This window comes from Ambystoma mexicanum, chromosome 14, assembly GCF_040938575.1.
Source record: "Ambystoma mexicanum isolate Mex_15411 chromosome 14, UKY_AmexF1_1, whole genome shotgun sequence".
NCBI lineage: Eukaryota > Metazoa > Chordata > Amphibia > Caudata > Ambystomatidae > Ambystoma > Ambystoma mexicanum.
Window position 1 is genome coordinate 671,307,009 of NC_090940.1, and position 144,179 is coordinate 671,451,187.

Here is a 144,179-nt window from a genome sequence, read left to right on the forward strand (position 1 = left end):
GTGCGAGTGCTCACCCGAAGTCCCACACATGTGCAGCACCTCTATTTCTAAGGTGCGAGTGCTCAAGCGAAGTCCCACACACGTGCAGCACCTCCACTGCTAAGGTGCAAGTGCTCACGCAAAGTCCCACACACGTGTAGCTCTTCTATTGCTAAGGTGCGAGTGCTCAGGCGAAGCCCCACACACGTGCAGCGCCTCTACTGCTAAGGTGCGAGTGCTCCCGTGAAGTCCCACACACGTGTAGCGCCTCTACTGCTAAGGTGCGAGTGCTCAGGTGAAGCTCCACACACATGCAGCGCCTCTACTGCTAAGGTTCGAGTGTTCAGGCGAAGCCCCACACATGTGCAGTGCCTGTACTGCTAAGGGGCGAGTGCTCAAGCGAAGTCCCACACACGAGCAGTGCCTCTACTGCTAAGGTGCGAGTGCTCAAGCAAAGTCCCACACACGTGCATCGCCTCTACTTCTAAGGTGCAGTTCTCAAGCGAAGTCCCACACACGTGCAGCACCTCTACTGCTAAGGTCCGAGTGCTCAAGCGAAGTCCCACACACGTGCAGTGCCTCTACTGCTAAGGTGCGAGTGCTCACGCAAAGTCGCACAAACGTGCAGCACCTCTACTCCTAAGGTGCGAGTGCTCAGGCGAAGCCCCACACATGTGCAGCGCCTCTGCTTCTACAGTGCGAGTACTCACGCAAAGTCCCACACATGTGCAGTGCCTCTACTTCTAAGGTGCGAGTGCTCACGCGATGTCCCACACACGTGCAATGCCTCTACTGCTAAGGTGCGAGTGCTCACACGAAGTCCCACACACGTGCAGCGCCTCTACTTCTGAGGTGCAGCGCCTCTACTTCTGAGGTGCAGTGCCTCTACTTCTGAGGTGCAGTGCTCAAGTGAAGTCCCACACACGTGCAGTGCCTGTACTGCTAAGGTGTGAGTGCTCAAGCGAAGTCCCACACACGTGCAGCGCCTTTACTTCTGCGAGTACTCAAGCAAAGTCCGACACACGTGCAGTGGCTCTACTTCTGCGAGTGCTCAAGCGAAGTCCCACACACGTGCAGCGCCTCTACTGCTAAGGTGCGAGTGTTCAAGTGAAGTCCCACACACGTGCAGCTCCTCTGCTTCTGCGAGTGTTCACGTGAAGTCCCACACACGTGCAGCACCTCTACTTCTACGAGTGCTCAAGCGAAGTCCCACACATGTGCAGCACCTCTACTTCTACGGTACGAGGGCTCAAGCAAAGTCCCACACACGTGCAGCGCCTCTGCTTCTGCGAGTGCTCACGTGAAGTCCCACACATGTGCAGCGCCTCTACTTCTACGAGTGCTCAAGTGAAGTCCCACACACATGCAGCGCCTCTACTGCTAAGGTGCGAGTGCTCAACCAAAGTCCCACACAAGTGCAGCGCCTCTGCTTCTGCGAGTGCTCAAGCGAAGTCCCACACACGTGCGCCCCATATTTAGAACTGCTGATGGCAGCCTGGTTTCGGTGTACCCCTCAGAATACGAGTATCCCACTCACGCCTGCCAAATCACATGTAAACATTCCTCGTGCACCCCTCGGAATATGCGTACCCCGCTTGTGCCAGCCAAATCGTGTGTAAAACTCCTCACGCCCCCCTCGGAATAGGCGTACCCTGCTAGCGCCACCCAAATTGCGTGAAAAAGTCTGTGCATGCTCGGAACACACGCGAACGCACCTCGCAAGCAGCCCACACCACAACGGAGCCCCCCATCACCCGTGAGCATGCAGCAGGCAGCCCACAACACAGCGATTTGGCTGGCGCGAGCGTGGTACGCGTTCCTCGTGTACCCCTCAGAATACGCATATCCCACTCACTCCAGCCAAATCGCATGTAAAAATTCCTCGTGCACCCCTCGGAATACGCGTACCCCGCTCGCGCCAGCCAAAACATGTGTAAAACTCCTCACGCAGTCCTCGGAATACACGCACCCCGCTCGCGCCAGCCAAATCGCAAGTAAAACTCCTTGCACACCCCTCGGAATATGCGTACCCCGCTCACGCCAGCCAAATCACGTGTAAAACTCCTCGCGCACCCCTCGGAATAGGCGTACCCCCTAGCGCCACGCAAATTGCGTGAAAAAGTCTGCGCATGCTCGGAACACCCGCAAACACACCTCGCAAGCAGCCCACACCACAACAGAGCCCCCATCACTCGTGAGCAAGCCAGCAGGCAGCCCACACCACAACAGAGCCCCCATCACCCGTGAGCATGCCAGCAGGCAGCCCACACCACAACAGAGCCCCCATCACCCGTGTGCATGCCAGCAGGCAGCCCACACCACAACGGAGCACCACATCACCCGTGAGCATGCCAGCAGGCAGCCCACACCACAACGGAGCCCCCATCACCCAAGAGCATGACAGCAGGCAACCCACACCACAACGGAGCCTCTCATCACCCGTGAGCATGCCAGCAGTCAGCCCACACCACAAAACCTGGCAGCAGGCCCCCGATGTAACGCTCACCTGATTCCCGTAGAGGCGCCGGTCTTGACTGGGCGTATACCGTATCTTCAAAGGTGATGTGTAACACACGGCTGGCTCTTTGGGCTGGACCTCTGTGCACTGTATGTCTGACTCGAAGGGTAAGATGTCTGCAGATAGAAAATATGGGATTAATGAACTGGGTTATTGAATGTCTCTCTCTTCTTCCCTTTCTCTTCTCCTGTAGAACCCCAAAGGTTAACGCTCTCACCTTAGGTAAGTAAACGCTGTGCTCTCCATCTGCCTCGGGGCAGGGTGCTGTAACCAGTTTCTTCACTGGATAAGGGGAGTAGGCCTCAGGCCTCTTGACTTCAGAGGACTGCTGTCCGTCGTTTACTGCACGAACGGTAAGTTTTGAGTAATTCTAATGTCTTTAAAAGTCTTTAGTAATGATGTCTCTTGTTTTTGCAGGGTTCCGGCGATGGCGGATGACGGGCTGAAGTGAGTTGAAGATGGAGCCCGTGTGATGAATGGAAGCGCCTGGAAGCACGTAAGTAAGCGCTTGTTGCCTGCTTCACCATGCGCTCTAACTGTCTTTTTATTTTGCAGGTACAAGTTCGGAGCGGCTGCAGGGTGCCGGAATACCCACTGGGTTAGATGTGGAAAGGAGTAATGGCACGTGAGTATTAAAGTTCCCCAATGTCTTTAAACGCACCTTTGTTTTGTCTTTCAGATGCGGGATGCAGCGCTGAAGGCCTCCGGAGCGTGCGAAGAGCTGGTAAGCTTTTGTCTTTCAGATGCTGGAATGCAGTGCGAAGACCTCCGGAGCGCACAAAGAGTAGGTAAGCCTTTGTCTTTCAGATGCCGGAATGCAGCGCGAGGCGTTGGTGACAGCCGATGGACCAGGTAAGTGAAGCGCTGTCACTGAAGACCGTAATGCTAACCTGTTCTTTCTTGTCTTTATAGGTGTTGCTGAAGACTGGATTCAGGATGGTAAGCCTTTTTCCTTAGGCCCAGGATCAGATGCAGAAGACACGATGAGCGTTCTGCTGCAGAGGATGCAGAATAACGCAAAGCAAGATTCATCCATCGGGTGTGGTTTAAATAGCCTCCTGTAGTGCTTAGGTGTCTCCTTCCACAGCCACGCCTAGGTAAGAAAAGAGTTCCTGCTTTCCAGAAGAGTTCCAGTGTTCTGAACCTAGGGAGTGGCTCCTGCCCCACCCAACAGGAAAAGTAGTTCCAAACAGAAGAGGATCAGAGGCTCAACTGGCAGGCAAGTAAGCAGCATGGTCTGCTGCAGGTAAGTCCACCCAAGCATTATGAGCCCGGCGCTTCCAGCGCTGGGACTGGGCATATTTATGAGCCTGGTGCCACTGGCGCCAGGACTGGGTCCAAAAGGTCCCAATTGGGACTGGTTGGCACTCGGAACCTGGGTTATGGATCTGCTTCCAAGGGAGTTGGGAAAACCCTGACCTTTTGGAAGCAGAGATCATGACAGTACCCCCCCTCAAGGCCCCTCCCAAACCGGGCTTCTCCGGGGGTTTTGGCTTGTCAGGAAATGTTCGGTGAAATCTTTTGATTAGGCGAGGAGCGTGGACATATTCAGCAGGTTCCCAGGATCTCTCTTGGGGGCCATAGCCTTTCCAGTCAATTAGGTAAAATAGTTTAGATTTGGAGATCTTGGAGTCCAGAATGCTTTTGACTTCAAACTCGAGTTCTCCATCAACTAGGATGGGTTTTGGAGATTTAGTTAGTCGGGTTTGAGGTTGCACGGGTTTTAATAGAGAGACGTGGAAGACCGGATGTATCTTCATGTGCGGGGGCAAGTCCAACTTGACCGCTACAGGGTTTACTATGGTAGTGATGGAATAGGGACCAATGTATCTTGGGTTGAATGTGCGTGGCCCTTTTAGAGGTAGATATTTGGTGGATAACCAGACTTGATCCCCTACTTCATATTGAGGGGCTTCCTTCCGATGTTGATCTGCTCCTTTCTTGTATTGTTCTTTAGCCCTTTGAAGGTGAGAAACAGCTTCCTTAAAGGCTTGGGTGATTGTAGAATGCAGGTAGTCTACTGCTGGTGTTTCAAGACCTTGGAGGGGATCCAACTCCGAGGTTCGAGGGTGACTGCCGTATAAAAGAAAAAACAGGGTTTTCCCAGTTCCCGAATGGACAGAGTTATTGTAGGCATATTCGGCTATCCAAAGGATGTCTTTCCAAGTTTTTTCAGTTTGTTGCAGCATGCAGCGTAAATACTGTTCCAGAGTTTGATTGGTCCTCTCGGTTTGTCCGTCGGTCTGAGAGTGGTGACTGGTCGATAGTCTCACATCAATTTGAGCCGACCGACAGCAACTTCGCCAAAAATGAGAAATACATTGACTACCTCGATCCGAAATTAGAACCGAAGGAAAACCGTGCAGTCGGACGATGTTTTCGAGAAATTCTCGGGCCAGAGTTGCTGCTGTTGGCAAGCCTTTGAGCGGAATGAAATGCGCCATCTTGGAAAATAAGTCCACGATTACTAGAATCGTATTATATCCGGAGCATGGAGGTAGATCGGTGATGAAGTCCATAGAAAGCGTATGCCAAGGGCGAGGTGGGATGTCTATAGGGCGTAAGAGGCCTGCTGGTCTTTCCTTTTGACTCTTGTTTTGGGCGCATACTCCACAGGACATTATAAAGTCTCTGATATCTTTTTTCCAAGACGCCCACCAGAAGTAGCGCTTGATCTTTTCTGAGGTCTTGGCCATACTGGGATGTCCTTCCATTAAAGAATTGTGATAACAAGAGATTACTTTTTTCTGTAAATCTGTGCTGGGCAGGTATAATCGTTCTTGGAAATACAATAAGTTGTCCTTTACTGCAAAGTCCTTTCCCTGCAGATGCCAATTCTGTATGTCTGCTGGAGTTACAAGTTGCCTGGCTTTATCCTTAACTTCCTCTATGGATTGTGTGGCGATTACACCCAGAATTCTTTGTTCGGGAATGATTGGTACAGGTTTAGGGTTGATCAAGTGTTCTTCCACTCCCATCCGAGAAAGGGCATCAGCTTTACCGTTTTTTGTACCAGGTCGATAGGTAATTATGAAGTCAAACTCGGCAAAGAATAATGCCCAACGGAGTTGTCTAGAGGATTGGGCTTTTGCGGTTTTCAAATATTGCAGGTTTCGGTGATCCGTAATCACAGTAACGGTGTGTCGGGCCCCCAGCAGATAATGCCGCCAAGCCTTAAAGGCAGACTTGATAGCCAGAAGTTCCTTGTCAGTAATCGTGTAATTGATTTCAGGAGGCGAGAATTTGCGGGACCAAAATGCCACGGGATGCAACTGATTGGTTACCGGGTCCTTTTGTGATAGAACTGCCCCCATGGCAAGGCTTGAAGCATCAGTTTCCACGATGTAGGGGAGTTCGGGGCGAGGGTGTTTTAAGATTGGTGCAGAGATAAATTTAGTCTTCAAATCCTGGAAAGCTTGTTCCGCCTCGGTAGACCATTCAAAACGTTTGTTTTTCTTTAACAAGGCAGTGATGGGCTGGACTATTCGAGAAAATTCGGGGATAAACCTGCGGTAAAAGTTAGCGAAGCCTAACATGCTTTGCACACCTTTTACGGAGGATGGTGATGGCCATTTGAGAACTGCATCGACCTTCTTTGAATCCATACGCACTCCGCCAGGTGATAATATGAATCCCAAGAATTCAACTTCAGTCACGTTGAAAACACATTTTTCCAACTTAGCGAAAAGTTTGTGTTGACGCAATCTTTCGAGGACCATTTTCACATGTTTCCGATGTTCAGATTCCGATGAAGAATAAACGAGGATGTCGTCAATGTAAACAACAACACACACATCTATGAGCTCTCTGAGGACATCGTTCATAAAATATTGAAAGGCGGCCGGGGCATTGCAAAGTCCGAAGGGCATGACCTGATATTCAAATAGCCCATATTTGGTGCGGAAGGCCGTCTTCCATTCATCGCCCTCTTTTACTCGTACCAAGTGGTAGGCTCCTCTAAGATCCAGCTTTGTATATATGCATGCTTTTCTGACTTGGTCCAGGAGTTCAGGGATCAAAGGTAACGGATATCTATTCTTGACGGTGATCTGGTTCAGGGAGCGATAATCTATACAAGTTCTAAGGTCTCCTTCCTTTTTTGGAACGAAGAACAAAGCTGAAGAAGCAGGGGACTTGGAAGGACGAATAAACCCATTTTCCAGGTATTGATCCAGGTATTGTCGAAGGTGAAGGTTCTCAGGCTCGGTGAGGGCATAAATTCTACTACAAGGAGGAGTAGATCCAGGTATCAGGTCTATCTGGCAGTCATAAGACCTATGAGGAGGTAGAGAGTTAGCCTGGTCCTTCCGGAAAACATCTTGGTATTCTAGGTATTCGGGAGGTAACTGGGGAGTCTCTGAAGAAATTGCTGCCAGTGCAACACCAGGTGGAGGGTGACAAGTAGAGACACATTCTGGAAACTGGACGGTTCTTGCTCGCCAATCGATCAGAGGATTGTGTTTCTCTAACCAAGGTATTCCTAGAATAATCTGAAACTGAGGAGCCTTGATCACATCGAACACGATCTTCTCATGGTGTCCATCTTGACTTACTAGCGTCACTTCTTGAGTGGTATGCGTTACTGGTCCGGAGGCTATCTCCGTTCCATCCACCGTAGTAATGACGTCCTTTACAGCCTTGGGACAAAGAGTTAGATTCATCCTCAAAACCATTTCATGATCCACATAATTGCCGATGGCACCGATGTCGACGTAAGCTTCAATTGCATGTAATCGATCCGGATTATCAGGGCTAATGAGGACCATAGGTATCACGAATTGCGAGGTCACGGAACTGGTTTTCACGCTTGGCAAGAGGACCTCTATTCTTGTCGGGCGAGGTCGTTTCCCTGCTCAGAGTTTGTAACTTTGGTAACTGCAGCTCCTACTGCCTTCTTGGCAGGTTTCACCGGACAGTCTCGAAGAAAGTGCCCTGAGTTTCCGCAATAGAGGCATAATTGCAACTGTTTTCTCCTTTCCCGCTCCTTTTGTGTTAGAGGACCTTTCAGGCCCCCTATTTGCATGGGTTCCCCGGAGTCTACTCCTTTGGAAGGAGTTGGCGGTTTGGAAAATACTCGAGCATCAAACTTGGAACAATCGGCCTTCCTGTTCTGCAGTCTGTGATCTATTTGAACGACTAAGTCTATATAGTCCGAACAATCTTGTGGGGGATTCACTACTTGGGCTAACACATCTTTGAGCTCTCCATGTAGACCTCTATAAAACAGCGTAATCCTTTTGTCCTCAGGCCATTGAGTTTCCACTATCAGTCTGTTGAAAGACGCAATATAAGCCAAAAGGTCTTGATTACCTTGTCGCAACGAAAGAAGCTCATTGTCCAAGGCCTGCCCCTGTGAATGTCTTGCGAACAGTTTTTCCATACTGAGCTGAAAAGCTTGAAAATCATGGAGGACCGGATCATCTTGATTTACTAGAGGGATCGACCAGTCTGCCGCATTGCCACTAAGGTACGAAAGCACGAAAGCTACTTTAGCTTGATCAGTTGGAAAGGCTGCTGGCCGGCATAAGAAATGCAACCGGCACTGATTGATAAATACTGCAAACCTCTTTGGGTCACCAGAAAATCGTTCGGGCGGAGCCAGAGGTACATTCCCAGGTAGGTTGATCTGCACTGGATTCATAGAGGATGTAGAAGGAGGATTTCCCCCAGATGCGGGTAACGGGGTCTGTCCGGCTTGTGACTGTAGCAATTGTCTAGCGAGATCATCTGTTCGCTCCTTGGAAATAATCAGTTCCCTTCTTAGAGCGTTCGTTTCCTGACGGGCTGCATGCACTTCTGCCCTTAGTTCCCCAAGTAACTGGGCTAGCTGGTCGGTATCCGAGGTTTCCATAGCGCCTGGACGGGAGTTTTGTGGTAGGCTTTGCGTTCTGTAACGCTCACCTGATTCCCGTAGAGGCGCCGGTCTTGACTGGGCGTATACCGTATCTTCAAAGGTGATGTGTAACCCACGGCTGGCTCTTTGTGCTGGACCTCTGTGCACTTTATGTCTGGCTCGAAGGGTAAGATGTCTGCAGATAGAAAATGTGGGATTAATGAACTGGGTTATTGAATGTCTCTCTCTTCTTCCCTTTCTCTTCTCCTGTAGAACCCCAAAGGTTAACGCTCTCACCTTAGGTAAGTGAACGCCGTGCTCTCCATCTGCCTCGGGACAGGGTGCTGTAACCAGTTTCTTCACTGGATAAGGGGAGCAGGCCTCTTGACTTCAGAGGACTGCTGTCCGTCGTTTACTGCACGAACGGTAAGTTTCGAGTAATTCTAATGTCTTTAAAAGTCTTTAGTAATGATGTCTCTTGTTTTTGCAGGGTTCCGGCGATGGCGGATGACGGGCTGAAGTGAGTTGAAGATGGAGCCCGTGTGATGAATGGAAGCGCCTGGAAGCACGTAAGTAAGCGCTTGTTGCCTGCTTCACGATGCGCTCTAACTGTCTTTTTATTTTGCAGGTACAAGTTCGGAGCGGCTGCAGGGTGCCGGAATACCCACTGGGTTAGATGTGGAAAGGAGTAATGGCACGTGAGTATTAAAGTTCCCCAATGTCTTTAAACGCACCTTTGTTTTGTCTTTCAGATGCGGGATGCAGCGCCGAAGGCCTCCGGAGCGTGCGAAGAGCTGGTAAGCTTTTGTCTTTCAGATGCCGGAATGCAGTGCGAAGACCTCCGGAGCGCGTGAAGAGTAGGTAAGCCTTTGTCTTTCAGATGCTGGAATGCAGCGCGAGGCGTTGGTGACAGCCGATGGACCAGGTAAGTGAAGCGCTGTCACTGAAGACCGTAATGCTAACCTGTTCTTTCTTGTCTTTATAGGTGTTGCTGAAGACTGGATTCAGGATGGTAAGCCTTTTTCCTTAGGCCCAGGATCAGATGCAGAAGACACGATGAGCGTTCTGCTGCAGAGGATGCAGAATAATGCAAAGCAAGATTCATCCATCGGGTGTGGTTTAAATAGCCTCCTGTAGTGCTTAGGTGTCTCCTTCCACAGCCACGCCTAGGTAAGAAAAGAGTTCCTGCTTTCCAGAAGAGTTCCAGTGTTCTGAACCTAGGGAGTGGCTCCTGCCCCACCCAACAGGAAAAGTAGTTCCAAACAGAAGAGGATCAGAGGCTCAACTGGCAGGCAAGTAAGCAGCATGGTCTGCTGCAGGTAAGTCCACCCAAGCATTATGAGCCCGGCGCTTCCAGCGCTGGGACTGGGCATATTTATGAGCCTGGTGCCACTGGCGCCAGGACTGGGTCCAAAAGCTCCCAATTGGGACTGGTTGCACTCGGAACCTGGGTTATGGCTCTGCATCCAAGAGAGTTGGAAAAACCCTGACCTTTTGGAAGCAGAGATCATGACACCCGACTCATGTCCCTCCACCCCCACCGGTGACGGCAGCCTGCCAGCAGAACCCGACTCATGTCCCCCCACCCCCACCAGTGACGGCAACCTGCCAGCAGGCCCCGACTCATGTCCCCACACCACCACCAGTAAAGGCAATCTGCCAGCAGGCCCAGACTCATGTCTCCCCACCCCCACCAGTGAAAGCAACCTGCTAGCAGGCCCTGACTCATGTCCCTCCACCCGCACCGGTGACGGCAGCCTGCCAGCAGAACCCGACTCATGTCCCCCCAACCCCTCCAGTGACGGCAACCTGCCACCAGGCCCCTACTCATGTCCCCCCACCCCACCAGTAACGGCAACCTGCCAGCAGGCCCCGACTCATGTGTCCCCACCCCCACCAGTGACAGCAACCTGCCAGCAGGCCCCGACTCATGTGTCCCCACCCCGGTGATGGCAACACAGACCCCAGCATGGTATGCATACCCAAATCTAAACCCATATCAACCCTTCACAATGCAAATCCACAACCATCTATTGTTGCCACTCCCCACCACTTGCCCCATCCCGCGTCAATCACAGAAGCACACATGCATGCACCCCTAGACATGTGCAACATAGGCACACAGCAGTGACACATGACTGGGCCAATTACAACTGACACATGCATTAAGCAAATATTAGCAGACCACACCAACAATGGATGTTAGGCAGAATCCTGTGCAGTTCCCTTAGGGAGCACTACAGAAGATTAGGAGTACAGGTGAGAGCAATAAATCCCCTTTGGTATCAGTCTGTACCACAAATATTTAGATGGTAGCTGTGGCTGAGCAGTCAGACTTATCCCTCACCTGTAGTCTTAATCTTCTGTAGTGCTCCCTAAGGGAACTGCACAGGATTCTGCCTAACAGACCTCCCCTCGGCAGCTGTGGCCATGGACGCGGCACCAGTCCCCTCACTCCCGGAAGATATTATTACCTGGGAGGAGGGCAGGGCCTTGCGTCTCCAGCTGGCAGTGGCATGCCTGCCGCTGGGCTCCACAGCACCGTCTCCGCCCTCTTCGTCAGTTGACGCTGCAGACAGGGAGAGACAGAAACAGGCATGAGGACACCGTACAATGGTCTGCTAGACACATAACTATTGCACATGAGTGGCAAACATCACAGATGGCATCACACTCCCAATCACTCAGGTCAATTGAACCCACACACATGCACAAACAAGCAGGGAATGTGCAACAGGCATCTGCATCCATTCACATGGAACTGCATGAACATTCTAAGGGTGGCATGACATCACAAGCATCATGGAGCATGCCATTCACGTACACACATGCCACGAGACAGACATGCATCTGGCCTCTCTACCTCCTGTCACAGTGCAATCATCGTCAACTATGTCACATCTACCAATTGGGTACCTAGATGTCCGTGTCACATGCATCCATGGCGCCTCACAGTCACACACATACCAAACAGACACACATACATGTACACCGTGCACGTACATGAAGGTGGGACGAGCATCCATGTGTCACACCCCAAACATGGCTGAGTACATACACAGGCATGCAAACATGGGTGCATCTTCACATGCAGTTGTACATCATGCTTCGGAACACATACACCATTGATGTGCAGCACACATGACTGGACTCACATGCAGCACAGTCATGTCCCTGCACATACACATCCATAAATGGGCCATGTCAGACATATGTCCAAGCTGCACACTCCTGCCACACCTCAACATGCACTGTGCCGAATGAGAGCTCATGGACACTTACCGCTCGACTCCAGACAGGTCTGCCTCTCGAGGACCTGGACGTGAAGCGCTGGGCGAATGCACTCCAGGACCCTCATCTGGTTGGTGGTAAGCAGGACCCAGTGCCCCACTGCATCCGCTGCGTCCAAGTGGCGCCGGGCCTTCTTGAGGGTCCTGAACTTGAAGTGCTTATGGACGTGTTTGAAGTTGCGGGGTGCCACCCCCTCCGTGTTGATGGCACCCACGATGTCCAACCAGATCCTCTCCCGTTGATCCTTGTTGGCGCGTGCTCGTCCGAAGAGGGCATCATAATGCCTCAGGGCCTGATCCACCAGGATGCCAACTTCTTTTGCAGTGAAGCTGGCAGCCCTCTGCCTCTCTGCCGGGGGGTCACCACTGGTCCCGGATGGAGTTTGGCCCGACATGGCAACCCCTGAGGCAGGTGTGGGTGGGCAACTGGGTCCTGGGGCTGGGCTGTGGAGCGATGGAACACCAGTCAGGAGTCTTCTGTTCTAGCAGGGGTGTCACAGCAACTGGACCCCTGGCGATGGCTGATGTGCAGGCACCAAATATCAGGGCACGTTGGCAGCAGGCAGGCAGCAGCAGATGGCTCTTGGGAGGCTCCCCAGGGTTCTGGGGTCAGGTAAATGGCCTTCTGGGCAGGAGTGTCGTCTTCCGTGTGTTGTCGCGTGGCCGGCTTGATGCAGAGTGAACCCGCACATGCAAAAACAGCACGTCAGCATGAGATTGCGTGTAATCTGAGGAAAGGCCTGTAGCGCGTAAGCGCGCGAGTGATGTTACGCTTGCGGGTGTTGCCTTCGGCAGGGGTTAAAGGTCCAGCGGGTAAGCAGTTCGCTGTACGTGCTTTTCGTGGAGACCTACGCATGTGTTTACTCCTCTTGTGGTTTCAAATGCGTTTACTTCACAGCGGATAGAGTTTGTACTTATTCTTTTAGTGGGGGTGTTGCCTACGTGCACAAGCGTGTGTGTTTTTATTTTCCGCGCAAGGCAGACGGTGAGTCGCGCATTCTATTTTTCCCACTGTGGTTCCCCCTGTACATCGCGTACCCATTTTCGACGTCATAGTAGCCTGCGCGTTCCACGCATATGTATTTTTTGCGTGCATGTTTATTATCATTTTTTGGGGTGCTTGAGGTTTGCGTGACCCGTCATTTATCACCAGGGGTCACAGACACCCTTGCAGGAGCACTTGGGTGCATCTAACATCACGTACCATGCCCCCTTGGCCCCAGGTGCCCAGGACAATTGTTGAGTGCACCTCCCATTGGCAATATACCATCTGTGCCATGGTTGGGAGGCCACGAAAGGTAAAGGGTAGCAAAGTTGGGCATCCTCCCAGTGTTGTAAGTGGTCGGGGATGTGACTGGGGTGACCAGGGGGTACAGAGAGTCCAGGGTGGACGCAGAGGGAGAAGAGACAGGGCTGCACCATTGAGGCAGGATATCCAGCACGTGCTGGTGCAGCCATGCCATCACCCCCTGCGGCTCCGGGCGATGCAGCTGTTGCATCCGACCCAGGCGCCCATATGACCCGACAGTCAGTTAGAGGTGCTGTCACAGGCCCACCGGTAGTGGTAGCTGCAGGTGCACCTGTGGCGACCACCACCCAGGCTCGGGGTCGGCCAGCGCATGATGCGTTGGAACCTGAGGACTCCCAGGCAGAATTCCAGATGGTCAGGAAGCACAGGCCACGTGTATCCAATGCTGCTGCAACCGAGGCACACATATCTGGGGCAGTGGTGACATCTGCTGCCCAAAGCAGCCAGGTGGTGGTAACTGCATGGGCAGATGCAGCCAACACCACCCCGGCTGTGAGTCTACCAGCCAGGACTGTGTCAGTCACAGACCTTGGCACTGCGGCAGATGTGGCGCTGCGTCCTGGCAGTAGCACCCAGCAGCCACTGACTCAAGTCAGGCCTTCCGTCCTGGTTCCGCCAACCACTCGCTTGGTCCAGTCCACCAGCGCCACTTCCCCTACTGATCAGGGCCACATTGGCCACACAGGGTCTATACCACCGCCCAAGCGGAGGAAGCGTGCTTCTGTGCAAGAGGCTGGGACCCCAGACACGGCTCTGGCTCCGGCACGTCGAGGAAGAAGCCTTTCAACAAGCAGGAACTGGACTTCCTTGTGGGCTACGTGTCGGCACACGAACGCGATATACTGGTGGGCCCACAGTGCCATACTACGCCTGCCCAGCGTTGGGTCCACTGGCAGCATATTGCTGATGGTGTGAATGCCATGGGATTTCAGGTGCGCACAGCTCAAGACTGCTACAAGCGTCGGGATGACCTCCAACATTGTGCTAAGCAAAAGCGTGCCTCCAAATATGCCATGACTAGGGTGACTGACAGTGGACCAGCACCAGAGGAGGATGCACTCACTCGGCACGCGGAGATCGCTGCAGAGTTCATCGAGGCAGAACTAATCCATGGAGTGAGAGAGATGATGGATAATGATGCATCGTCTGGTGAGTGTTGATGCGCGTTTGTCCAGGACATGTGTGTTTGGCTTGTGTGATGTGTTGTGCTTGACTGCCACTACATGCTATGTATACATGGTTGTCATGTGTGAGTCATGCAATGCTTCACTGATGCGTGCCTGTTGTGATGCATGCAGGATATGTGATGCACACGGGGACTGTCCTCATCACCACACATGCACCCTACTCACATGCAAGTCACTTGGCTTATCTCATCACATGACTGCCGTGTATGTGTGGACAGCCTGCAAGGTGGTCCTCCTCACGGGCACGCTTCCTTGGCTCTCAAACCCCCGGCAGCTCATTGTCAACAGGGCACTGGTGAGTCACATTTTGGACTACTGCAATTGCCTGTTCCTGTTCCTGTGTACATGCACACTTCCCTCCGCAAACCTGCAAAACACGTACTGTGGTGTACATCCTTTCTCCTTGGTGCAGTGTGTCTCACTCGGACTGTGCAGGTGGCAGTGACTCCCCGTGGACATGAGTGCCCATTCATGCTCCATGTGCATTCCATGTATGCCCCTATGGGTCATTGACAGGCTGATCATTGTAGTACGTCTACAGGATTATACAAGTGTCATGGTATTTGGTCATCCATTTAATGCTCACTCTGGGTCTGTCTCTCATCATGCACAAGTTTAGGGTCTCCTCATCCATGTCATGCACATGCCTCACCCTGTTACAGGCCCCCTGCCTTTGTTCAACTGGTGTCGTGGCCTCTGCATGCATGGGTGTACTACTGATGGTTCCTCATGTGTCCTGCTTAATGTCCACTTCTCATCTTCTGTAGTGTCATTTGACTGGTGAGATGCAATTGACACATGCCAACACTGTCTGCCAGTGCACATTTTCTGGTCAACCTTTCATTGCAATTCCTTAAAGGGTGGGGGGTTCACTGTATCCATGCAACCCAGTGCATGCACTTTGCACATGATGGCTGCACTTGCCCTTACACTGACGTCATGTTTAGAGATTGACATCACTACATACGTGTTGATATTGGAAGTTGAGGCGGTACACATGCACTGCACTGCACCCACCCACTTCTTTACCATGTTCCGGCTTTCAACATGCCTACACAATGCTGCGATGTCAAAGTGACCTGGCGTGTATGTTCCCATGTTCATCCCTTCACTGTATTGAAATGCACTAGTATAGGTGCATCCTGTGACACATGTACTCTGTATTGGTGATGGTTGTTGAGTGCTGCATGTCAGCAGGCATATTACATGTGTTATGGTATATTTGCTTTCACTTGCAGCTGTGGTTTTTTGGGTGCTCTGCCATGCTTATGCTACGTGCCATCTCTTTCTTGCCATCTCTCATTTCTGGCTTGGATCTGTGCCTGCCAAAGGTTGTGTGTGATGCAGGTGATATGCAACATGCTTTACATGTGTAGGCTTCACATTTTACACACATCCATTTCTGCTTTTGGGATACCCTTGCATTGCAATGCCACTGGATGCATGTCGGAGTTTGAGTTGTGTGTGACATGTCTGCTTCATGTGTTGGCTGTCGATGTTGTGATGTTTATGTCTGTGGTATGTGCTGCTCATTTTTCTTTTGTTTACATTACAGGTGATGAGGCTCACTGTGCTGTCTGGTGAGCAGTGTGTCACAGGGGACACACATGCAGCACACAGTGTTTCTATTGGCAAATTTCTATTGCCCGATGTGCATGGCGACAGGCATTTTGACTTTTGTTGCTTATACCGCTGGTGACATGCATTTGTGCCACACTTTTTATCGGTGGGAGGTTTTGGTCACTCATTTCATCAGATTCCATGTCAGGTATATTTGTCTAGTGCCTGTTTACATTTCTCACGTGGCACTTCATGACAATTGTGTCATGTTTTGTGCATTTGGTTTGCTGTTTTGCCATTGCATGCCATGGCATGGTGTGGCGGATGGGGGTCATGGGGGTTGGGAGGGTTTAGGTGACATACCAGTATTTTCATGCCCTGTTTAACAGGGGGGTGGTCTGATATGCACCTTGCATGTGTTCCTTTTGGTCACACAGGATTGGTTATGTTTAAGTAGCTAGGGGTGCACACAATGTGGACACATCCTCAGGGTGGTATGGTTGTGACAGTTGACTGTCCCTTTGTCATCATCGATTGTCATCATCGATTGTCACCTGGTATGTGCCAGGCCTGTGTGCACTCTGCTGGGGTGGGAGTTTAGGTGAGGAATGTGGCCACAAGCTGGGTACAGGCTGCCCCGCCACATGCCCTTTCCCCTCCCATGCACAGCGGACGTGCATGTGATTGGGGATGTGGGGGCACCACCATATCCACTGGTACGCCCGCTGTGTTGCAACGTTGCAATGATCCTGCACACTACTGGGGGTGCATATAGGTCAAGGGAGCGGAAGCGTGCCTTGAGCACTCCGAATGTGCGCTCCACTATGCCCCTGGTTGCAATATGGGCATCGTTGTATCTTACCTGGGGTGGTGTGGTGGGGTTCCGTATTGGCGTCATCATGTGGTTGCTCAGAGGGTAGGCACTGTCCCCTGGGGAGGTTAGGATGGTTCTCATTAGTTGGGTTTGTGTATTTGTCTGTGTGTGACATGCACATTCTCCTCCTCCTGCGATGTCGCGCGATCACTGCTGTGAGAAATGGGACATGTTTGTTTGTTGTTTGCGCACTTTTATATTGCGCGGGGCACTTCCGCCTGCTTTCGTGTGGCGGATGTATTTGTGCGTGTGCGTGTCTTTTGGTGTGCGCGGGTTTTCCCTATTCGATTCCATGAATACGTGTTGTTCGTGAGCGTGTCGGTTTTGCGTGTATTTCCCAGCCGTACTTCCCCCGTTACGCCCACATTTTCACGCGCTGTTCCCCATTCCGCGTGCTCTGCCCTCTTTTTAGGTGTGTGCGCTAGAAGTTGTGCGCTTTCGCTGTGCATGTCGCGCGCAGCGTTTGGAAAGTCACAGTGACGTGTAAGGTTAGCGCGGATTTGGCGCATCTCCCGGGAAAGCCACACGCAGAGCCTTCCATGAATCGCTTGCGTGCGAATCGCACGCGTCTGCTCGCTTTTTCATGCTTGCGCCACACATTTCGGCGCACAATCATTCCATGAATTACCCCGTATGTCTCTTTACAATTAATCTACAGACTTAGAATGTCGATTCTGTGCGGAAAGGGGGATGCATGAGACACTCAAACATATCACCCTGTTCTGCACTGGTTTAACTGATCTAAGAACTCGACATTTGGGGAAATGTCTTGCCAATACTTTTTCGGAAGAGGCTGAGGACTTTTGGTGTTTCCTTCTTCATGAAGGAGACGATTCGGCGATTTTCTGCTTGGTGCAATTTCTGACGGAGGTTTTCGAAACCCTCAAGAAATAATTTGTCAACCGAGCCACACTATGGATGGTTATTTTTTATACATATGATTGTTATGATGAGTTATGGAAACTGATTTTGATTGTGCCTTTTTTTATATAGACAAAATGTTTGTAATGGGGGCAATGTGGCGAAGAGGTGGGTCTATGTTCTTAAGCAAAGTAACAGTGCATTGTGCGATATGAAAGTCAAAGTCAGTGATATTCTGTAAGAGATTGAGGGAGGCATGAGAAAATTCTTGGGCTAGCAGAAACGTGTCCTGGGGGCCTTTGTGAAATTTGGTATGGCGACTGTTTGGAACTGGCCTGGTCATTTTCTGAGGGCAGTGTATGGAAACGACGGAATGCTTTACTATTTCTTGTGGCATTTTGAAAATGGCTTGGCGATTTTTTGAGAGCAATGCGGAAACTGATAGGACCTTGTTTTTCTGGGGCAAAACTTGCATGACACTTTTGTAGGTGAAATGAAAAAATGGCAAAGTAATTTTCATGAGGCTATGTAGAAACTAGCATGGCACTGTGCTTAGCATGGCACCGCTGAAACTTGTGTAGCAATTTTCTAGATGCAATGCAAAACTGGCAGGCTCATTTTTAGGGCAGTGTAGAGACTAGTATGCCAATGACATTGAGATGGGCAAATCAGTGATGCCACTGTTAAAAGTGGCATGGTCTGTTTCTGCTGTAATGTGTAATGCAGTATGATAGCCGGGTAACTGGCACGATGTGCATGCACTGTTAAAACTTGCATGCCAGTTTTCTGGCAACCATGTAAAAATGGCATGGTAACTTTCCTTGGGCAATATGGAAGTGGCATAGTCATTGTCTGGATGGGATTTGGGAACTGGGAACTACCATGCGCTTACTTGGGCAAAATCCTCATGGTACAGTTAAAAGTTGACTATTTTCTGCAAGTATTACGAAGCTTAGTTCTTTTTTAGAAGCAATGTGGAAGCTAGCATGACAATGTGTGTAACTGAGGCAAGAACCTAATCGTATCCTTTGAACGGACATGGCTGGACTCTTCCGGTGGCGATGTAAAACTGGCGTGTTTCTTGAAAGGGGCGATGCTGACAATATTTGCTGTTTAGTGTCGCGCCACATGCAAAGAACATGCTTCGGAGGGACGATGTTCAAACGATGGGTAAGATGGGTGCAGTAGAACTGAAGCCCCCACCCCTCCAGCGTCTCCTTGTGGTGAACTCCTTGAGAGTTGGCGGCAGCCGTCTCGGAGCAGCCTCTTGGTCTCACGCTTGAATAATGATGCAATTGTCCAAAATGTGCACTCCCAGACAGGCCTTTGGCACTGAAGCACGGAGGAGAGGATTACTGCTGCACTCTCTCCACATTAGCCCCTTTAAACTTGTAGTGAAGAGAGAAAAGACGTCAGAGAGACCCCGAAGGTAAGAGGAATGCAGAGCGACCTGTGCTTTCATTGAACAGGGTAACATAAATAGCTAGTTTTGCTACACATGTGCCTATTTAATTAGCAAGCCTACAGAATTGCATAGCAAATTGCTAAATGCAACATTGCATATTTTATGCCTAGTTAGTGATATTAGTCACCTGTGAGCCGCAAGCCCGCCACGATCTTCCCCTTCAAGTGAAGAAATATTGGCCTTATTGGAGCGCCACACATATTGGACAGGTTGCAGTAGACTTTTCAGATGGGCTGTTTGCATGTTGTAGGTCTTTGCTTGCAGTTTTACTTTGCACCACGTGAAAGCATTGAGCTGATGCTGTTTGTAGGACCGAGCAAGGCGACCTAGGGAATGCAGTTCTTGGGGGCAGTGCATGGTGTAATGGGGCGATTCAGTTTCTCCATTACGAAACCTACCAAAGGAGGGCTGGGTGGAAGGCTGAAAAGACTGAACAAAGAAGGAATTATACAAAAAGATTGCACACTAAAGGAGAGGCATTAGCTTAAGCGCTCCCCTTTCACAAATAAGGAAACAGTATGTCTTTAATAGGGCGAAGGCATGCAGCCATAGAGAAAGCATTCAGTGGCAGCCAGAGGGGCGGTGTGCCGGAGGGCTGGGGGGGTGTTTATGCTGCGTTTAGCCACGCCACGCCACGCATTAGCTGCTCCCACACAACAATACTTCATAAGCAGGTCTCTTGACAAACAAAAGGCGTACTTCTTGCAGCTTGCGAGCCGGCTAAAGAGGACAATACCAGGTTTATCAGCACAAGCCCTTAAGCATTTTCAAGGAGGTGCCTCTTGTTGCAGGAGCCCTCTCTCTTAATGGGTTTATAAGTGAGTCATGCACAAGGAGGTGTATGGGGCTATAATGATATATTTGGCTTTTGTACAGGCTTGATATCCCGTCTAAGCTTCTGCGCGGGACACAATGAGCAGAGTTGAACTACCATGTACTCGTGCAGGTGACTGGCTGCCTGTTTAAGTGAAAGGCTCCTGTGTCCCGCCCCCTGTCCTCTCTGGATTTGACAGTAAACATGGCCTTTTTGAGATCCTTTGCTGAACTGCGTTGGCTTCTAGTGTTCGAATAAATGCGGACCTCATGGTCTGTTGGATGTTGCTTGGTTAACAGAGGGATACTTTGGTACCCCGGAAGCTGAGGGGTCCCTGCGGTGTCACGTGCCCTACACTTAATTCATCTTTCCAGTTTTTTGATATTATGCAACTTCTAACTTCAGTTTTTGGGAAAGTCAACCATGGTGTTCCAGGGGGTCCCTAACAGAACTCGGGGGTCCATTGGCATGAAGCTCGCGTTTGCTGAGACAGTCAATATGAAAGCACCACGTGGGGCTCAGAACGCAGATCTCGCACACGCGCAGACCAAACAACATGGCTGCGGAAACACAAGCACACATCTCTCAGCAGCATTGTGAGAACACATTCCTGGATCAAAAGGTGATCCGACGTGATTCTTATGGACCACTGCGATTCAGCAACGATCATTGCCCCCCCCCCCCCCCCACCCACCTGCGTGTCTCTCTTGGATACACCTCCAGGAGCACTTTTGCCTTCCACACTACCACAAAGTGCCCCCCATCCCCGCCCCCACACAGACACATTCCTTCACGGTCTATACAGCTGATCTGGTGTAGCCCGTGCAATTGCGTGACACATTATATCATTGCCTTGATAAAGGCCCTTCCTTTGGTCAAAACAAGTGTTGGCTGTTCTGTTCTTGCGTGTTGCTGATTCCTTTCAATACTGTGACCTGTTCAGGCCCCACTGGCCTGATAGTAAAATACAAGTGAACATTTGGAATGTTCCAGCACCAACTGGCCAATAGAACACTGTCCCAATCTTTCAGAATGGCCACATGCGCAAAGTTGCCTTTGGTTTTTCTTTACCCTGCTTCTTATAACCGTGGGCACAACCATCTCCCAGCTATACCTTAGGATGAACCCGTCCAGTGCCTCACAAAGTGAAGCTCACCCGTGATCCCCGGAATGTTCCTTTTGCTTTGTTCAGCCAGCACGCACAGTGTTTCCATTGCCAATTCTCCCCCCTCTAGTGCCCCCTCCCCGTCCTGCCGGAACGATAATGCTAATTCCGGTGTGGAACAATGCCTGCAGTGGAAGGGGGGGGGGGGGGAGGGCGCGCCCCAGGTGCCCTCGGCCTCATTAAAGGATCTGCCTCCCTTTAGCTGTGATTGACACATCCTTTGCTATATATTTGTGCCATCACACATCTGCGGCGAGGCGTCCCTGGTCCGCGCTGCTAGAAGCTGCAGGATTCTGCCACTTCCTTGCACGTCTGCATCAGTTTCCAGATCGGAAGCAGCGCCGCCGCCGCCGCCGCCGCCGCCGCCACCGCCACCGCCACCGCCGCCGCCGCCGCCGCTCAAGGCAAGTCATTTCTGCGTCAGTTGCACCCAAGGAAGGACACCGGGCTTCCAAAGGATGCACCCGGAACACGGCTTCCTATATATTATTTTTAATTTTTTTTTTTTTTTTTTTTTTTAATTGGTTTTGCAAGAAGCAAAAAAGGAAACTTATGTAGGTCCAAAACTCTACCTTCAAGACATGCTTCGACCAGATTGATTAAATAAATAAATAGACCTGTCACTGAAACACGATGTTCATGACCGTAGTTTCAAATCGCTGCAACTTCTTAGAACATTCACGGTATTCAGTAATTTTATGAAGAATTTAAAAACACGTGTCGCACTTATAAATAACAACCTTTTTTTGTAGCTGTTGACTAAACGTTTCGTTGTCTTTTGGACGTGCTAAATGTCTTGCTCACATCAATGTGCGCTTTGCAGCAAGGCATGCAGTTGCGGAATACTCTTCCAATGCTTGCTTTTGTAACCTGTTTTTTTTTGCCTGTGCATGGACCAGGTGGGCTTGAGTGGGTGTTGCAGATCGGAGGCACAGCTCTGCGGAACGCCAGCCTCCACTTTGCTCGCAGGTCACCATGAGGCGTCCTCGGCTGCTCCCGGGCTCCCTGCAGCTCCTGGCCCTGGCCTTCTGCATCGGCATCCTCGAGACCTCCAGCGTGAACCTGCGCACGTTCATCGGCTGCGCCGTGCGTGAGTTCACCTTCATGGCCAAGAAGCCCGGCTGCAAGGGCCTGCGTATCACCACCGATGCCTGCTGGGGGCGCTGTGAGACCTGGGAGGTGAGCAATGCTACGGCAAGAGAGGGGGGCGTGTCTGGGGGCACAGTGCGCAGGGGGACAGAAAATGCAAGTGTGCGTGCGTGCGTGTGTGTGTGTCCCCATTTCAGCCGAGTTGCACATTCCACTGCACCCCTAGTAGTCATTGCTGGAAGTTCACCTCCAGTTCTGAGCCACAACACCAAGGCATTGTGGGTAGAGCAATTAGCCCAAATGCAAACCTTTCTCCAGGCAATAGTCTTTGTTGTCTAAGAGGGCAGTTCTATTTTAAACATAGCTCTATATTTATATATATATATATATTTATTTTGGCGGTCCCGGCACTATAGAGAGTATCCAGTTCCATAGGAAAACCAAAAAATGAATTGCTAATAACTTTTGACTTGTATGATACATTTTAAAGAAGTTATTAAGAAAACTAAAAAATGTTGTTTCGGCCTAGTCCCCGTTCCTTTTCCCATAGAGGAAAATGTCCAATGTTTGCTCATGAGCACAGCCAAAACTGCTGGACAAGGTACGTAACAACTTTGGCACAAAGTGTGACTTGATTTCCCGGGAGTGGGGGGCGTCTGGGGTTTTTTCTTCCAGCAATTGTTATAATGATTGACAGCAAAGAGCGTGTCCCCTTCTCCCAAAATTATAGCTATATCTCCCATGGTGCTTTGCAGAAATTCTTATTAAGAAAACAAAGCGCCACAGGTTCCCAGTTTTCAGCGCTTTCATTTCTCCTTAGAGAAAAGTGCAGAGTTGGACCAAATAAGAGACAACTGGTGCACAAAACGTTGACTTGCAATTCAGGACTGGTTTAGGGGAAAACCATCCAGTAGTTTTTAAAACCTATATCGGCCTCAGTGTTTTTTACAGCAGAGTCTGAGCGAGGCTAATCATTTTAGATTTTCTGGATCGATTTGGATGAGATTTTCCAAACAAACAGTTTATTAAGAGCCCCACTAAACTGGACATATTGGGAACGATTTGTAAGAAAATAAAAAAGTTATTAAGAAAACATAAAAAACTGTTTTCAGCCTACTCGCATTCATTTTCCCATAGAGAAAAAAGTCAGTTTTTGAACAGCTGGAGCGTGAAAATGGCTTAGTAGATTTGGACAAAATAATAAACAATTTGGGCACAAAGCGTTGGCTTAATTTCCTTGACTCGTTTGGGGGTAAATACATCCAGTAGGGTGCCCCCTATACCTTAAAACCTTTATATTGGTCTTGGTGCTTTGCAGCAGAGAGGCTGAGAGAGGCTACCACCTCTTGACTTGCTGCATGGATCCGGATGACATTTTCGAAACCAAGAGATTGTCCAGGGCCCCCCAAACTGGACATTCTGGAAACAATTAATTTTTTCTGATAACCGCTGTTATTTTTACGCATTTGTGGATAACCGCGGCTATCTGTAGTACATTGATAACGTGACTATCTGAAAGACGTTTTTAAAGAAAAGATTAAGACAAAAAAGCGGATTTTTACAGCAACAGTGAGGTAGAGGTGTAATGGGTGTGGCCGAAGGGTATGGCTAGTGTGTTACTTGAAGGAACCGAATGGTGCACTATGGAAAGATAGCCAAGACTGGGGTGGGAGTAGGCTTGCTCTACAAAGTTATTCGGCTGCCTTAGATCGATTGCCAGAGTTAAAGCAAATCAGTGTTGCCACGGACCCTCTCACTGTCACACCAATATGCAGCATCCAACATCCATCCCACCATGTTGTATGATGGCTGCCTTCGTGAATTCTTAATGCTCACATCAGCAACAGGCGGCAGGGGCCCGGGCTCTTATCTGATCCCCACCCCCACACGTATAGCAGGAGAATTCTGTGCCGCTCCACATGCAGCTTAGACTTTGCTCTTGTACTTCACTGCAGCTCAATACCGAGGTCAGGCATTTCTCTTCACTGTCCTCCATAATATCTGTTTATTTTTAATGGCTGTATGCAGTGCGTGAATATATGCAAATGGCTGGACTGTGCAAATGGGCTGAGCCTCTACGTTGGCCCACAAAGACCCTTTTCCGGTTAAATTACCAGTTCCGCTGTAGATTTGTGTGTATGCGTGTGTGTGTATATATTATATATACACACTTCCATCACAAAACACATGCATTACAGAACCTGTCTGGCAATAGAGTACTGTACACCATGCATGTTTAGTTTTATTCCACATGCCTACTAGCCAGAAATCTTGGAAATGCTCATGTGAGACCACCTCCTCTGCAGCGATTCGCTGGTGGCATTTATGATCCGTCATTGCAAACCGAATGCCTAATTTCAGCAATATTTCAAACAAACTGTGCCAGAACCGTCTCCCCACGGCCTTGGCCTTGGATTCCTATCCATGCCTCCACCATCCCTCCAGTCCCTCCCACACTCCTCTTTCTGACATCCCAAATCCTTGGCCTTATATTCCCTTCCATGCCTCCACCATCCCTCTAGTCCCTCCCACGCTCCTCTTCCTGAAGCTAGATCACAGCCCTTCCTCCTGTCCTTCCTTGGCGTTGCATTCCTTTCCATGCCTCCACCATCCCTCTAGTCCCTCCCACACTCCTCTTTCTGACATCCCACAACCTTGGCCTTGCATTCCCTTCCATGCCTCCACCATACCTCCAGTCCCTCCCACGCTCCTCTTCCTGAAGCCAGATCGCAGCCCTCCCTCCTGTCCTTCCTTGGCCTTGCATTCCTTTCCATGCCTCCACCATCCCTCCAGTCCCTCCCACACTCGTCTTTCTGAGGCCAGATCGCAGCCCTCCCTCCTGTCCTTCCTTGGCCTTGCATTCCTTTCCATGCCCCCACCATCCCTCCAGTCCCCCACATCCTTGCCCTTGCATTCCCTTCCATGCCTCCACCATCACTCCAGTACCTCACACAGTCCTCTTTCTGACATCCCACATCATTGGCCTTGCATTCCTTTCGATGCCCCCACCATCCCTCCAGTCCCCCACATCCCACATCCTTGGCCTTGCATTCCCTTCCATGCCTCCACCCTCCCTCCAGTCCCTCCCACACTCCTCTTTCTGACATCCCACATCCTTGGCCTTGCATTCCCTTCCATACCTCCACCCTCCCTCCCTCCAGTCCCTCCCACACTCCTCCTTCTGACATCCCAGATCCTTGGCCTTGCATTACCTTCTATGCCTCCACCATCCCTCCAGTCCCTCCCACACTCCTCTTTCTGACATCCCACATCCTTGGCCTTGCATTCCTTTCCATGCCTCCAGCATCCCTCCAGACCCTCCCACACTCCTCTTTCTGACATCCCACATCCTTGGCCTTGCATTCCCTTCCATGCCTCCACCATACCTCCAGTCCCTCCCACGCTCCTCTTCCCGAAGCCAGATCGCAGCCCTCCCTCCTGTCCTTCCTTGGCCTTGCATTCCTTTCCATGCCTCCATCATCCCTCCAGTCCCTCCCACACTCCTCTTTCTGAGGCCAGATCGCAGCCCTCCCTCCTGTCCTTCCTTGGCCTTGCATTCCTTTCCATGCCCCCACCATCCCTCCAGTCCCCCACATCCTTGGCCTTGCATTCCCTTCCATGCCTCCACCATCCCTCCAGTCCCTCCCACACTCCTCTTTCTGACATCCCACATCCTTGGTCTTGCATTCCTTTCCATGCCTCCACCATCCCTCCAGTCCCTCCCACACTGCTCTTTCTGACATCCCACATCCTTGGCCTTGCATTCCTTTCCATGCCCCCACCATCCATCCAGTCCCCCACATCCCACATCCTTGGCCTTGCATTCCTTTCCATGCCCCCACCATCCCTCCAGTCCCCCACATCCCACATCCTTGGCCTTGCATTCCCTTCCATGCCTCCACCCTCCCTCCAGTCCCTCCCACACTCCTCTTTCTGACATCCCACATCCTTGGCCTTGCATTCCTTTCCATGCCCCCACCATCCCTCCTGTCCCCCACATCCCACATACTTGGCCTTGCATTCCCTTCCATGCCTCCACCCTCCCTCCAGTCCCTCCCACACTCCTCTTTCTGACATTCCAGATCCTTGGCCTTGCATTCCGTTCTATGCCTCCACCATCCCTCCAGTCCTTCGCACACTCCTCTTTCTGACATCCCACATCCTTGGCCTTGCATTCCATTCTATGCCTCCACCATCCCTCCAGTCCCTCCCACGATCCTCTTTCTGACATCCCACCTCCTTGGCCTTGCATTCCTTTCCATGCCTCCACCATCCCTCCAGTCCCTCCCACGCTCCTCTTTCTGACATCCCACATCCTTGGCCTTGCATTCCTTTCCATGCCTCCACCATCCCTCCAGTCCCTCCCACACTCTTCTTTCTGACATCCCACATTCTTGGCCTTGCATTCCTTTCCATGCCCCCACTATCCCTCCAGTCCCCCACAGCCCACATCCTTGGCCTTGCATTCCCTTCCATGCCTCCACCCTCCCTCCAGTCCCTCCCACACTCCTCTTTCTGACATCCCACATCCTTGGCCTTGCATTCCTTTCTATGCCTCCACCATCCCTCCAATCCCTCCCACACTCCTCTTTCTGACACCCCACATCCTTGGCCTTGCATTCCTTTCCATGCCCCCACCCTCCCTACAGTCCCGCCCACACCTCTCTTTCTGACATCCCACATACTTGGCCTTGCATTCCTTCCCATGCCTCCACCATTCCTCCAGTCCCTCCCACACTCCTCTTTCTGACATCCCACATCCTTGGCCTTGCCTTCCTTTCCATGCCCCCACTATCCTGCCAGTCCCCCACATCCCACATCCTTGGCCTTGCATTCCCTTCCATGCCTCCACCCTCCCTCCAGTCCCTCCCACACTCCTCCTTCTGACAACCCACATCCTTGGACTTGCATTCCTATCTATGCCTCCACCAACCCTCCAGTCCCTCCCACACTCCTCTTTCTGACACCCCACATCCTTGGCCTTGCATTCCTTTCCATGCCTCCACCCTCCCTCCAGTCCCTCCCACACCCCTCTTTCTGAAATCCCACATCCTTGGCCTTGAATTCCTTTCCATGCCTCCACCATCCCTCCAGACTCTCCCACACTTCTCTTTCTGACATCCCACATCCTTGGCCTTGCATTCCTTTCCATGCCCCCACCATCCCTCCTGTCCCCCACATCCCACATCCTTGGCCTTGCATTCCCTTCCATGCCTCCACCCTCCCTCCAGTCCCCCCCCCCCACTCCTCTTTCTGACATCCCACATCCTTGGCCTTGCATTCCTTTCCATGCCTCCACCCTCCCCCCAGTCACTCCCACACCCCTCTTTCAGACATCCCACATCCTTGGCCTTGCATTCCTTTCCATGCCTCCACCATCCCTCCAGTCCCTCCCACACTCCTCTTTCTGACATCCCACACCCTTGGCCTTGCATTCCTTTCCATGCCCCCACTATCCCCCCAGTCCCCCACATCCCGCATCCTTGGCCTTGCATTCCCTTCCATGCCTCCACCCTCCCTCCAGTCCCTCCCACACTCCTCTTTCTGACATCCCACACCCTTGGCCTTGAATTCCTTTCTATGCCTCCACCATCCCTCCAGTCCCTCCCACACTCCTCTTTCTGACATCCCACATCCTTGGCCTTGCATTCCCTTCCATGCCTCCACCATCCCCCCAGTCCCTCCCGCACTCCTGTTTCTGACATCACACATCCTTGGCCTTGCATTCCTTTCTATACCTCCACGATCCCTCCAGTTCCTCCCACGCTCCTCTTTCTGACATCCCACATCCTTGGCCTTGCATTCCTTTCCATGCCTCCACCATCCCTCCAGTCCCTCCCACGTTCCTCTTTCTGACATCCCACATCCTTGGCCTTGCATTCTTTTCCATGCCTCCACCATCCCCCCAGTCCCTCCCACGCTCCTCTTTCTGACATCCCACATCCTTGGCCTTGCATTCCTTTCCATGCCTCCACAATCCCTCCAGTCCCTCCCACACTCCTCTTTCTGACATCCCACATCCTTGGCCTTGCATTCCTTTCCATGCCCCCACTATCCCTCCAGTCCCCCACATCCCACATACTCTGCCTTGCATTCCCTTCCATGCCTCCACCCTCCCTCCAGTCCCTCCCTCACTCCTCTTTCTGACACCCCAAATCCTTGGCCTTACATTCCTTTCCATGCCCCCACCATCCCTCCTGTCCCCCACATCCCACATCCTTGGCCTTGCATTCTCTTCCATGCCCCCACTCTCCCTCCAGTCCCTCCCCCACTCCTCCTTCTGACATCCCACATCCTTGGCCTTGCATTCCTTTCTATGCCTCCACCATCCCTCCCACACTCCTCTTTCTGACATCCCACATCCTTGGCCTTGCATTCCTTTCCATGCCCCCACCCTCCCTCCCGTCCCTCCCACACACCTCTTTCAGATATCCCACATCCTTGACCTTGCATTCCTTTCCATGCCTCCACCATCCCTCCAGTCCCTCCCACACTCCTCTTTCTGACATCCCACATCCTTGGCCTTGCATTCCTTTCCATGCCCACACTATCCTCCCAGCACCCCACATTCCACATCCTTGGCCTTGCATTCCCTTCCATGCCTCCACCCTCCCTCCAGTCCCTCCCGCACTCCTCTTTCTGACATCCCACATCCTTGGCCTTGCATTCCTTTCTATACCTCCACCATCCCTCCAGTCCCTCCCACGCTCCTCTTTCTGACATCCCACATCCTTGGCCTTGCATTCCTTTCCATGCCTCCACCATCCCTCCAGTCCCTCCCACGCTCCTCTTTCTGACATCCCACATCCTTGGCCTTGCATTCCTTTCCATGCCTCCATCATCCCCCCAGTCCCTCCCACGCTTCTCTTTCTGACATCCCAAATCTTTGGCCTTGCATTCCTTTCCATGCCCCCACCATCCCTCCTGTCCCCCACATCCCACATCCTTGGCCTTGCATTCCCTTCCATGCCTCCACCCTCCCTCCAGTCCCTCCCCCACTCCTCTTTCTGACATTCCACATCCTTGGCCTTGCATTCCTTTCCATGCCCCCATCCTCCCTCCAGTCCCTCCCACACCTCTCTTTCTGACATCCCACATCCTTGGCCTTGCATTCCTTTCCATGCCTCCACCATCCCTCCAGTCCCTCCCACACTCCTCTTTCTGACATCCCACATCCTTGGCCTTGCATTCCTTTCCATGCTCCCACTATCCTCCAATTCCCCCACATCCCACATCCTTGGCCTTGCATTCCCTTCCATGCCTCCACCCTCCCTCCAGTCCCTCCCACACCCCTCTATCTGACATCCCACATCCTTGGCCTTGCATTTCTTTCCATGCTTCCACCATCCCTCCAGTTCCCCCCACACTCCTCTTTCTGACATCCCACATCCTTGGCCTTGCATTCCTTTCCATGCCCCCACTATCCCCCCAGCCCCCACATCCCACATCCTTGGCCTTGCATTCCCTTCCATGCCTCCACCCTCCTTCCAGTCCCTCCCATACTCCTCTTTCTGACATCCCACATCCTTGGCCTTGCATTCCTTTCTATGCCTCCACCATCCCTCCAGTACTCCGCTTTCTGACATCCCACATCCTTTGCCTTGCATTCCCTTCCATGCCTCCACCCTCTGTCATGCCCGCGCCGGTGGCACACGCATTGGCAACCATCATGGACTACTTGGTACTCATTTATCCTCCTAATACTCCTTGAACAACTCCTTTTCAAGCCTTGGTCTTTTATTTCCATTTGCTCAACTTTGGTTCTTTCTCATTTTATTCAATTAACTACATTTACCATAATGCACCTGGCTACAGTCCTCAATTCCTGGCTATTCTCATTCATTGTTATTGGGACCACAATCCCCAGAAGCCCTAGCGGCCAGTGCTGCTTCCACCTGCTCAGGACCAGAGAGGGAGGAGGCAGATTGTCGTCAGGTGTGCTGCCCCAGGTGCTGTCAATTAGCCTGCCTCAGAACAGGGCAGGGCTGTATATAAGCAGCTGTTAAGACGGATTTCTGAACTCTGTCCTGGTGGCGCAGAAGTTCAGAAGGCCAACCCAATTACCTGGAACAGGGTAACCTCTGGACAAGCCAGACAAATCAAGGTCGCGATCGCGGCGGTCAAGACTAGGTCTCAAGAGGGGTGAGGGTGACTGAAAGCCTGCAATGAGCACACAAAGCAAGGACACTTACAAACTACTCCAAGCAGGTGTTATATTAAAAATATATACACATTTATTCCAAGGCCTTTAAAACAATGACCGTAGCGAGAAATCACAATACAACTCCAGTAAACCAACACATACCATACCAATACAATATATATATAAATACAACAAGTCTCAAGCGTTAGATGCACGAAATGTGTAGTCCACCTAAAAGGGAAGGAAAACAGGCAGTGCAAAATAATGCTTAGACCCAGTCCACCTTCAGATGCACCTAACTAAAAGGAAGTCTGAGCCCTACGAAGAGTGGAGCCTTGTGCTCAAAAGTACCTGCACACGCTGGTGCCAACGGGCAAAAGGGGAGTCTCTTCGAGGGAAATCAGGCAGTTCAGTTTAGTGCACAAATGAAGAAGAACAAAGTTTCGCGACTCAAGCGCAGCCTCCACTGTGGGCATAAGCAGAGCGCGCGTACGGAAAAGGGTGCTGTTTTGACACAGCGGGGAAAAGCTATGGGCTCCTGCAGGAGGGTGACCAGTTCCTAGGTATGCTACTCACCGGTCCCCGATGCAAGCAGACCCAGGCTTCTCAGCGTCCGTTTTCAGTCGCTGGCAGGTTCAGAAGAACAGGGGACGTCTCGTCATCGTGTTGAGTCTGCAGCAGCAGAGTTGAGTAAAAGACGTCCCAAACGAAGGAACCCGCACAGTTTGTTACCACAGCAGGGCAACGGAGCGGCCGTGTGTATCTGAGCCAAATGTACACTACTCACTTCAGACCTGGGAACGCCAAGTGTACGAAGCGTGTGAGAGTGACAAGGACTCGAAATACTACACAACCTGGCGGCGGTTACAGAGCAAGACTCCTGTGTAAGCTGGTCAGTCTACTGGACGGCCCAGAGACGCTTCCGAAGGCTTACTGGCAGGAGATGGTGAAGATGCCGAGAATAGCTGTTCCCGCTATTCCAAGGGTCGAAGTACCAGTACAGGCCTTCTGGTTCGATCAAAGGTAAAAAGGGTTTCACAAGGCGACAGCAGTGCAGAGGAGCAGTCCTTCAGCGGGTCACCAGCGATTCCTCGGTTCAGCCTCTTGGTTGCAGGATACTTGGCTCCTGTACTCCTTCGTTCGTGAGAACTCAGGAGATCGACATGGTAGTGGTGTTTCCAGCCCCCTCTTATCCACGGTTCCCTTCGCGCCAAAACGGAGGGGACCCAATGGGAGATCCGCTCATCAACACTCACACCATTCGTGGACCAATCACGGACCACGGTGGTCCCAGGCATTCACACCACCCTAGAATCTCTGGCACCCAGGATGTGTATTGGGACCAGACATCCCAGCCCACATCCTGGAGGCACACACAAGACATGTAGAAGCCCGCGAAAGCATCTGTGTTTCACGGGAAAGTACATGCCCAAATAAGGAAGGCCCCGGGTCTGCTCGACCTGGGGAAGGTGAAGGGAGCAAGACGGTCAGCAGACAGGACAAAGGAGCCTCATGGTCTGGCCATTTTGGGAGCCAGGCCACCATTTTGGGTTAAGTGCGAGAAACGCGCTTAGAACGCCAAAAGGAGCTCAAAACACAAGAAACGATTGCTGCCACCATTCCCGTCCGTGAATCACTTGCACCGATCAGTTACAATCCTAAACGAGTATCTAGGGCCTGTAGAAGGCTAGAGACCCAAGAGAGCTGTAACTTAGCTTACCGTGCCCTCTTGTGTCATGTTGCACGAAAGCCCCAACATGATAAAAGAAACTACGGAAAACAGAGTTTCCCGGTACTGACTGTTTTAAGGGCATGTCAGTTTCCCCGTAAGAAAGGAGGGAAAGCCCAGAGGAGTGCGGCAGAAGGCTGCACTTCTCTGGCAAAGTCGAGAACAAGGTGTAAAACAACAGCAAAAGGTTTAGGGGTTGCCACATGGAAGGAAAATTACCTACAATTACGAAATCTTTCCTAACACTCGCCCCTCCCAGACTATGGACAGGGGGAACTAATCCACCCCTGGATGAGTCTCTTGTTCAGGTCGGTTAAACATTCTGGACAACCCATCAGCATTGCTATGTTGGACACCTGGCCTATGCTCAATAGTGAAGTCGAAGCCTTGTAGACTTATGGACCACCTAAGCAACTTTGGATTCTCCCCCTTCATGTTCATTAGCCACTTTAAGGGCTTATGGTCAGTTTGCACAGTGAAGTGGGTCCCAAAGAGGTAGGGCCTCAGCTTCCTTAGGGCCCACACAACAGAGAAACATTCTTTCTCTACCGTGGACCATCTGAGCTCTCTGTCCCTAAGCTGGCGGCTAATAAAACCAATAGGGTGTTCCTTACCCTTCTCATCTACTTGCGATAGTACAGCTCCTATCCCAGTGTCAGAGGCATCCGTCTGCACGATAAAAGGTCTTTGATAATCAGGGGCCCTGAGGACAGGGGCCTGGCACAAGGAGTCTTTTAAGCCATTGAAGGCCTTCTCACACTCGTCGGTCCAAGTTACCTTCTTGGGTTTCTTCGGAGTTGTGATGGCAGTCAGAGGGGCAGCTATGGTGCCATAGTCTGCCACAAAATTGTGGTAATACCCTGTGAGTCCTAAGAAGGCTCTCACTTGGGTTTGTGTAGTGGGGGTAGGCCAGTCTTGTACTGCTTGTACTTTACTGGGAAGAGGCTGTATCCTCCCTCCACCTACTTCATGTCCAAGGTAAACCACTGAGCCTTGTCCAATCTGGCACTTACTGGCCTTTATGGTCAAGTGGGCCTTCTGAAGAGCCTGGAGCACAATCCCGAGGTGTTTTACATGGTCTTCCCAGATGGCACTGAAAACTGCTATATCATCCAGATATGCAAGACAGAATTCGTCCAACCCATTCAAAACATGATTCACAAGCCTCTGGAAAGTGGCAGGTGCATTCTTCAAGCCGAACGGCATTACCCGGAATTGGTAAAGGCCGTCTGGAGTAGAAAATGCTGTCTTCTCCTTGGCATGTTCTGCTAAAGCTATTTGCCAATAGCCAGCAGTGAGGTCAAACGTGCTGAGGTACTTGGAGGCACCCAAAGTATCCACCAGCTCATCTGTTTGAGGCAAGGAGTGTGCATCTGTCTTGGTGACAGCATTCAGAATCCTGTAGTCCACGCAGAACCTCAATTCAGAAGTGCCTGCCTTTGGAACCAAAACCACAGGGCTGGACCAAGGACTACTAGAGGGTTCAATCACCCCAAGGTCTAACATCTTGTTGACCTCGGTCTTAATATAAGACCATACTTTGTCTGACATCCTGTATCCCCTACCTTTGGTAGGTACACTGTCTCCTGTGTCTATGTTTTGTTTGCACCAAGGTGTCAAACCAGGCGACTGTGAAAACAGGGGGGAAAACTGCCTAAGCAAACTTTTCACCTCAGCCTGCTGATCAGAAGTCAGGTGAGGGGCCACTCGGACACCCTCAAAAGAGCTATCTGAAGGACCACTTTGGAACAGGTCGGGGAGAGGTTCGGACTCCTCTTCCTCAACATCTGAAGCCAGTATCAGTGCTGCGATTTCGACTCTTGGGACGAAAGCCTTCAGCCTATTCACGTGAAACACTTTTGGAGCCTGTCCAGGCCTTCCAAGGTCCACTAAATAGTTAACCTCACCCAGGGGCTCCACCACTGTGTAAGGGCCTGACCATTTGTCCTGTAAAGCTCGAGGCCTTATGGGATTCATGATCAGGACTTGCTGACCAGGTGTAAAGTTGATGAGGGAAGCTTTCTGGTCGTACCAATGTTTCACCAGCGCTTGTCCTGCCTTCAATTTATCACTAGCCAAGCCCATCAGAAGTACCATCCGTTTTCTGAGCCCTAGCACATAATCAACTACGTTGGTAGTAACAGGGGGAGTGGGCATCTCCCATCCCTCTTTGACTATGGCTAAGGGTCCCCGTATGGGATGACCGAACAGAAGTTCGAAGGGGCTGAAGCCAACACCCTCCTGTGGTACCTCTCGGTAGGCAAACAGTAAGCATGGTAAAAGAAGATCCCATTTTCTTCTCTGGGGTTCTTCCAGAGCCCCAATCATGCTCTTTAACGTTCTGTTGAAACGTTCCACCAGACCACTGGTCTGGGGGTGGTATGCAGAAGAGAACTTGTAGGTGACCCCACATTCTTTCCACATAGCCCGCATATACTTTGACATAAAGTTGCTGCCACGATCCGACACAACTTCTTTAGGGAAGCCAACCCTAGTAAATATGCCAAGTAAAGCTTTTGCAACTGACTTGGCAGTTACAGTTTTCAATGGGATGGCCTCAGGATATCTGGTTGCATGGTCGACCAGCACCAGGATAAACCTATTGCCCGAGGATGTTTGCGGGTCAAGGGGACCAACGATGTCGATCCCTACCCTTTCAAATGGTACCCCCACAACTGGGAGCGGTACCAACGGAGCTTGGATTGTCGAGCCAACCTTACCAGATAACTGGCAGGAGGCACAACTCCTGCAGTGACTTTCTACTTGCACCCCCATCTTGGGCCAGTAGAAGTGCATGGATAACCTTTGCTTGGTCCTCTTAATACCAAGGTGACCAGCAAGGGGCACTTCATGCGCCAACTGCAGGAGGAAGGGCCTAACAGCAAAGGGAACCACCAACCTCCTATGGTCTCCTTCTGTAGACTCTTTGGGCTCACTATACAGGAGTCCACCTTCCCAATAAATCCTATGCGTCCCAGGAGGTTCACCCTCAAGCTGGGAGCAGGCCTGTCTCCTTAGGCCTTCCAGAGATGGGCACTCATGTTGGCCTTTACTGAATTCGTCCCTATCAGGACCTCCTTCAACTAACAAGTCTTTTAGTTCAGGATGGTCGTTGGGGTCAAATACTTCAGGCATCGCCACCTCCTCGGCAGGCCCGGGCGATTGACCAACTTCCTCCACCGCAGTGGTAGGCGAGCTCGGGGGAATATTCTCTTTCCGTTGTCTTGACTTGTTGACTCCTTTCGCCTTGGGTTTCCCCTTCGGCTGGGGTGGCGTATTGGTCTTGGCCAATGCTGCCCGTGCTTGAGACCGTGTGTAGGGTCTTTCGGCAGTGTCTCCTAAGAGCCCTAAAGCTCTGAGATCATTACCTAACAAGAACTTTCCCGGGACGTTTCTCTGAATGCTCACTGGAATCCTGACTGCTGTACCATTTAAAGTTAGATTTACAGGTATTACTGGGAACATACGGAGTGGGCCGTCAGCCAACTTAGTGGGCATCAGAGTAGCTCTGGCAACTTCCTCTGAGTCTACCAAGGTAGAATCCACTACAGTGCGACTGCACCCACTATCCCTAAGAGCTGGAGTATCTACTCCATTGATCAGCACACTGTCTTTAAAGTAGTGCTTGGTATTATCTGGAATCCTAGCATAAGCCTCTGCGACTTTAGGCTCCCAGGAACCCAGGGAAACTAAAACTACCCCAGCCTCTATCCCGCTGGGAAATGAGTCTGAGGAGAAGGATGCTCCTGTAATCTCTTCTTCCTCGTAGGAGGAGAAGGCCAGATTAGCGGAGTGGACCCCCAAAGGTCTAACCTTACACCGGGGATCCCCCTTCACGTGGTCAGTTGCTCCACAAGCAAAACAAGATCCATTGGGTCTGTCTACATAGGGAGGCTTATTGTAACCAGAGTTCTGTTTCGGAGGCGGACCTCCACTGCCCTGTGAGTTCTCTTGTGCCTTACCCTTATTTTTCTTTTTGTGGCCCTTATGGGAAGAAGATTTAGCAGATTCCCCACCCTCCATATCTTTGGACTTTTTCCCTTCCTCCTGCTTACCAGGATGAGTTTTGTCCTTATGGGACACTCAATGTGACACTCATAAATCTGCTGCAATGGCCAGCTTCTTAGGATCTATCTCCTTCGAATCGGCCAAATGCTGCTTAAGCGCCCGGGGAAGAAGATGCAAAAATGTGTTCCAGCATGACAAGATTTATCATGCCTTCGAAGGTAGAAACCTTATAACCTTCGACCCAGCCAGTTAAGGTTTTCAAGGATTCAGTGACATAAGATACCCAAGTACCACCTTCCTTTTTCTTATACTCTCTGAAACGTTTCAAATATTGGGCCGGAGTCTTCCCAAACTTTAAAATGAGAGTTTGCTTTAACATTGCGAAATCAGCTCGCTCAGTCTTCGACATATCCATAACGGCACTACAGCCAGAATGGGGCAGTCTACTGAGCAACCACGCAATCTTATCAGCATTGTCAACTTGTTGAACTTCACATGCATACTCAAACGCATTCAGCCAGTCCATAATGTCATTCCTTTCTTCATACACACTGAGCAGATCTTTTGGAAACCGTGGATGAGAGGAAGCCCCAGACCCATGTCCAGGACCCTTGGACCCATTTGCAACCTGAAGCTTGGCCAGTTCCAACTGGTGATCCCTGTCTTTCTGTTTTTCTGCCTGTTCGATTTTTAGTTTGGCTCTGCTGAATTCAAGCTCCTGCTGCCTAAACCGCAGCTCTTGCTTCTTGAATTCAAGCATAGCCTCCCCATCAACACTGGCAGAGGAAACATTAGACATCTCGTCCTCCCTGTCCTCGTGGTCGCGATGGATCAGTGCAGTGGCAGAACCGTCGGTTCTACCAGTGAGAGCAGCCCCACCACCTTCCGCACTGTCCTCAGAAGTTATAGCGTCAAGCTGCGCTTCTTGCCACGCCACGATTCTTTGGATCATTTCCAATTTAGTGCCTTGAGAGGAAACACCTCTCTACGCACACATCTTTTTCAATGTTTCTGATTTGGAAGCATTTAAAGTTAACAAGGTATTTGTTTCCATACTGTTTGATAGGACTATGGCCTTTTTAAAGTTATATTACAACAATTCACTACATGTCCTGGTTGGAATAACCTGAAATGCCTTAGTTCGAGCGCAACACTGGATACCTTCAGTCTTATCCCACTGCTGTACACCAATTTGTTAAGACGGATTTCTGAACTCTGTCCTGGTGGCGCAGAAGTTCAGAAGGCCAACCTAATTACTTGGAACAGGGTAACCTCTGGACAAGCCAGACCAATCAAGGTAGCGATCGCGGTGGTCAAGACTAGGTCTCAAGAGGGGTGAGGGTGACTGAAAGCCCGCAATGAGCACACAAAGCAAGGACACTTACAAACTACTCCAAACAGGTGTTATATTAAAAATATATACACATTTATTCCAAGGCCTTTAAAACAATGACCGTAGCGAGAAATCACAATACAACTCTAGTAAACCAACACCTACCATACCAATACAATATATATACAAATACAACAAGTCTCAAGCGTTAGATGCACAAAATGTGTAGTCCACCTAAAAGGGAAGGAAAACAGGCAGTGCGAAATAATGCTTAGACCCAGTCCGCCTTCAGAGGCACCTAACTAAAAGGAAGTCCGAGCCCTACGAAGAGTGGAGTCTTGTGCTCAAAAGTACCTGCACACGCTGGTGCCAACGGGCAAAAGGGGAGTCTCTTCGAGGGAAATCAGGCAGTTCAGTTTAGTGCACAAATGAAGAAGAACAAAGTTCTGCGACTCAAGCGCAGCCTCCACTGTGGGCAGAAGCAGAGCGCGAGTACGGAAAAGGGTGCTGTTTTGACACAGCGGGGAAAAGCTATGGGCTCCTGCAGGAGGGCGACCAGTTCCTAGCTATGCTACTCACCGGTCCCCGATGCAAGCAGACCCAGGCTTCTCCGCTTCCGTTTTCAGTCGCTGGCAGGTTCAGAAGAGCAGGGGACGTCTCGTCGTCATGTTGAGTCTGCAGCAGCAGAGTTGAGTAAAAGACGTCCCAAACGAAGGAACCTGCACAGTTTGTTACCACAGCAGGGCAACGGAGCGGCCGTGTGTATCTGAGCCAAATGTACACTACTCACTTCGGACCTGGGAACGCCAAGTGTACGAAGCGTGTGAGAGTGACAAGGACTCGAAATACTACACAACCTGGCGGCGGTTACAGAGCAAGACTCCTGTGTAAGCTGGTCAGTCTACTGGACGGCCCAGAGACGTTTCCGAAGGCTTACTGGCAGGAGATGGTGAAGATGCCGAGAATAGCTGTTCCCGCTATTCCAAGGGTCGAAGTACCAGTACAGGCCTTCTGGTTCGATCAAAGGTAAAAAGGGTTTCACAAGGCGACAGCAGTGCAGAGGAGCAGTCCTTTAGCGGGTCACCAGCGATTCCTCGGTTCAGCCTCTTGGTTGCAGGATACTTGGCTCCTGTATTCCTTCGTTTGTGAGAACTCAGGAGATCGACATGGTAGTGGTGTTTCCAGCCCCCTCTTATCCACGGTTCCCTTCGCGCCAAAATGGAGGGGACCCAATGGGAGATCCGCTCATCAACACTCACATCATTCGTTGACCAATCACGGACCACGGTGGTCCCAGGCATTCACACCACCCTAGACTCTCTGGCACCCAGGATGTGTATTGGGACCAGACATCCCAGCCCACATCCTGGAGGCACACACAAGACATGTAGAAGCCCGCGAAAGCATCTGTGTTTCCCGGGAAAGTACATGCCCAAATAAGGAAGGCCCCGGGTCGGCTCGACCTGGGGAAGGTGAAGGGAGCAAGACGGTCAGCGGACAGGACAAAGGAGCCTCGTGGTCTGGCCATTTTGGGAGCCAGGCCACCATTTTGGGTTAAGCGCGAGAAACGCGCTTAGAACGCCAAAAGGAGCTCAAAACACAAGAAACGATCGCTGCCACCATTCCCGTCCGTGAATCACTTGCACCGATCAGTTACACTCCTAAACGAGTATCTAGGGCCTGTAGAAGGCTAGAGACCCAAGAGAGCTGTAACTTAGCTTACAGTGCCCTCTTGTGTCATGTTGCACGAAAGCCGCAACATGATAAAAGAAACTACGGAAAACAGCGTTTCCCGGTACTGACTGTCTTAAGGGCATGTCAGTTTCCCCATAAGAAAGGAGCGAAAGCCCAGAGGAGTGCAGCAGAAGGCTGCACTTCCCTGGCAAAGTCGAGAACAAGGTGTAAAACAACAGCAAAATGTTTAGGGGTTGCCACATGGAAGGAAAATTACCTACAATTACGAAATCTTTCCTAACAGCAGCTGCCTGCAGGAGCACAGTGTCTTGCATCTTGAGATCTCCCTGCTCCTGTTTGCCTTGACCCGCTACTTTGTATGCTGTTCCTGTTGCTGCATTATCCTGTTTTGATCCAGTGCCCTTTCCGGGCTCCCTGCCTTGCAGCCAATCACGCTCCGCTGCCTTCTACCTACAGCCCCTGTCCTCTGGGCTTCCTGCCTTGCAGCCTACTACAGTCCTCTGCAGCCCTCTACAGCCAGCGGCCCTGCTCCTCTGGGCTCACTCCTTGCTGCCCTGCTCTCCTGGGCTCCTTGCCTTGCAGCCTGCCTCACTCCGGCTGCCTACAGTCCTTGTCCTCTGGGCTTCCTGCCCTGCAGCCTGCCTCACTCCGGCTGTCTACAGTCCTTGTCCTCTGGGCTCGTTGCCCTACAGCCTGCAACCCTCTGCTGTCTCCAAGCCCTTGTCCTCTGGGCTTCCTGCCCTGCAGCCTGCCTCACTCTGGCTGCCTACAGTCCTTGTCCTCTGGGCTCCCTGCCCTACAGCCTGCAACCCTCTGCTGTCTGCAAGCCCTTGCCCTCTGGGCTCCCTACCTTGTAGCCTGCACCTCTTCGCTGCCTACAGCCCTTGTCCTCTGGGCTCCTTCCTTGCAGCCTGCTCCCTCCGCTGCCTACAGCCCGTGTCCTCTGGACTCCCTGCCTTGCGGCTTGCTACACTCCTCTGCAGTACAGCCTGTTTTACACTTAGCTGCCTACAGCCCTGCTCCTCTGGGCTCCCTACCTCGCGGCTCTATTCTTTTGGGCTCTCTGTCTGTCACCTCCTACTAATCTCTCTCTGTCCTGTTCTTCTGGACTCCCTGCCTTGCAGCCTCCTACAGTTCTCCGCAGTCCACTACAGTTTGCCTGCACCTAGTCCCACTCTTGACTGCAGACCTGCTTCCTACTTTGCAGCCCTTCTGTTTTCCTGACTGCTGCTCCCTTGTTCTCTTCCTTGAGTCCTCTGTACTCCACCTTAGGTTATCTACTTCAGTCTAACTGCCTTTCCTTCATTTCCTTCTGCTAGATTGCTCATTGACTTCCTTTTCGCTGGATATATCTGTTCTTTTCTTCTCATGTGTCTTATGTAATCCCTTTGTACAGAGCTTGCCTGTTGGTTTCCGGCAGGCAACCTCTGCCTCTTCCCTTGTCGCGTTTTCACAGTTACAGACACCCACTGCTGTTGTTCCCAGCCATGAGCATACAGCGTGGGCCTCTGTTATAGCAATCTGTGCAGAAGGCTGGAGTTTCCTAAGGTTCGTGGAACACTCTTTCCCATTTCAGCATACATCCCAAGAGGGAATCCAGTTTGTTTGTACCTATGTATCTTTTGCCCCTTTTGGCTCACAGCTACAGTTTCCTACTCTTCTTTCTTGTTTAACTCCCTGCTGTGTGTGCTTATCTGCTACCTTACTTCAGCACAGACACCCAAACCCTACCTGGGTACCCTGTGCCACTCTTGACAGAGTGCCATTCCTGACACCCTCCCTCCAGTCCCTTCCACACTCCTCTTTTTGACATCCCACATCCTTGGCCTTGCATTCCTTTCCATGCCCCCACCAATCCCTCCTGTCCCCCACATCCCACATCCTTGGCCTTGCATTCCCTTCCATGCCTCCACCCTCCCTCCAGTCCCTCCCACACCCCTCTTTCTGACATCCCACATCCTTGGCCTTGCATTCCTTTCCATGCCTCCACCATCCCTCCAGTCCCTCCCACACTCCTCTTTCTGACATCCCACATCCTTGGCCTTGCATTCCTTTCCATGCCCCCACTATCCCTCCAGTCCCCCACATCCCACATCCTTGGCCTTGCATTCCCATCCATGCCTCCACCCTCCCTCCAGTCCCTCCCACACTCCTCTTTCTGACATCCCACATCCTTGGCCTTGCATTCCTTTCCATGCCTCCACCCTCCCTCCAGTCCCTCCCACACCCCTCTTTCCGACATCCCACATCCTTGGCCTTGCATTCCTTTCCATGCCTCCACCATCCCTCCAGTGCCTCCCACACTCCTCTTTCTGACATCCCACATCCCTGGCCTTGCATTCCTTTCCATGCCCCCACTATCCCCCCAGTCCCCCACATCCCACATCCTTGGTCTTGCATTCCCTTACATGCCTCCACCCCCACTCCAGTCCCTCCCAAACTCCTCTTTCTGACATCCCACATCCTTGGCCTTGCATTCCTTTCTATGCCTCCACCATCCCTCCAGTCCCTCCCACACTCCTCTTTCTGACATTCCACGTCCTTGGCCTTGCATTCCTTTCTATGCCTCCACCATCCCCCAGTCCCTCCCAAACTCCTCTTTCTGACATCCCACATCCTTGGCCTTGCATTCCTTTCTATGCCTCCACCATCCCCCAGTCCCTCCCACACTCCTCTTTCTGACATCCCACACCCTTGGCCTTGCATTCCTTTCTATGCCTCCACCATCCCTCCAGTCCCTCCCACACTCCTCTTTCTGACATCCCACATCCTTGGCCTTGCATTCCTTTCTATGCCTCTACCATCCCTCCAGTCCCTCCCACACTCCTCTTTCTGACATCCCACATCCTTGGCCTTGCATTCCTTTCCATGACTCCACCCTCCCTCCAGTCCCTCCCACACCCCTTTTTCTGACATCCCACATCCTTGGCCTTGCATTCCTTTCCATGCCTCCACCATCCCTCCAGTCCCTCCCACACTCCTCTTTCTGACATCCCACATCCTTGGCCTTGCATTCCGTTCCATGCCCCCACTATCCCCCCAGTCCTCCACATCCCACATCCTTGGCCTTGCATTCCCTTCCATGCCTCCACCCTCCTTCCAGTCCCTCCCACACTCCTCTTTCTGACATCCCACATCCTTGGCCTTGCATCCCTTTCTATGCCTCCACCATCCCTCCAGTCCCTCCCACACTCCTCTTTCTGACATCCCACTTCATTGGCCTTGCATTCCTTTCTATGCCTCCACCATCCCTCCAGTCCCTCCCACACTCCTCTTTCTGACATCCCACATCCTTGGCCTTGCATTCCTTTCTATGCCTCCACCATCCCTCCAGTCCCTCCCACACTCCTCTTTCTGACATCCCACATCCTTGGCCTTGCATTCCTTTCCATGCCTCCACCATCCCTCCAGTCCCCCACATCCCACATCCTTGGCCTTGCATTCCTTTGCATGCCTCCACCATCCCTCCAGTCCCTCCCACACTCCTCTTTCTGACATCCCACATCCTTGGCTCTGCATTCCTTTCCATGCCCCCACTATCCCCCAGTCCCCCACATCCCACATCCTTGGCCTTGCATTCTCTTACATACCTCCACCCTTCTCCAGTCCCTCCCACACTCCTCTTTCTGACATCCCACATCCTTGGCCTTGCATTCCTTTTTATGCCTCCACCATCCCTCCAGTCCCTCCCACACTCCTCTTTCTGACATCCCACATCCTTGGCCTTGCATTCCTTTCTATGCCTCCACCATCCCTCCAGTCCCTCCCACACTCCTCTTTCTGACATCCCACATCCTTGGCCTTGCATTCCTTTCCATGCCCCCATCATCCCTCCAGTCCCCCACATCCCACATCTTTGGCCTTGCATTCCCTTCCATGCCTCCACCCTCCCTCCAGTCCCCCCCATGCTCCTCTTTCTGACATCCCACATCCTTGGCCTTGCATTCCTTTCCATGCCTCCACCATCCCTCCAGTCCCTCCCACACTCCTCTTTCTGACATCCCACATCCTTGGCCTTGCATTCCTTTCCATGCCTCCACCCTCCCTCCAGTCCCTCCCACACCCCTCTTTCTGACATCCCACATCCTCGGCCTTGTATTCCTTTACATTCCTCCACCATCCCTCCAGTCCCTCGCACACTCCTCTTTCTGACATTCCACATCCTTGGGCTTGCATTCCTTTCCATGCCCCCACAATCCCCCAGTTCCCCTCATCCCACATCCTTGGCCTCGCATTCCCTTCCATGCCTCCACCCTCCCTCCAGTCCCTCCCACACTCCTCTTTCTGACATCCCACAGCCTTGGTCTTGCATTCCTTTCCATACCACAACCCTCTCTCCAGTCCCACACCACTCTTTCTGACATCCCACATCCTTGGCCTTGCATTCCTTTCCATGCCTCCACCATCCCTCCAGTCCCTCCCACACTCCTCTTTCTGACATCCCACATCCTTGGCCTTGCATTCCTTTCCATGCCCCCACTATCCCCCCAGTCCCTTACATCCCACATCCTTGGCCTTGCATTCCCTTCCATGCCTCCACCCTCCCTCCAGTCCCTTCCACGCTCCTCTTTCTGAAATCCCACATCCTTGGCCTTGCATTCCTTTCTATGCCTCCACCATCCCTCCAGTCCCTCTCACACTCCTCTTTCTGACATCCCATATCCTTGGCCTTGCATTCCTTTCTATGCCTCCACCATCCCTCCTGTCCTTCCCACACTCCTCTTTCTGACATCCCACATCCTTGGCCTTGCATTCCTTTCTATGCCTCCACCATCCCTCCAGTCCCCCACATCCCACATCCTTGGCCTTGCATTCCCTTCCATGCCTCCACCCTCCCTCCAGTCCCTCCCACGCTCCTCTTTCTGACATCCCACATCCTTGGCCTTGCATTCTTTTCCATGCCTCCACAATCCCTCCAGTCCCTCCCACACTCCTCTTTCTGACATCCCACATCCTTGGCCTTGCATTCCTTTCTATGCCTCCACCATCCCTCCAGTCCCCCACATCCCACATCCTTGGCCTTGCATTCCCTTCCATGCCTCCACCCCCCCTCCAGTCCCTTCCACACTCCTCTTTCTGACATCCCACATCCTTGGCCTTGCATTCCTTTCCATGCCCTCCACCATCCCTCCTGTCCCGCACATCCCACATCCTTGGACTTGCATTCCCTTCCATGCCTCCACCCTCCCTCCAGTCCCTCCCACACTCCTCTTTCTGACATCCCACATCCTTGGCCTTGCATTCCTTTCCATGCCTCCACCATCCCTCCAGTCCCCCACATCCCACATCCTTGGCTTTGCATTCCTTTCCATGCCTCCACCATCCCTCCAGTCCCTCCCCCACTCCTCTTTCTGACATCCCACATCCTTGGCCTTGCATTCCTTTCCATGCCCCCACTATCCCCCCAGTCCCTCACATGCCACATCCTTGGCCTTGCATTCCCTTCCATGCCTCCACCCTCCCTCCAGTGCCTCCCACACTCCTCTTTCTGACATCCCACATCCTTGGCCTTGCATTCCTTTCTATGCCTCCACCATCCCTCCAGTCCCTCCCACACCCCTCTTTCTGACATCCCACATCCTTGGCCTTGCATTCCTTTCCATGCCTCCACCATCCCTCCAGTCCCTCTCACACTCCTCTTTCTGACATCCCACATCCTTGGCTCTCCATTCCTTTCCATGCCCCCACTATCCCCCCAGTCTCCCACATCCCACATCCTTGGCCTTGCATTCCCTTACATGCCTCCACCCTTCTCCAGTCCCTCCCAGACTCCTCTTTCTGACATCCCACATCCTTGGCCTTGCATTCCTTTCTATGCCTCCACCATCCCTCCAGTCCCTTCCACACTCCTCTTTCTGACATTCCACATCCTTGGCTTTGCATTCCTTTCTATGCCTCCACCATCCCCCCAGTCCCTCCCACGCTCCTCTTTCTGACATCCCACATCCTTGGCCTTGCATTCCTTTCCATGCCCCCATCATCCCTCCAGTCCCCCGCATCCCACATCTTTGGCCTTGCATTCCCTTCCATGCCTCCACCCTCCCTCCAGTCCCCCCATGCTCCTCTTTCTGACATCCCACATCCTCGGCCTTGTATTCCTTTCCATTCCTCCAGCATCCCTCCAGTCCCTCGCACACTCCTCTTTCTGACATTCCACATCCTTGGCCTTGCATTCCTTTCCATGCCCCCACAATCCCCAGTTCCCCTCATCCCACATCCTTGGCCTTGCATTCCCTTCCATGCCTCCACCCTCCCTTCAGTCCCTCCCACACTCCTCTTTCTGACATCCCACATCCTTGGCCTTGCATTCCTTTCTATGCCTCCACCATCCCTGCAGTCCCTCCCACACTCCTCTTTCTGACATCCCACAGCCTTGGTCTTGCATTCCTTTCCATGCCTCCACCCTCTCTCCAGTCCCTCCCACACCACTCTTTCTGACATCCCACATCCTTGGCCTTGCATTCCTTTCCATGCCTCCACCATCCCTCCAGTCCCTCCCACACTCCTCTTTCTGACATCCCACATCCTTGGCCTTGCATTCCTTTCCATGCCCCCACTATCCCCCCAGTCCCTTACATCCCACATCCTTGGCCTTGCATTCCCTTCCATGCCTCCACGCTCCCTCCAGTCCCTTCCACACTACTCTTTCTGAAATCCCACATCCTTGGCCTTGCATTCCTTTCTATGCCTCCACCATCCCTCCAGTCCCTCTCACACTCCTCTTTCTGACATCCCATATCCTTGGCCTTGCATTCCTTTCTATGCCTCCACCATTCCTCCAGTCCCTCCCACACTCCTCTTTCTGACATCCCACATCCTTGGCCTTGCATTCCTTTCTATGCCTCCAATATCCCTCCAGTCCCTCCCACGCTCCTCTTTCTGACATCCCACATCCTTGGCCTTGCATTCCTTTTCATGCCCCCATCATCCCTCCAGTCCCCCACATCCCACAATTTTGGCCTTGCATTCCCTTCCATGCCTCCACCCTCCCCCCAGTCCCTCCCACGCTCCTCTTTCTGACATCCCACATCCTTGGCCTTGCATTCCTTTCCATGCCTCCACAATCCCTCCAGTCCCTCCCACACTCCTCTTTCTGACATCCCACATCCTTGGCCTTGCATTCCTTTCCATGCCCCCACTATCCCCCCAGTCCCTCACATGCCACATCCTTGGCCTTGCATTCCCTTCCATGCCTCCACCCTCCCTCCAGTGCCTCCCACACTCCTCTTTCTGACATCCCACATCCTTGGCCTTGCATTCCTTTCTATGCCTCCACCATCCCTCCAGTCCCTCCCACACCCCTCTTTCTGACATCCCACATCCTTGGCCTTGCATTCCTTTCCATGCCTCCACCATCCCTCCAGTCCCTCTCACACTCCTCTTTCTGACATCCCACATCCTTGGCTCTCCATTCCTTTCCATGCCCCCACTATCCCCCCAGTCTCCCACATCCCACATCCTTGGCCTTGCATTCCCTTACATGCCTCCACCCTTCTCCAGTCCCTCCCAGACTCCTCTTTCTGACATCCCACATCCTTGGCCTTGCATTCCTTTCTATGCCTCCACCATCCCTCCAGTCCCTTCCACACTCCTCTTTCTGACATTCCACATCCTTGGCTTTGCATTCCTTTCTATGCCTCCACCATCCCCCCAGTCCCTCCCACGCTCCTCTTTCTGACATCCCACATCCTTGGCCTTGCATTCCTTTCCATGCCCCCATCATCCCTCCAGTCCCCCGCATCCCACATCTTTGGCCTTGCATTCCCTTCCATGCCTCCACCCTCCCTCCAGTCCCCCCATGCTCCTCTTTCTGACATCCCACATCCTCGGCCTTGTATTCCTTTCCATTCCTCCAGCATCCCTCCAGTCCCTCGCACACTCCTCTTTCTGACATTCCACATCCTTGGCCTTGCATTCCTTTCCATGCCCCCACAATCCCCAGTTCCCCTCATCCCACATCCTTGGCCTTGCATTCCCTTCCATGCCTCCACCCTCCCTTCAGTCCCTCCCACACTCCTCTTTCTGACATCCCACATCCTTGGCCTTGCATTCCTTTCTATGCCTCCACCATCCCTGCAGTCCCTCCCACACTCCTCTTTCTGACATCCCACAGCCTTGGTCTTGCATTCCTTTCCATGCCTCCACCCTCTCTCCAGTCCCTCCCACACCACTCTTTCTGACATCCCACATCCTTGGCCTTGCATTCCTTTCCATGCCTCCACCATCCCTCCAGTCCCTCCCACACTCCTCTTTCTGACATCCCACATCCTTGGCCTTGCATTCCTTTCCATGCCCCCACTATCCCCCCAGTCCCTTACATCCCACATCCTTGGCCTTGCATTCCCTTCCATGCCTCCACGCTCCCTCCAGTCCCTTCCACACTACTCTTTCTGAAATCCCACATCCTTGGCCTTGCATTCCTTTCTATGCCTCCACCATCCCTCCAGTCCCTCTCACACTCCTCTTTCTGACATCCCATATCCTTGGCCTTGCATTCCTTTCTATGCCTCCACCATTCCTCCAGTCCCTCCCACACTCCTCTTTCTGACATCCCACATCCTTGGCCTTGCATTCCTTTCTATGCCTCCAATATCCCTCCAGTCCCTCCCACGCTCCTCTTTCTGACATCCCACATCCTTGGCCTTGCATTCCTTTTCATGCCCCCATCATCCCTCCAGTCCCCCACATCCCACAATTTTGGCCTTGCATTCCCTTCCATGCCTCCACCCTCCCCCCAGTCCCTCCCACGCTCCTCTTTCTGACATCCCACATCCTTGGCCTTGCATTCCTTTCCATGCCTCCACAATCCCTCCAGTCCCTCCCACACTCCTCTTTCTGACATCCCACATCCTTGGCCTTGCATTCCTTTCTATGCCTCCACCATCCCTCCAGTCCCCCACATCCCACATCCTTGGCCTTGCATTCCCTTCCATGCCTCCACCCCCCCTCCAGTCCCTTCCACACTCCTCTTTCTGACATCCCACATCCTTGGCCTTGCATTCCTTTCCATGCCCTCCACCATCCCTCCTGTCCCCCACATCCCACATCCTTGGCCTTGCATTCCCTTCCATGCCTCCACCCTCCCTCCAGTCCCTCCCACACTCCTCTTTCTGACATCCCACATCCTTGGCCTTGCATTCTTTTCCATGCCTCCACAATCCCTCCAGTCCCTCCCACACTCCTCTTTCTGACATCCCACATCCTTGGCCTTGCATTCCTTTCTATGCCTCCACCATCCCTCCAGTCCCCCACATCCCACATCCTTGGCCTTGCATTCCCTTCCATGCCTCCACCCCCCCTCCAGTCCCTTCCACACTCCTCTTTCTGACATCCCACATCCTTGGCCTTGCATTCCTTTCCATGCCCTCCACCATCCCTCCTGTCCCCCACATCCCACATCCTTGGCCTTGCATTCCCTTCCATGCCTCCACCCTCCCTCCAGTCCCTCCCACACTCCTCTTTCTGACATCCCACATCCTTGGCCTTGCATTCCTTTCCATGCCTCCACCATCCCTCCAGTCCCCCACATCCCACATCCTTGGCTTTGCATTCCTTTCCATGCCTCCACCATCCCTCCAGTCCCTCCCCCACTCCTATTTCTGACATCCCACATCCTTGGCCTTGCATTTCTTTCCATGCCCCCACTATCCCCCCAGTCCCTCACATGCCACATCCTTGGCCTTGCATTCCCTTCCATGCCTCCACCCTCCCTCCAGTGCCTCCCACACTCCTCTTTCTGACATCCCACATCCTTGGCCTTGCATTCCTTTCTATGCCTCCACCATCCCTCCAGTCCCTCCCACACCCCTCTTTCTGACATCCCACATCCTTGGCCTTGCATTCCTTTCCATGCCTCCACCATCCCTCCAGTCCCTCTCACACTCCTCTTTCTGACATCCCACATCCTTGGCTCTGCATTCCTTTCCATGCCCCCACTATCCCCCCAGTCTCCCGCATCCCACATCCTTGGCCTTGCATTCCCTTACATGCCTCCACCCTTCTCCAGTCCCTCCCAGACTCCTCTTTCTGACATCCCACATCCTTGGCCTTGCATTCCTTTCTATGCCTCCACCATCCCTCCAGTCCCTTCCACACTCCTCTTTCTGACATTCCACATCCTTGGCTTTGCATTCCTTTCTATGCCTCCACCATCCCCCCAGTCCCTCCCACGCTCCTCTTTCTGACATCCCACATCCTTGGCCTTGCATTCCTTTCCATGCCCCCATCATTCCTCCAGTCCCCCGCATCCCACATCTTTGGCCTTGCATTCCCTTCCATGCCTCCACCCTCCCTCCAGTCCCCCCATGCTCCTCTTTCTGACATCCCACATCCTCGGCCTTGTATTCCTTTCCATTCCTCCAGCATCCCTCCAGTCCCTCGCACACTCCTCTTTCTGACATTCCACATCCTTGGCCTTGCATTCCTTTCCATGCCCCCACAATCCCCAGTTCCCCTCATCCCACATCCTTGGCCTTGCATTCCCTTCCATGCCTCCACCCTCCCTTCAGTCCCTCCCACACTCCTCTTTCTGACATCCCACATCCTTGGCCTTGCATTCCTTTCTATGCCTCCACCATCCCTGCAGTCCCTCCCACACTCCTCTTTCTGACATCCCACAGCCTTGGTCTTGCATTCCTTTCCATGCCTCCACCCTCTCTCCAGTCCCTCCCACACCACTCTTTCTGACATCCCACATCCTTGGCCTTGTATTCCTTTCCATGCCTCCACCATCCCTCCAGTCCCTCCCACACTCCTCTTTCTGACATCCCACATCCTTGGCCTTGCATTCCTTTCCATGCCCCCACTATCCCCCCAGTCCCTTACATCCCACATCCTTGGCCTTGCATTCCCTTCCATGCCTCCACGCTCCCTCCAGTCCCTTCCACACTACTCTTTCTGAAATCCCACATCCTTGGCCTTGCATTCCTTTCTATGCCTCCACCATCCCTCCAGTCCCTCTCACACTCCTCTTTCTGACATCCCATATCCTTGGCCTTGCATTCCTTTCTATGCCTCCACCATTCCTCCAGTCCCTCCCACACTCCTCTTTCTGACATCCCACATCCTTGGCCTTGCATTCCTTTCTATGCCTCCAATATCCCTCCAGTCCCACCCACGCTCCTCTTTCTGACATCCCACATCCTTGGCCTTGCATTCCTTTTCATGCCCCCATCATCCCTCCAGTCCCCCACATCCCACAATTTTGGCCTTGCATTCCCTTCCATGCCTCCACCCTCCCCCCAGTCCCTCCCACGCTCCTCTTTCTGACATCCCACATCCTTGGCCTTGCATTCCTTTCCATGCCTCCACAATCCCTCCAGTCCCTCCCACACTCCTCTTTCTGACATCCCACATCCTTGGCCTTGCATTCCTTTCTATGCCTCCACCATCCCTCCAGTCCCCCACATCCCACATCCTTGGCCTTGCATTCCCTTCCATGCCTCCACCCCCCCTCCAGTCCCTTCCACACTCCTCTTTCTGACATCCCACATCCTTGGCCTTGCATTCCTTTCCATGCCCTCCACCATCCCTCCTGTCCCCCACATCCCACATCCTTGGCCTTGCATTCCCTTCCATGCCTCCACCCTCCCTCCAGTCCCTCCCACACTCCTCTTTCTGACATCCCACATCCTTGGCCTTGCATTCTTTTCCATGCCTCCACAATCCCTCCAGTCCCTCCCACACTCCTCTTTCTGACATCCCACATCCTTGGCCTTGCATTCCTTTCTATGCCTCCACCATCCCTCCAGTCCCCCACATCCCACATCCTTGGCCTTGCATTCCCTTCCATGCCTCCACCCCCCCTCCAGTCCCTTCCACACTCCTCTTTCTGACATCCCACATCCTTGGCCTTGCATTCCTTTCCATGCCCTCCACCATCCCTCCTGTCCCCCACATCCCACATCCTTGGCCTTGCATTCCCTTCCATGCCTCCACCCTCCCTCCAGTCCCTCCCACACTCCTCTTTCTGACATCCCACATCCTTGGCCTTGCATTCCTTTCCATGCCTCCACCATCCCTCCAGTCCCCCACATCCCACATCCTTGGCTTTGCATTCCTTTCCATGCCTCCACCATCCCTCCAGTCCCTCCCCCACTCCTATTTCTGACATCCCACATCCTTGGCCTTGCATTTCTTTCCATGCCCCCACTATCCCCCCAGTCCCTCACATGCCACATCCTTGGCCTTGCATTCCCTTCCATGCCTCCACCCTCCCTCCAGTGCCTCCCACACTCCTCTTTCTGACATCCCACATCCTTGGCCTTGCATTCCTTTCTATGCCTCCACCATCCCTCCAGTCCCTCCCACACCCCTCTTTCTGACATCCCACATCCTTGGCCTTGCATTCCTTTCCATGCCTCCACCATCCCTCCAGTCCCTCTCACACTCCTCTTTCTGACATCCCACATCCTTGGCTCTGCATTCCTTTCCATGCCCCCACTATCCCCCCAGTCTCCCGCATCCCACATCCTTGGCCTTGCATTCCCTTACATGCCTCCACCCTTCTCCAGTCCCTCCCAGACTCCTCTTTCTGACATCCCACATCCTTGGCCTTGCATTCCTTTCTATGCCTCCACCATCCCTCCAGTCCCTTCCACACTCCTCTTTCTGACATTCCACATCCTTGGCTTTGCATTCCTTTCTATGCCTCCACCATCCCCCCAGTCCCTCCCACGCTCCTCTTTCTGACATCCCACATCCTTGGCCTTGCATTCCTTTCCATGCCCCCATCATTCCTCCAGTCCCCCGCATCCCACATCTTTGGCCTTGCATTCCCTTCCATGCCTCCACCCTCCCTCCAGTCCCCCCATGCTCCTCTTTCTGACATCCCACATCCTCGGCCTTGTATTCCTTTCCATTCCTCCAGCATCCCTCCAGTCCCTCGCACACTCCTCTTTCTGACATTCCACATCCTTGGCCTTGCATTCCTTTCCATGCCCCCACAATCCCCAGTTCCCCTCATCCCACATCCTTGGCCTTGCATTCCCTTCCATGCCTCCACCCTCCCTTCAGTCCCTCCCACACTCCTCTTTCTGACATCCCACATCCTTGGCCTTGCATTCCTTTCTATGCCTCCACCATCCCTGCAGTCCCTCCCACACTCCTCTTTCTGACATCCCACAGCCTTGGTCTTGCATTCCTTTCCATGCCTCCACCCTCTCTCCAGTCCCTCCCACACCACTCTTTCTGACATCCCACATCCTTGGCCTTGTATTCCTTTCCATGCCTCCACCATCCCTCCAGTCCCTCCCACACTCCTCTTTCTGACATCCCACATCCTTGGCCTTGCATTCCTTTCCATGCCCCCACTATCCCCCCAGTCCCTTACATCCCACATCCTTGGCCTTGCATTCCCTTCCATGCCTCCACGCTCCCTCCAGTCCCTTCCACACTACTCTTTCTGAAATCCCACATCCTTGGCCTTGCATTCCTTTCTATGCCTCCACCATCCCTCCAGTCCCTCTCACACTCCTCTTTCTGACATCCCATATCCTTGGCCTTGCATTCCTTTCTATGCCTCCACCATTCCTCCAGTCCCTCCCACACTCCTCTTTCTGACATCCCACATCCTTGGCCTTGCATTCCTTTCTATGCCTCCAATATCCCTCCAGTCCCTCCCACGCTCCTCTTTCTGACATCCCACATCCTTGGCCTTGCATTCCTTTTCATGCCCCCATCATCCCTCCAGTCCCCCACATCCCACAATTTTGGCCTTGCATTCCCTTCCATGCCTCCACCCTCCCTCCAGTCCCTCCCACGCTCCTCTTTCTGACATCCCACATCCTTGGCCTTGCATTCCTTTCCATGCCTCCACAATCCCTCCAGGCCCACCCACACTCCTGTTTCTGACATCCCACATCCTTGGCCTTGCATTCCTTTCTATGCCTCCACCATCCCTCCAGTCCCCCACATCCCACATCCTTGGCCTTGCATTCCCTTCCATGCCTCCACCCCCCCCTCCAGTCCCTTCCACACTCCTCTTTCTGACATCCCACATCCTTGGCCTTGCATTCCTTTCCATGCCCTCCACCATCCCTCCTGTCCCCCACATCCCACATCCTTGGCCTTGCATTCCCTTCCATGCCTCCACCCTCCCTCCAGTCCCTCCCACACTCCTCTTTCTGACATCTCACATCCTTGGCCTTGCATTCCTTTCCATGCCTCTACCCTCCCTCCAGTCCCTCCCACACTCCTCTTTCTGACATCCCACATCCTTGGCCTTGCATTCCTTTCCATGCCCCCACCATCCCTCCTGTCCCCTACATCCCACACCCTTGGCCTTGCATTCCCTTCCATGCCTCCACCCTCCCTCCAGTCCCTCCCACGCTCCTCTTTCTGACATCCCACATCCTTGGCCTTGCATTCCTTTCCATGCCCCCACCATCCCTCCTGTCCCCTACATTCCACATCCTTGGCCTTGCATTCCCTTCCATGCCTCCACCCTCCCTCCAGTCCCTCCCACGCTCCTCTTTCTGACATCCCACATCCTTGGCCTTGCATTCCTTTCCATGCCTCCACCATCACTCCTGTCCCCTACATCCCACACCCTTGGCCTTGCATTCCCTTCCATGCCCCCACCCTCCCTCCAGTCCCTCCCACACTCCTCTTTCTGACATCCCACACCCTTGGCCTTGCATTCCTTTCCATGCCCCCACCATCCCTCCTGTCCCCTAAATCCCACATTCTTGGCCTTGCATTCCCTTCCATGCCTCCACCCTCCCTCCAGTCCCTCCCACGCTCCTCTTTCTGACATCCCACATCCTTGGCCTTGCATTCCCTTCCATGCCTCCACCCTCCCTCCAGTCCCTCCCACACCCCTCTTTCTGACATCCCACATCCTTGGCCTTGCATTCCCTTCCATGCCTCCACCATCCCTCCAGTCCCTCCCACACTCCTCTTTCTGACATCTCACATCCTTGGCCTTGCATTCCTTTCCATGCCTCTACCCTCCCTCCAGTCCCTCCCACACTCCTCTTTCTGACATCCCACATTCTTGGCCTTGCATTCCTTTCCATACCCCCACCATCCCTCCTGTCCCCTACATCCCACACCCTTGGCCTTGCATTCCCTTCCATGCCTCCACCCTCCCTCCAGTCCCTCCCACACTCCTCTTTCTGACATCCCACATCCTTGGCCTTGCATTCCTTTCTATGCCTCTACCCTCCCTCCAGTCCCTCCCACACTCCTCTTTCTGACATCCCACATCCTTGGCCTTGCATTCCTTTCCATGCCTTCACCCACCCTCCATTCCCTCGCACGCTCCTTTTTCTGAAGCCAGATGGCAGCCCTTCCTCTTGCCCTGCAGCTTAAGGGTGGCTTGCATATTTCTGCTCCCTTTGCCATTCGGGCCTGTTCCTTTTTGTCCCCCGAGTTCTGCAGTATGAATGCGAGACATGCGTGGAATGTGGCTGCCTTGTGCTGAGGGATAACTCTGCGTGGTAGCACATTAATGTGCTATCTGAATAGCGCATTGCTCCTTCACGCCTTCCGTCCATGCCCCCTGGGGCAGATGATGAAGTGCAGGGGTGGTCAAGCCTGAACCTGCTGCACATTCCTCATGCTATGTACACCCACCCCCATCGCGCGCTCCTGCGCCCTAATTCTAGCCAAGCCTTCCATTCTGAAGTCTCCACGAATGGGCTTCACATTTGCTGAAACCAGTTTTAATCGTAGGCGCCCAGTGGGTTGAACCCTGCTATTTTAGCTTAGTTTGACTGTATTCTGGGTATTTATCGGGCAGGATATGATATGATCATTTATTGATATCATGCCCATACACAGTGTTTCGGGGCGCTATAGGATCCAAGCTCTGGGAAGCCCTGGAACACTGTCCATGAGTGCAGGGCTGGAGCTGGATGGCCTGTGCTTTCTGGGGGGAGCATTGACTAGCAGCAGGGATTAGTGGGGACCATTTAGCTGTTGAGGGGTGGTGTTGGTTGAGGAGGGGTAACTGCTACGGATGCTAGGCGGAGGGTGGGCTCAGATTGGGGTTCATCGTTAGGGGCCCCTTGAAAAGGGGATCTTCATCGCTTTCCTGAATTGCATGAGGGTGGAAGAAAGTGTTCATCATTTTCAAACTGAATAAAAGCATAATATGACATTAAATAGATATCAAATAAAAACATGCATCACTACTAAGGGAAAAGAAACGTAAGCCCTGTGTAGCCAGCAGGCCCCACACTCCAGGGGCTGACGCCGGGGTTCAACTCTTTCCAATGGGTCTAGACTCTGTTCCAATGGTTTGCATGGCTTTGAATTTCCTCCAAGCTCGTTAATCCCTCATAGTTAATGCTCTAGTACCACATTCAATGGCTAGATTAGCACATTTACTATTTGCTTTGCCGCAGACGCCATCTTGGCTCTTACTCTCTCGCTCGGGCCCCCTACTACATGGACTGACCGTATTGTCTTACTTACCTAACACCGTCTGTGCATTGATCAGCATTTCTTTATCTGGTCATCCTACCTCGTTATGCTGCTCATTGCTGCTCGCTGTGCCTCAGTTTTATAGTCATTGCTGCTCGCAGTGCCTTGCTTTGCTGAAAATTGCTGCTCGCTGTGCCCCATATTGACAGTCATTGCTGCCAGTTCTGCCTCAGTTTTATAGACATTGATTCCTGCAGTGCCTTGCTTTGCTGATCATTTCTGCTTGCTGTGCCTCATTGACAGTCATTGCTGCTCACTGTGCCTTGCTTTAGTGGTCATTGCTGCTCGCTGTGCCTCATATTGACAGTCATTGCTGCTCCCTGTGCCTCATTTTGCTGGCCATTACTGCTCGCTGTGCCTCATATTGACAGACATTGCTGCTCACTGTGCCTTGCTTTAGTGGTCATTGCTGCTCGCTGTGCCTCATATTGACAGTCATTGCTGCTCCCTGTGCCTCATTTTGCTGGCCATTGCTGCTCGCTGTGCCTCATATTGACAGTCATTGCTGCTCCCTGTGCCTCATTTTGCTGGCCATTACTGCTCGCTGTGCCTCATATTGACAGACATTGCTGCTCACTGTGCCTTGCTTTGCTGGGCATTGCTGCTCGATGTGCCTCGTTTTGCTGGCCATTGCTGATTGCTGTGCCTCATATTGCCGATCGTTGCTGTTCTCTGTACCACGTTTTGCTCCTCGCTGTGCCTCATTTTGCTGGTCATTGCTGCTCACAGTGCCTCCTTTTGCTGATCATTGCTGCTCGTTGTGCCTCATATTGCTGGCCATTGCTTCCCGATGTGCCTCATATTGTGGTCATTGTTGCCCGCTGTGCCTCATATTGACAGTCATTGCTGCTCGCTGTGCCTCGTTTTGCTGGGCATTGCTGCTTGCTGTGCCTCGTATTGACGATAGTTGCTGCTCTCTGTGCCACGTTTTGCTGGTCATTGCTGCTTGCAGTGCCTCGTTTTGCTGATAATTGCTGCTCGCTGTGCCTCATATTGACAGTCCTTGTCCTTGCTGTGCCTCGTTTTGGTGGTCATTGCTGCTCGATGTGACTCATACTGACAGTCATTGCTGCTCGCTGGCTTCGTTTTGCTGGTAATTTTTTGCTCGCTGTGCCTGATTTTGCTGGTCATTGCTGCTCGCAGTGCCTCGTTTTGCTAGTTATTGCTGCTCACAGTGCCTCGTTTTGCTGATCATTGCTGCTTGCTGTGCCTCATATGGACAGTCATTGCTGCTCACTGTGCCTCGCTTTGCTGGTCATTGCTGCTCGATGTGCCCCGTTTTGCTGATCATTGCTTCTCGCAGTGCCTCATATTGACGATTGTTGCTGCTCACTGTGCCTCATAGTGACAGTAATTGCTGCCCTCTCTACCATGTTTCACTGGTCATTGCTGCTCATTGAGCATTGAATGGTTGCTGTCGGGGCCCCCCTGCTGCTTCCTCATATTCCTCGTCATTGGTGCTCGCTCTGCATCATTTTGTTGGTCACTGCTGTTCACAGTGCTTTGAATGGCTGCTGTCCCGCCTCACTGCGGCTTGCCGTCCCTCATATTCCTGGTCATTGCTGCTCGCTTGGCCCAGAAGGGTCAGGTTTTGGTTCTGATCCATAGTTTTGGTGTTCCATTCAACATGTAGGCTGCTCTGATCCCGGAGACCTTTGGTGGCCACTAGTAAGATGACGAAGACCCCAGAGAGTTGGGGGTGGAGGCGGCAGACACGCAGGACAAGGCTGATAAAGGCAAATATTGTAATACCAGCTTTCCGTAAACGGGGTGAACTGCACAGCGCTTCCTCTCCACTCCCCCAGCATTGAAGGAGGCAACCCACCTTGTCACCAGAGGGGGATTGCCTGGTTCACAATCCCTGGTTGCCCCTGGATCTAGGGCGATCCTGGACTTGCTGCTATTCTGTCCCTAACATGGGCAGTAACTCACCTTTGGCGTGGTGGTGTTTTGGCTAGCAGTGACAAGAGACAGACTCCGAATGAGCCATGGGAAAGCCGGAAGGCTCTTCGCTCTTCTCGGGACCAGCACCTCTTGGGAGCCTAAGCGGCGGGGGCGTCTGGTGGTAGCAATGAGGGCTCAGCTTCCCCCGAATAAACAGCGCTCTCCCAGCCCAGAAACACCTGCATGGGCAGGCGGGGCTCAGACACGAAGGGTTGGGGGAGTTCTGCCTACTGAGGACGTTGTTGGGAAAAGGGGGAAGCAGGTTTTGGACACGGAGCAGTCGCCGTACCTTCAGAACTATTTTCCCAAAATTGTGTGCAGGGTTTTGAATTTATGATGTTGTGAAAATAAGTGTGCAGCCTTTTTATGCCAAAAAGAAGACATGTCTCATTCTGCACCTTTCTGGGTGGGAGAGGAAAGGGGCAAAGAGGAATGAGCAAGTATGATGTATGATGGTACAAAGATGGACAAATGCCCATGTTATGTCCCTAACCAAGGAATAGCCATCGTCAGCCGGCACTCTGTGGTTCTTGGCACCAGGGTCTCGTAGGAACTCTCTGGTATCGGCTGAACTCTCTCTTGCAGAGGGGCAGTCTGGAGGCACCAATTCTCGCAAGTGCAGAGACTAAGTGTGTTGTGTGGGCAGGGAGGTGCGCCGCTGCCCACAACTGGTGGCATTCGGAGGAAGCTCCTGCACCTCTGGTGGTGGCCTGCAATGCCCATTTCCGGGTCCAGGTTTCCTTAGCATTTCCCGCTGGGGTCTAGTCCCTCCCTGAGAATACCCATGGCCCCTCTGAAGGTATTCAGAGTGCTGGGAGTAGCTGGGTGGGGCATATGAGTGCTGTGCAGAGTGGTCTGGGTGTAGACTCTGTGCTGTGGCTGCTTCACGACCTGGGGTTCTGGCTGAGGGCTGGAGGTAGACTCCCTGGCCTATTCCTCGAGTGTCTCCTGGCTAGTGTTGGGCTACAGGAGGAAATCTTACACATGCTGCTGCATGCCTTCTGCAGAAGGGAATATACGTTCATGGTGACATGTGCATGTGTTACAATGTGACCAGTGCGGTACCTCAATATATGACATGTTCTTGGTTATAGTGTCATGTTATACATGGCTTGTGGGAGCGTGCGTCATAGACTTGCTTAAAATTGTTCAAGATTGCCTCGGAGCATCTAAAACTGAAAACATCCCGAGACTACTGGCTGCCGGTTCTACCCACTCCCCTCCCCCAGCCCGCATATAACGTCATGCTGAAAAGTGTATTCAGAATCCCGTGGTGTTTGCACCAGGAAATGGTCCTGGTCCTGTTAGAGGTTTGCAGTGATTATTAAATTACTATACTCATGATGTTTAATAGGTAGTTTCAAGAACGTGCGTGATTTCAGATGTTGCACGGAGGCAAGAATGTGCCACCTGCGTGACTTCAGGTATTGCACAGAGGCAAGAATGTGCCACCTGCGTGACTTCAGATGTTGCACGGAGGCAAGAATGTGTCCGCTGCGGGATTTCAGGTATTGCACAGAGGCAAGAATGTGTCACCTGCGTGATTTCAGGTTTTGCACGGAGGCAAGAATGCGTAACCTGCATGATTTCAGATGTTGCACTGAGGCAAGAATGTGTCCGCTGCGTGATTTCAGATGTTACACAGAGGCAAGAATGCGTAACCTGCATGATTTCAGATGTTGCACTGAGGCAAGAATGTGTCCGCTGCGTGATTTCAGGTATTGCCCAGGAGCAAGAATGTGTCACCTGCGTGACTTCAGATGTTGCACGGAGGCAGGAATGTGCCACCTGCGTGACTTCAGATGTTGCACGGAGGCAAGAATGTGCCACCTGCGTGACTTCAGATGTTGCACGGAGGCAAGAATGTGCCACCTGCGTGACTTCAGATGTTGCACGGAGGCAAGAATGTGTCACCTGCGTGATTTCAGGTTTTGCACGGAGGAAAGAATGCATCACCTGCATGATTTCAGATGTTGCATAGAGGCAAGAATGTGTCACCTACAAGATTTCAGATGTTGCACGGAGGCAAGAATGCCTAACCTGCATGATTTCAGATGTTGCACTGAGGCAAGAATGTGTCCGCTGCGGGATTTGAGGTATTGCACAGAGGCAAGAATGTGTCACCTGCGTGATTTCAGGTATTGCACGGAGGAAAGAATGCATCACCTGCATGATTTCAGATGTTGCACTGAGGCAAGAATGTGTCCGCTGCGTGATTTCACGTATTGCACGGAGGAAAGAATGCATCACCTGCGTGATTTCAGATGTTGCATAGAGGCAAGAATGTGTCACCTACAAGATTTCAGATGTTGCACGGAGGCAAGAATGCGTAACCTGCATGATTTCAGATGTTGCACTGAGGCAAGAATGTGTCCGCTGCGTGATTTCAGGTATTGCCCAGGAGTAAGAATGTGTCACCTGCGTGATTTCAGGTGTTACACAGAGGCAAGAATGTGTCACCTGCGTGATTTCAGGTATTGCACGGAGGAAAGAATGCATCACTTGCATGATTTCAGATGTTGCATAGAGGCAAGAATGTGTCACCTGTTTGATTTCAAGTGTTACATGGAGGCAAGAATGTGTCACCTGCGTGATTTCAGGTATTGCACAGAGGAAAGAATGCATCACCTGTGTGATTTCAGATGTTGCACGGAGGCAAGAATGTGCCACCTGCATGACTTCAGATGATGCACGGAGGCAAGAATGTGTCCGCTGCGGGATTTCAGGTATTGCACAGAGGCAAGAATGTGTCACCTGCGTGATTTCAGGTTTTGCACGGAGGAAAGAATGCATCACCTGCATGATTTCAGATGTTGCATAGAGGCAAGAATGTGTCACCTACAAGATTTCAGATGTTGCACGGAGGCAAGAATGCCTAACCTGCATGATTTCAGATGTTGCACTGAGGCAAGAATGTGTCCGCTGCGGGATTTGAGGTATTGCACTGAGGCAAGAATGTGTCCGCTGCGTGATTTCAGGTATTGCACGGAGGAAAGAATGCATCACCTGCGTGATTTCAGATGTTGCATAGAGGCAAGAATGTGTCACCTACAAGATTTCAGATGTTGCACGGAGGCAAGAATGCGTAACCTGCATGATTTCAGATGTTGCACTGAGGCAAGAATGTGTCCGCTGCGTGATTTCAGGTATTGCCCAGGAGCAAGAATGTGTCACCTGCGTGATTTCAGGTGTTACACAGAGGCAAGAATGTGTCACCTGCGTGATTTCAGGTATTGCACGGAGGAAAGAATGCATCACTTGCATGATTTCAGATGTTGCATAGAGGCAAGAATGTGTCACCTGTTTGATTTCAAGTGTTACATGGAGGCAAGAATGTGTCACCTGCGTGATTTCAGGTATTGCACAGAGGAAAGAATGCATCACCTGTGTGATTTCAGATGTTGCACGGAGGCAAGAATGTGCCACCTGCATGACTTCAGATGATGCACGGAGGCAAGAATGTGTCCGCTGCGGGATTTCAGGTATTGCACAGAGGCAAGAATGTGTCACCTGCGTGATTTCAGGTATTGCACGGAGGAAAGAATGCATCACTTGCATGATTTCAGATGTTGCATAGAGGCAAGAATGTGTCACCTACAAGATTTCAGATGTTGCACGGAGGCAAGTATGCGTAACCTGCATGATTTCAGATGTTGCACTGAGGCAAGAATGTGTCCGCTGAGTGATTTCAGGTATTGCCCAGGGGCAAGAATGTGTCACCTGCGTGATTTCAGGTGTTACACAGAGGCAAGAATGTGTCACCTGCGTGATTTCAGGTGTTGCACGGAGGCAAGACTGTGCTACCTCCGTGATTTCAGATGTTGCTCGGAGGCAAGAATGTGTCACCTGTTTGATTTCAGGTGTTACATGGAGGCAAGAATGTGTCACCTGCTTGATTTCAGGTATTGCACAGAGGAAAGAATGCATCACCTGTGTGATTTCAGATGTTGCACGGAGGCAAGAATGTGTCACCTGTGTAATTTGAGGTGTTGCACAAAAGCAAGAATGCGTCACCTGCGTGATTTCAGATGTTGCTCAGAGGCAAGAATGTGTCACCTGCGTGATTTCAGGTATTGCACAGAGGAAAAAATGTGTCACCTGCGTGGTTTCAGATGTTGCACGGAGGCAAGAATGTGTCACCGCCGTGATTTCAGATGTTGCACAGAGGCAAGAATGTGTCACCTGTGTGATTTCAGATGTTGCACGGAGGCAAGAATCTGTCATCTCCGTGATTCCAGATGTTGCACGGAAGCTAGAATGTGTCACCTGCGTGATATCAGATGTTGCGTGGAGGCAAGAATGTGTCACCTCAGTGATTTCAGATGTTGAACGGGGCAAGAATGTATAACCTCCGTGATATCAGGTGTTGCACACAGGCAAGAATGTATCACCTGTGTGATTTCAGATGTTGCTCAGAGGCAAGAATGTGTCACCTGCGTGATTTCTGATGTGCGGAGGCAAGAATGTGTCACCTGTGTGATTTCAGGTGTTGCACGGAGGAAAGAATGTATCATCTCAGTGATTTCAGGTGTTGCACGGAGGCAAGACTGTGCCACCTCTGTGATTTCAGATGTTGCGCGGAGGCAAGAATCTGTCACCTCTGTGATTTCAGATGTTGCACGGAGGCAAGAAACTGTCACCTCTGTGATTCCAGATGTTGCACGGAAGCTAGAATGTGTCACCTGCGTGATATCAGATGTTGCGTGGAGGCAAGAATGTGTCACCTCAGTGATTTCAGATGTTGAACGAGGCCAGAATGTATAACCTCCGTGTTATCAGGTGTTGCACACAGGCAAGAATGTATCACCTGTGTGATTTCAGATGTTGCACAGAGGCAAGAATGTGTCACCTGCGTGATTTCAGGTGTTGCACGGAAGCAAGAATGCGTCACCTGCGTGATTTCAGATGTTGCTCAGAGGCAAGAATTTGTCACCTGCGTGATTTCTGATGTGCGGAGGCAAGAATCTGTCACCTCTGTGATTTCAGATGTTGCACGGAGGCAAGAATCTGTCACCTCTGTGATTCCAGATGTTGCACGGAAGCTAGAATGTGTCACCTGCGTGATATCAGATGTTGCGTGGAGGCAAGAATGTGTCACCTCAGTGATTTCAGATGTTGAACGGGGCAAGAATGTATAACCTCCGTGATATCAGGTGTTGCACACAGGCAAGAATGTATCACCTGTGTGATTTTAGATGTTGCACGGAGGCAAGAATGTGTCACCTGCGTGATTTCAGATGTTGCTCGTAGGCAAGAATGTGTCACCTGTTTGATTTCAAGTGTTACATGGAGGCAAGAATGTGTCACCTGCGTGATTTCAGGTATTGCACAGAGGAAAGAATGCATCACCTGTGTGATTTCAGATGTTGCACGGAGGCAAGAATGTGCCACCTGCATGACTTCAGATGATGCACGGAGGCAAGAATGTGTCCGCTGCGGGATTTCAGGTATTGCACAGAGGCAAGAATGTGTCACCTGCGTGATTTCAGGTATTGCACGGAGGAAAGAATGCATCACTTGCATGATTTCAGATGTTGCATAGAGGCAAGAATGTGTCACCTACAAGATTTCAGATGTTGCACGGAGGCAAGAATGCGTAACCTGCATGATTTCAGATGTTGCACTGAGGCAAGAATGTGTCCGCTGAGTGATTTCAGGTATTGCCCAGGGGCAAGAATGTGTCACCTGCGTGATTTCAGGTGTTACACAGAGGCAAGAATGTGTCACCTGCGTGATTTCAGGTGTTGCACGGAGGCAAGACTGTGCTACCTCCGTGATTTCAGATGTTGCTCGGAGGCAAGAATGTGTCACCTGTTTGATTTCAGGTGTTACATGGAGGCAAGAATGTGTCACCTGCTTGATTTCAGGTATTGCACAGAGGAAAGAATGCATCACCTGTGTGATTTCAGATGTTGCACGGAGGCAAGAATGTGTCACCTGTGTAATTTGAGGTGTTGCACGGAAGCAAGAATGCGTCACCTGCGTGATTTCAGATGTTGCTCAGAGGCAAGAATGTGTCACCTGCGTGATTTCAGGTATTGCACAGAGGAAAAAATGTGTCACCTGCGTGGTTTCAGATGTTGCACGGAGGCAAGAATGTGTCACCGCCGTGATTTCAGATGTTGCACAGAGGCAAGAATGTGTCACCTCTGTGATTTCAGATGTTGCACGGAGGCAAGAATCTGTCATCTCCGTGATTCCAGATGTTGCACGGAAGCTAGAATGTGTCACCTGCGTGATATCAGATGTTGCGTGGAGGCAAGAATGTGTCACCTCAGTGATTTCAGATGTTGAACGGGGCAAGAATGTATAACCTCCGTGATATCAGGTGTTGCACACAGGCAAGAATGTATCACCTGTGTGATTTCAGATGTTGCTCAGAGGCAAGAATGTGTCACCTGCGTGATTTCTGATGTGCGGAGGCAAGAATGTGTCACCTGTGTGATTTCAGGGGTTGCACGGAGGAAAGAATGTATCATCTCAGTGATTTCAGGTGTTGCACGGAGGCAAGACTGTGCCACCTCTGTGATTTCAGATGTTGCGCGGAGGCAAGAATCTGTCACCTCTGTGATTTCAGATGTTGCACGGAGGCAAGAAACTGTCACCTCTGTGATTCCAGATGTTGCACGGAAGCTAGAATGTGTCACCTGCGTGATATCAGATGTTGCGTGGAGGCAAGAATGTGTCACCTCAGTGATTTCAGATGTTGAACGGGGCCAGAATGTATAACCTCCGTGTTATCAGGTGTTGCACACAGGCAAGAATGTATCACCTGTGTGATTTCAGATGTTGCACAGAGGCAAGAATGTGTCACCTGCGTGATTTCAGGTGTTGCACGGAAGCAAGAATGCGTCACCTGCGTGATTTCAGATGTTGCTCAGAGGCAAGAATGTGTCACCTGCGTGATTTCTGATGTGCGGAGGCAAGAATCTGTCACCTCTGTGATTTCAGATGTTGCACGGAGGCAAGAATCTGTCACCTCTGTGATTCCAGATGTTGCACGGAAGCTAGAATGTGTCACCTGCGTGATATCAGATGTTGCGTGGAGGCATGAATGTGTCACCTCAGTGATTTCAGATGTTGAATGGGGCAAGAATGTATAACCTCCGTGATATCAGGTGTTGCACACAGGCAAGAATGTATCACCTGTGTGATTTTAGATGTTGCACGGAGGCAAGAATGTGTCACCTGCGTGATTTCAGGTGTTGCACGGAAGCAAGAATGCGTCACCTGCGTGATTTCATATGTTGCTCAGAGGCAAGAATGTGTCACGTGCGTGATTTCTGATGTGCGGAGGCAAGAATGTGTCACCTGTGTGATTTCAGGTGTTGCATGGAGGAAAGAATGTATCATCTCAGTGATTTCAGGTGTTGCACGGAGGCAAGACTGTGCCACCTCCGTGATTTCAGGTGTTGCATGAAGGAAAGAATGTGTCACCTCAGTGATTTCAGATGTTGAACGGGGCCAGAATGTATAACCTCCGTGATATCAGGTGTTGCACACAGGCAAGGATGTATCACCTGTGTGATTTCAGATGTTGCACGGAGGCAAGAATGTGTCACCTGCGTGATTTCAAGTGTTGCACGGAAGCAAGAATGCGTCACCTGCGTGATTTCAGATGTTGCTCAGAGGCAAGAATGTGTCACCTGCGTGATTTCTGATGTGCGGAGGCAAGAATCTGTCACCTCTATGATTTCAGATGTTGCACGGAGGCAAGAATCTGTCACCTCCGTGATTCCAGATGTTGCACGGAAGCTAGAATGTGTCACCTGCGTGATTTCTGATGTGCGGAGGCAAGAATGTGTCACCTGTTTGATTTCAGGTGTTGCATGGAGGAAAGAATGTATCATCTCAGTGATTTCAGGTGTTGCACGGAGGCAAGAATGTGTCACCTGTTTGATTTCAAGTGTTACATGGAGGCAAGAATGTGTCACCTGCATGATTTCAGGTATTGCACAGAGGAAAGAATGCATCACCTGTGTGATTTCAGATGTTGCACGGAGGCAAGAATGTGCCACCTGCATGACTTCAGATGATGCACGGAGGCAAGAATGTGTCCTCTGCGGGATTTCAGGTATTGCACAGAGGCAAGAATGTGTCACCTGCGTGATTTCAGCTATTGCACGGAGGAAAGAATGCATCACCTGCATGATTTCAGATGTTGCATAGAGGCAAGAATGTGTCACCTACAAGATTTCAGATGTTGCACGGAGGCAAGAATGCGTAACCTGCATGATTTCAGATGTTGCACTGAGGCAAGAAGGTGTCCGCTGAGTGATTTCAGGTATTGCCCAGGGGCAAGAATGTGTCACCTGCGTGATTTCAGGTGTTACACAGAGGCAAGAATGTGTCACCTGCGTGATTTCAGGTGTTGCACGGAGGCAGGACTGTGCTACCTCCGTGATTTCAGATGTTGCTCGGAGGCAAGAATGTGTCACCTGTTTGATTTCAGGTGTTACATGGAGGCAAGAATGTGTCACCTGCTTGATTTCAGGTATTGCACAGAGGAAAGAATGCATCACCTGTGTGATTTCAGATGTTGCACGGAGGCAAGAATGTGTCACCTGTGTAATTTGAGGTGTTGCACGGAAGCAAGAATGCGTCACCTGCATGATTTCAGATGTTGCTCAGAGGCAAGAATGTGTCACCTGCGTGATTTCAGGTATTGCACAGAGGAAAAAATGTGTCACCTGCGTGATTTCAGATGTTGCACGGAGGCAAGAATGTGTCACCGCCGTGATTTCAGATGTTGCACAGAGGCAAGAATGTGTCACCTCTGTGATTTCAGATGTTGCACGGAGGCAAGAATCTGTCATCTCCGTGATTCCAGATGTTGCACGGAAGCTAGAATGTGTCACCTGCGTGATATCAGATGTTGCGTGGAGGCAAGAATGTGTCACCTCAGTGATTTCAGATGTTGAATGGGGCAAGAATGTATAACCTCCGTGATGTCAGGTGTTGCACACAGGCAAGAATGTATCACCTGTGTGATTTCAGATGTTGCACAGAGGCAAGAATGTGTCACCTGCGTGATTTCAGGTGTTGCACGGAAGCAAGAATGCGTCACCTGCGTGATTTCAGATGTTGCTCAGAGGCAAGAATGTGTCACCTGCGTGATTTCAGGTGTTGCACGGAAGCAAGAATGTATCACCTGTGTGATTTCAGATGTTGCTCAGAGGCAAGAATGCGTCACCTGCGTGATTTCTGATGTTGCTCAGAGGCAAGAATGTGTCACCTGCGTGATTTCTGATGTGCGGAGGCAAGAATGTGTCACTTGTGTGATTTCAGGTGTTGCACGGAGGAAAGAATGTATCATCTCAGTGATTTCAGGTGTTGCACGGAGGCAAGACTGTGCCACCTCTGTGATTTCAGATGTTGCGCGGAGGCAAGAATCTGTCACCTCTGTGATTTCAGATGTTGCACGGAGGCAAGAAACTGTCACCTCTGTGATTCCAGATGTTGCACGGAAGCTAGAATGTGTCACCTGCGTGATATCAGATGTTGCGTGGAGGCAAGAATGTGTCACCTCAGTAATTTCAGATGTTGAACGGGGCCAGAATGTATAACCTCCGTGTTATCAGGTGTTGCACACAGGCAAGAATGTATCACCTGTGTGATTTCAGATGTTGCACAGAGGCAAGAATGTGTCACCTGCGTGATTTCAGGTGTTGCACGGAAGCAAGAATGCGTCACCTGCCTGATTTCAGATGTTGCTCAGAGGCAAGAATGCGTCACCTGCGTGATTTCTGATGTGCGGAGGCAAGAATCTGTCACCTCTGTGATTTCAGATGTTGCACGGAGGCAAGAATCTGTCACCTCTGTGATTCCAGATGTTGCACGGAAGCTAGAATGTGTCACCTGCGTGATATCAGATGTTGCGTGGAGGCAAGAATGTTTCACCTCAGTGATTTCAGATGTTGAACGGGGCAAGAATGTATAACCTCCGTGATATCAGGTGTTGCACACAGGCAAGAATGTATCACCTGTGTGATTTTAGATGTTGCACGGAGGCAAGAATGTGTCACCTGCGTGATTTCAGGTGTTGCACGGAAGCAAGAATGCGTCACCTGCGTGATTTCAGATGTTGCTCAGAGGCAAAAATGTGTCACCTGCGTGATTTCTGATGTGCGGAGGCAAGAATGTGTCACCTGTGTGATTTCAGGTGGAGGAAAGAATGTATCATCTCAGTGATTTCAGGTGTTGCACGGAGGCAAGACTGTGCCACCTCCGTGATTTCAGGTGTTGCATGAAGGAAAGAATGTGTCACCTCAGTGATTTCAGATGTTGAACGGGGCCAGAATGTATAACCTCCGTGATATCAGGTGTTGCACACAGGCAAGGATGTATCACCTGTGTGATTTCAGATGTTGCACGGAGGCAAGAATGTGTCACCTGCGTGATTTCAAGTGTTGCACGGAAGCAAGAATGCGTCACCTGCGTGATTTCAGATGTTGCTCAGAGGCAAGAATGTGTCACCTGCGTGATTTCTGATGTGCGGAGGCAAGAATCTGTCACCTCTATGATTTCAGATGTTGCACGGAGGCAAGAATCTGTCACCTCTGTGATTCCAGATGTTGCACGGAAGCTAGAATGTGTCACCTACGTGATATCAGATGTTGCGTGGAGGCAAGAATGTGTCACCTCAGTGATTTCAGATGTTGAACGGGGCAAGAATGTATAACCTCCGTGATATCAGGTGTTGCACACAGGCAAGAATCTATCACCTGTGTGATTTCAGATGTTGCACGGAGGCAAGAATGTGTCACCTGCGTGATTTCAGGTGTTGCACGGAAGCAAGAATGCGTCACCTGCGTGATTTCAGATGTTGCTCAGAGGCAAGAATGTGTCACCTGCGTGATTTCTGATGTGCGGAGGCAAGAATGTGTCACCTGTTTGATTTCAGGTGTTGCATGGAGGAAAGAATGTATCATCTCAGTGATTTCAGGTGTTGCACGGAGGCAAGACTGTGCCACCTCCGTGATTTCAGGTGTTGCATGGAGGAAAGAATGTGTCACCTGCGTGATTTCAAATGCTGCATGGGGCAAGAATGTATCACCTCCGTGATATCAGGTGTTGCACGCAGGCAAGAATGTATCACCGCCATGATATCAGGTGTTGCACGCAGGCAAGAATGTATCACCTGTGTGATTTCAGGTGTTGCAGGGAGTCGCCTCTGTGATTTCAGGTGTTGCACAGAGGCAAGAATGTGTCACCTCTGTGATTTCAGATGTTGAAGGGAGGCAAGAATGTGTCACCTGCGTGATTTCAGGTGTTGCATGGAGGAAAGAATGTGTCACCTGCGTGATTTCAGGTGTTGCACAGAGGCAAGAATGTGTCACCTGCGTGATTTCAGATGTTGCACAGAGGCAGGAATGTGTCACCTGTGTGATTTCAGATGTTGCACAGAGGCAAGAATACGTCACATGCGTGATTTCAGATGTTGCTCAGAGGCAAAAATGTGTCACCTTTGTGATTTCAGGTGTTGCTCCGAGGCAAGAATGTGTCACCTGCGTGATTTCAGATGATGCTCTGAGGCAAGAAGGTGTCACTTGCATGATTTCAGGTGTTGCACGGAGTCAAGAATGTGTCACCTTTGTGATTTCAGATGTTGCTCAGAGGCAAGAATGTGTCACCTGTGTGATTTCAGGTGTTACACGGAGGCAAGAATGTGTCACCTGCGTGATTGCAGGTATTGCACGGAGGAAAGAATACATCATATGCGTGATTTCAGATGTTGCACAGAGGCAAGAACGTGTCACATCTGTGATTTCAGATGTTGCACGGAGGCAAGAGTGTGTCACCTCTGTGATTTCAGATGTTGCACTGAGGCAAGAATGTGTCACCTCCGTGATTTCTGGTGTTGCACGGAGGCAAGAATGTGTCACCTGCATGATTTCAGATGTTGCGCGGAGGCAAGAATGTGTTACCTGTGTGATTTCAGATGTTGCGCGGAGGCAAGAATCTCTCACCTCTGTGATTTCAGATGTTGCACGTGGGCAAGAATGTGTCACCTGCGTGATTTCAGATGTTACGTGGAAGCAAGAATCTGTCACCTGCGTGATTTCAGATGTTGCACGGAGGCAAGAAATGTGTCACCTCAGTGATTTCAGATGTTGCACGGGGCAAGAATGTATTACCTCAGTGACTTCAGGTGTTGCGCGCAGGCAAGATTGTATCACCTGTGTGATTTCAGGTGTTGCAGGGAGTCACCTCTGTGATTTCAGGTGTTGCACGGAGACAAGAATGTGTCACCTCTGTTATTTTAGATGTTGAAGGGAGGCAAGAATGTGTCACCTCCGTGATTTCATATGTTGCACGGAGGCAAGAATGTGTCACCTGCGTGATTACAGATGTTGCACGGTGGCAAGAATGTGTCCCTCTGTGATTTCAGATGTTGCACGTGGCCTCGCCCAAAGCCAAAGCTCTAGTTCGTAGGCTGGCTTAAAAATCAGTGGATTTTCAAAAGAGTGTGTACGGCTAGCAGCTTTCACGACCTTAGAGTGTCATTACTGGTGTTGGGACCGGCTGTAGTGGCATGGCGGGTAGAGGGAATGGCTATCATGCATCTTTCATTACCCTAGCGCATCATTGCTGGTGTTGGGACCAGCTGCAGTGGTGTGGCATGGAAAGTGTACAGCTAGCATGCAGCTTTCATGACCCTAGCTTGTCATTGATGGTGTTGGGACCGGCTGCAGTGGTGTGGCATGGAGAGTGTACAGCTAGCATGCAGCTGTCATGACCCTAGTGCATCATTGCTGGTGTTGCCACTGGCTGCAGTGGCATGGCATGGAGACTGTACAGCTCGAATGCAGCCTTCATGACCACAGTGCATCATTGCTGGTATTGGGACCGGCTGCAGTGGTGTGGCATGGAGAGTGTACAGCTAGCATGCAGCTGTCATGACCCTAGTGATTCATTGCTGGTGTTGCCACCGGCTGCAGTGGCATGGCGTGGAGACTGTACAGCTAGAATGCAGCCTTCATAACCCCAGTGCATCATTGCTGGTGTTGGGACCGGCTGCAGTGGTGTTGCATGTAGAATGTACGGCTAGCATGCACCTTTCAAGACCCTAGCACATCATTGCTGGTGTTGGGACTGGCTGCAGTGGCATGGCGTTGAGAGTGTATGGCTAGCATGCAGCTTTCATGACCCTTGTGCGTCATTGCTGGTGGTGGGACAGGCTGCAAACCGTGGCGTGAAGAGTGTACAGCTAGCATGCAGCTTTCATGACCCTAGCGCAGCATTGCTGGTGTGGGGCCAGCTGCAGTGGCATGGCGTGGAGAATGCATGTCTAGCAAGCAGCTTTCATGACCCTAGCGCATCATTGCTGGAGTTGGACTGGCTGCAGTGGCCTGGCTAGCATGCATGCAGGTTTCATGACCCTAGTCCATCATTGCTGGTGTTGGGATAGGCTGCAGTGGCGTGGTGTGGAGAGTGCACAGCTAGCATGCAGCTTCCATGACCCTAGCGCATCATTGCTGGAGTTGGACTGGCTGCAGTGGCCTGGCTAGCATGCATGCAGGTTTCATGATCCTAGTCCATCATTGCTGGTGTTGGGACCGGCTACAGTGGTGTGGCGTGGAGAGTGGTACCTGCTGGTGTTCTTCAGCAATCTGCAAGCGGCTTTTTGATGTCTATGGTATAAAGGAAACGCAGATTAGTGAGGGGCACAAACAAAAAGTCACATATTGCGATGCATGGCATAGCAAAGCATAACACAGCATTAGAAGGCATAGCGGGGCATGAAAAGGCATAAGGCGCAGCATATCCTCATCCACACAATCCTGTCGCTGGCCGCTCCCATTTTCATGTTGTCACTTTGCCACTTTCAAGCTCTCCTGTTCGTAGTCTGTCCCTCTGAGTTCTGTCTGGTAGATGAGGGCTGGGGGATGAATTGGGACTCCACTCGTTCCCCTTGTGTTGTGCTAAGAGTTTTGGGAGGTATGAACCTCTATTTCAGAGATGGAACAGTACCTTGGCAGGCTTAGATCTGTCGAAAAACCTTTCTTATGTGCTCCCCTTCTCTGATCTCTTGATAGTCAGGCCAATAACGCGGTTCATCAGGTGATTGGGGTAGGGAACAACATCCCTGTTCTTCTCTCCAAATGGTCTACCCCACCTAGTGCCTGCACAAGCCTTCCGCCAAACAGCCACAGGCCTTATCCCGGACTCTCAGCGGGTGTTGAGGATGTTGCTGAAAGCCTCTAGGAGCCTGCTCCAGGGGAGGTTGTGGAGATGAGACGCAGCAGTAAAGATAAAAGGCAGAATGTGCATTTCTCTGTGTCCCGCGAGATGTGCAGGTACTGGTCCTGCTCTGGAGGTGGCGGCACAGCTCTGGGCCCTGCTCTGGAGGTGGCGGCACAGCTCTGGGCCCTGCTCTGGAGGTGGCAGCACAGCTCTGGGCCCTGCTCTGGAGATGGCGGTACAGCTCTGGGCCCTGCTCTGGGGGTGGCAGCACAGCTTGGGGTCCTGCTCTGGAGGTGGCGGCGCAGCTCTGGGACCTTCCCTGGATGTGCCGGCACAGCTGTGGGCCCTGCCCTGGAGGTGCCGGCACAGCTCTGGGCCCTGCTCTGGGCCCTAATCTGGAGGTGGCGGCACAGCTCTGGGCCCTGCTTTGGTGGTGGCGGCACAGCTCTGGGCCCTGCTCTGGAGGTGGCGGCACAGCTCTGGGCCCTGCTCTGGAGGTGGCAGCACAGCTCTGGGCCCTGCTCTGGAACTGGTGGCACAGCACTGGGCCCTGCTCTGGAACTGGTGGCCCAGCTCTGGGTCCTGCTCTGGAGGTGGCGGCACAGCTCTGGGCCCTGCTCTGGAACTGGTGGCACAGCTCTGGGTCCTGCTCTGGAGTGGCGGCACAGCTCTGGGCCCTGCTCTGGAGGTGGTGGCACAGCTCTGGGCCCTGCTCTGGAGGTGGCGGCACAGCTCTGGGCCTTGCTTTGGTGGTGGCGGCACAGCTCTGGGTCCTGCTCTGGAGGTGGCGGCACAGCTCTGGGCCCTGCTCTGGAGGTGGCGGCACAGCTCTGGGCCCTGCTCTGGAGATGGCAGCACAGCTCTGGGCCCTGCTCTGGAACTGGTGGCACAGCTCTGGGCCCTGCTACGGAACTGGTGGCACAGCTCTGGGTCCTGCTCTGGAGGTGGCGGCACAGCTTTGGGCCCTGCTCTGGAACTGGTGGCACAGCTCTGGGTCCTGCTCTGGAGTGGCGGCACAGCTCTGGGCCCTGCTCTGGAGGTGGCGGCACAGCTCTGGGTCCTGCTCTGGAGATATTTCGCCAAGTGCTATGAGGTTGTAGAAGTAGGAGATGGACTCACAGGTGGCATGCTTTATGGCTAGACTTCTATTATTTACCAAATAAAGGAGAAAACCCTGTCTACCCCTAATTCTAAGATGGGGTTCCCTGTCTCCACTAAATACTAAGGCATCTGTCAGGATGTCCGTCTAAATAAATCGATGAGTTCAACATCCTGTGTGTAAAACCTATTTCCAGCCCTCACACTATAACTTAACTAAGAAAGAGGGGTGGCATTCTTGCTCAAGAAGAATGGATCCCTTCTTTTGGGAAACAATCCAAAGTCAGCTCTGGGTGATGCGAACAAAATTATTGTTCTCCAGGAATGTAAATGAAAAATCTGAAAGGTTCTTTGAGTGTATTCCATCAAAACAAACAAAACAAAGGTCTCGTATCTTCACAGCAGTAGGGGGATGACTCCCTCCCCCTGACCATTCTTTGGTTTCTCATTGGTACTCACAATGCCAGGACCATTATCTTTCTTCGCCAGATTTATCAGAAAGCCAATAGGACACTTCCCTCCTTGGTTCTTTCCACAACGTTCATCAAGACAAAGGGGTTTGTCTCCCTTCCCCTTCCTCAAGCTCTTCAAGATGCCAGGAAAATAACTCTGTTTCACTAATGTTTATAAGGCCAAGGGGTATTTCTCCCTTCCCTTGGCCTTTTTCAAGCTCTTTACGATGCTAGGAGAATGACTCCCTTCTCTTGGCTAGTCCCCCAATATTCATAAAACCAAGGGGTTTGTCTTCCTTCCCCTGGTCTTTCTCAAGCTGTTCAGGATGCCAGGAGAATGACTCCCTTCTCTTGGCTGGATCATTGATGCTAAGACCAAGGGGTTTGTCTCCCTTCCCCTGGTCTTTCTCAAAGCTTCTTGGATGCTAAGAGAATGACTCCCTTCTCTTGGCTGGTTCACCAATGTTCATAAGACCAAGAGGTATGTCTCTCCTCCCCATGCCTTTCTGAAGCTCTTCAGGATGCCAGAAGAAGGACTCCCTTCTCTTGGCTGGTTCACCAATGTTCATAAGACTAAGGGTTTGTCTCCCTTCCCCTGGTCTTTCTCAAAGCTTCTCAGGATGCCAAGAGAATGACTGCCTTCTCTTAGCTGGTTCACCAAGGTTCGTAAGACCATGGGGTATGTCTCCCTACCCCTGGCCTTCCTCAAGCTCTTCAGGATGCCAGGAGAATGACTCCCATCTCTTGGTTGGTTCACGGATGTTAATAAGACCTAGGGATGTCTCCCTTCGCCTGGCCTTTCTCAAAGCTTCTCAGGATGCCAAGAGAATGACTCCCTTCTCTTAGCTGGTTCACCAATGTTCATAAGACCACGGGGTATGTCTCTCTTCCCCTGGCCTTTCTCAAGCTCTTTAGGATGCCAGGAGAAGGACTCCCATCTCTTGGCTGTTCACAGTCTCCGTAGTTCACAACCCTACAAGGTACTGTGACAATGATGATCCTGGAGGCAAATCATCATTGGCTGTGGGTCCCAGACTGTCCTCAGTTCCTCTCTTTCCTCAGGAGTTAAACACAGCTCACTATCCTGCCAGACATTCCCCCATGTCAGGTCCCAGACCCTGCTTATAATTTTCTTTTGTTGTCTTGCGTCCCAGACATATCTCTCTCTCTCTCTCTGTCTGTCTCTCTCTCTCTTTCTCTCTTTCCATCCCCCCTTAGTTGCACCTTCGATTATCTCTGCACTCTGATGTGGAATCCCCGCCTGCTTTTGTACTTCTGTGCCCCAAGTACTTATCCACCATACGATGTGGGGATCACCTGCTGGGGGGGTCTAAAGTGGGGACTCAATCCACTGACCAACCCTATGAAACGGGAGCAGCGCGCCTAGGCAGTCACCATGAATGCGCCCCCCTGGTGGCCTCAGGGGGACTACTTTTAATAGAAAATATAGGCAGGTAAGGTTGTGGAAAAAATATTAGGGGTGAACAAGTTAGAATACCACTGCATTAGGATAATGAAGTTCTGATGGGTGAGTGAGGATAAGGGACACAGGAATCTGTTAATGGAGGCTAGTGGACCCCAAAGTCCAAAACACGTCCAATGTGGTGTTGCCTGGCCGTTGCAGGGTTAACGCCAACCACGCCCGCGAGAGAGGCGGGCTTCGCGTGACGTAATTGGGAAGTAGGGGTTTATGGGAAAAGGCGCGCAAGCGTCAGTTCGTTTTTGGAGTTAAGGAAATAAAGTTGTGTAATAGAACTCTCCGTGTGTATGCGTCCCCCTTCACATAAACTGGTCAACACTGGTGACGAGGATCGTTCCAGCATATGCCGGAGTCCTCCTTTCGGCAGTCCGCCGAGTCTCCTCCTCCTTCTCTGCCCAAAAGCTGCAGCCACCGGAGCTTTCTCCTCGAGAGCCCGCGGAGCACTTTCCTCCTCCTTGCCTGACGTGCGGTCATCAGCACGCACGTGCGACGCCCCTCCGGCAGCAGCCTGTTTGAGCCTCTTCCTCCGCCGCACAGGAAAACGGGCACACGGAGCATGCGTGTTTTCCGACCCGACCCTCATCCGAGTGAGTCGGCTCCTCCTTCTACACACCCCCAAGCGAAGCGAAGTCGCAGGCGGCCGGGCCGCTGCATCGACACAGGCACAGACTGCTCGTCAGCCCCACCTGGTCCCTGGGCAGCTCACATAAATCTTCCTGCCACACAAATTCAGCGTCCATGAACACGGCAGTCAGTCCCAGCAGCAGGAGTGGGTCTGATGAAATTTGAACACCCTGCCATAAGAATAACAACATCCTGACACCGTTGCTGCTACGATCTACGCACACACCGGTGAGTGGACCCACCAAAGCCCAGAGCCTCACATCTGCAAGCCCCAACAGCACATGCCAGTCCAGCGGCTGCTTTTACCCCTTCTGTTTCACGTACCAGAGCTCCAATACCCTACTGTCTAACCTTGAGCACTGAAGACTCACCAAAGTGACGGTTGGGACCCCACCAACTCTACGAGGTGAGCAACCCTGCGTCACCCCAACCTGCCCACGCAGCAAAATCAATACACCTCCACCTTACACTATTACGCCCCAGGCCACAAAAGGGCCCAGATGGACTGAATGGAGGGAGGATTTTCAGCATTTTGTGAGAGGGTCGGGAGATGGTGACTCACCCAACATTAGAGTCATTTTTCTCAACCTGGTGGGGGGCGAGATCAAGACTATTGAAAAACAATCCCTGCAGCTGAACAGAACAACTTCACATATCTAATCAAAGCACTGGATAAACTCCTCATAATTGAAGTAACCCGGGACTATGAAAGATACTTGTTCAACCAATGCTCACAAAAACCACATGAGACAGTAGATGAATTCATAACTCGCTTACGGGTGAAGGGGGCACATTGCCAGTTCGATGCATATTCCCTTGAAGAAGCAATAAGGCTAAGGGTCATCGAGGGCTGCCTCTCACCTGCACTCAAAAAACAATTATTGAAGAAGCCTCTCACCATTCCAGAAGTCAGCGTGCTTGCCCGCATATACGAGAGGGTCGACGCCCAAGCCGCCTCCATGGGCGGCGCCAGCAATCCCAACCAAGACACTGCTGAACTCATAGCTGCCATACAGCCACCTCGCCAGGGTGACAGAGAACAGCAGCCATACAGATCACCAACACCACAAGTACCGCGTCAACAGAGACAATGTTACTGCTGCGGAATGACGTTTCCACATTCTGGAGTATGCCCAGCTCTATCACAACGATGCACCAACTGCGGGAGAGAAGGACACTTTCACTCAGTGTGCAGGGAAGGGATACCATTTCCCCCGACACGGCCACAAGCGCCTGCCAGGACACCTTTTCGGCCACCGCCCCAGCAATACAGACAGCCAAGGTACTACCAGCAGAACCCACGGCGGTTTGTAAGAGCCATTGACGAGCACCAAGGGTATGACTACCCACATACCCCTGAACACACAGACCAACCACGATACTTAACAGATGAATACGATAATCCGCCAGACGATTATGGCGAGGAGGGTTACTACCAGGACATTTAAACGACCCACTACAACACATACTATGACCAGCATAATCAGGATGATTTTGTCAACCTCATACTCGACAACGAGGAGGCCAGAGAAGCTCCCAAAATTCCCATCAAGATGGAAAACAACCTATTTCAGTTCATGGTGGACTCTGGCGCCACAGTCAACATCATGGGCGAACAGGACTTTGCCAAGATGGCAAACCCACCACCACTAGAGCCGTCACATTCGCAGATCTTCTAGTGGGGAGCTACCACCCCGTTGCAGACGATTGGACACTTCACACGCCGCCTCCTCCTGAACAGACGGCAGGTGGACACCATCATCCACGTGATTCGCTCGCTTACAAGAAGTCGGTGCCTACTCAGTTACCACACAGCCTCCCGTTTAGGACTGATTGAAATACATGTAAAAGCCAGAGATACCATCACTGCAACGTCAGACAAGCAAAGTTAGAAGCGCATCATAGGGGCCATCACGTGCGGGCAATCCCAGCAGCTCATCACGCAGGAGGACATCACACAAAAATTTCCAAAGATTTGTTCAGGTCTGGGGAAACTCAAAGGTCCCCCCATCAGACTCCACATAGACCCCGCGGTAAAACCAGTACCGCAACATCCCAGAAGGGTCGGGTTCCATTTACAGGAAGCAGTATCGAAGGTACTTCAACAGCTACTCGATGATGACATCATCGAACCAGCGACAGGGCCAACACCCTGGGTGTCCCCCCTTGTGATCGTCCCCAAAGAAGGGGGCAAAATACACCTATATGTGGACATGAGGGTAGCCAACAATGCCATCCAACGCGAGAGGCACCCAGGTCCATGCATTGAGGACATGATGTGCAGCTGAACAACGGTCAGATGTTCTCAAAACTCGACCTAATCCAGGGCTACCATCAACTGGAGCTGCACCTTGATTCCAGAGCAATCACGACTTTCGCAACGCATGATGGCCAATTCAGATACCGGAGGTTAAACTTTGGGATCTCGTCCGCCGCCGAGATTTTTCAGGAGACCATTCGCCAAATCATTAGACCCATACAAGGTGCGTTGAATTACAGTGACGACATTCTCATTTTCGGGTTGTCAAAAGAATCTCATCACAAGGCTCTCTATGCCACCTGTGAAGCACTGCAAGCCACTGGCCTCCCGCTGAACATCGCCAAATGCCGGTTCAGCAAAACTAAGCTCAACTTTTTCGGCCACATTTTCTCTGGCGAGGAGATGATGCCAGACCCGGAAAAAGTTGACACCATCAACAACCTCAGCGAACCACAACAGACTGCGGATGTCCGCTCCTTTCTAGGCATGGCAGGATACTGCCCGAGGTACATACCTCATTATGCTTCCCTCACGGAGCCGCTCCAAAGACTTTTGCAAAAGGATGCCGTGTTTACCTGGACACTAGCATGTCAGCGCTCGTTCGCAGACATCAAGCCCGCCCTCACGGAGGCCCATCGACTTGCCTACTTCAATCCGTCGTGGCACACAGAAGTTATAGTAGATGCAAGTCTGGTTGGCCTCAGGGCCATCCTGGCTCAGACCAGCGGCGTGGATGTCAACCGCAGACACGTGGTGGCGTACGCAAGCAGAGCACTGTCTACGCCAGAAATAGCCTACTCCCAGGCAGAAAAGTAAAGTTTGGCCGCGGTATGGGCATGTTAACATTTTCACAACTTCCTGATTGGCAAGAAGTTCACCCTAATTACAGATCATCAGACCCTCCTCTCCTTGTTTGGCAACCCTCACACCAAGATGCCTCCGAGGATTGAGTGATGGGGAATACACCTCCAGGATTATGATTATGACATTCTTCACTGGCCCGGGGGCGACCTAAACCCTGCTGATTACTTATCACAACACCCAGTTGGGGCCCCAGTCACACGCAAAGGGGATGTCGCATATGTGCAATACATCGCATCAAACTCGTTACCACCAGCTCTGTCGCTGGAGACGGTCACTGCCGCCTCTGCCGCAGACCCCACAACCACCCTTGCGATCAGCCTCACAACGACCAGCAAATGGGGAGACTACCGGAGAGCCATGCTGGCCCACCCGGGGGTGAGCAAACAGGAAATCGAAAGACTAGCCAGAGTGCACAGCAAACTCGCCGTGAAAGACAACAACATCCTACTCAGAGGTTGCTGCATTGTCATCTCAGCCACGCTAAGGAACAAGATAGTTCAGAATGCACATGAAGGGTTTGGGGGGCCGGAAATACAAAAAAACCCTAAGATGCTATGTATGGTTTCCATTCCTAGATGCCATAGTCGATGAATGGGTGAAGAACTGCCACGCCTGCTAATGCACCTCACCTGCTGAAACTCCTGCCCCGCTACAACACATGCAGATACCTGAGTACCCATGGGAAAGGGTAGCCATGGACTTCTACGGACCCACGGAATCGGGCGACTACCTCTTACTCCTGATCGATGAACACTCTCGGTTTCCAATAGTAAAGACCGTCGCCTCCACAGCTTTCTCCCATGTAGCGTCGGTGCTAGAAGAAATACTCAGCGAATGCGTGATTCCTAGAATAATCAAGTCCGACAATGGACCACCATTCTGTGGGCACGAGTTCGGGACATTGGCTAAGCACCTAGGTTTCAAGCATATGAAGATCACCCCCTGCTATCCGCAAGCAAATGGGATGGCGGAGCGATTAATGGCGTCGATCAAAAACACTATTCAGAGATCGAAGATCGAAGCAGTCAACATGCATCAGGTGCTATGTTGACTCCGAAACATGCCACGTGACGCCACGAACAAGATGCCTGCGAAGCTCATGTTTCGCTACCAAGTACAGACCTGCATCCCACGGAACCCAACAGTCAGCGCGCCTGCTGATAGGGAGGTGCTCCAAAGAGATGCAAAAGGGAAAGAAAGGGCCAAATGGGACACTGATACCAGGCGCAAAGCGACGCCAAAGGACTTTCAAATAGGTGACGAGGTTCTAGTACAGCAACCAATGATACGCAAGACAGACCCGCGGTTTGATCCAAACCCCATGCGAGTCACCGACATAAAGGGGACGATGGTCACAGCTCAAAACCAGGACAAAGCCATCATGAGGAACTGCCAGCAATCCAAACACTATGTCAAGCGAGAGCCGTGGGCTCCAAGAGATGACCTGTGGACTCTACCTGAAGGTGATCCCGGAAGGACGGAGAATGGAACTGAACCACAGGACATGGCAGAGACACAAGTGCACGACGAGAGGCCACGTCGAATAATCAAGAAAGCGATGCGGTTGGTCGAGGAATGTTAAGCAGACGTTTGGACATATTTGTCCGGGGGTGGTGTTGCCTGGCCGTTGCAGGGTTAACACAATCACCCTTGGCTGTCTGGGTAATATCTCTATTCATTTTTGTTGGTCATACAAAAAATACCAATTTTTCAACAGAAATGTTACATGTAGTCTCGTATTTCAAGCAATATTCAATAAACCAAACAATATATCCGTATTTTCACAATTATTTCAAAACGAAAGTGTTTCTAATGTCCCTTTAACATTCTTTTACTTGTTAATCTTTTCAATTTGAAGTCCATAGTTCTCAAACGAAATAAAGGGACCATTGATCAAATAGTCCCATGTCTTTCTGTTGATGCACAACGCGTTTCGGGCTCTCTCTTAGCCCTTCATCAGGTGCGTCCGGATTCTATACTTCAATCTGATGTATCTGCAAGTTAAATACATTTCTATTTAGAACCTCAGTTCATGTTCCATATAGCTTCACAATTACTTTTAACCAAGTGGACCTATGTACCTGTAATACTGTGGATCTCTCCCATCTGTCAGTCTCTAATACTTGTAACTTTCTTTCCTGTATCGTATTGTTCATCCACTCTAGTGTTTGTCTTCAGTATTTCGTCTGATCTGTAAAGAATGAATATGACGTGGTTTGTTCTACATGGATTTTGAGTGTTCATGAGCGGGTTTGGTGCTGGGAACAGTCGCTACATCATAGCGCTGTGCCCCAGTCACCCGACCCTAATTCAGCGTTTTTTTCTCCATGCTTGACTTTTATATCTTGTCCCCATTGTCTCACCTGACTGTGCGGACCGCTGTCGGCTATTTTCTTCGGCTTGCCGTACGTGTGAGCTCGTTGTCGTTAGCTCAGCACTGCCACAAGCCTCTCGTGTTGATGTTTAGTGCCGTTCACGATTTTGATTTTTCTCCTTCACTTGGTCCGCGCTCTCCTGTCCCATTCACAGCGTGAGTGTCTTCGTAAGGTTGCTCCGTGGTTGCCTTGATTGTATTTCTTAGAAAACCCTGGATGGAGTCCCTTCTTGCTTTCTACCAGGCTGTCAATTCACTGGTTTTCCATGATTGCATGGCCACCATCTTGGAATAGTTTCGATGACTGTAGTTTCAATTTCTGTGATGTGGTAATTGCATCTAGGTCGTCACTGCAGACGTCTAGGGATGTTGCTGAACATGATGTATGTAAGTCAAGCATGGAGAAAAAAACGCTGAATTTGGGTCGGGTGACTGGGGCACAGCGCTATGATGTAGCGACTGTTCCCAGCACCAAACCCGCTTATGAACACTCAAAATCCATGTAGAACAAACCACGTCATATTCATTCTTTACAGATCAGACGAAATACTGAAGACAAACACTAGAGTGGATGAACAATACGATACAGGAAAGAAAGTTACAAGTATTAGAGACTGACAGATGGGAGAGATCCACAGTATTTCAGGTACATAGGTCCACTTGGTTAAAAGTAATTGTGAAGCTATATGGAACATGAACTGAGGTTCTAAATAGAAATGTATTTAACTTGCAGATACATCAGATTGAAGTATAGAATCCGGACGCACCTGATGAAGGGCTAAGAGAGAGCCCGAAACGCGTTGTGCATCAACGGAAAGACATGGGACTATTTGATCAATGGTCCCTTTATTTCGTTTGAGAACTATGGACTTCAAATTGAAAAGATTAACAAGTAAAAGAATGTTAAAGGGACATTAGAAACACTTTCGTTTTGAAATAATTGTGAAAATACGGATATATTGTTTGGTTTATTGAATATTGCTTGAAATACGAGACTACATGTAACATTTCTGTTGAAAAATTGGTATTTTTTGTATGACCAACAAAATTGAATAGAGATATTACCCAGACAGCCAAGGGTGATTGTTTTTGGTTAAGAATAAAATGTGAAATCAAAAATTTCATTAAGATAATGTGTTTAGCATGTTCATGCCTGAAAGTGTGCACAGAGTATGATCATTTTTGCTGAAGTGATCTTTCAAATCATTGTTTATCTTGATTCTGTAGCCCAGAATCAAACTCTGTTTAGCACCTAAATTTGTATTTCAATCTAATAAGCAAGCACATGAGTTTACATTAAGGTTCATTCAATCAGGGAGTGCTCCTCTACACCTAGATTTCGTTGCAGGGTTAACGCCAACCCCGCCCGCGAGAGAGGCGGGCTTCGCGTGACGTTTATGGGAAATGGCGCGCAAGCGTCAGTTCGTTTTTGGAGTTAAGGAAATAAAGTTGTGTAATAGAACTCTCTGTGTGTATGCGTCCTCCTTCACATAGACAGGTCAACACGTGCGTCATGTAGAAAGTCTGGGCCGGGTAAACTTCAGATCGTGTAACATAACAGGCATATCTGTAAAGGCCCAGAGGGGCATCTTGGCGCTATTGACAAATAACACATGTTTATTGTACTCATTATTTCGACCTCAGAAGGATGAAGGGCTGAGTGGACCTGCCGGGATTCGAACAGAGGCCCCTGTAGGATGCATTAGTGCACTGAGCCACAGTAGGCATGTGAGGGAGACTTGAGGTGTGGTAGAAGGAGGGAAGCTGAGGAAGGCGGGGTGGTGTCCTGAGTGCGCCCCACTGACTCCTTGGCTGGAGCTTCCTGGCCCACAGCCGGAGCTGTTGCGTTAGCTGGTGGGTGTGTGCCACGGAGCTTGCCAGGCCCTGCTGCTGCGTGCCCTGACACACGCTGGCCATGTGTTGACTGAACAGTGCATTATGTGTCTGCGAAGCCTCCTCGTGCGCAAGGAAGGGGATGTTACGGGAGAATGCCGCTCTATTCACAGGTGTTGCACGTGCGCAGTGTGCGTGCATTCTAAGCTCTCTCTGCTTTGTTCCTCTTCACAGAAGCCCATCCTGGAGGCCCCTTCCCTTGACGCCCATCACCGGGTCTGCACCTACAACGAGACCAAGCTGGCGACGGTGAAGCTGCCGAACTGCGCCCCCGACGTGGACGCCCAGTACACGTACCCCGTGGCCATCCGATGCGACTGCGGCGTCTGCTCCACGGCGACCACCGAGTGCGAGACGCTCTAGGGGCTTTGCTCACTCCTGACAGTGTGTGCTTCTTCGGCAGCCTTGTATTTACATTACATGTATCCACGTGTGGCACATGTGTGCTGCTATGCGCACAACTATATTCGATTGCAAAGTGCTCTGGTTCTAAGAAGTGGGAGAGCACAGGCCATGGGCGGTGTTGCTGGTAGATCAGAAAATAAGCCTGTTAATTACAGTTGCCTCACTATGATGACATGTGAACTTACCTTGCATGGGTGTCTCAAGCACGAGGTACTATTCTGTTCCCTTGAAGTGGAAAGTCCATTACATGTAGTCTAGTAGAAATGTTTAAGTCGGAAAAGTGTAATAAAACGGCGGGCCTTATCTGATGATAAGTCACTATTTCGTTGTCATCTCTGGTGCAATTGACAGGTCAGTTTCCATCCATGTACATGTGTCATGTATGCAAGCCCACTTCCTGGACTTGACCGGACTCCAAGGAGCGGGATCTGTTAGCCACCCCTTGTGACCATCGCTGATGGGACCAGTTGCACCCAGTGGCTCTAATGCGAATACATGGGTTTCATGGGCTGTTGAGTGGAGAGAGGCCGATGCTCAGAGCAAGCATTTATATTCACACACTGGCTTCAAAGTCCCACTAGTGCAGCCGCCTGTATGTACCTGCTGGCTTCTGCTGGCAAACACAACCGCAACCGCTCTGGATGGTATTAGTTCTCCTCAATGATCAGATCTGAAAACTGGATCTCGGGCAGAGCCCATAAAAGTACAGTGCATATAGAACACAAACATTCTGAAAGCGGGTGAAAGAGTCATCCATCAATAGCTACTAAGACACATAAAACGTTCTTTCCGGAAAAGGTGCAGTGCATAAAATACAGACAACGTCAAATACTTGCAATACACCAATGCTACTCGGGTTCCATCTTGTTGCATGAGTGGGATTCATAGAAAGCTGTCCCGTTAGTTCATCAACTTGTTTTTGACCGAACACTTCAAGCCCTATACTAGAAACTAAAAACAGCAAAAGAGAACCTCCTCGTAAGTGGTTGATTTGCATAAAGCATACGCATCGGTAATTGAACGTGTTTGGTATTTGAGGAAGATGGGGTACAGCCATCTCCTCCTTAGTTTAGCGTACACTGGGCAAGTCAGCAGAAAGTGCATATCGGATTCAATTTCCACTGCGCAAAATGAGCAAACGTTGGTAGAGCTCTGAGACCATTTATTAGTAAACTGGCCGTTCCCGGCATAACATACGCCTTTCTAGCAGATCTTAAAGATCCATATTCGTCGATAATTCAGAGGGTCACTTCTGTCCCCCTTCTTAAATATTGGAATTACCACTGATCGCTTCCAGGAAGGGGGAGCTCCCTTTGACTTATTAATGGTTACCACTGATCGCTTCCAGAAAGGAGGCGTAGGTCCTTGTGACTTATTAATGATCATCGAAAAGGCTAAGTGTACAGGTAACCGTCTTCTTTCGAATTTGAAAGGCATATTTGTATCAGATGGAATGAGAGGTATACACGATATAAGAACAGTATCCATCGATTACACGGGCCTCTATGATGTGTCTTTGAAGACGTGTAATTGTCAGCCCTGTTCCATTGCAGTGTCCCCTTGATGGCATAAGATTGCGTAGTGGCATAATTACAGCACCTACTTTCAGTTTTAGCTCCCGAGGAGGCATTCATCCTACAGCATTTTGCTCTTTAGAGACTGCAACGTTGATCCAGTAATTAACTGTTCATTGACACTGGAACCACTGTGCCCTGTGTGAAGGGAAGTGGGGGTGGAAAGAAGTACCTTGAAATTATTCAGAATGTTTGGGATAGTGGAAGGTGAAGGTGACTGTGTAGAACTGTGCCCATTCAGTTTGTTAAAATGATAGCTGTTGTCGAATTGGAAGGGCACACAGAGGTGCACTTTGCCATTTGGACAGCAGAGGGCAACCTAACACTGATACATTGCATCAGCTGAGTACAGAAACATACCTAAGCGTTTTATATATATAGATGCTGCCACAGGGAAAATATTCAGGCTAAACATGATGTAGAGAGCCCTATTTGAGCTCAGGAACATGCAGTTAGGGTTGGGTTCAGGATCTGGGTGGGGTTTAAATATCAAGTAACCTGGAAAACCTGACAGATTGGTAGATTCAAAGTTTCCAAGAACAGAACCTTGAGTTTAGATTTTATTACCCTCTTCCATTCTTCCGTGATAGCAATATTTTAAGTAAGAAGATACAGCATCCCTACGCTTTTCAGTGTATTTATAAAGCTGTCTGTATGGTTTACAGGATTTACCATTAGCAGATTTGAACACATCTCTAAACACCTCGATATATACAGTTAAATTGGCCAAAGTTAGACACAGCCAAAAGTGGGGGGTTTTGAGTTTCCAGAAGCAACAAAATAGATGTGCTGGTGGGGAGATGACATTTTCTTTATACATGTATTTTCTATTGTAGATGGAGAGGGTGTAAGATTATGCCCCAGATTTTGCTGCCATACAAGGCAGCGTACCGTGCGTTAGCTGAATAGACCCGTGGGAATCTGTATGCTGTTTAGGGATTTAGCGTGTGGGTAGCACCCAACCACCTTTTGAGAGTCAGCTCATTTTTAATCAGTGGACCATACCATTTTGCATGGCCTTGGAATCTCACTCCAAAATAGACGTAGAAGCTCACCTGCTGTAATCTCTCTCCTTCAATGGTGACATTTGTCAAAACCTTGCATGAGGCATGACATTCCATGAACATGGTTTTAGTTTGATTTAATTGAGTTTTCTTTACTTACAGAACTGTTAATATTGCAAGCTGTTTCAAAATGCCCATTATTGTCTTGGATATTAAACATGCCTCATCCGCATACATCAGGATACCTATTTTGCACTTAGCAATTATTGGGGTGTTGCAATTTGATTTTGAAATTCTTCAAATCAAATCATTAACGTATAACAAAAAGAGCAAAGGGGCGAGCACAGAGCCCTGACATACCCCAGTAGTGACAGGTGTGAGGAGTCAGAAATGAAAGCCTGACACAAAGTTCTGATGTGTTTGGTTATAGCCATTTATTCAGATTGAAAGGGTTGGACAAATGCCTCTCTGTCCCTATTCTAAAGAGCAGTTTCCCTACCTAAAACCAAAAACAAAGGCATATCATAAATCAAAAACCCGTCCTTGTGTCCAAAACAGTCTATCCTGACCCTCACACTTAAACAAAATAACAAAGAGACAAGGTAAATGTCTATAACCTGATATTTGCAAAAAGGTATTCTTAAAAAAAAGTAGAATGGCTTCAGAGTAAAATGAAAAAGACCTTAATTCCAGAGGGTGATTCCCATCCCCTGGACTCTTCACAGTTATCACAAATGTCCCTGGGACTAACAGTTCTTTATGCCTTTGTTGGCCCACAACAATCCTTTTAGATGTACAGAGTTCAGTCTTATCAGTTTTCTCTCAATACAAATGTCTTCTTTTAACACAAACACTGTGTCTGCTTGACACTCCTTGTAGGTTTGCAATTTGCCTGCTATACTCCCCTGCCAGAACTTTTTATGCACTCTCAAATGCCTGGTGTACTCTCCTGCCAGGACTTCTCTTTGCACTTACAAATTCCTTGCAGTTCCTGTTTATTATACAAGTAGCATATACCCTTCACCTTGGCTTGGTATATCTGCTTGTTAAACATTGCTTTTTCTTTGCTCTCCGCACTCTCAAAATATTAAAAAATCTTCTGCCTTTTCTTATTCATATACATTCTTCGCTCTGTTCACTTTTGTAACTTCCCAATGCTCTAATTCTCTTCGCATGGACCTTTGCCACTGGTTTCCCACTCTGCACGGCTCCAATGTCTCTCTAGACTCTCTCGCGGCTCCACTCTTGCACAATGTCTTCTCTCTGGCTCCTGGTAAGGACAGTCCTGCTTATCTTGACTGCGGGACACCCAGTGACACTCTCGTGGTCCCTGCATCTCAACGGCCCTCCTTCCTCACACCACGCTTCCTTCCTTCTGTAAGGAACTCATGGTGGCAACAGTAAAGACAGACACGAGTGATCACAGTTCAATGGTGTTTATTAAACTGTATAGATAAGTTGGAAAAATGCCTAATCTAAACCTAAATCTAAGACTGGAGCAAGCTATGACCATAAAATAATAATAAGGCAGTCCTAGTGGCGTCTTGTAAAATAAAAGGGCCTATACTAAAAACAACTATTGACAGGGGGGGCACCACGCTGCCTGTGTAATGGTGGGAGCCCCCAGCAAGGACCTGTTACCGGCACCGGGGCCAGCTGATTAAGACCTGGCGAATGAGGGAATAGCAGGTCAGCCGCGTGGCTCGCTGTGAGGCGAATGCGTAACAGAGTCTAATCCGACCCGGCTGAAATAGCTACGGAAGGAGCTCAGGAAGAACAAATTGGGCGAATTGGGTGTGTTAAAACTCTTTTCCTATTTTCGGACATTAGCAGTGGCCTCCTCCAGTTGCAGCCATAGGCGGGGTGCCAGCATGTGCAGCCCATGTGCGAGAGCTGCACCCGTAGTAACGGTCAGTCCTCCGATGGTGCAGAGGTAAGCACTGTACTGACTACTGCTGGAAGGTGCTTGCAGCAGAGGGATGAGAGCAAATTGTGCATCCTCGAGGCCATTGGTGATTAAAGCAACACACGTGGAGTAAGATATAATGGGACCAAGGGGAAGGAACACCAGGGCCCATTCTATACGGCACCACCTCACATAGAACTCCTGTGTGTGAAGCGCACAGTAAGCAGTAACACCGCCTTGGGCATGCATGGTACCCTGTTAATGATTTAAAAGTCCCAAAGTCTGGCAAGCATAAACTCGGGCACACGTGCCGAAACAGGATCCCCAAATAAAAGCAGGGACAGCAAAGTAATGTGACCCCACTGGGCGAAAACACACTGGAAATAAACAGAGGATACCATAACGCCACAGCACTCGGGTGAACGGACTACTATAGAAGGTGCCCCCATGGGGCAAGCACACAGGCACTGCAGTCTATGCAGTGCCATATATTCCTGATCCTTCAGTGGGCGACATCAAGAGGAAAACAGGGGAAATACAGGAATACATGGAGAGTGGGAACACGACAATCATGCTACTCGATCTGGGGCACAATACAAGAACAGTCAAGAACTTCACCCCTCCTCCCCCCCCAGGGTCGGTCCTCACTAGCAGAATGCCCACTCTTTAAACTACAGGCAGCAGTCGGGTGGTGCACCCGATGGCAGGCGCTGTATGTTAAGCTGCGGAGTGTAACATAGAACAAGTAGCCTGACAATACTTTACAACAAACACAATTTACCAAGGCGCACATCACACAGCCACAGCACCTGGGGCAAGAAAAAAGGCTCTGACTACTAAAATATTCCTGGCTAATAACGAAAAGGGGTAGCTGGTACGTGTGGAGCAGACAGATAGTAGATACAACCCCACTATATCAGTGGCTGAGAGCAGAAACATGACATGATGAAGGGCGCCAACAAGAAGCGAGGCCCAATGGATTCGTAAACAAATACCACTGCGATGACCAATCAGGGAGCTTGCGGAAGCACTGCTACAGTACCAAGGGAAACCCGTGACGACCAACTGATGCAAGCAATGCAGAATGGATTTATGTCAGTGAATGTTAAGTTGGATGACATCATGGCAACAATTATCTCTCTGAAGGCTAAAATAGAAAAGGAGAGTGGGTTTATAACTGAGGCCGAAACCAGAGTTGGAACAGTGGAAGACAAAATAGACCAGCACAACCGTGATATTGTGGAACTGAAAACGGAACTAGTTAAGACCTGTGGCAAATGTGAGGACCTCAAATCATGATCTCGACGTAACAACATCCGCATTGCAGGGATGCCGGAAACGGCATGCAAGGGTCCGATAGAACCATTCATCGAGAACCTCCTCCAAACCCTATTTGAGACAGCATCTTTTTCAACGTGGTGGAACGTGCACACTGCACCCTTGCACCTGCTCCCAAACCTGGTGCCCCACAGAGAACCATTATTGCAAGACTGCTCAATTGCAGGGATAGGGACCTTATCCTAAAATTATCCAGAGAGAAGGGATCACTGCTCTACAAATCCAGTACAGTTCATATCCAGACTTCTCGGCTTGGGTCCAGACCCAACGGAGGTCGTACGACCAAGTGAAAAGGCTGTTGCATGCAAGACACATCCCATATTCTTTGATGTTCCCAGCTAAACCTAGGATACAACACAGGGTTTGTGCGCACTTCTTTGAGAATTCGGCAGAGGCCATGGCGTATATGGAGGCTTCCATCCCACTACTGCCATGGAATTGACCTAAGCACTGATCGAGAGATTGGGAACGCGCAGGACAACAAGGCGGGATGAGCTGTGAATCCTGACCTCGAACATAATGCTAGCGGAGAAGCAGCATAAGGAAACAGAGGCACACAGCGCAAATTATGTTATTTGGAAACTGGGGAACGTGAGTGTTGGGCACGCTGAAAGAACGTGGGCTGCTCACAGGACTCCCCAGGAAAACTCCACAGTTATGCAAGGGGTACACCATTAAGTTGGTTTAGATGGTGAGGGGGGACGCAAACAAGGGACGTTGTTTCTGAGGTAATGGGGGTTGCGGAATGTTTTAAGTTACAAAATGCAGGTTGGCGGCAAGCGGGAACGTTATGGGATCACACAAGAAAAGCTATTTAAAAAAAAGAAAGAACACCAATGTCATTGGTAAACAGTTGTATTACAAATGGGTGAATTGAAAGGCCTGATCTCATGGGATGTTAGAGGCATTAATAACCCCATTGAAGCCAGGAAGATAATGGCATATATCGACCGCCACTCACCCAAAATATTGATGTTGCAGGAGACACATGTCTCGGGAGTGCTAAGTGAACCTTTGCCTCTAGATGGGGACGACAGAGATTATTCACCTCCTATTCGTCCCAGTCCAGTGGGGTGATGATACCGGTACACCACACATTGCCCTTTAACTCCAAAAAGGTACAAATAGGCCCAGAAGGAAGGTACATAATAGTAACAGGGGAACTGGTCGAGAAAAAGGTTATACTGATGAATTCATACGGGCCTGCTATAGACGCCCCAAGCTTCTACAGTGGGATCGCCGAGAAGTTGACAGAGGAAGGCGAGATCCCCATCATATGGGGTGGGGATTTCAATACGGTTTTAGATGTGGTAAGTGACAGAACAAGCACCACACAACGGAAGCTGTCTAATGCTGCACAGATGGTAAAACAAATGATGGGTCAATTGGGGATGATCGATGTATGGAGGGATGAACACCCAAACACTGCTGAGTATGCATACTATTCCCCTGTACATGATGCCATGTCTCGGATTGATTTGTTGCTAATATCGGCTGAATGGCCATCTAGGCTGCAGGGTTGCAAGATGCTACCATGCACCATATAAGGCCACTCACCAGTAGAAATGAATGTGTTAATGAGGGAAATACCTAGGTCTCACTCCTTGTGGGGAATGCCACCAGCGGTACTACAAGACGACTTACAAATCACATCCTTGCAGGAGAAGATAGAGAGGTTTTTCGAGATGAATGAGGGAACAGTAACCGAATATGCCACGGTATGGGAGACGTTTAAATTGTGGCTGCGTGGCATGATGATCTCCACAACAACTAGTGTACTGAAAAAAACAAGACAGGAGCTGGGTGATATTGAAAGGGACATACAACACCTAGAGAACCAATACTGTAACATCAAAGATAGGGCTCTCCTGTGAGTAATCAAAGGGAACCTGACAAAATTCTGTGACCTGGTGAACTGAGAAGTAAGATATATGGCCATACCCGCCCAGGCCCGCAGGTACGGAGAGGGGGACCGACCTGGGAAATTGTTAGCAGGGGTGGTTGGGGCAAGCGTGGGGTACAAATTATCACCGGTATTGTTGGGGCCTCGGGCCAATTGATAACGGTCACCGACGCAATAATCGAAGGATTCAGGGAATATAATAAGGCATTATATGCCAATGCGGATATAAGTATATATGAAGAAACAGAACAATACTTAGCTGACAGCTCCCCAATCGGTCTCTCAGCAAGTGTAAGGAAGGAAATTGGCAGGCCGATTCAACTAAGGGAAAAAGCCCCAGGCCCAGATGGACTTGGCATCGAATTATACAAAGTATATAAGGGAATCCTGGCCCATGGATTCCTGAGAGTCTGGGAACGGGCGGCTCCCACTATCATTATCGGAAGCCGTCATTACAGTGCTACCTCAACCTGGACATCCACCAAGTGAAATGGCATTGTATCGCCCTTTATCCTTAATCAATACAGATGCCAAGATCTTTGCAAAAATACTAGCGAATAGGCTTCTCCCGAATATGCAACAATTGGTACACCCAGATCAATCAGGATTTATCCCTTCATGATCAACGGCATTGAACCTGCAATGACTATTTGGGATAATTTCACAGATTAACCCAGAGGCCAGAGCGGTAGCTGCGTCACTTGACGCCGAGAAAGCCTTTGATTCAGTGTCATGGACTTTCTTATTCAGGGTACTTAGACAACGCAGGATGGGAGACAACTTCATTAGATATATTCAACTGCTATAAACAAACCCAACCGGCAGAGTCCGCATGAATAGGACATTATCACAGCCTTTTGAATTGGCCCAGGGCACCAGGCAGGGTGGTCCTTTTTCACCCTTGTTATTTGCACTCACGATAGAACTCCTGGTCCGGAGAATGGGTGATCGACACTCACATAGAGGAATACATATAGAGGACCTCCCCCCCAGATAATATCCCAATACGCAGATGACACACTGCTATATTTACGTAACCCTGAAGAAAACATGAAGCCAGTGATGGCAGAAGTAGCCGAATTCACGACACACTCAGGATATAAGATAAATAATGCAAAGTCTAAGCTATTTTCGTTAACAGGGAGTACAACGGCACCTACCAATCTGTTGGGATTCAGATGGGCCCCGACCAGACTCAAGGACCTTGGGGTAATGGTCACCTGTAAATAGCAGACACTGTATGAAGACAACCAGGAAACCTACCTCAATGTGTTAGCAACAAAACTGGCAACATGGGCCAGATTCCTGATGTCCCTACATGGCAGACTATCTCTACTGAAAATTATAGCGGTACCCAAGTTACCGTATTACTTCACCATGATCCCGATATGGCCAGGCCGCAGATTTTTTACCAGACTTAGGTCCATGGCGATACAATATGTCTGGGTGATGGTGTGCCCAGGATTAGCTGGGAGGGACTGTCGGAACCATATGAAAGGGGTGGCCTGGCCGCCCCAGACTTTGAGTTATATTACATAGTGGCACAGGCACAATATGCGGGACACTGGTGTTCACAGACCCCAGCCCACCTAGCACTGGAACGACATGTAGCAGCACCTACTGACATCAGGGCCATAATCCTTGATGATAGATATACAGATTCTTGTGTGTTCGACCCGGTGCGTACAGCGGTTAACGCATGGAGGCGGATACATAAACAACTGAATACAGACACACCATCCAATAGTAGAATAGCACTATGGAATTTCCCCGGGCTACCACCAACATATGATCAGGATATAAAGAAGGCCTGGGGCCCCGAGGGGACTATGAGGCTGGGTGGCCTGTTTCCAGGATGGACTTTTGTAACTCAAGAAGAATTCAGGGCGAAGCTGACGGATAAGCCTGTTAAATTATTGCAATACTTTCGAATGCGGGAGGCGGTATGCCGCAGATGGCCATCCTTCCCGCAAGAGCCCGAGCCCTGTACATGTATAGAAATGGTAATAACAGAAGAGATGCCCAGCGGACTGCTCTCCAAACTATACCAGTCAATTCAGACGGGCCAGAAGCAGCAAAATAAAGTGAAATTTAAATGAGAAAGGGATTTAGCAATAACTGTTGACGAAACAAAATGGCAAAGGTACTGTTTGTTGACTAGAGAGGTCTCTCTAAATGCTCACCTACGAATTATACAGTTTAAAATATTGAATCAATTACATTATACCCCGGCGAGGGTTGTGCGATTTTTTCCTGGTACGCCGATCGAATGTATGACATGTGGTAGTGAGGGGGCAGACTCAATGCATATGCACTGTGATTGTCCACATGTCACAGAGGGCTGGCGGGAGGTGTCTGGAGCACTGCATGATATTACTGGGAGACATAGGGAAAGTGTCCATCAAGATGCAAAGACTGTTTAATATGGGCTGTATACTCGGCAAAAGATGCATAATGTTGACATGGAAATCCAGGGGGGCACCAGTGTCCCAGGAGCGGTTGAGAGAAATGACATTTGGTGAGTGAACTGGAGGAGGGATACACTTGGACGATCAATGTAACGAGTAGATCAAAAGACATATGGAGCCCATTTAAAGACTACCTTGTTGGAAGAGAAATGGAAAGGACATGAGATGTGACATGTATTGAACACTGCTGGTGTGCAAATACTGTAAACTTGAGATGCAGATTTACCGGAATTGTGTGAACCTGAAGTTTGATGTCACCTGCAACCTAAATAAAGTTTTAAAAAACAACAAGAAAATAAATTAAAAACTATTGCCAGTACTTGCAACTGAATACAAAAAGAGCATGGGATAGTGTTCACAAGAAAGAAAGAAGTGTTCACAAAAAAGGATGTTATAGCCAGGGGTCTCCCTTCCCCTTGTTTTGAGCACGGGACAAGGCAGGACTCGTGAGCTCAGCGCACACTCTCAATCTTTCCCAGCACGAGACTACAGTTCCGTTGTCAGGTATCAGGATCTTCGGTGGTTAAGTCTCTTTTTTACAAAAAAGTCTCTTGCCTCCGAGGACCTGATGGGTTCAAAATAACAAAACAAAAAGTTCCTTTCTGTATGTACGGTGGGTGATGACTTTTCACCCCTGGATCCCCCTCTTCCGGGCTCAGATCCCTCTCGAATAGCAGCCTCCCTCTGTTGGGTTCACTGTGGCTTTTATTCACAATATTTCTCCTTTTGCATTCACAAATCTTAATGTATTTTTAAACAATCCACTGTGGACATCCCTCTGTCGGGTTCACTCTTGTCAACAGAATGTTCATTGGGGCATCATGCTTCACCCGGTTCTGCAGTCATCCCTCCATCGGGTTCACTCTTGCCAACCCCACAGTTCCTTCTCCTTTCTCACTATGCAGGATTCATCTCCTTTAGCTTTCCATTACGTGCTGATCAAAGACTTTCTACTGTGCAAGGGTCTGGCTAGACTCCTGTATGACCACTTTGACCTTTTCCTTGTGACTCTCCTAGGGCATTCTGGAATCGGTAGTCTCAACAATAGGGGAATCATCCAGAATCTATCGAGTGAGCACCCAAGTGGTGCCGGGCCCCTCTGCAGCTGGTTTTCCCCTTAACTTGCCATTCACAACTTTCGTTCAACACAGTTTGGTTTCTTATCGGTCCTCCCTTCGACTCACCGGCTGTGATGAACTGTTGGATTTTCTTGTCTCTGGAGTCAAGGATGGTACCACGGTAGCAAGTGTCTCTCCCTGCCCCGATTATCAGTGTAGGAGGGATCTGTGTACCGTTGACATCTGCTGCAACACACACTCGCTATTGTTCGCAGTCTTATGATTCCTTTCACGGATGCCTCGTGGTTCTGGGTTGAAAAGGCAAGGTTGCTCCTCTCCTTGTCGCCCCTTCGGTTCTCGCCGCTTTTCTCCTCCTCTTGATCCACTTTGGTCACCCTCTAGCCTGGCTTTTGTCAGACCTATCCAAGGTTCTGTGCTTAGAGCAACAATGGTTCATGTTGTTTATATATGTCTGTGTTAAATGTGTAAATATTCTGAGCCTGTATATGTACCTTTCTCTTTGAAACGTCATTACACGGTATCTTTATGTATTCACTCACCCAAGTTTGTTACACATGTGCCGTAAAAGTTTTCAATGCAGCATTCTCTTTTTGTAATGCGGAATAATTGTATAACTGTTTATATGCAATGTCTGCCTTACTTACTGGAATTCATAAATCCAGTTTTTGTTGAATGACTGAGAAGAGAAAAAATTAAAACTACTCTCAGTTTCTATTCTATTTAATCTATTGAGTGCGTGTATTACCTTCCCCTTTGCCCGTACACTTATCCTTTGGATATGCAGAAATTATTCTACAATAGAGGAGCAGATACACTTTAAATTCCTTTTGCATATAATTAAATTGCAATTAACTTTGCTTTTTTAGACAGGACTCCCTTTCGTGTTTTTCTTCTACTGATAGCCCTTTGTCCTGTGCTATAATTTTGGGGCTTTCCCTCCTGTATCCCTTTCTCCTCCTCTTGAACAGCCGCCCTGGGATAGCTCTCTCACCTTGCATTTTGCCTTGCTCGTAGTGTGCTCTCATGCTCCACCTTTTATCCCTGTGGGGAAGGGAAATGGCTGTCAGATGTTTGTGGTTCTGGTCAATTGTCTTACTCTGCCTGACCCTTGTGTTGGGACATATCAGGTAAAAGGCTCTAGTGTTAGTCCATTGTATTTTGTGGTGTAAGAAAGTGTTCTTGTCGGAAAAGGGGGTGAGGGTAGAGTGTCTGAATATCTTACTTGGTAGAATGGGGAAAAGGTGTTATGAGAAGGAGGTACCGCATCTCACCCATCGGTATCCCACCTCCACTCCCCGAGGACCGCTCATCCAGGTGATCCTCCTGCACTGGTCCACCCCCAGGAACTGGATCCAATAGCGATGGTCGTGTCTTGGCCACCTGGATGACAGATCCCCAGGAACTAGTCAGGGAGACACCTTCAATTCTCTCACACTTCTTCTCCGCCGGCGAGCCCTTTCACTTCGTTCCTCCAGCTTCTGAACACTGCCTCATGACTCCAGCCTCCATCCACCTTTCCTGGAGGGATCACATCCTCTCCTGAGCTCCTGCTGACTACACATGAATCTCTCTCCCTGGTTTTCCTTTTAATGAGGAAGCTTGCAGTCACCTTTGGGCTGTGGCACCCTATTAATGTCAAGGGGTTTCCCTTCTTTCTGGAGGTGCCATACTAGTTGTCTTGATTCCTCCAGCACTTCTCAGCTCTCCTTTAGGAGGTGGGCTGCAATGGTTCACACTTCCTTCTTTGGTCCAAACAGCAGTCCACAGCTCATTTCCTTCTGACACAGAAATCCTGCAGCCAGATCCTCCAAGAAGGGCCTCTCTGTCACTTCCTGAGTCTTTTCTCCCTTTTTATATTGTCTTTGCCCAATAGGATTTGAGGAATTAATAGAATTCTGACAGTGGGAAGTGTTCATCATTACTTCTAACTTCCTCATCCCAGTGTTGTGGGGATTGTTGGAACAGTAGTCCCTTTCTGATAATATTGTAAAAAAAGTTTGCAATAGGTTTTAAAGACAAACTATGGTTGGAAGAAGAATATGTAGAGCTGGGAAAAGAATCTTTCATAATTTTACTGGTTGGTTAGTTGAGTGTTGGCCTTTGGGATGGGACCAAAGCTTTCCACTACTCTCAATGGGTTGAAGAGGGAAGGCACCACAATGGGTCATTAGATTGTTGCAAATGGGGAATACATCCTGAAAGGGGAAAGGGGGATACCGCGTCTCACCCGAGGAAGTCATGGCATTTCCCCAGAGGTTGTCTCCTCCCATGTGATCCTCCCTCATACAGCTGCCCCCAGGGTCAGGATCTGGTAGCGGCTGCCATCCCCTGGCTACATGGATGGTGGTCACTGCTGGGAAAACAGTGATGACTCCATCGGATTCATCACACAGGGACTGGGTTAGTTCTTTCTCTGCCCTTCCCACATCTAACTCTAGCGGAGTTCTTGCTGAGTTTTTTTATAGGGTGTAGAACATTTGCGGGGGAATGCCGAGATGCCGAGATCCCCTAAACCATTTCATTCCATAATAAAGTTTGATCAGTAGAATCGAATGCCACTTTAAAATCCACAAATACTAAGAAAACAGTGCCCTTATTTAAAGTCGCATACCCTCTGATAACGGAATATAGGCAAGAAGCCTGGTCTACTGTACTGAGGCCACTTCTTACACCAGCCTGGAGGTCTGAAATAATGTTCTCATCCTCCACCCAATTCTGTGGGCTGTGAGTCTCTAAAGTATGGCATCCATGTTTAGAATATAGGGCTGGCCTCTGTCGCAGAACTCTCTAATTGGTGCTGTTTCCATGAGATCAATTGGATTTCTGAAAGGTTGCTCACCAGTGTGAGGCCCACAAAGCTCAAAGTATTCCTTGACTGACTGGTGAAAAGATGTTTTTTGTGTTTTCTGTTTTGATCCTAGTCGAAGGATAACCGTTGGTAAATCGTTAGTCTGTGGATCATTTAAGTACTCACAAAACAATCCAGTTCCTTCAGAATGGTGTGGCCATATCACAAGCCTTGATCTGTGCAGCACAATGGTCCCAAGCTCAGGCGTGTGAGACCATAAGACTTGGGCCTTGATTCATGGAAAAGTGTGCATAGATCCTGCAAAGCCTGCACTCTGAGAATGACCCTGCGTGAGCCTGCGTGCATACGTTTTTCTGAAAGTTCTGCATATTCATGGATTGAAATGCGCATTCCAACCCAAACCGCAAAGTAAACCGAGCTGCGCAAAGAACGCTCATGACATGCCCCTAAGCAAACCAAAAACAGAGCCACATAGCAATCATTCCGCAAACCTCCACATACACCATTGACCCAGCACCCCTGCAAACCTGTGCAAGTTCCTCCATACGTAACGGCTACACCCCTGCGAACCTGCACGTGTTCCCCCATAAGTAACGGCTGCACTCCTGCCAATCTGTGTGATGCCCCACGCAAGTTACGGCTCACCCCTGAGAACCTGCGTGAGATCCCCTGTAAATAATGGCAGCACCCGAGTCAATCTGCACGATGCCCCACGCAAGTAATGGCTGCAACCCTGTGGACCTGCGCAAGCTCCCCGTAAGTAATGGCTGCACCCCAGACAGTCGGCGCGATGCCCCACGTTAGTAACGGCTGCACTCCTGCGATCCTGATAACCCTCTACCTTACTCCCTACACACCAAAACAGTTGCCCAATACCCAGACTGTACAGCATCACCCTCAAGCTCTGACACCACCCGCCAGCCCCTCTCACCTCTGACACCACCACCAGGCAGCCCTCCAGGTCCTCACACCACCCACCAGCCCCCCTCACCTCTGACACCACCCCAGGCACTCTCACAGGTCCTCACATCACTCACCAGCCCCCTCACCTCTGACACAACCCCAGGCAGCCCCACAGGTCCTCACACTACTCACCCGCCCCCTGACCTGCGACACCACCCCCAGGCTGCCCCATAGGTCCTCACACCACCCATAGCCCCCCTCACCTCTGACACCATCCGAGGCAGCCCCACAGGCCCTCACATCACTCACTAGCCCCCTGACCTCCGACACCACCCCAAGCAGCCCCACAGGTCCGCACACTACCAACCAGCCACCTGACCTCCGACACCAAGGCCAGGCAGCCCCATAGGTCCTCACATCACCCACAGCCCCCTCACCTCTGACACCACCACCAGGCAGCCCTCCATGTCCTCACACCAACCACCAGGCCCACTCACCTCTGACACCACCCCAGGCACTCCCACAGGTCCGCACACTACCAACCAGCCCTCCGACACCACCCCCTGGCAGCCCCATGGGTCCTCACATCACCCACAGCCCCCCTCACCTCCGACACCACCTAAGACAGGCCCACACACCACCCACCAGCCCCCCTCTCACCTCTGAAACCACCCCCAGGCAGCCCCACAAGTCCTCACACCACCCACCAGCCCCCTTGACCTCTGCCACCACCCCAGGCAGCCCCACTTGTCTTCACACCACCCACCAGTACCCTGACCTCCGACACCACCCCAGGCAGCCTCACAGATCCTCACACCACCCTCCAGCCCCCTCACCTCTGATATCATCCCCAGGCAGCCCCATCTCTACTTTCTGCTCAGACTTTCAGTCTTATGCAGATGACACCCAGCTCTCCTTCAGGCTCTCCTCAGCCTCTTCTTCTCCTTCCCTCATTCCAGACTGTCTGTCCGCAATTCAGGAATGGTGTCATCCAATGATCTCTGCATTAATGCCAGTAATCCTCCTCATCGGAAAACATGCTCCCTCCTTTCCTCTTTCACTCTGGCTGCCCACCCTGGGCTATCTACCTGCTCCTTCCTGTGAGGCCAAAAACTGCAGTGTCATCTTCGACTTCACCCTTTACTTCTCTCCTCACGTTTCTGTACTCTCTAAGAAGTCGCACTATCAGCTGCACCTTCTTAGCGGTATTGTTCCTTTTCTCACTTTCCCCCAGAAGCTCACTGTCTCCAGAGCCCTGGTTCTCTCTAGACTGAACTATTGCCACAGCCTCTTTCTAAATCTGCCTGCCTCTACTCTCTGCTCTTTACAACTAATCCAGAACAGGACTGCAAGACTTGTCCTTGGCCTCAAGCCCAGGGATCGTATATCTCCAGCTCTGAAATCTCTCCACTGGCTGCAGGGATCACGTTCAAGACCCTTTGTATCATTCACAAGGCTTTCTGGGGCCTGGGACAGCACAACCTCCAACTTTCTCTTCCTAAACATCTTCCTTCTCGAGCCCTCCGCTCATCCACTTCCAACTCTGAGAGGGTCAGAAGCTTCGCCAAGCAGAGAGTGGGGGGTCGATCTTTTTCCTCAGCTGGGGCCTTCCTCTGGAACAGCCTCCCTGCCTCTCTCAAACTTGAGCAGGACCAACTCCAGTTTCGGAAGCAACTCAAGACCTTTGTTTTCGCTTCCGCTTTCTCTGTCCCTGACTGTTCTGCACACTGTTCGCCTGGCCTGAACTTCCGTTCCAGGCTCCTGCATGTCCAATTGCCCTCACACTGCCTCTAGGCCCCCCAAGCACTTAAGGGTTTGTATCTGCAACCCTACAGTCCCCTGACTCTCTTCATTTATGAGCCACTTACTGGAAGCACTTATGAGTTACCTGCACTCCCCCCGGCCCTTCTCCCCTCCTCCACACTTGCATGATCTGAATGTCACAGGGCCTAGTAATATTGTTGTTTTGTCCTCCCTCTGTCCTCCGTTCCTTCTCTTGTCACACCTAGAAACACTTGTGTACAGGTGCGTTATAAATGACTTATCATATCATACCATATCATGTGCCATTGCAATGGCCTAAAGTGCCATAGGTGAATGATCGAGGAGGACACAAGTCCAAGACATCACTGATAGGTCAGAGTCACATTTAATTGTCTCTGGAGGATATCTCAGGGTCAACGTGCTTGCCTTGGAAGCAAGACGACACGGAGCACCACAGGTTCGATCCCTGGGTGCGCACTTAGAAACCTCTGGGTATTAAGCGCGTTATTAGTAACCTATCATATCATATCATAGTAGCAAGCAACAATTAATGAATGAGGGGCCTCAGGCAGTAAAGCATAACAATCCAAGGCCCTGCAACCAACACAAGTTGGAATGCCATGTGTCGGGGTGATGTGAAGGAAGTCTGAGAGTATGTGAGACAAGCATATGGTTGACGTGGACAGCCAGATATAAACTAACTCACATGTGATGATGAAGCATTCCAGTGGCAGATGTGCAGCATGACATGAGAGCACCCGCTGGCTGGTAGCTGATGTGTTTAGGTGGGTGGCCATGCATTGGGAGGCACCCCCCCCAACTTCACAATTGATGAGTGTATGCCACACATCCACAGTTAGGCACCCAGCACACGTGACAGTCACAGAACAAATGCATGACAAAATCAAACTAAACGAAATGCAGCATATGAACCAAGAGACAGCGACAACTGTGTGATGAACAAAGAGAAAACTGTATTAGCAATACGTACACTATGATAACAAACTACGTGGAAGGGGGAAATGTCCAAGGGTAAAAATGTAAAAAAGTCAAAAAATCAAAACAACACAATGAACTATATACACAGGCGGTGGGCTCAATCATATGACATCCTTCAAGGCAGTCACATTCATTGTCCTCCACCTGGAGGCGGGCCACGGTCTAGTCCTGGACGGCTTGCAGGCTCTCCCTCAACCTCCACACCTCCTCCAAAATGGTAACCTGCCTCAGTGTCCTTCCCTCCATCACCTCTGCCCTTGCCCTAGCAACACATGCCATTCTTGCCCGCTGCCTCTCCGCCATCAGCTGCATTCTTAAGCCCATCCGGACACACACCAATTCACGGAGGCGCCTGCGCTCCTGCCAAGAGACTGTATGTTGCTATCTCGCTTGCCTCCTCAATGTTGATGTGCCCTGCGAGGATTGCTTCTGGCCACTCCTATACTGAACCTGCCTAGCCAAGCGTACACTGCACAACTACCCTGCCGTCTGGATGTTGAACCACGGGGGGATACAGTACCAGCACTGTCCTGAGGTGCCAACTGTCCCACTGATGCCTGTACCTGTGCAGGTGCCTGATCAGGCACAGCAACCACCACCTCTGTACTTGCTGGGACTTCCACCTGAGGCAGAGACGTGCTGACCACCAGACTGGGCGGTGTGGGTGGGATTGGAGTAGAGGGGGCCGTGATCGAAACTGGCAAGGAAGGACCTCTGGAGGATGACTGAGGCACAGAGGAAGCAGTTGAGGAGGGCTTAACTGAATGTGCCAGCGCACAGAGACCACCCGAGAGCAGCGCACATGCCAGCTGGCCCAGGTAGAGGGCCATCGATTTGTGATGTTGTGAGTGCTCGGAAGGTGAATCTCTCATACAATCACAAATCGATGCCGTCCGCCGTGCAATCCCAGCCAGTGGGGCGTGCATCATCACAGGGGTGATCCCTGTGGCCCCAAGGGGGGGCATGGTCTGGGTGGAGGCACCCACGAGGGTGATCATTGCTGCATCAGATGGAGCAGGGACAGGAGGTTGGACATCTCCCTCCACGGTGCTCTGCACATCCTCCTGTCCCTGGCCCAGGGATACAGCCTGAACACCCTCCTGGATGCCCCCACCCGATTCATTGTGCTGGGCTTCACCTGCTGCCTCTCCACCATCTCCCCCATCTCCCTGGATGACTACAGATAGCCTTCCTCCTGGATAGCCCCTCTGTTTCCGCAGCCTGCCCCACAGCCACTGGGGAGTCCCCCACCACAACAACCTCCTGGGACGTGCCTACAGCAACTCTGCCCGATGGAACCAACGCTCCCCCAGCCAACTCACCCTCAGATGATGTGGACTCAAGTCAGGCAGCCCGGAGTGTGCACTTAGGTCTGGTGGTTCTGTCCCTGCCCTTATGCTCTACAGCAATGCCTCCACCCTCTTCACGAGCTGCAGTAACTGTGGAAAATTTGGACAAGAAGGCATTGACATCAGTAAACATTGTCAATGGATGTGTGACATACTCAACATGAACATGACAAATCATGCAGCATGTTTCAACCATAAACGGACACACACACACATGTATGTACCCAGGCAATCTGCATCGCAAATGCTGCATACACGTAGTGTGAATGCCCAATCACAGTCATGACACATGCACATGCCCACAAACCACATTGTACAGTCGCCAACAACACATCACCAAAACAGGCAACACCACCATACCAATGACCAACCAACACAAGAATAACATGCAGCCATGTGCATGGGAACATTACCAGGGCACCTGCCCACACACACACAGTCACCAATGTGCCCATGCAACAGCATGACCTGCAAGCAAGCAACATGTACTGGGATACATATCTGTGTACAAATTGTACATGTCAGATGGCCAAGCATACAAATATTGTATGTACAAACATACACTTGGGTTACAAATGCAGTGGGATGAGAGGTCGCATTCCAGTCCCAGAGACGTCAATGCACCAACTTCACATACGCAGGCATCAATGCACATGTGTCACTCTCAGCAGGAGTGCCTGCATGGATGCACTGTCAGGTGTGCCACACATTTACCCACACATCATGCATGTCACTCACATGACCACAACATAGCATGTCCACATCTGTCATGCCCAAGCACTTGCTCCATGCTCACACACTGCACGTGCTCAAGTACAATAAGCCATTAACGAGCAATCTGCTAATACTCACGCAAATGCCACTATACAATGTCTAACGCCACAAATGCCCAGCATTGGCATGAGGCAGCAATACGCTGCATCTCACACCGCACACAGATGGAAACAGGATGTGGGATCTGCAAACATGCGTGCTACATATACGCCGTAGAGCATTATCCCTCGTGGGTACTCACTAGCGGCATCCAGATGACTTCTCCAGGCCAAGAAATGGGAGTGGAGGTTTGGATAGAACGTCTCAAGAACCTGCAGCTCTGAACCGTTGGCAGCCAGCATGGTACACCTCCATGGTGGGTTCCATGACGAGGGCAGCCACCACCTTGGAATGGCTACAGGTCTCTTGAGGTCGTCCCAACATTTCCAGACCGTGGTCCTGGGGCAGACTGCCACCCCCTCTGCGGCAATGGCATCCGTGATCTTGTCACAGATCCTCAGACCTTTGTCGTTGCCCAGCTGCATAGCTGGGTAGAAGAGGGTGTCTTAGGCGCTGAGGACCCGATCCACCAGATGCCAACTTTGGTGGAGGTGTAGTTTGCAGCCCTCTGCCTCAACGTGCAGGTGCTGCACTCCTCAGATGATGCAGATGGGGCAGACATGGAACCCCTGAGGCAAGTATGGGCTTCCTTGCTCCTGGGTAGGTGCTGTGGAGCTTTGGTGGTGTTGGGAGAGGTGGAAGTCCCAGCAAGTACAGAAGAGATGGTCGCAGGCCCAACACTGGAGTCCAGGCAAAAGTGAGACAGCTGACACGTCAAGACAGTGATGGTTGCAGGCAGGCACTCACTCTCGAGCAGGCAGCAGCAGTATGGGAGTGAGCGAGGCAAAGCAGGGCTGGGCGAGGCAAATACCGCAGTACGTAGGCAGGAGGAACATTGGTGATGTGTCTTTCATCCGCAGCAGCCGATATCAGAGTAAAGGCCCTAAACGCGCAAGTCTCGTCTTGCGTGCAATGACGCAGTGCACCTATGCTACACGCCTACGTGGCTCATAGCAATGACTGGGTGATAAAAGACGTGCAACGTGCATCACTGGTTGTGCGTGTGAAGGTTATGATCCTGACGAGTTTTGCAGCGGTATTTTGGGGTGCTACAAAATACGTTTCCTTCAGGTAACAAGTACTGCATTTTTGTTTTTGGGGGTTTGCCTCTGCACATATGCACATGTTTTTGGGAATGTTTTGAGGCCTACAGTGTGTTTTTCAATCTCTGGGAGCCTCAGTGTATCGCATACCGCTTTTTTGACATTTCAGAAGTTTTCCAGGTATTGCGTTTGCAATTTTTAAGTTTCTGCATGCCTCTGCGTATCACTGCCTCTGCCTGTCACATGGTGCTTTTTTCCACTTTTCAGAAGCTTTCCGGTTATTGCGTACACAATTTATCAGTCCCTACGTGCCTCTGCGTATCGCGTACCGTATTTCTTTGCTTTTAGGTTACATTGGAGCCTTGCTGGACCACACATCTACGTTGCACATCACATAGACTGTTCCCTTGCTCATATTGCCCAGGAAAATAACTTGGTGTGCCTTCCATGCATCCATTACACCTGTGACATAAGTGGAAAGTCCCCACAGGGAAAGGGTCAGATGGGGTCGGGTGGGGGATGTAGAGAGGACACATCTGCCCCAGCCCCAGGCGGTTGAGGACATGGTGTGGAGACATCTGCCCCAGCTCAGGGGGTTCGGGACATGGTGTGGAGACACCTACCCCAGCCACAGTAGGACATGGCAGGCCCCAGTCCACAGGTGGCCTGGCACCTGGACACCAACGTGGTCCCAGACAGAGCCAGCACCAACACCTTGTGGCCCTCGGCCAAGAAGGGAAGTCCTGTACAGCAAGAAGAGGGTCCACCCAAAGACACGGCACAGGCCACTGGCCCGCAGAGGAAGAAGCTCTTCACTGATGACCGTGACCGATCACCATCATGCCAGGTGCTGTATTCGGGGAGCACCCATAAACCTGCACAACAGATGGTGCATTGCATCTGGTTAACAACCAGATCAATGCCTTAGGTGTGGAGATGCACAATGCTGAACAGGTTCAGAAACGCTGGAATGAATCACACGTCGCACCAAGCACAAGTTCAGAGTCAACCTGGCCTCTGCACTGGCAAGTAGAGGGGGGCCACCAGAGGAGGAGCAGCTGACACTGCATGAAGAGACCACGAGCCAATTCATCCTCCTTGGGCAGGTGTAGGGTGTGGGAGGCCTGGGGAACCATGAGGACACATCTAGTGAGGGGCCGTCATTGTGCATCATATATTTTGTCCTTTATGCATGACCCACCATATCTGTGTAGTGGTACATATAGTTGCAGTTGTATGACATCCCTGGGTAATGAATGTTTGCTGACTGTCAGACTCGTGCCAAATGGCCATCATTCTGGAAGTATCCTGTGTGGTGGACATGTGTGGCACATGTCTTTGTGACAGTGCAGATCACCCACAGGGTACTCCCCTGTTGCATGGACAGGAAATTAGACACCCACATGTACTGGTTTGTGCTACATTCTTGTGGCATGTCACTCTGCACTGCTAGACAGGTACATGTGATAGATATTGAACATAATCTCATGCAGAGTTGCATGTTCCATTTGTCAACTGCCCCTATGGGATGCCTTGTCATGATGCATATCTGAGCTGTCTGTCACCACACCTTGTGATGTGCCCAGAGTGAAGGTGCATAAGTGCCCACATACCACAGCCCTGAGTTACAGGCATGATGTTGGTGCTATAAGACATGAATGAAGTGAGGGGTTATGCCGTTTACTACATGGTGAACAATAGCTGATGCTGGGTTGTCATGCAGAGGTTGCCATACTTGCAATATGACAGTCACATGGCCATAGACAGCCTATGTGGAAGGACATGGGCATCATGAATGGCAATGAGTGTGCCTGGCTGTATTTCATTCTATGTATGTGCATGGTAGTTGTTCAAACATATCAACCAATTTCAAATTGGAAGCCCCTGTCTGACTCCAAAGGCCTGGATGTGTCCGTCAGTTGATACTTGACAGGCACATGCCGTGTCACTTCCATCATTGTGCTCTGATAAGGTCAGACATGCCATCTACATCGCCCACCCAGATGTGGCATGATGGCTCTGTGCAACATGTATAATGTGATAGGCATATGAGGCGGTGCTGGTTCACAGTTGGAGCATGCAGGGCCATGAACCTTTGACCCATCATTGTCGGATGATGTTCATAGACAGGGACTGCATTGCAAACGTGAACACCTGAACCGGAGGCATTGCTGTAGGGATTGATTGTTGCACATATATGACACTCAGGGCCCTTGTATGACCATCATCACTATGACCAAATACTGTGTCTCATAATATGTTGTATGTGCTCCACAATTGCACATGCACAGTCTCACCACCAGCATGGTTAAAGCGCGAGCAACAGGGCCGGCCATGGTACTGTAATGCGGATGACACGCAGCTCTCAACCAAGCCTCACTCCTCTGCCTCCCCCTCATGTTTTCTCATTGATGATTGCCAGTCTGCTACACAGGCATCGTGTACTGCTACCAATCGCTGCCTCAATTCCAGAGATACAGAGAGAGGCTACTCATTGGGACCCCTGCTCCCGCTTTCCCTCCCACACTCTGGCAGCCCTCCATGGGCCTACTCCCCTCACCCTCTTGTGGGTCCATGGGGCTTGTCCTCTTCAAATCCTTTCTCCTTCTCTATTCCCATCACAGACCTTGCCTAGAAGGCCCACCTTCAGCAGCACCTCCTCAGAGGCATTTTCCCTTTCCTCACTTTCCCCGAGGACCTTAATGTCTCCAGTTCTCTGTTCCAATCCTGATTTGTGTGTCATGTGTTCACTGTGGTGGTGTCTGTGGATATCAATAGCTGACTGATGCCATCTGAAGTCCTTCTACATTACAATGAAACATGTGCAGTACTTTTCCCTGGTATGTGTGCTTAAATGACAGTTGCATGGCCCATCTTTGTATGTTGGCGTCCCTTTTGTACGTCAATGTATCCACAGACCGCATGGACAGGACTGGGAGGGGTGACACAGTCGGCAAATGCCATACATCAGCAGCTTACAGCTCATAGTGTGGGAATGCACAATGCCTGATGTTTCGGTGTCCTGTCATTTAGTGTTTGAATGCACTTTGATGCACATGTGCATTTGTGTCTTGAGTCACATGACTCAATATGTCTTTATCTGTCTGTGTACATCTGAGGATGCACCAGATGCAGAGGAGGGGGAGGAGGAAGAAGAGTTAGTGGTATGTCAGACCACCAGTGGAGGACATGGTGTTGTACGCATGAGAACCCACTGGTGCTGCAGACCATCCTCAGTCATGCTACGGACGCTTCAGACTCTTCAGACTCAGCCAAATTTGATGCTGAACCACATGGGTATGCCTCAAAGAGGGAAAAATGAGTCCCCCAATGGGCAGATCAGATGGGTGCCATGAGTCTGCGGCAGTGCATCTGGCTTCAAAAGGCCAGTCATTGGTGGGCCCCCATCTGTGGTGGTTACGGCTGCAAGGGCACCCTCCCATGAATTGGCATCAGGTCCTGGGGCTGATGTCCAAGGGTGGGTTGCAGACCTGCAGCCAATGACAGGGGCACTACAGCAATGGGCATGACCCCTTGCCTCAGGCTGTCGTGGACCCCACACACATGGTGGGCGTGTGCAAGATGGAGAGACAGTGTGGGAGCAGCAGATGTTGCATGCCGTCATCCGACATGGCAATGTGTTGGACTACATTTCAGAAGGCATGGATAAGATGACCAAGACCATGACCCCACCAGGTCATGCGGTCCTCATGCTGCTCCCTCAGACTGCGCATGGATGCCAACATCAAGGGCCGATGGGCTGATCTGAGGTGTCTGCAGGAGTCCCTGCATGCAGATGCTCAGGCACACACAGGCCCTGAGGCAGGAGATGCCGGCCCTGAGAACTGCAATCCAAGAAGAACTCTCAGCCACAAGGACAATGATCCACGGGGAGATGGATGCCTTCAGGCAGACACTGTCCATACAACTCAATGCATCACGGGCGAGAGCGCATGCACATTGTGTGGCAATCCGTGAGGAAGTGCATGGAGACCTCACTGCCCTCACTGTGCTAGTGCATTCGACCGTGTCACGTCTGGTCGTGGCCACTCAAGACCAGGCAGTGACACTGCGTGGTATAGGTCCAACACCTCGACCAGGACAGGCCTTCTTTTCTTTTGGACATGACCGGTGTGGTTTGATTTTGTTTGTTTTTTACCTCTTGATTCAGCATGGACACTTTTTTTCTTGTTTTTCATAACCCCTGGCCAGGATGGTGGCATGAGTTGTTTTTTAGCCCATTCTGAGGTGGACTCTTTTTCTTGTATTTCTTTTTTCCCTTGAGTTGTGCTGTTACCCTCTCAGAGACATGATGAGTGCAGTTGTGAACATGCAACCATGCACAGTGGTGTCAACTGCCATGGCTGCCTTGAGGTCGATTGGATGGCATGTGAAGGTAACGATGGGTTGAGTGTATCGTGACACATATGTGCTATATGCATAATTGTGAACTATGGCTGGTGAAATGGAATGTCCTGTGGTGTTGCAGTGATCCTGATTCCTCTGGTGACTGCACTCCATGGGAGGGCCCCCCTGCACCCTTTCACGTCTCTAGTCCCCATGAACTCAGCCAGGTACTGGCCCTCCTTGGAGGTACAGTTTCCAGTGGAGGTGGTGAGGGAATCACACCATGCAAGCTCTGTCAGCAGGTGAGGATGTGCACTGTGTCTCGTCCTGTGTCTGTATTATTGGTCACCACGATCTTTGCATGCATGACACATTTGTGCTAGCTGTGTGTGTAATCCTTGAGTCACAGTAAACGTCTGTGCAGATGTGTGTCTGTACACATGTATGTGTGTGTATGTGCAGTTACACTTCTGTGTGGGTGCATTGTTTTGGTGGATGGACTTTCACAATTGAAACAATCAATGGAAGTGTTTGGGCAGCACTTGTCACACTTTAGCCATTGGCAGTTGTTCATTCATTCTGGATGTACTTACTAATTGACGGCATGCATTCTCTGTGCATCTGCACTCTGTGTATTTTGGTTCTCCAACACTTTCCTCACTGACTGTGATGATGTCTCCTTACTGCCACCCTTCTACTCCTCCCGGCCACATGTTTCCTACCGGGTCCTACAGGTGTACTCCTTGTCCACACTTTTTAACCTGTGCCACTGCCCACTCCACTCCCTTATCAACTTACATGACCTGCACTGCCCGGCCACTGTCCCACATGTACCACACACGTCCATTGTCAGGTCTTCTCATGCTCAGCTGCACCGTTTCATGATGTAGACTCTGGTGACACAGTTCTGGGCACTTGTGTACATTGACTCCGCAGGACATGGTTGTCACACTTGCTGCATGTAGGATTGTACATATATGCGCATGTGTACCCATGACAGACTGCTTCTGTGTTGCCCAATGAGGTCACTTATTGTTTCTGTAGGTTATCTACACCATCTCATGTGGCACTGTCAGTGGGCCTCATTACGACCCTGGCGGTAAGGGGTTTACGCCAGCGTTAGCTGCGCCGACCCCTTACCGCCAACTACGAGTTCCCAGAGCGCCATGGTCACTTTTCCGCCCGCTTTTTGCGGGCGTAAAAATCCATGGCGCTATGGGACCTCGGTGTTAATTACGCCACCGTAGTGTACGGTGGCGTAATTAACACCTTCCCCACTCCCATTGAGCCCTATGGGGCCGAAATGGGAATGGGGAAGGGTAAATGGGTCAATGGGGACTTACCGCCCCGCCGACCTCGGAATGGTGCGGTAAGTCCGCCATCCGCCATGGCGTAAAGGGACTTTGCGCCATGGCGGAAAAGTCCGCCGATGGCGGAAAAAATCCGCCAGGGTCGTAATGAGGGCCAGTGAGTGCACATTGTGTGTGCACATTGTGTGCCCATGCATGTGTAACATCATCCGCTCCCCACGGCTTGTCTTCATCTGTTCTCCCGTGTGAGTTGTGAGTGCACCCTGGAATCTATGCGCACTTACTGGGACAGTCTCGCTCAGGGTGTGTGGTCTGTTGGGAGGTGGGGTGAGTTAACAGCTGTATGTTGTCCTGAGATCCATTTGCAGTGGTGTCCAACAGGGGTGAATGTTTGTTGGTGTAGGGTATGGGTATGTGGTTCTAGGCACTTCTTCACGCAGATGTAGCGTACATGGGTCTTTTTCTGCTTTGCATGCCATGATGGGTGTTGCCCATAGTTTGTGTGATGTAGAACTGCTGATTGACCTTTTACAGGTGTCCATTCTTTGCCATTCTGCCCGTCTTCGTCAGCCACGTGTGTCCTTCATGGCCCACTACATGTGGTACTTTTCCATCTACGTATCTTCCAGGCTTTCTGACCAGGCTGCTTCTTGCAAAAGTGTTCACGTCTCTGTCTTCCTCTCTTGGACAACTTCTCTCTGCCCTCACCCACTGTGATGTCAGACATATCCATCCTCATCTCCCCACGAGCCAGTCTCCTAATTGCACCACTTTTCACCTGTCCCCCTTCTCTCGTGCTGCACTCCACTGCTAGGCAGTCGTCACTCTGTGTCCTGTCTCCCTCTTGCACTGTGTTGCATGCCTATTTCCTTGTTGCATAGAGAAGTTGCCATGGATGTCCAGTATCTTTATGTTGCTGCAATGCATGTCTTCGTGATTTCAAAATGTATTTCCAAGTGGGATGCAGTGGATACAAGCCGGGTAGGTACCCTATGCAGGTAAGTGAAGGGCACTCAGGGTGTCACTTGTGTTGTGGTTTGTGGCAGGGAGTCTGGCACTGTTTGGGGTTGTTTTTCTTTTCCTTACATTGAGGTGAGCGGGTCCATCTTCATGGGTACGTGTGACACATGGTGATGATAGGCTGGTGTGTCCATGCATGCTGTTTTCCCAAGTCAATCAGGGGCAGCACTGATTGTGGGCTCATAGTTGCAAGGGAGGCTGTCACTGTAGGGCCTTTGTTGGTGAGTCGCTATAAGGGTGGCAGGCCCGGCTGTTTGTGTGCTGTGACACATGGTGATGGTAGTGATGGGGAGTGTTGCCATGCACTCTTCACATGTGTCTTGCCTGCCACGTGGCATCCCATTCAATGATTCTTTGCTAGTCATGTCTTCCCATGCAGGCAGTCCAATCTTGGTCCTTCTTCCTCTTCTGTTGTTGCTGTCCTACAATTCCACACACAGAACACATTGCTTGTCTAGAGGAGGAGCCAAGTACCCCTACTCCAACTGTTCTGCCTCTATTACCCATAGAGTGGAGACAGCAGTATGTGATGTACACAGAACAGTTGAACAAACAAAGAGCAGAGCGTGGACTCTGTGCAGTACCAATAAAAGTACCTATACCTAAGAAGATCTGGGAGGCAGGGTACCTATTGAGAAAACCATACCTGCATGCAAGACAATGGGCCTCATTACACGGACGGTGTTAAGACGGATTTCTGAACTCTGTCCTGGTGGCGCAGAAGTTCAGAAGGCCAACCTAATTACTTGGAACAGGGTAACCTCTGGACAAGCCAGACCAATCAAGGTAGCGATCGCGGCGGTCAAGACTAGGTCTCAAGAGGGGTGAGGGTGACTGAAAGCCCACAGTGAGCACACAAAGCAAGAGCGCTTACAAACTACTCCAAACAGTTGTTTATATCAAAAATAGATACACATTTATTATAAGGCCTTGAAACTAATAACCACAGTAAAAGCAGCAATATACAACGATATTAAACCAACACATACACTATCCACCCAATATATATACAGAATACACAGTTTCACAGCATTAGCAGCACGAAATATGTTATCCACCTGCAGGGGAAGGAAAACAGGCAGTGCGACCCAATGCGTGTGATATGTCCGCCTTCTGAGGCCCCTAACTAGATGGTAGTCCAATCCCTACGAAGAGTGGAGCCTAGCGCTCAAAAGTACCTGCACACGCCGGTGCCAATGGGCAGAAGGTGAAGCTCTTCGGAGGACGTTGGACAGCTCTGTAGGGTGCCCTAATGAAGGAGAACACGGTCCGCGACTCTAGCGCAGCCTCCACTGTGAGGCAGAAGCAGGGCGCGAGTACGGACGAGGGGTGCTGTATTTACAGCGGGGAAAAGCAAGGGGCACTGCAGGAGGGCGACCAGATCCTAGCTAATCTACTCACCGGTCCCCGAAGCAAGCAGGCCCGAGCTTCTCCTCGATAGATGCAGCTTCTGGCAGGTTCTGAAGAGCAGGGAACGTCTCGTCGTCGTGCAGAGTAAAAAGACGTCCCGATCGAAGAAACAAGCACAGTTTTGTCGCCACGGCAGGGCAACGGAACGGCCGGGTGTATTCAAGCCAAACGAGCACTGCTCACCTCTAGCTTAGGGTTGCTAAGCAAACGAAGCGTGTGAGCTTGCCCCGGACTCAGAATACCACCCAACCTGTCGGCGATTACAGAGCAGGACTCCTTAGTAAGCTGGTCAGTCAACTGGATGGCCCAGAGACACTTCCGAAGGCTTACGGCAGGAGTTGATGAAGGTGCCGGGAATAGCTGATCCTGCTATTCCAATAGGTCGAAGCGCCAGTACAGGCCTTCTTGTTCGATCTTAGGTGGAAAGGGCTTCACCGGACGACAGCAATGAGGAGCAGAAGTTCTTCAGGGGGTCACCAGTGATTCCTCGGTCCAGCCTCGTGTTCGCAGGATACTTGGCTCCTGTATCCCTGGGTTCGTAAGAACTCAGGAGATCGACATGGTAGTGGTGTTTCCAGCTCCCTCTTATCCACGGTTCCCTTCGCGCCAAAACGGAGGGGAGCCAATGGGAGATCCGCTCCTCAACACACATACCATACGTGGACCAATCACGGACCACATTGGTCCCAGCCATTCACACCACCCTAGACTCTCTGGCACCCAGGATGTGTATTGGGACCAGACAGCCCAGCCCACATCCTGGGGGCACTCAAACGACATGTAGAAGCCCGCGAAAGCAACCGTGTTTCGCGGGAAACTACATGCCCAAATAAGGAAGGCCCCGGGTCGCCTGACCCGGGGGAAGGTAAAGGGAGCAAGACGGACAGTGGACGAGACAAAGGAGCCTCGTGGTCCGGCCATTTTGGGTAGCCGGGCCACCCTTTTGTGTTCGCGGCAAAAAGGTGCTCAGAACGGCAAAAGGAGCTCAAAATAAACCAAATGATCGCTGCCACCAGCCCAGTCCCTGAATGACTTGCACCGATCCAAAAACCATCCTACAAGAGTGTCTAGGGTCTGTAGAAGGCTAGAGACCCAAGAGAGCTGTAACTTAGCTTACAGTGCCCTCTTGTGTCGTGTTGCACTAAAATGGCGACACGATAAAAGAAACTACGGGAAACAGCGTTCCCCGGTACTGACTGTCTTAAGGGCATGTCAGTTTCCCCGTAAGAAAGGAGCGAAAGCCCAGAGGAGTACGGCAGAAGGCTGCACTTCTCTGGCAAAGTCAAGAAAACAGGTTGAAAACAATAGCAAAAAGTTTAGGGGTTGCCACATGGAAGGAAAGTTCCCTACAATAACGAAATCTTTCCTAACACTCGCCCCTCCCAGACTATGGACAGGGGGAACTAATCCACCCCTGGATGAGTCTCTTGTTCAGGTCGGTAAAACATTCTGGACAACCCATCAGCATTGCTATGTTGGACACCTGGCCTATGCTCAATAGTGAAGTCGAAGCCTTGTAGACTTATGGACCACCTAAGCAACTTTGGATTCTCCCCCTTCATGTTCATTAGCCACTTTAACGGCTTATGGTCAGTCTGCACAGTGAAGTGGGTCCCATAGAGGTAGGGCCTCAGCTTCCTTAGGGCCCACACAACAGAGAAACATTCTTTCTCTACCGTGGACCATCTGAGCTCTCTGTCCTTAAGCTGGCGACTAATAAAACCGATAGGGTGTTCCTTACCCTTCTCATCTACTTGTGATAGTACAGCTCCTATCCCAGTGTCAGAGGCATCCGTCTGCACGATAAAAGGTCTTTGATAATCAGGGGCCCTGAGCACAGGGGCCTGGCACAAGGAGTCTTTCAAGCCATTGAAGGCCTTCTCACACTCGTCAGTCCAAGTTACCTTCTTGGGTTTCTTCGGAGTTGTGAGGGCAGTCAGAGGAGCAGCTATGGTGCCATAGTCTGCCATAAAATTGCGGTAATAACCCGTGAGTCCTAAGAAGGCTCTCACTTGGGTTTGTGTAGTGGGGGTAGGCCAGTCTTGTACTGCTTGTACTTTACTGGGGAGAGGCTGTATCCTTCCTCCACCTACTTCATGCCCAAGGTAAACCACTGAGCCTTGTCCAATCTGGCATTTACTCGCCTTGATGGTCAAGTGGGCTTTCTGAAGAGCCTGGAGCACAATCCCGAGGTGTTTCACATGGTCTTCCCAGGTGGCACTGAAAACTGCTATATCGTCTAGATATGCAAGACAGAATTCGTCCAACCCATTCAACACATGATTCACAAGCCTCTGGAAAGTGGCAGGTGCATTCTTCAATCCGAACGGCATTACCCGGAATTGGTAAAGCCCGTCGGGAGTTGAAAATGCTGTCTTCTCCTTGGCATGTTCTGCTAAAGCTATTTGCCAATAGCCCGCAGTCAGGTCAAACGTGCTGAGGTACTTGGAGGCACCCAAGGTATCCACCAGCTCGTCAGTTCGAGGCAAGGGGTGAGCGTCTGTCTTGGTGACAGCATTCAGAGCCCTGTAATCCACGCAGAACCTCAATTCAGAAGTGCCTGCCTTTGGAACCAATACCACAGGACTGGACCAAGGACTACTAGAGGGTTCAATCACCCCAAGGTCTAACATCTTGTTGACCTCGGTCTTAATATAAGACCGTACTTTATCCGACATCCTGTATCCCCTACTTTTGGTAGGTACACTGTCTCCTGTGTCAATGTTATGTTTGCACCAAGGTGTCAAACCAGGCGACTGTGAAAACAGGGGGGAAAACTGCCTAAGCAAATCTTTCACCTCAGCCTGCTGATCAGAAGTCAGGTGAGGGGCCACTCGGACACCCTCAACGGAGCTATCTGAAGGACCGCTTTGGAACAGGTCGGGAAGAGGTTCTGACTCCTCTTCCTCAACGTCTGACGCCAGTAGCAGTGCTGCGATTTCGACTCTTGGGACGAAAGCCTTCAGCCTATTTACGTGGAACACTTTTGGAGCCTGTCCAGGCCTTCCAAGGTCCACTAAATAGTTCACCTCACCCAGGGGCTCCACCACTGTGTAAGGGCCTGACCATTTGTCCTGTAAAGCGCGAGGCCTTATAGGGTTCATGATCAGGACTTGCTGACCAGGGGTAAAGTGAATTAAGGAAGCTTTCTGGTCGTACCAATGTTTCACCAGCGCTTGTCCTGCCTTCAACTTTTCACTAGCCAAGCCCATCAGGAGTACCATCCGTTTTCTGAGCCCTAGCACATAGTCAACTACATTGGTAGTAACAGGGGGAGTGGGCATCTCCCATCCCTCTTTGACGATGGCTAAGGGTCCCCGTACGGGATGACCGAACAGAAGTTCGAAGGGGCTGAAGCCAACACCCTCCTGTGGTACCTCTCTGTAGGCAAACAGCAAGCATGGTAAGAGAAGATCCCATTTTCTTCTCTGGGGCTCCTCCAGAGCCCCAATCATGCTCTTTAGCGTTCTGTTGAAACGCTCCACCAGACCATTGGTCTGGGGGTGGTATGCAGAAGAGAACTTGTAGGTGACCCCACATTCTTTCCACATAGCCTGCATATACTTCGACATAAAGTTGCTGCCACGATCTGACACAACTTCTTTAGGGAAGCCAACCCTAGTAAATATGCCGAGTAAAGCTTTTGCAACTGACTTGGCAGTTACAGTCTTTAATGGGATGGCCTCAGGATACCTGGTTGCATGGTCGACCAGCACCAGGATAAACCTATTGCCTGAGGATGTTTGCGGGTCAAGGGGACCAACGATGTCGATCCCTACCCTTTCAAATGGTACCCCCACAACTGGGAGCGGTACCAACGGAGCTTGGATTGTCGCGCCAACCTTACCAGACAACTGGCAGGAGGCACAACTCCTGCAGTGACTTTCTACTTGCACCCCCATCTTGGGCCAGTAGAAGTGCATAGATAACCTTTGCTTGGTCCTCTTCATTCCAAGGTGACCAGCAAGGTGAACTTCATGCGCCAACTGCAGGAGGAAGGGTCTAACAGAAAGGGGAACCACCAACCTCCTATGGTCTCCTTCTGTAGACTCTGTGGGCTCACTGTACAGGAGTCCACCTTCCCAATAAATCCGATGCTTCCCAGGAGGTTCACCCTCAAGCTGGGAGCAGGCCTGTCTCCTTAGGCCTTCCAGAGATGGGCACTCACGTTGGCCCTTACTGAAGTCGTCCCTATCAGGACCTCCTTCAACTAACAAGTCTTTTAGTTCTGGATGGTCGTTGGGGTCGAACACTTCAGGCATCGCCACCTCCTCGTCAGGCTCGGGCGATTGACCAACTCCCTCCACCGCAGTGGTAGGCGAGCTCGGGGGAATATTCTCTTTCCCCCGTCGGGACTTGTTGACTCCTTTCGCCTTGGGTTTCCCCTTCGGCTGGGGCGGCGTATTGGACTTGGCCAATGCTGCCCGTGCTTGAGACCGTGTGTAGGGTCTTTCGGCAGTGTCTCCTACGAGCCCTAGAGCTCTGAGATCATTGCCCAACAAGACCTTTCCCGGGACGTTTCTCTGAATGCTCACTGGAATCCTAACTGCTGTACCATTTAAAGTTAGATTAACAGGGATCACGGGAAACATACGGAGGGGGCCGTTAGCCAACTTAGTGGGCATCAGAGTAGCTCTGGCAACTTCCTCTGAGTCTACCAAGGTAGAATCCACTACAGTTCGACTGCACCCACTATCCCTAAGAGCTGGAGTATCCACTCCATTGATCAGCACACTGTCTTTAAAGTAGTGCTTGGTATTATCCGGAATCCTAGCATACGCCTCTGCGACTTTAGGCTCCCAGGAACCCAGGGACACTAAAACTACCTCAGCCTCTATTCCGCTGGGAAATGAGTCTGAGGAGAAGGATGCTCCTGTAATCTCTTCTTCCTCGTAGGAGGAGAAGGCCAGATTAGCGGAGTGGACCCCCAAAGGTTTAACCTTACACCGGGGATCCCCCTTCACATGGTCAGTTGCTCCACAAGAAAAACAAGCCCCATTGGGTCTGTTTACGTAGGGAGGCTTATTATAACCAGAGTTCTGTTTCGGAGGCGAACCTCCGCTACCCTGTGAGTTCTCGTATGGCTTACCCTTATTTTTCTTTTTGTGGCCCTTATGGGAAGAAGATTTAGCAGATTCCCCACCCTCCATATCTTTGGACTTTTTCCCTTCCTCCTGCTTACCAGGATGAGTTTTGTCCTTATGGGACACTCGATGTGACACCCATAAGTCTGCTGCAATGGCCAGCTTCTTAGGATCTATCTCCTTCGAATCGGCCAAATGCTGCTTAAGCTCCGGGGAAGAAGAAGCAAAAATGTGTTCCAGCATGACCAGATTGATCATGCCTTCGAAGGTAGAAACCTTATAACCTTCAACCCAGCCAGTCAAGTTTTTCAGGGACTCAGCTACATACGACACCCAAGTACCACCTTCCTTTTTCTTATACTCTCTAAACCTTTTCAAATATTGGGTCGGAGTCTTCCCAAACTTTAAAATGAGAGTCTGCTTCAACATTGCAAAATCAGCGCGCTCAGCCTTCGACATTTCCATAATGGCACTGCAACCAGAATGGGGCAGTCTGCTGAGTAACCATGCAATCTTATCCGCATTATCAACCTCTTGAACCTCGCATGCATACTCAAACGCATTCAACCAGTCCATAATGTCATTTCGTTCCTCATACACACTGAGCAGATCTTTTGGAAACCGTGGATGAGAGGAAGCCCCAGAACCATGTCCAGGACCCTTGGACCCATTTGCGAACTGAAGCTTGGCCAGTTCCAACTGGTGATCCCTGTCTTTTTGTTTTTCTGCCTGGTCGATTTTCAGTTTGGCTATGCTGAATTCAAGCTCCTGCTGCCTAAACCGCAGCTCTTGCTTCTTGAATTCAAGCATAGCCTCCCCATCAACACTGGCAGAGGAAACGTTAGACATTACATCCTCCCTGTCCTCGTGGTCGTGATGGATCAGTGCAGCGGCAGAACCGTCGGTTCTGCCAGTGAGAGCAGCCCCACCACCTTCTGCACTGTCCTCGGAAGTTATAGCGTCAAGCTGCGCTTCTTGCCACGCCACGATTCTCTGGATCATTTCCAATTTAGTGCCTTGAGAGGAAACCCCTCTCTCCGCACACATCTTCTTCAATGTTTCAGATTTCGAAGCATTTAAGGTTAATAAAGTATTCGTTTCCATACTGTTGATAGGACTATGGCCTTTTTAACGTTATATTCAATACTTTACTGCGTGTCCTGGTTGGAATAACCTGAAAACGCCTTAGCTCGTGCGCAACACTGGATACCTTCAGTCGTATCCCACCGCTGTACACCAATTTGTTAAGACGGATTTCTGAACTCTGTCCTGGTGGCGCAGAAGTTCAGAAGGCCAACCTAATTACTTGGAACAGGGTAACCTCTGGACAAGCCAGACCAATCAAGGTAGCGATCGCGGCGGTCAAGACTAGGTCTCAAGAGGGGTGAGGGTGACTGAAAGCCCACAGTGAGCACACAAAGCAAGAGCGCTTACAAACTACTCCAAACAGTTGTTTATATCAAAAATAGATACACATTTATTATAAGGCCTTGAAACTAATAACCACAGTAAAAGCAGCAATATACAACGATATTAAACCAACACATACACTATCCACCCAATATATATACAGAATACACAGGTTCACAGCATTAGCAGCACGAAATATGTTATCCACCTGCAGGGGAAGGAAAACAGGCAGTGCGAACCAATGCGTGTGATATGTCCGCCTTCTGAGGCCCCTAACTGGATGGTAGTCCAATCCCTACGAAGAGTGGAGCCTAGCGCTCAAAAGTACCTGCACACGCCGGTGCCAATGGGCAGAAGGTGAAGCTCTTCGGAGGACGTTGGACAGCTCTGTAGGGTGCCCTAATGAAGGAGAACACGGTCCGCGACTCTAGCGCAGCCTCCACTGTGAGGCAGAAGCAGGGCGCGAGTACGGACGAGGGGTGCTGTATTTACAGCGGGGAAAAGCAAGGGGCACTGCAGGAGGGCGACCAGATCCTAGCTAATCTACTCACCGGTCCCCGAAGCAAGCAGGCCCGAGCTTCTCCTCGATAGATGCAGCTTCTGGCAGGTTCTGAAGAGCAGGGAACGTCTCGTCGTCGTGCAGAGTAAAAAGACGTCCCGATCGAAGAAACAAGCACAGTTTTGTCGCCACGGCAGGGCAACGGAACGGCCGGGTGTATTCAAGCCAAACGAGCACTGCTCACCTCTAGCTTAGGGTTGCTAAGCAAACGAAGCGTGTGAGCTTGCCCCGGACTCAGAATACCACCCAACCTGTCGGCGATTACAGAGCAGGACTCCTTAGTAAGCTGGTCAGTCAACTGGATGGCCCAGAGACACTTCCGAAGGCTTACGGCAGGAGTTGATGAAGGTGCCGGGAATAGCTGATCCTGCTATTCCAATAGGTCGAAGCGCCAGTACAGGCCTTCTTGTTCGATCTTAGGTGGAAAGGGCTTCACCGGACGACAGCAATGAGGAGCAGAAGTTCTTCAGGGGGTCACCAGTGATTCCTCGGTCCAGCCTCGTGTTCGCAGGATACTTGGCTCCTGTATCCCTGGGTTCGTAAGAACTCAGGAGATCGACATGGTAGTGGTGTTTCCAGCTCCCTCTTATCCACGGTTCCCTTCGCGCCAAAACGGAGGGGAGCCAATGGGAGATCCGCTCCTCAACACACATACCATACGTGGACCAATCACGGACCACATTGGTCCCAGGCATTCACACCACCCTAGACTCTCTGGCACCCAGGATGTGTATTGGGACCAGACAGCCCAGCCCACATCCTGGGGGCACTCAAACGACATGTAGAAGCCCGCGAAAGCAACCGTGTTTCGTGGGAAACTACATGCCCAAATAAGGAAGGCCCCGGGTCGCCTGACCCGGGGGAAGGTAAAGGGAGCAAGACGGACAGTGGACGAGACAAAGGAGCCTCGTGGTCCGGCCATTTTGGGTAGCCGGGCCACCCTTTTGTGTTCGCGGCAAAAAGGTGCTCAGAACGGCAAAAGGAGCTCAAAATAAACCAAATGATCGCTGCCACCAGCCCAGTCCCTGAATGACTTGCACCGATCCAAAAACCATCCTACAAGAGTGTCTAGGGTCTGTAGAAGGCTAGAGACCCAAGAGAGCTGTAACTTAGCTTACAGTGCCCTCTTGTGTCGTGTTGCACTAAAATGGCGACACGATAAAAGAAACTACGGGAAACAGCGTTCCCCGGTACTGACTGTCTTAAGGGCATGTCAGTTTCCCCGTAAGAAAGGAGCGAAAGCCCAGAGGAGTACGGCAGAAGGCTGCACTTCTCTGGCAAAGTCAAGAAAACAGGTTGAAAACAATAGCAAAAAGTTTAGGGGTTGCCACATGGAAGGAAAGTTCCCTACAATAACGAAATCTTTCCTAACAGACGGCGGTAACCATGGGGCTATTTGCACCATGGTGGCTGTCGTTATTTCACTGAGTCTGCAATTGTGAATGGCAGAATTACCGCCCTATTCCAAGGTGTGTGGGGGCGGTAATTCCCCATTCACCATGGCACTTCCCCATTCCCATTTCTGCCCCCATAGGGCTCAATGGGAATGGGGAAGGAGCAAATAACGGTACCGCTATTAGCGGTACCGTTATTTGCTCTGAAGTCCCTCAGCGGGTCCCGTCCTTAACGTGTGGTCTGACCTCACGTTAAGGACGGGACCCACTGAGGGACCTCGTAGTACGGCGGTAAGGGATTACCGGCACCGCTGCCCTTACCGGTGCCAGTAATCCCTTACCGCCGTCCGTGTAATGAGGCCCAATATGAGGGCCATTTAAATGAGATTCCTGAAGAAGCAGAGAAGATGAAAGGCAAAGATGAATGGTGACGTCACAACTGAACTGAGATGATGCAAACAGAAGAGATGCAGAGACCAGAGAGTGCAGATAGTCTATAAGGCATCAAGAAAGTATCAAGGATAAGTGACATCTTGGGATCAAGGAGAAGAAGCTTATGCCACAGAAACAGATGAAGATATTAAGCTAGTTCAAACGTGTACAGATGTCACAGAAATGCGAGCAGCAAAATAATCTTAAAAGCTAGCTTCAAGCTTTATAGTAAATGAATTGCGGCAAGCGCCAATATATATAGATGCATATGGATGAGGAAAAGATGGATGTTTCCACTACGCATTATAAGCAGTCCTGATCGTTAAACAAGAAGACCTCATTTCAGGGTGTCGCAGTTAAAAAGCAAATTGAATTTACAAGTGAATTTCAGCTGAAGGAGTTGGATGAGCCAAGAAGCCAAGGTTTTATCAGAACTGGAATTGGCTGACATTGAATACAAATCATATGAAAGAACAGAGACTCCTGTCGGAAGGCTTGAGCAAAACAAAAGATGTCAGAGGACTATTAGAAAATAATATTAAATACACAAAAAGGCTCGATTTCATGGTGTCCAGTCACGTGGAAGAAGGATGTTGGCCGATCTAGGTGATCACACCTACGCACGAGGGCAGGATGCGCCTGCACTCCATAAAATTCTCAGAGCACAGTACACACTCAAGGCCAAACTTCAAAGCACTAATTGACACTGGACCATTGAGGTGATGATGGATTGATACATTCATTGGTGGGAAGCTAGTGTTAAGACGAGCCCACCAGCGCCTGGACGTTCAGTCTGCATGCTGCTAGACGTAGGTGGAAAAGTACTGACGGGGGTTAGAGGCCAACCAATTGTAGAGGACCGCGTAATCAAAGGTTCTATAGTTTGTGTAGCCAATGGAACGTTGTGTATTTAGTGACATTTATAGTGGCCAATTTAAGGGGAGGGCTTAGTTGCCCCACCTGATGTTTAGTACCCTATCACTCTCCTTCATGGTTCTATACTGATATGGAACTTATACTCAGATACTCACTTAGAGCCAATCATTCCCACGTAGGATGATGTTGGTAATGACGCAGGTCAGCATGTCACTGATGACGATTTTGCATGATAAAACCTCTGTTTTTAGTAAAGATGAGTTGAGTAAGAGGATTGAGCGAGTGCTGATGTTCGTTGTACTCCCTGTTTTAGATACTTGATATTAAAGCAGACTTCCTTTTGCCAAATTACCTGAGTCATCTTGATTATTGATGTATGAATAAAATCTGCATCCCAGTCCATCTCCAGGGTATTGCTACTCATCCTATAGGGCTGGGCAACCCAGTTCACTTGGTAACAGAGAGATGATGGTTTATTAAAAAATCCATCGACCATCGATAAAAGTAAACTGTAGATTCTGTAATATTGCACAACCTTTGCCATTCTGTTGACAGGACGTGAAGCTCCCCATAGATAGTGGTTAGTATAATTGAAAAAATCCTTGTAAGGAGGGTGTGATGGGTCCCCTTAGTTTCCATAAGAATCCCCTCCAACGTCTACGTGATGCGGATCGGACAACAGTTTGAAGAGGTGGTAACGGAGGCGTACGATTCTGAGGGTCCGAAGAAAAAAATATGCGAATGGTGAGTAAAAGCTGAGGAGTGTGGCAAATTGATGCATGCGTAATAAAATAAAGGAGAGTAACGAAGGGAGGTGGGATAAAAATAACTTAAGATTAAGAGTTTAATATATATATGGGGAATGAGATATTGACTTGAGGGTGGCCGAGCAATGTAATAAGGAATATCGTGTGAGAGGCCATGATAAAGAGGATACGCACTATAACTAAGTTTTAAAGAACGTTAGAAGAAATTTGAACCCAGAGTCCCATAGTGGAACAACGTAGAAAATAGATCAATTAAAGGCAGATCTGAAGGGGTTAATTTACACTTCGTATGAAGTATTTTAGAGTGCAAGATGAGTCTTAAAGTCAAGATCATAGGAGATTTATGTGGCCGGTCAAGTTTGTCTGTTTGTTTTATGTGGTTTTGGAAAAAATGATTTTTTAGCAAGTTTAAAGTAAAACTGTGATTGACGGGATTGGAGCTTGCGATAGTTGGTTCTCTCTCATATTGTGTTGTTTTCTTGAAACATGTTTTTAAACCTGTGATTAAAGCAAACGAGTGTTAGCAAGCTAAGAGTAGACACATCGAGAATGGAGGATGTTACTCCATTATTGCATCTCTGCAAGCAATTGACAAAACATGCACCTAAGCTTAGGCAGTACAGTGCAGAATGGGTTAAAGGAACTGCAGATAAAATGTTTATGCCGTAGCCGCAAGGAGGGTCACTATCGAAGGCAGTCCTGCAGCATATGATGACATATTTGCATGCAACATATACTGGGAAGAAGCTAGACAAGTGACTAGCGAGCTTAGAGCTCTGGAAAATGTACCAACAGGAGAAAGATGAGCAGCCTCCTGTAGATTGGATCCTCAATGTATGCAAAGATGGGGGTGAAGGGACTTCTGCTCCACCCACCTCGGCTGAAATAGGAGATGAGAATAAGAAAGACGATGGGTTATACCCATTAAGAGAGCATAAAGCAGCAGAAGAGTATAGCAACCCGGCATGAGTCACCTGCGCAAAGCAGTGACAAGGGTACAGAGACAACCATTGAGAAAGATGTCATCTCTAAAATCCAGAGGGACAAGGAGAGACGCGATAAGGAGAGAAGTGATCGAACAAGCACATCTCCAGATATAGGAAGAGAGATAAAGAGACGGAAAGGAGAAAGAGATAAAACTGATGAGATAGCGCTCATACAGAACCAATGGATGGGAGGTCAGATTTTGCTTAAACTCAATGGTAAAGGCATTGAGGACGTAAGGCAAAGAGAAGATATAAAAACGAGCAAGATAAAAAAGATAAATAAAGAGAAGTATGATTGAAAGACGAAGGAGCGAAAAGGAAGGATAGGCAAAGACGAGAGCAGTTATATCAAGAAGAGCAGTCAAGAAAACAAGAGAGAGCAGAAGAGCAAAGAAAACGAGATAACAGACAGAGAGCGATCGATAAGCAAGAGAGGCTAGAAAGAAAAAGAATAGAAGAGGAAGAACAGAAGTTAAGGGATAAGAGAATGCAAAGATGAAGGGATGAGGAGATACGCAGGGCAAACGAAGGAAGGGATATGGAGGAAAAAGAGGAAGACAGAGTGGGAGAGGAAGCAAGGTAACGTAGAGAATGTGACAATGATATGGAACGTAAAAGAAGGCAGAGAGCATGCGATCTTGATCATCTGGAAAAGGAAGTAAGAGATCCTAATCCACAGGTAGCATGGGAGGATATAGAGGAATTTTTTCCAGCATACAAGTAATTACCAGGCCCGTCTAGAGCAAATCTAAAAGATGAGTTTGACTCAAGGAGCATTGGGGAAGCAATCAATAAAGTATATCATGAAGTGAGAGCTCAGAAGGAGTCAAAGGGGAAGGGAAAAAAATACCGTCTCGAGAGCACTCAGTTGTATGACACAGAGGAAGCCTCATGTAGTGTGAGACATAAGGAGCTATCTTTAGACAGACTGACTCTAAATAGAGATGACGAAGAGAGAAGTTGCACGAGTTGGGCACAGGAAATGTCAGACAAGGAAAGGGAAACCTTCCATGGGGAAGAGAGAGATGATGAATGTGGTTGTGAGGGATGTTTTTCTACGGAAAAAGAAGTAAGATGGTCAGATTTAAACGTACCTGTATCTAAGGCATCAGAACCATTGACACAGTCAGACCGACCTAGGGGGCAACTCCACGGTGAGAGAGGGGATTCACTGCCTTATGCAAGCAGGTTAAAATTATTGCGAGGTTGAAGGCGATGCGGGAATATCGTCCCGGCGGTGGATAGACAAATGATGAGGGATGAGAATGAGTTTGGAGCTTCACAGTTTCCCTTGCTAGGGAAAGGTGAAACGAGACCACAGTATATACCATGGCCTCAAATGGATAGAGATAATTTAAAGTGTAAGCTCCCGAGTTAAACTTCTGGCGCTGGGAAATCGATACATGAATTAGAGAAAATGACGGGAGGAAATACATTAGCCATGGGGGACATTAAGGGTTTTTAATCACCATACTTGGTGAGAGAGCTGATGACGTGTGGACATGGGCAGGGTACCCTGGTGTGACTACAGTCAACACTACTCACAACGAGCACCATTCAATAACTGTAGGGCGGCAGTCTGGAAAGTGCTTAGAGTACTGTATCCAGACACGTCCGATATGGGAGCTATAATGACAAAAAAGATGCAGGAAGGAGATGATCCGTTGGTTTACATTCAAAATTTCCAGGAGGCTTGCGCCTTGGAAACGCGCGAATCTTGGGGAAAATCTATACCGGTATTCTGTCATTTATTATGCCATGGGCTGCCAGAGCCAGTACAGAAGCAGCTCAAGAAATTTGTGGGTATAGATGCTAAACCGTGGTCGGAGATTCAGCTGACGATTGTGCATTACTGCAGACTCTTGCAGGAAAAGAATCGCAAAAAGGACGATGCTCGCAAAGGCGAGGAGGCAAAGTTAGTGCAGAAAAAAGTGTCCAAGTACGCCATTGAAGGGGCGATGTTGACCAGCGTAGACGGATCGAATTCACAGCAGATAGTGAACGTGCTGCAGGGGAATAATCAAAGGCAGTTTGATCAAAACAATATGTATATGCTCCACAGGGAACAAGGTTGGCAAGGTAATCAAGCGAATTGGCAGAATAATCAGGGAAACTTTCAGAATAACCAAGGAGGATTTCAAAATATGCAGAATGGTAATCAGAGTATGCAAAATGGGCAGGTTGGGAGACCACCGCCTATATGTTGGATGGGTGGAATGACAGGGCATTTTTCTTGCACGTGTAGAAGTCTAGGGATGGTGCGAAATGGCCAGTTTTCAAGAGATGGGATGTCATATCCACCTGCATATTCGCAGCAGAATGGAGATGGATTGGCGCAGAATCAAACAATGCAGCAGCAAGCGCCAAGAGTGCAACAAGGCTTGCTACCACAGCAGGTGGTAGTTAATCCACCACAAGGACAGTCACAGCAGTCACCTATGCAGCTTCAGCAAAACACAAACACAGGTCAGTTAATGACTCCTGCGATAGGGGATGTCACTGCCAATGGAGGGAATCCTTTCACAAGTAGTGGGATGAGGCTGTACCCACAATAGGGCAGCTCAATGGGAGACCTGATGTGTTCCATACTATCCGTGATGCCAAACCCTCATGAGGAACCAAGGGTGGACGGCAGTATAGGGGGCAAATGTTTTTCGTTTTTAGTAGACACGGGTGCAACACGTTCATGTATACGAGAGGGAAAGTTTTCAATGTCTGGCAATACCATGAATACTCAGGGGTTCACAGGAGCTACAAGCAGAGTTCCTTTCACTGAAGAATTACCAGTTTCTATAGGAGAAGGTGACATGAAGGTGCCACTGCTATATTCAAGGCAAACACCTGTCAATATATTAGGATGAGATTTAATGACTAAGTTGAATATGACAATCTCGTTCACTAATGAAGGTATAGTGTGTTGAACACCAGGAGTGCATTACTTAAACGTGTGCGGGACGACTGGCTATGAGAGCAATTCCATTAGAACCAGAGGTTTTCCAGTATGGAGTATTGCATTCTGTTGCCATGGCTACCACGCATAGCAGGCAGAACCATGAGAACTCCAGATGAATTTTTGTTTAGACCAAGAATACCTATGCTCGAAGAAAAGGGACAAGTTTTTCCCTTAGAGATACAAGCAGCCATTGTTCGAGGGGAAATGATTTTGCTTGACAGACATGATGATGAAGGAAAACAATGGTGCACAGTAATCGCCATCGGGGAGGGTTACAGATAAACCGACGTCACTGATGAAGATCTGTTTGGAGATCATCCATCTGATGACTAAATTATATTTGAGATGTGCATTACTTATTGGGTAAGAGTAAATACAAGAGAAGTTCCTCAGAAAATGATGATAGCACAAAAACGTCCCGAGTATTTTGATGAAGACATGGCGAAAGTGCCAGTTTTATTATGGACCACCGGCCCCTATGACGCAGGCCTACTAAAGTGGGTTGGAGAAGTAAAGATTAAATTGAAACCAGGAGCAATTTTACCTCAAGCACGACAATATTCTATGTCCAGAGAGGCAGATGGAGGTATTTTTAAGACGATTTCCACCATGATGGATCAGGGCATCTTAGTGATGTCAGAGTCACTGTGTAATACGTCAGTGTATCCTGTGAAAAAAAGTAAGGGGGGGTCGCGGCGTCTAGTGCAGGACCTTCGCCCAATAAACCAGATTGTAGAGGCTGAGTTCCCTCTAGTTCCTAACCCGTCTACTTTTCTATGCAATATACCTGTTGAAGCGCGATATTGACTTGAAAAATGCATTTTTTCTCAATCCCATTGCACAAAGACTCGCAGGATCTGACATCGTTTACGTTCAGACAAACTCGCCTGAAAGGCACTCGTTTACCACCAGGGTATTGTGAGTCTCCATCGATTTTAAATAGAGACCTTCAGATGGACTTAAGCAATATTGCTTTAGAAAGTGTTGTGTTGCAATATGTAGACGACGTCTTAGTTTTCAGCACCTAAGGGGGAGAGTGCAGACATGATTCTGTTCAGCTAATGATCATATTTGCTGACAAAAGATATAAAGTTGACAAAGAAAAGTTCCAATATTGTCAACAAGAACTGTTGTATATAGGCCAATTGATTTCACATGAGGGAAAAAAGGTTACCCCTGAAAGTGGTGAGGCTATTTTAAAAATAGCGAAAGCCACACACGATAAAACACATGTAGAGGTTTCTGAGATTATGTAACTATGTGAGAGCATGGGTTTTTGACTACAGCTCATATATAAGGCCTTTGTTGCAGGCTCTAAAGAAAGCACAGGCAACGCAGGAAAAAATCGTGTGGACTGAGGAGATGGAAGAAGGGTTTGATGAATTGAAAAAAGCAATTTGCACGGCTCCAGTTTTAGGGATTCCTAATTATGCTGAGGAATTCTTTTTGTTCTTACATACAGATGGCACTGTTATGACAGCAGAGCTCACGCAGAGAACCATGTTGGTGTACAAGCCCCTTGCATATTACAATGGAATCTTAGACCCATTAATGAGAGGTAATTTTCCGTGCAAACAAAGATTAGCAGCCGCCGAGTTCCACATAGAGAAAGCTGCAAGCATAGTGATGGGATGCTCCATGATGTTATTTGTTGAGCACACACTATTTGCCATTTTAGAAAAACCAAAAGACACGTTGACTTCTCAAATGGCTTCTGCCTATGAGGTAGTCATATCAAACCCAGCGATCAAAATAGTTCAATGTAAAATAGTGAATCCTGCCATATTTGTAGCTGAGTCAGTGACAGAAGGAGAACCTGTACACGATTGAGCAACTATGAATGGTTCTATGATGAACTTCCTAGAATAAAAGAGAATGCATTAGCAGGAGGAGAGATTTTTTTATTGACGGTTCTTCAAGGATCAATCAAAATGATGGACAGAGGTATACAGGTGCCGCTGTGGTAAAGCACACGGCAAATGGGGGAATTTTGGGTGCTTATTAGTACTCGATTGCCGTCTCATTATTCAGCACAGGCTGCAGATTTATTGGCTTTGATACTCGATATCGAGAATCACGCAGACCAGGAAGTAACAGTGTACAGCGACTCCACCTATGTGACGTCAATGGTACACGCAGGTTTAGCACGTAGGAAAAGGAGGGACTACCTCCGAGCGGACAGCACGCCAGTGCAGCACGCCGCCTTATTGGATAGGCTCATTAAGGCACTACAACTCCCAGTAGGCATAGCAGTTGTTAAATACGCAGCCCACACTAAAGGGGCAGATTATATCTCATGTTGAAATCAAGCAGCAGCCGCTGAGGCCAAGCTCGTAGCAATTACAGATAAATAGATGATGAATGTTGAAACTCCTAATGTGAATGAAAAAATGGTTGTTATGATGACTGTATCTGAAGGCTATAACCACTTGTCAAAAACACAGTTAATAGAGGTCCAGGGGGAAGCATCTCAAGAGGAAAATCATTTGTGGATGCAAAGAGGGTGTTCTTTAAACCCCTCTGAATCATTGTGGTGACAGGACAGCACTGGTAAACCGGTGATGCCCATAGCCTTATTAAGGGTATCGTTGGAACAGCTACACTAGACTGCGCGTGCGACTAGGGTCAATCTTGCTGCAACTATTGCTGAGGAATCGTTTGTGCCATATCTTGCAGAATATGTTACATTTCCTATAGTGAACTGTATTGTGTGTCAACAATTCACGGCTGGGCATACACTGTGCACAGTTAGGGGAGTCATTTCGAGACCTTATGACCCTTTTCAGCACTAGCATATTGACTATGTCGACATGATACAAGTATGTAATGGATATAGATACCTGATCGTAGTGGTGTGTCCTTTCTCGAGATGGATAGATGCAGGTCCATGTACACACCCAGATTCCACTTGTGCAGCTATATTTCTAGTGTGGAAAGTATTTCCTAGATGGGGAGTATGTGAAGTTATGAGGTCAGATAATGGCCCACATTTCGTAAATCAGCGCTTCCCTGCATTCTTGAAGGAAGGAAGAAACATGTGCTATAACAAGATTCTTCTGCAAGAAACGTTCTGTCTGAAATGCTGTGTCCCTCTTCTCCAATGTCTTGCGTGACAGGGCATCTGCTATCGTATTTTGAGGTCCAGGAATGTAAGTGATATTGAAATCATATTGAGTGAAAAAATGAGCCCGCCTGGCGGGAGTTGACGCATTCCATGGACTGATCAGTGCGGATGGTGAAAGGATGCAAACCACCTTGCAATAAATGTCTCCATTCTTCACATGCTAATTTCATAGCCAAGAGTTCTTTTTCAAGCACCAAGTAGTTCTTTTTACTGTCTGTAAGGGTGCGAGAAAGGTAAGCTATGGGTTGTTCCTTGTTCTTGAATTCTTGAAGTAACACTGCTCCGATAGCGAAGGCTGAGGCATCAGTCTCCACTACAAATGGTTTCTGTTGGTTTGGGTGTCTCAGAATGGGAGCCGTACAGAAAAGATCCTTTAGTTTCTTAAAGCCTTCTTCGGCCCCAGAGCTACAATGAAAAGGTAAAGGAGTTTTTTTTAGTAGTTGGCTAATTGGCAGAACTGTTTCTAAAAGATTGGGAATAAACCGTTGATAGAAATTGGTTAGTCCCAGAAATCTTTGTACTTCTTTGACAGATGTAGGGGACGCCCATTTCAGAATCGCTTCCACCTTTTTGTCTTCCATGAGAATACCTCCTTGAGATGGGATAAATCTGAGGTAAGGCACTGAATTTATCCCAAACAGACACTTTTCTTTCTTGGTGAACAAATGGTGGGTCCGCAGTCGACTCAGAATCTCCTTGAGATGATTGTCATGCTTTTGGGGATCTCTGGAGAAAACAAGGATGTCGTCTAAGTAGACGATGACTGACATGAACATCAGATCTGAGAAGATTCGATCCATAAACCTTTGAAAAACAGCAGGGGCATTAACAAGCCCAAATGGCATCACACAATATTCGAATAGCCCAAATGGTGCACGGAATGCTGTTTTCCATTCATCGCCAGCCTTTATTCGAAGGAGATGATAGGCGCTGCAAAGATCCAACTTAGAGAATATTTGTGCCCCTTGGACTGCTTCCAGGATGTCGGTAATAAGGGGCATGGGATAACGGTCTCTGATGGTGACCTTATTTAGGCCTCTGAAGTCTATACAAGGACGTAATTCTCGGGTGTCTTTATTTTTATTATTTATTTATTTACTTGATTTAATCAAATTAATTGATTTTTACAAAACATTGTAGAAAAGAAGAAGACGAAAAGGAGATGAAGAAGACAAGGAGAGAACGGAGAGAAGTGGAGTAGTGGAGTGAAAGAGGAGAAAAAAGTAGAAAGTAGAGAAGGAGAAGAGAAGGTAGATTAGATAAGATAAGATAAGTGGTCAGAAAAGGCAGCGCAGCAAAGAAGCTGTAGAACAATTTCAATTTCAGTTTCGGTTTCAAACCCGAACAGGGCGATTCTCAGAGACTCAGTATATTAGCATCTTTTCGAAACAAGTTTCTGCTGACTTAGTTTTGCTGTTTCACGTTGCAAGTCTACAAGATTTGAGTTTCTGAGGCTTCTGACCACGTTGACAATATAGATTTAAGCACTTGTGTTGTGGCAATAGTCCAGGTTGTTTTTTCCCCGCTCATCAGGCGGCTCCACCATACTTCCTCTTCCTTCGTGTAGGACACCAACAGATGTGATAACAAATATTTCTCGCCTGTTGCTCTTGTGGCCGGGCAGTTTAGTAACAGATGACGTATCATTTCCATCTCTTGTTCATTTTTGCAAAACCGACATGTATTCGTAGTGCTTGGTCCTCTCAATTTTAGAATCTCATTTGTTGCCAGCAAGTTAAGGCGTGCTCTCAAAAACAGATTTCTGGCCGGTCTGCTAGGGAACTTGGTCAGATAGTTCGGGACCAAGTTCAGTTTGGTGTGATAGGGCGGGAGATGGCTGACTGATTTTGCCTTAGTAGCAATGTCCAAGGTTTTGATCCAATCAAGCTCAGCCATTCTCCTTTTTATTTTTTGCGGGTGGCAAACCAGGTCTTTCTCAGACGACTGAATTTCGGACAGTTTTGTTTTGCACGCAGCTTTCCAGGTGTTTAGGACTTTGCAGCACTCCGATGTAGTTTCTGCGCGTATTATGCCGAGTAACTGAGAACAACCAGGGAGCAACGTTTTCCTATAGAGTGCCATTTCTTTGATCTCTGTGGTTCCTCCCAGAGATAAAAGACCTAACTCTCTTCTGATTAAAGGCATCGATGTAGTCTTTGGGAGACCTAGTACCGTACGCCAGAAAAGACCTTCTAGCTTCAACCAAAAGTTCACAGGAGTATGCGGCAGGGCTTCCGCTGCGTAGGTGAGAGAAGGCACCACTTTTGCACAATAGAATTTGAGCACCGGAAGCAGCGAGAAGCGTCCGAATTTGTTATCCAGAGTGCGGACTTGGGCCGCCAGTTTAGTCGTTTTGGCCAACAGCGAACTTTGTAGAGTAGAGTTTATATTTGAACAGTCGAAATTTATTCCCAAATATTTTAAGTTGTATACTTGTTCTAAGACGCTCCCCTCTAAATACCAATGCAGTTTTTCTTTAGGTCGCTCCTTTTTTCTACGACCAGAATTTTTGTCTTTGATGCATTTATTGTGAGATAATTTCCTCTGATGTATATTGCCAGATTATCTAACTGGCGCTGAAGGCCAATCGGCATCATGTCCATTAGTATAAGGTCATCAGCGTAGAGAAGTCTTGTAGCTTTCTGGGATCCCATGGACGGTGGAGAAGAGCGAATGGCTAGTTCAGATTGTTTTAAGTCGCCAAGATAGGCGATAAAGAGGGCTGGGGCTAATGGACAGCCCTGTTTTACCCCTCTTTCCACAGGGATTTCTGCTGACAGGAGCCCGGCTTGATTTAGCCTTACGCGTAGCTTAGTGTCTTTGTGGAGCACTTGAATAGGTTGAAGAATGTCTGTCGGACAATTCCAAAGACTCAGCTTTTTCCACAAGGTTGCTCGGTTTACCTGATCGAAAGCTTGCGCTAAATCGACAAACGCGAGGAAGACTCGAGGGCCCCCTCAAAGGACTTTGTCTTTCAAAGCGCTAAGGAACAGGATGTTGATTGTCATTCCATTGTCTTTCGTAAAACCCGTTTGAAACGGGTTGACACACGCCGCTTGTTTAGCCCATTGCTGGAAATGTTGGAGAAGAAGAGACCCAAAGACCTTGCCGATGGTATCAAGCAGCGCTATGGGGCGATAGTTTTTCGGGTCTTCCTTTTGGCCTTTTTTGTAGATTGGTACCACAATAGATGTGGTCCATGACGCCGGAATTGGCCTAGAGTGTTTGCAACGTTTCAAAATCTCACTAATTAGTGGTGCCCATTCTTTTACATTTTGTTTTAAGTCCAGATTAGTGATACCATCTGGACCCGGTGCTCTTGATGGTTTTAGCCTTAGGAGGACCTTTGTTATTCCAGCTGTGTCACTCAAATCAACCCAGGGCTTCAGTTTGGTGTCAGGTCCAGAGGGGTTTGTGCCCATGGAGCCTGGAACAGGCTTTTGTAGAAGTTAGTCCACTCTGTTTCACTTATAGGGTTGATTTGACTTATTTCTAAAGGGATAGATGAGGACCTTAACAAGGCCCAAAACTCCCGTGGATGGTGTCCGCATACCAACTTTAACATTTTTTCCGCGTCCTGTTGATACAGCTGAAGCCTGTGATGTCGAATCCAGGCTTTGTAAGCTTTTGTGATCTTCACTAGACAATCTTGAGTCTGTGGCGATGGATGCGTGGTAAACATTCGTTTTTCTTGTCTCACAAGTCGCCTCTGCTCCACAAGTTCACGACTGTACTCATGTAAGTGTGGTTGATTTCTGCGTCCTAAACTGTTAGGTTTTCGTAGAAATGGTATCAATAAAGGTTGATAGTCTGGCGCAGATGGTGCTTCCCGTCCACTGGAACCCATTCCTTTCCTTTGATAGTTGTCTTTGATTTTTAATATTGAGGCCGCCGAAAGCTTTAGGCGGGTTTGCTGATTGTTTGTCTCTACTTGCACAATCATGTGCAAGTTTTCCTTTGGGGCCGTTTTCCACTTTAACATCAGTAAGTTATGGTCACTGGCTGTGGACTTTAAGACATCGAACGAAATGGTTTGAGTTACCAGTTGTCTGCTCATAAAGATGTGATCTATGTCTGCTTTCGAGTTTCCTCGTTCCCAGGTCGGGGGTCTATTTTCACTGGGAAAAAGTTCTGCAACACAGAGCAGGTCTCTCGAAGACATTAGGGTCAGCCACTTTGATCCACGTCTTTTCCTGGGCGATTGAGGAGATGTAGTAGAGGAAACTGCCCCCTGCGGGGCCCAGGTGGCATTTAGGTCCCCGCAGAGGATCAACAAGGCCTCTGGAGACTTTATGCGTGCTTCATCAATAGTCTCTCCGATCAAGGCTATAAAATCCGAGTCCTTCTGAGCAGCAGGGTTCCAGTAGACGTTCATAATCATCAGGAGCTGTGGGGATGGAACATCTTCTTTTCCCACTGCGCGATCCCAACTTATCTCAGAGGCTAAAAAGGTAAGTGGTCGATCTAAATGATGTTATTAGCTGTAATCCACAACCTTCTCGGATAGCTGTTATAAAACCGGAAGATGGTCGCCCAAAAATTCCTTTAATAGCTGGTGCACAGGCAATAACGTATCCATCCATGGCTGAACGTGTTGTCATCCACGACTCCTGTAAGCAGAGTATATCGAACCCTCCAAGATTGAAATCTCCTTTTTTTGTGAGATGTAAAAAACCCCGCGTGTTCCATGACCCCAAGGATAGCTCTTCTTTCTCGAGGATGGATCTGGTGGAGAGTGGAACATCCTGATGTCTGATGGATTGCTATTGTTTCTTGTTGAGCGTCAGGGCCTTCGGTAGCCAGGCCCAAAGTTGCGATAATGAAGCTGATTTAAGAGGTTTTTGGAGCTCCAAGTCGTTAGTTCTAGTAGGTTGGGTAACAATACGTTGAATTTTTAACGTGGGACCTGTAGGAACTCTTCCAATTCCCAAAGGATCTTTATAAGCAGATTTACTTTGTTGTTCTTTTTCCAGTAGTCACGGGGTAGCTGATTCGGATCCCGAACTCAGAGAGATGGTTCATATATTTCTGGCCGTGGAGGGTGGATCGTTCAAACAAGGTTTTAAATTACCACACATTTGCTCCAAAGATCTCGCAGCCTGTTCCCGTTTGTCGCTTTCTTTCGTATGACACAAGAAATTGCTTGGCTTTGCCGTCGTTGGAATGTTCCTGTTTGAAGAGGCGTCGAGACTATCTTCCAGTTCAAACAGGTCAAACCCTAACTTCAGAAGGTTCTCTGCTGCTTCCAAAATCCGGATTTTCCCCCAGTTCGTCTTTACATAGAGGTAAGCACTGGCGATTTTTCCCTCATGAAATGGTTCAACTCGAGCAAGATCTTTGGTTTTGACGTGTCTAAGTGACGGGACACACTTGAGGAGTTGAAGCACATAGCCTCTGTTTAAGACCACGTATTTCTTATTGTCTGGTAGTTGTTCAATCTTGAAGCTTCGAGCTGTTTTTGGTAGACTGATCATTGTCCTAGAGGTTTCTCTTGAATTGTGACTTGGGGAATTTCTGGTCTTTTTGTCCTTTTTTTGATGTTCGGATAAGGTTTGCCTGCCTAATGGGCCTTTGGCCTGGGTTGCGTGAACCCATCGTGTTTTAACACCCGTATCAGCGTCTGGAGGAAAAGCGGGACTTGAGTTCCTCCTAAAAGGGGAGACAGAAGGGCTACGCTGGGCTCTTCTGCTTCGTTTATCGACGTTATATTTATTTTCCTTTTCTTGATTTTTGTGTTGACCCTGCCCCCAACAAGGCTTATTTGTGAGCTTCTTACATCTGCTTTCTAGAGTGTGAAAGGGTGAAGACATCTCCTTGTCAGATTGTGGTTGGCTGTTGGCTTCCTGGTCATCGGGTAATGAGTAGACACTGAGATTTAGCAATTCTTCATCCACCTCGGTATCTGTGTCTTTAGCTCTTTTAGGACTGGGTCGAGATGGTTCTCTTCTTTTACTGTGTAAGCTGTCGTGGGGAGCTGATGTTTCCGATGCTTTCGGGTATGAGTGGTTCTCAGTCCAAATGCGAGGAGCCGCTTTCTTTGTAGAGGGCGCCTCGTATAAGATGTTTGGTTGAGTAGAAGTAAAGCTTACTGCTTTTGCCGATTGCAGACGCCCCTGCCCTTTCTGTACAGGGATTTTTTCATACCCCAAAGTTGTTTGAGGAGTGTCCGTCTCTTGCAAGATTATGATGTTATCATTGCAGACGGCACCGTTTGTAGTGACAGTTTTCTTTTTTGGGTTTATCCCCGAGATGCTTGTCGCATGGGAACCTGCCCCTGTGGTGTCCATGTGGCTCTTAAGTGGCACGGTTGGTCGCTCTTTTGGAGTATGGGCGCAAAGGTCACGTGGCGGTGCTTGTTTCGATCTATTTGGGCTCAGACGTCTAAAGATTTCCAGGCCGTCTTGCACTAATGTAGCCTGCTCGTCCACAGAACATTTTTCCATTTTGTTGTTGAGCGCTTTTATATACCCTTCAAGAAAAATAAGACGACTGTTCATCATGGCTATAATTGAAGTATGGTCTTTCAATGAGTCATTTAGCTAGGACACTCACTTGAATGGCAAGCTCTCATTGGACTTGGTGAAGTCTGCGAGCTTGTGTTTCGGGCCCCTATTGTGCGACCACACGGAGCCGGGCTAGCGGGGTCAGAAGCCACTAAACTAATCTCTTGTCTGACAGCTCCCCTGGTTTCAAGTTCTTGAGTATCCCGAGTTTCAGGTGAAACTTGAGGGCTTGTCAGGTCCACAAGTCTGGATGTCTCTGAGGAGGGAGAGGCCCATGCTGAGTCAGTAATGGCTGGTTCTTTTGTATGCTGCTCAGGAACAGGTGAAGACCAGCCAGGCTGGTTACCCTTTACATCTTTTCGCACAGTTCTTTCTTTTACCAGAGGTTGCTCGAGACCCCTGTTTCCTGGTGGAGACGAGAGGTGCCGTGGTTTTTCCTAGGGTCCGAGGGAGGCACCCCTGAACTCCCTCGCTTGCAGATTTAAATTAGATGCGCCCCTTCCAGAGTTGATGGAGTCTCTCGAAGTGGGGGAATTGATTTCCTCATTCCCGTTGTTATGGTTGTTTGAGGATTGTCTAGACAGAGTGGATGGTCTAAGTTGTGGAGAACCAAAGTGCCATCTGACTCTGGCATCAGGTTCCATGTCGGAGAATCGAAAGCGGGCGGGATCCAACGGGAAAGTTGGACCCTGGGCCGAAGTTTTCTCCAGTGGTTTTTTCACAGACATTTGATTTGAGACAGCGCTAAGCATCTCCGCATCTGAAAGTTCTTCCGTTTGGGATTGTCTCTTTTTTAAGAAGTTGGCGAAGAATTTATTGCTAGTCGCTGACAAAATGGTGACCCCTTTTTGAGGGGATTTTGATGCACTTTCTGATGTTTTTAGCGATCTTGGACGTAGATTAGATAGTGCTTTGAGAACCGGCTTCTGACGCTGGTGTGCGCACCGTCTTCTACGCGCAGATGCAGGCTTTTTCTTTTGAAGGAGGGCATTCATAGAGACATGCGATGGTTTGCTGGTTTTGCCCTTACCTGGGTTTGCTACAGGTGCTTTCGGGTGAACAGGGACTTTTTGAACCATTTGTTCTGGATTTTGGGGAGCTACTTCCTGCCCCCCCCCATTTCTCTGGTCATGTAAAGGTGACGCACCCCCCTTTAAGTTGATCCCCGGCGGGGAACTAGGGAGGTGCAGCATTGGTGCAACTGTAATAATGTTTTGATCTGCACTTTGGGGTGCGATAGCTGGCAGAGTGGGGTGCCCCACCACCCCGTCACAAGCGGGGAGTTCCCCCAATACAGCGGGGGAAATTGGCGAGCTGGCCGCTGGTTTCAACGTCAGGTCCGCGGCCACACATGCAGATAATGAAACATCAGGCTGTATGTCCCCGACTGGCTCGCTTCACCACCCACACTCTACCTCCCCTCCCCCGGGCACCAACTCACCGTTTGCAGGCGGCATCTCTGAACGGCCAGTGTCGGTAAGAGAGTCCGGCTGCTCCAGATTGATCGTAAGTTTTTTGGGGCGGGACAAGGTTCAATTGTGGTGCGAGGCACATGTCGCGCTGCCGAGTGATCCCCTTCTCGACCTCGAGGCGATGAGCTTGTCTCCGAGTGGGCCATTTCTTTTATAGCACTTCTTGAACTTCGTGAACTTCGTAGACGAGGGCCCTTCACCTCGGGCTGCGAGAAGACTAAGTTTGCCTTAGTTGCCTTAGCTGCCATAGACTGCAGAGACTGCCACTCTGCAGCCGCTCTGCGGCCGCTCCGCGGCCGCTCCGCGGGAAAAGAGGGATTTTGAAGAAAGTCTGCCCTCAATTCAGTAGCCACAGTAGAAAGACTGCAAAACACACAGTCACTAGGAAACAGGTAGAGATATGCCCACATGGTATCCACATAGTTCCCTGCTGCCCCACAGTCCAGAAGGGCAAGGACCTCTAAGTCTTTAGAACCTACTGTCAGTTTCACACCAATCACCATGAGTCTTGAGTTGTCTGAGGTAGAGCTAGGGTTTATGGAGAGAGAAACATAGGGACTTTGTGCTTGTCCTCGGTTGCCTGTCCCTATTGGGGCCGAGGATGATCGTTTCCCGAAATCCGGGAAGCCAATTTCGAACAGTTCTTGATTAAGTGGGAATCCGAGCCACAATAGGCGCAAAGACCCCTTTCTCTTCTGCGACGTCGTTCTTACGAGGTCAGAGGTGCTCGAGTAGCCCCTATCTGCATGGGGTCATCTATGCGGGAAGTTGAGTGCACAGGAGGAGGAGATTCGGAATAAAGGAAAGAACTCTTCATTCAACACCTTTCCCGTCGTCGTTCTTGAAGCCGGAATTCAATATGAAGAGCAGCTGACACTTATTCTGGAAACGTAGAGGGACGAGGTGCTTTGGCTCATTCGTCCTTAATGTCTTCCTTAAGTCCTCTTCGAAAAATCTCGTACTGTGCCTGCTCAGACCAGGCGGCCCCTGTGGCTAGTCTTTTGAAATTAGTAATGTAGGAAAGAACATCAATTTTTCCCTGTCGAGCATCTAACAGGTCTTAACATACGTTATAGGTAATTTCCGGTCTCTCAAATGCTTGCTTTAACTGTCCTGTAAAACCGGATCTGAATTGGTAACTAGTGGGGTAGCCCACGCCAGAGCATTACCTGTGAAATTAGAAATGAGATATCCCACCTTGGTATGGTCTGTGGAATATGTATTGGTCCAGAATGCAAAACGGATATTACAAGCATCCAAGAATTCTTTTAAGCTCTTGGGAGAGCCATCAAACTTGTCAGTAGACAATGCTATGGGAGGGAGATCTGAAGGGCGAACTTCTTTCGTGGTCATCATCTGCCGCAAGACATTGTTTTCTTTTTTCAACGTTTGCATTTCTACTGACATCTTCTGCATTTCTACAGTCATATTCTGTACAGCTGCTACTAGCTCTTGTAGCTGTTCTGGCGTTGCCATGTTCTGACGTTGCAATCTGTTAAGTTCTGTTTCCTTAACTTCCCCAGATTCCAATCCTTCTCCCTCCTCCTCCTCACCTGATTTCCCTGGTGTCTGTAATACGGGTCGCAGAGCGCTGTAGTCTGTCTTCCTCTTGCAAAGAGAAGGTCTCTCCTGGAAAGGATCCACAGTGAAGGCTCAGACTCTGCTTTCCTGTAAACCCTCTCCAACGGGAGACGACTGGGGGAAAAAGCTGATACTGGCCGAAAAAGAAACCACTTGTGAATGGAGTCTCCGGAGCGTAGATCGACAGAAAGCGTACCGGAATGAAATGTGGACTCCAATGGAACGGAAACGAGCCAAATACCAGAACAAAGCACGCCGAGTGCGGGACACCCAGAGGAGGCGCACTAGAGAAAGAAGAAAGGCAGAAAGCAAGGTAAGCCAAGGTAACGTAGCCGGCCGAGGGACCGGAAGAAAGGAGAGCGGAAGAGCCACTCGCAACGAAGAGTCAAGACAAGCAAAGGAGAGAGGAGAGATCAGAGGCCGGTCTTCCCAAGCGGGGAGACACAGAGTAAGAGAGAGAGGAGGCAGCCAAAGCCAAGGAAACAACTTTGCAAAACACAACCAAAGCTGCAGCGAGTAAACTGCACAGTTGCAACGCACCGGCCCCAAGGTGGGCGGGGCTTAAATACGCAACGTGGGGGAGCGTAAACAAAAACAATTAGAACGCGGCTTGCAGTCTAGGGAAGCGATACCTAGACCACAAGCGCCACGGATAGTTACCCATGACAGATGGTAACTAATCATCCTGAATCGACTATTTTGAATGTACAAGAGTAGTGTAAACCATTATGCCAAGACTTTAAACTGCTAACTTGGGTCGAAGACAGAGGAGGACCCTTACAGATAGTGCCATTGGAAAGTTCAAAGCTGTGTTTCAGAAATAATGGCACAAGAAAAATGGGGGGGAATCAAAATTGTGGTTGAATATGTGATGTGCCAGTAATGGTGCATGGAACAGCAGTAATCATGGATCATTATTGGGCTTGTGGATCCAAGGCATACATAAGGCTACCTAAAGACTGGGGAGGAATATGCACATTGGTGAATGTCCATGTTCCAGGATTAGTGATTCCAAAGAGTGAACTGAATCTCGACAGTTTTCCAAAAAAGAACATGCTCACCTGAGGAAGATCCAAGGCATACATAAGGCTACCTAAAGACTGGGAAAGAATATGCACATTGGTGAATGTCCATGTTCCAGGATTAGTGATTCCAAAGAGTGAACTGAATCTTGACAGTTTTCCAAAAAAGAACATGCTCACCTGAGGAAGAAGAGATCTGTGGAGCTAATAAAGAGGATAAAGAGAGAGAACTACTTTTCAGCCAAATCAACAGAAGCTTTTGACTCTTTCCCATATGAACACAGACTGTTCAGCAAGACTTCTTCAGTGTTCACGTGGATCTTCATGCCAAGAATCCAGGTTGTAGCAAATACTAAGTGGCTTCAAATAACCAGATGGAAATTGCTGCTGACAATTAACACTACTATAAAGGGATTCAATGCAATCAGAGAGGAGATGAGAGCCATAAGACTGATGACTCTCCAGAACAGATACGTCTTGGATATGATCGCAGGTATGGATGGAGGTGTCTGTGCAAAAATCGGAGACTCATGTTGCACATTCATACCTTCTCATGATGACGAGAATGCAACCTTGACAGAGGCCATAGACATGCTGATGAAACTCCATGGCCAGATGATAGATGAAGTAGAAGACATTGCTGATGACAGCTGGTTTGGATCACTCTTCTCTTGGGTTCCACAATGGATGGCAGACATGTTCAAGTTTCTTGGAGCCCTGATCGTGTTGATATTGCTTGGATTTTGTGTGATTAAGATAATAATCTCACAGTGCAAGAAGACAGACAGCATAGAAAGCCATAGGGATGAAGATTATGATTGATGTTGAACCAGGATGGAAGCCCAATGATCTAACAGATGAAGAGATCAGAGACTTTGTGAAGGCCAGTATCCATGCACCCGAGGGAACAAAGTTCCTGTACCCAAAGAACCATAATAAATATGTGGGAAGATGGATCTATTGCAGTCCAAATGGACAGTGCATGCTCACGACATGGAACAAGGATGAGCATGTGAAATCAGCTGGATGCCTGAAGGGAGTCATATAGATATGGATCCCAAAGAAACATTTCTTCAGACAAGGATGTCTAGATATGAAGGATGATGAGAAAGTGGTCGATGAATTGCCCAGAGGGGGGAGTGTAGAGGAGGAGCCAAGTACCCCTACTCCAACTGCCTGCTTCTATTAGCTATAGAGTGGAATCCAGAGTATTGTGACATACACGGACAGTTGAACAAAGAGCAGAGCGTGGAATCTGTGCAGTTACAATAAGAGTACCTACATACAAGACAATATGATGGCTATTTAAATGAGATTCCTGAAGAAGCAGAGAAGATGAAAGGCAAAGATGAATGGTGACGTCACAACTGAACTGAGATGATGCACACAGAAGAGATGCAGAGACCAGAGAGTGCAGATAGTCTATAAGGCATCAAGAAAGTATCAAGGATAAGTGACATCTTGGGATCAAGGTGAAGAAGCTTATGCCACAGAAACAGATGAAGATATTAAGCTAATTTAAACGTGTACAGATGTCACAGAAATGCGAGCAGCAAAATAATCTTAAAAGCTAGCTTCAAGCTTTATAGTAAATGAATTGCGGCAAACGCCAATATATATCGATGCATATGGATGAGGAAACGATGGATGTTTCCACTACGCATTATAAGCAGTGCTGATCGTTAAACAAGAAGACCTCATTTCAGGGTGTCACAGTTAAAAAGCTAATTGAATTTACAAGTGAATTTCAGCTGAAGGAGTTGGATGAGCCAAGAAGCCAAGGTTTTATCAGAACTGGAATTGGCTGACATTGAATACAAATCATATGAAAGAACAGAGACTCCTGTCGGAAGGCTTGAGCAAAACAAAAGACGTCAGAGGACTATTAGAAAATAATATTAAATACACAAAAAGGCTCGATTTCATGGTGACCAGTTATGTGGAAGAAGGAAGTTGGCCGATCGAGGTGGTCACACCTACGCACGAGGGCAGGATGTGCCTGCACTCCTTAAAATGTTCAGAGCACAGTACACACTCAAGGCCAAACTTCAAAGCACTAATTGACACTGGACCATTGAGGTGATGATGGATTGATACATTAATTGGTGGGAATCTGGTGTTAAGACGAGCCCACCAGCGCCTGGACGTTCAGTCTGCATGCTGCTAGACGTAGGTTGAAAAGTACTGACGGGGGTTAGAAGCCAACCAATTGTAGAGGACCGTGTAATCAAAGGTCCTATAGTTTGTGTAGCCAATGGAATGCCGTGTATTTAATGACGTTTATAGTGGCCAGTTTAAGGGGAGGGCTTAGTTGCCCCACCTGATGTTAAGTACCCTATCACTCTCTTTCACGGTTCTATACTGATATGGAACTTATTCTTAGATATTCATTTAGAGCCAAACACTCCCTCCGATAGGTTTTGTAGTTTGCCACGTAGGATGAAATTGGTAATGACGCAGGTCAGCACGTCATTGATGCCGATTTTGCATGATAAAACCTCTGTTTTTACTAAAGATGAGTGGAGTAAGAGGATTGAGTGAGTCCTGTACCCTGTTTTAGATACTTGATATTGAAGCAGACTTCCTTTTGCCAAATTACCTGAGTCATCTTAATTATTGATGCATGAATAAAATCTGCATCCCCGTCCATCTCCAGGGTATTGCTACTCATCTTAAAAGGCTCGGCAACCCAGTTCACTTGCCATTTGTGGGAGGCCATGTTCACTACAGACACCAGGCATACACCATTGGCCAGGGGTCGTTGTTTGCCATGTTGAACATGTACCGTGCACGGTACACCAGCAGATTTTATGAGGGCTGTTGACAGCTGCTGAGTGCATCTCAATGCTCCCTTCAGTTCCAAGCGCATTTGTCCCAATTCAATCCAGTCCTGGTGAAGTCGGCCTTCCCTTCCTCTTTCCTCTTGCCTGCTCCCTTTTGTGTGCCAGTGTCTTTGGCCTCTGTTTCTCCTTCCTTTCTCATGGCTGCTTGTCTCTATCATGCCAGTTGCCTAGGTGCCCTGCCTTCCAGTATGACAGCTGCCTTTGTGAAGAGCTGCCTTCTGCTGCATCCTGTCTTGTGTGCAATTGGTGATATTTTTCCATCACATCGTCTTGGACTTTACATCATCTGCTCCTCTGCCAGTGTTTACTGCACTGTGTCACTGTCACGTTAATCAGGGGATGCCATGTCGTGGCATTGGGAGTACTTCCAAGGTGACCCTGGGTTTCTAAACGCTCAGTGGTCTCTTTTTGGGAGTCCTCTCAGTGTCATTCTGTCTGTGTTCACTATGTCCCATCTCCATGACAATAGGTAAGTGCACTCGGGGCAGGGGGAGCAGGCAATGTAGGTGTGGGTGGGTAAGGCGCCACTGAAGGGGGTGTTCATGTTGCATTGGCGTGAGGTGGGCAGATCTGGCTGCGTGGGTGTAGGGACACATGTTGATGGGTGGCTGGTGAGTTCTCGATTGCATTTGTTGCATGTCTTTTATGTGGGCACATGTTGCTGTGTAATTGGGGGCATGGATGTGTTGCCTACACAGATATCGTGTTGTGTTTCTCTACGGAGGCATTCTGCAGGGGAAGCTGGTGGCTGCGATTGAAGGGGAAGTTGCTGCTGGATGCATGTACAGGACACAGCATCAGGGTTTGGTGGTTTCCAGGTCTGCAGACAGGGACATCCATGAGTTCCAGGGTCCGGCCGATACAGGCTCACAAGGGAGAAGGTGACATGTTCATATTTCTTGCAGTGCACTTGCATTTTTCAGAATTCTTTGGAATCTGCTCGACTGCTTTGATGTGACTGTGTATTGTGAGCATAGTTGGTATCAGGGAATGGATTGGCCACTCAACCTGTTTATTGTGGTGGAACACACATATTGGTTCCAGGGCGGTCCTCGCATGTGTTTGTTGCTCATTGTCATTTTGTACTATGTCTGCCTACTTGTGGTCTCATGTGTGTAGTTTGGTGTCTACGTGCAGAGCAGTTGTTAGTGTCCATGTGACTGTGGTCGGGAGCATTGTTGTTTGTGCTGTATGTTTTTAGGTGTACTACATG

At 49.8% G+C, this 144,179-nt stretch overlaps 1 protein-coding gene across 2 annotated transcripts; it reads left to right on the plus strand.

Annotated features, from left to right (window-relative positions):
• Positions 1-18,719: 18,719 nt before the first annotated feature.
• GPHB5 (glycoprotein hormone subunit beta 5) lies at positions 18,720-83,175 on the plus strand. 2 transcript variants are annotated; one of them, XM_069638246.1, is made up of 3 exons: positions 18,720-18,840; positions 21,755-22,034; positions 82,631-83,175. In XM_069638246.1, exons 2-3 carry the CDS (start codon positions 21,831-21,833, stop codon positions 82,817-82,819), a joined length of 393 nt encoding a protein of 130 aa, XP_069494347.1. In that variant the 5' UTR covers positions 18,720-18,840; positions 21,755-21,830; the 3' UTR covers positions 82,820-83,175. The 2 variants fall into 2 exon arrangements, with proteins under 2 accessions (XP_069494347.1, XP_069494346.1); XM_069638245.1 differs by lacking the exon at positions 18,720-18,840 and adding an exon at positions 21,083-21,259.
• The last annotated feature ends 61,004 nt before the right edge of the window (positions 83,176-144,179 follow it).

Excerpts from the sequence above, each read along its gene's own strand:
- GPHB5 (XM_069638246.1), top strand. The coding sequence starts at position 21,831 with ATGAGGCGTCCTCGGCTGCTCCCGGGCTCCCTGCAGCTCCTGGCCCTG. Across the intron at positions 22,035-82,630 it reads GGCGCTGTGAGACCTGGGAG|AAGCCCATCCTGGAGGCCCC; the intron begins GTGAGCAATGCT and ends TCCTCTTCACAG.